The sequence below is a fragment of the Schistocerca serialis genome, chromosome 2 (assembly GCF_023864345.2).
Source record: "Schistocerca serialis cubense isolate TAMUIC-IGC-003099 chromosome 2, iqSchSeri2.2, whole genome shotgun sequence".
NCBI lineage: Eukaryota > Metazoa > Arthropoda > Insecta > Orthoptera > Acrididae > Schistocerca > Schistocerca serialis.
This window is the reverse complement of record NC_064639.1, coordinates 23,405,555-23,549,733: the sequence shown is the minus strand read 5'-3', so window position 1 is coordinate 23,549,733 and position 144,179 is coordinate 23,405,555.

Here is a 144,179-nt window from a genome sequence, read left to right as displayed (position 1 = left end):
AGCATTCCCTGTGAGACCAGTATTAGTTTCCGCTACACCTCTGCAAGTTCAGTTTATTCCTTGGACCTTCACATTGACGATGAAATACAAAAATAGCATCGGAATTAAATAGAAAAGGCACAATGCCGCCTTAAGTACAAGAATAGAGACTCTTCTTACAGTCGGTGCTTTGAGCATTCCCTGTGAGACCAGTATTAGTTTCCGCTACACCTCTGCAGGAACAATTTATTCCTTGGACCTTCACATTGACGATGAAACACAGAAATGGCATCGGAATTAAATACAAAAGGCACAATGCCGCCTTAAGTACAAGAATAGAGACTCTTCTTACAGTCGGTGCTTTGAGCATTCCCTGTGAGACCAGTAATAGTATCCGATACACCACTGCAGGTTCAATGTATTCCTTGGACATACACATTGACGATGAAACATTGATATTACATCGGAATTAAATACAAAAGACACAATGTCGCCTTAAGTACAAGAATAGAGACTCTTCTTACCGTCGGTGCTCTGAGCATTACCTGTGAGACCAGTATTAGTTTGCGCTACACCTCTGCAAGTTCAGTTTATTCCTTGGACCTTCACATTGACGATGAAACACAGAAATGGCATTGGACTTAAATACAAAAGGCTCAATGCCGCCTTAAGTACAAGAATAGTGACTCTTCTTACAGTCGGTGCTTTGGGCATTCCCTGCGAGACCAGTATTAGTTTCCGCTACACCTCTGCAGGTTCAGTTTATTCCTTGGACCTTCACATTGACGATGCAACACAGAAATCGCATTGGAATTAAAGACAAAAGGCACAATGCCGCCTTAAGTACAGGAATAGAGACTCTTCTTACAGTCGGTGCTTTGAGCATTCCCTGTGAGACCAGTATTAGTTTCCGCTACACCTCTGCAGGTTCAGTTTATTCATTGGACCTTCACATTGACGATGAAGCACAGAAATGGCATCGGAATTAAATACAAAAGGCACAATGGCGCCTTAAGTCAAGAATAGAGACTCTTCTTACAGTCGGTGCTTTGAGCATTCCCTGTGAGACCAGTATTAGTTTCCGCTACACCTGTGCAGGTTCAGTTTATTCCTTGGACCTTCACATTGACGATGCAACACAGAAATCGCATTGGAATTAAAGACAAAAGGCACAATGCCGCCTTAAGTACAGGAATAGAGACTCTTCTTACAGTCGGTGCTTTGAGCATTCCCTGTGAGACCAGTATTAGTTTCCGCTACACCTCTGCAGGTTCAGTTTATTCATTGGACCTTCACATTGACGATGAAACACAGAAATGGCATCGGAATTAAATACAAAAGGCACAATGCCGCCTTAAGTACAAGAATAGAGACTCTTCTTACAGTCGGTGCTTTGAGCATTCCCTGTGAGACCAGTATTAGTTTCCGATACACCACTGCAGGTTCAATGTATTCCTTGGAATTTCACATGGACGATGAAACACAGAAATCGCATCGGAATTAAATACAAAAGGCACAATGCCGCCTTAAGTACAAGAATAGAGACTCTTCTTATGGTCGGTGCTTTGAGCATTCCCTGTCAGACCAGTATTAGTTTCCGCTACACCTCTGCAGGTTCAGTTTATTCCTTAGACCTTCACATTGACGATGAAACACAGAAATGGCATCGGAATTAAATACAAAAGGCACAATGCCGCCTTAAGTACAAGAATAGAGACTCTTCTTACAGTCGGTGCTTTGAGCATTCCCTGTGAGACCAGTATTAGTTTCCGCTACACCTCTGCAGGTTCAGTTTATTCCTTGGACCTTCACATTGACGATGAAACATAGAAATGGCATCGGAATTAAATACAAAAGGTACAATGCCGCCTTAAGTACAAGAATAGAGACTCTTCTTACAGTCGGTGCTTCGAGCATTCCCTGTGAGACCAGTATTAGTTTCCGATACACCACTGCAGGTTCAATGTATTCCTTGGAACTTCACATTGACGATGAAACACAGAAATCGCATCGGAAATAAATACAAAAGGCACAATGCCGCCTTAAGTACAAGAATAGAGACTCTTCTTACAGTCGGTGCTTTGAGCATTCCCTGTGAGACCAGCATTAGTTTCCGCTACACCTCTGTAGGTTCAGTTTATTCCTTGGACCGTCACATTGACGATGAAACACACAAATGGCATCGGAATTAAATACAAATGGCACAATGCCGCCTTAAGTACAAGAATAGAGACTCTTCTTACAGTCGGTGCTTTGAGCATTCCCTGTGAGACCAGTATTAGTTTCCGATACACCACTGCAGGTTCAATGTATTCCTTGGAACTTCACATTGACGATGAAACACAGAAATCGCATCGGAATTAAATACAAAAGGCACAATGCCGCCTTAAGTACAAAAATAGAGACTCTTCTTACAGTCGGTGCTTTGAGCATTCCCTGTGAGACCAGTATTAGTTTCCGCTACACCTCTGCTGGTTCAGTTTATTCCTTGGACCTTCACATTGACGATGAAACACAGAAATGGCATCGGAATTAAATACAAAAGGCACAATGCCGCCTTAAGTACAAGAATAGAGACTCTTCTTACAGTCGGTGCTTTGAGCATTCCCTGTGAGACCAGTATTAGATTCCGATACACCACTGCAGGTTCAATGTATTCCTTGGAACTTCACATTGACGATGAAACACAGAAATCGCATCGGAATTAAATTCAAAAGGCACAATACCGCCTTAAGTACAAGAATAGAGTCTCTTCTTACAGTCGGTGCTTTGAGCATTCCCTGTGAGACCAGTATTAGTTTCCGCTACACCTCTGCAGATTCAGTTTATTCCTTGGACCTTCACATTGACGATGAAACACAGAAATGGCATCGGAATTAAATACAAAAGGCACAATGCCGCCGTAAGTACAAGAATAGAGACTCTTCTTACAGTCGGTGCTTTGAGCATTCCCTGTGAGACCAGTATTAGTTTCCGCTACACCTCTGCAAGTTCAGTTTATTCCTTGGACCTTCACATTGACGATGAAATACAAAAATAGCATCGGAATTAAATAGAAAAGGCACAATGCCGCCTTAAGTACAAGAATAGAGACTCTTCTTACAGTCGGTGCTTTGAGCATTCCCTGTGAGACCAGTATTAGTTTCCGCTACACCTCTGCAGGAACAATTTATTCCTTGGACCTTCACATTGACGATGAAACACAGAAATGGCATCGGAATTAAATACAAAAGGCACAATGCCGCCTTAAGTACAAGAATAGAGACTCTTCTTACAGTCGGTGCTTTGAGCATTCCCTGTGAGACCAATATTAGTTTCCGATACACCAGTGCAGGTTCAATGTATTCCTTGGAACTTCACATGGACGATGAAACACAGAAATCGCATCGGAATTAAATACAAAAGGCACAATCCCGCCTTAAGTACAAGAATAGAGACTCTTCTTACAGTCGGTGCTTTGAGCATTCCCTGTGAGACCAGTATTAGTTTCCGCTACACCTCTGCAGGTTCAGTTTATTCCTTAGACCTTCACATTGACGATGAAACACAGAAATGGCATCGGAATTAAATACAAAAGGCACAATGCCGCCTTAAGTAAAAGAATAGAGACTCTTCTTACAGTCGGTGCTTTGAGCATTCCCCGTGAGACCACCATTAGTTTCCGCTACGCCTCTGCAGGTTCAGTTTATTCCTTGGACCTTCACATTGACGATGAAGCACAGAAATGGCATCGGAATTAAAACCAAAAGGCACAATGCCGCCTTAAGTACAAGAATAGAGACTCTTCTTACAGTCGGTGCTTTGAGCATTCCCTGTGAGACCAGTATTAGTTTCCGATACACCACTGCAGTTTCAATGTATTCCTTGGAACTTCACATTGACGATGAAACACAGAAATGGCATCGGAATTAAATACAAAAGGCACAATGCCGCCTTAAGTACAAGAATAGAGACTCTTCTTACAGTCGGTGTTTTGAGCATCCCCTGTGAGACCAGTATTAGATTCCGATACACCACTGCAGGTTCAATGTATTCCTTGGAACTTCACATTGACGATGAAACACAGAAATCGCATCGGAATTAAATTCAAAAGGCACAATGCCGCCTTAAGTACAAGAATAGAGTCTCTTCTTACAGTCGGTGCTTTGAGCATTCCCTGTGAGACCAGTATTAGTTTCCGCTACACCTCTGCAGGTTCAGTTTATTCCTTGGACCTTCACATTGACGATGAAACATAGAAATGGCATCGGAATTAAATACAAAAGGTACAATGCCGCCTTAAGTACATGAATAGAGACTCTTCTTACAGTCGGTGCTTTGAGCATTCCCTGTGAGACCAGTATTAGTTTCCGATACACCACTGCAGGTTCAATGTATTCCATGGAACTTCACATTGACGATGAAACACAGAAGTCGCATCGGAATTAAATACAAAAGGCACAATGCCGCCTTAAGTACAAGAATAGAGACTCTTCTTACAGTCGGTGCTTCGAGTATTCCCTGTGAGACCAGTATTAGTTTCCGATACACCACTGCCTTTTCAATGTATTCCTTGGAACTTCACATTGACGATGAAACACAGAAATCGCATCGGAAATAAATATAAAAGGCACAATGCCGCCTTAAGTACAAGAATAGAGACTATTCTCACAGTAGGTGCTTTGAGCATTCCCTGTGAGACCAGTAATAGTTTCCGCTACACCTCTGCAAGTTCAGTTTATTCTTTGGACCTTCACATTGACGATGAAACACAGAAATGGCATCGGAATTAAGTACAAAAGGCACAATGCCGCCTTAAGTACAAGAATAGAGACTCTTCTTACAGTCGGTGCTTTGAGCATTCCCTGTGAGACCAGTATTAGTTTCCGATACACCACTGCAGGTTCAATGTATTCCTTGGAACTTCACATTGACGATGAAACACAGAAATCGCATCGGAATTAAATACAAAAGGCACAATGCCGCCTTAAGTACAAGAATAGAGACTCTTCTTACAGTCGGTGCTTTGAGCATTCCCTGTGAGACCAGTATTAGTTTCCGCTACACCTCTGCTGGTTCAGTTTATTCCTTGGACCTTCACACTGACGATGAAACACAGAAATGGCATCGGAATTAAATACAAAAGGCACAATGCCGCCTTAAGTACAAGAATAGAGACTCTTCTTACAGTCGGTGCTTTGAGCATTCCCTGTGAGACCAGTATTAGATTCCGATACACCACTGCAGGTTCAATGTATTCCTTGGAACATCACATTGACGATGAAACACAGAAATCGCATCGGAGTTAAATTCAAAAGGCACAATGCCGCCTTAAGTACAAGAATAGAGTCTTTCCTTACAGTAGGTGTTTTGAGCATTCCCTGTGAGACCAGTATTAGTTTCCGCTACACCTCTGCAGGTTCAGTTTATTCCTTGGACCTTCACATTGACGATGAAACACAGAAATGGCATCGGAATTAAATACAAAAGGCACAATGCCGCCATAAGTACAAGAATAGAGACTCTTCTTACAGTCGGTGCTTTGAGCATTCCCTGTGAGACCAGTATTAGTTTCCGCTACACCTCTGCAAGTTCAGTTTATTCCTTGGACCTTCACATTGACGATGAAATACAAAAATAGCATCGGAATTAAATAGAAAAGGCACAATGCCGCCTTAAGTACAAGAATAGAGACTCTTCTTACAGTCGGTGCTTTGAGCATTCCCTGTGAGACCAGTATTAGTTTCCGCTACACCTCTGCAGTTACAATTTATTCCTTGGACCTTCACATTGACGATGAAACACAGAAATGGCATCGGAATTAAATACAAAAGGCACATGGCGCCTTAAGTACAAGATAAGAGACTCTTCTTACAGTCGGTGCTTTGAGCATTCCCTGTGAGACCAATATTAGTTTCCGATACACCAGTGCAGGTTCAATGTATTCCTTGGAACTTCACATGGACGATGAAACACAGAAATCGCATCGGAATTAAATACAAAAGGCACAATGCCGCCTTAAGTACAAGAATAGAGACTCTTCTTACAGTCGGTGCTTTGAGCATTCCCTGTGAGACCAGTATTAGTTTCCGCTACACCTCTGCAGGTTCAGTTTATTCCTTAGACCTTCACATTGACGATGAAACACAGAAATGGCATCGGAATTAAATACAAAAGGAACAATGCCGCCTTAAGTAAAAGAATAGAGACTCTTCTTACAGTCGGTGCTTTGAGCATTCCCTGTGAGACCAGTATTAGTTTCCGATACACCACAGCAGTTTCAGTGTATTCCTTGGAACTTCACATTGACGATGAAACACAGAAATGGCATCGGAATTAAATACAAAAGGCACAATGCCGCCTTAAGTACAAGAATAGAGACTCTTCTTACAGTCGGTGTTTTGAGCATCCCCTGTGAGACCAGTATTAGATTCCGATACACCACTGCAGGTTCAATGTATTCCTTGGAACTTCACATTGACGATGAAACACAGAAATCGCATCGGAATTAAATTCAAAAGGCACAATGCCGCCTTAAGTACAAGAATAGAGTCTCTTCTTACAGTCGGTGCTTTGAGCATTCCCTGTGAGACCAGTATTAGTTTCCGCTACACCTCTGCAGGTTCAGTTTATTCCTTGGACCTTCACATTGACGATGAAACATAGAAATGGCATCGGAATTAAATACAAAAGGTACAATGCCGCCTTAAGTACATGAATACAGACTCTTCTTACAGTCGGTGCTTTGAGCATTCCCTGTGAGACCAGTATTAGTTTCCGATACACCACTGCAGGTTCAATGTATTCCATGGAACTTCACATTGACGATGAAACACAGAAGTCGCATCGGAATTAAATACAAAAGGCACAATGCCGCATTAAGTACAAGAATAGAGACTCTTCTTACAGTCGGTGCTTCGAGCATTCCCTGTGAGACCAGTATTAGTTTCCGATACACCACTGCAGGTTCAATGTATTCCTTGGAACTTCACATTGACGATGAAACACAGAAATCGCATCGGAAATAAATACAAAAGGCACAATGCCGCCTTAAGTACAAGAATAGAGACTATTCTTACAGTAGGTGCTTTGAGCATTCCCTGTGAGACCAGTAATAGTTTCCGTTACACCTCTGCAAGTTCAGTTTATTCCTTGGACCTTCACATTGACGATGAAACACAGAAATGGCATCGGAATTAAATACAAAAGGCACAATGCCGCCTTAAGTACAAGAATAGAGACTCTTCTTTCAGTCGGTGCTTTGAGCATTCCCTGTGAGACCAGTATTAGTTTCCGATACACCACTGCAGGTTCAATGTATTCCTTGGAACTTCACATTGACGATGAAACACAGAAATCGCATCGGAATTAAATACAAAAGGCACAATGCCGCCTTAAGTACAAGAATAGAGACTCATCTTACAGTCGGTGCTTTGAGCATTCCCTGTGAGACCAGCATTAGTTTCCGCTACACCTCTGTAAGTTCAGTTTATTCCTTGGACCTTCACATTGACGATGAAACACAGAAATGGCATCGGAATTAAATACAAAAGGCACAATGCCGCCTTAAGTACAAGAATAGAGACTCTTCTTACAGTCGGTGCTTTGAGCATTCCCTGTGAGACCAGTATTAGTTTCCGATACACCACTGCAGGTTCAATGTATTCCTTGGAACTTCACATTGACGATGAAACACAGAAATCGCATCGGAATTAAATACAAAAGGCACAATGCCGCCTTAAGTACAAGAATAGAGACTCTTCTTACAGTCGGTGCTTTGAGCATTCCCTGTGAGACCAGTATTAGTTTCCGCTACACCTCTGCTGGTTCAGTTTATTCCTTGGACCTTCACATTGACGATGAAACACAGAAATGGCATCGGAATTAAATACAAAAGGCACAATGCCGCCTTAAGTACAAGAATAGAGACTCTTCTTACAGTCGGTGCTTTGAGCATTCCCTGTGAGACCAGTATTAGATTCCGATACACCACTGCAGGTTCAATGTATTCCTTGGAACTTCACATTGTCGATGAAACACAGAAATCGCATCGGAATTAAATTCAAAAGGCACAATGCCGCCTTAAGTACAAGAATAGAGTCTCTTCTTACAGTCGGTGCTTTGAGCATTCCCTGTGAGACCAGTATTAGTTTCCGCTACACCTCTGCAGGTTCAGTTTATTCCTTGGACCTTCACATTGACGATGAAACACAGAAATGGCATCGGAATTAATTACAAAAGGCACAATGCCGCCATAAGTACAAGAATAGAGACTCTTCTTACAGTCGGTGTTTTGAGCATTCCCTGTGAGACCAGTATTAGTTTCCGCTACACCTCTGCAAGTTCAGTTTATTCCTTGGACCTTCACATTGACGATGAAATACAAAAATAGCATCGGAATTAAATAGAAAAGGCACAATGCCGCCTTAAGTACAAGAATAGAGACTCTTCTTATAGTCGGTGCTTTGAGCATTCCCTGTGAGACCAGTATTAGTTTCCGCTACACCTCTGCAGGTACAATTTATTCCTTGGACCTTCACATTGACGATGAAACACAGAAATGGCATCGGAATTAAATACAAAAGGCACAATGCCGCCTTAAGTACAAGAATAGAGACTCTTCTTACAGTCGGTGCTTTGAGCATTCCCTGTGAGACCAGTATTAGTTTCCGCTACACCTCTGCAGGTTCAGTTTATTCCTTAGACCTTCACATTTACGATGAAACACAGAAATAGCATCGGAATTAAATACAAAAGGCACAATGCCGCCTTAAGTAAAAGAATAGAGGCTCTTCTTACAGTCGGTGCTTTGAGCATTCCCCGTGAGACCAGCATTAGTTTCCGCTACACCTCTGCAGGTCCAATGTATTCCTTGGAACTTCAGATTGAAGATGAAACACAGAAGTCGCATCGGAATTAAATACAAATGGCACAATGCCGCCTTGAGTACAAGATTAGAGACTCTTCTAACAGTCGGTGCTTTGAGCATTCCCTGTGAGACCAGTATTAGTATCCGATACACCACTGCAGGTTCAATGTATTCCTTGGAACTTCACATTGCCGATGAAACACAGAAATCGCATCGGAAATAAATACAAAAGGCACAATGCCGCCTTAAGTACTAGAATAAAGACTCTTCTAACAGTCGGTGCTTTGAGCATTCCCTGTGAGACCAGTATTAGTTTCCGCTACACCTCTGCAGGTTCAGTTTATTCCTTGGACCTTCACATTGACGATGGCACACAGAAATGGCATCGGAATTAAATCCAATAGGCACAATGCCGCCTTAAGTACAAGAATAGAGACTCTTCCTGCAGTCGGTGCTTTAAGCATTCTCTGTGAGACCAGTATTAGTTTCCGCTACACCTCTGCAGGTTCAGTTTATTCCTTGGACCTTCACATTGACGATGAAACACAGAAATCGCATCGGAATAAAATACAAAAGGCACAATGCCGCCTTAAGTACAAGAATAGAGACTCTTCTTACAGTCGGTGCTTTGAGCATTCCCTGTGAGACCAGTATTACTTTCCGCTACACCTCTGCAAGTTCAGTTTATTCCTTGGACCTTCACAATGACGATGAAACACAGAAATGGCATCAGACTTAAATTCAAAGGGCATAATGCCGCCTTAAGTACAAGAATAGAGACTCTTCTTACAGTCGGTGATTTGAGCATTCCCTGTGAGACCAGTATTAGTTTCCGCTACACCTCTGCAGGTTCAGTTTATTCCTTGGACCTTCACATTGACGATGAAACTCAGAAATAACATCGGAATTAAATACAAAACGCACAATGCCACCTTAAGTACAAGAATAGAGACTCTTCTTACAGTCGGTGCTTTGAGCATTCCCTGTGAGACTAGTATTAGTTTCCGATACACCACTGCAGGTTCAATGTATTCCTTGGAACTTCACATTGACGATGAAGCACAGAAATCTCAACGGAACTAAATACAAATGGCACAATGTCGCCTTAAGTACAAGAATAGAGACTCTTCTTACAGTCGGTGCTTTGAGCATTCCCTGTGAGACCAGTATTAGTTTCCGCTACACCTCTGCAGGTTCAGTTTATTCCTTGGACTTTCACATTGACGATGAAACACAGAAATGGCATCGGAAATAAATACAAAAGGCACAATGCCGCCTTAAGTACAAGAATAGAGACTCATCTTACAGTCGGTGCTTTGAGCATTCCCTGTGAGACCAGTATTAGTTTCCGATACACCACTGCCGGTTCAATGTATTCCTTGGAACTTCACATTGACGATGAAACACAGAAATCGCATCGGAATTAAATACAAAAGGCACAATGCCGCCTTAAGTACATGAATAGAGACTCTTCTTACAGTCGGTGCTTTGAGCATTCCCTGTGAGACCAGTATTAGTTTCCGCTACACCTCTGCAGGTTCAGTTTATTCCTTGGACCTTCACATTGACGATGAAACACAGAAATGGCATCGGAATTAAATAGAAAAGGAACAATGCCGCCTTAAGTACAAGAATAGAGACTCTTCTTACAGTCGGTGCTTTGAGCATTCCCTGTGAGACCAGTATTAGTTTCCGCTACACCTCTGCAGGTTCAATTTATTCCTTGGACCTTCACATTGACGATGAAACACAGAAATGGCATCGGAATTAAATACAAAAGGCACAATGCCGCCTTAAGTACAAGAATAGAGACTCTTCTTACAGTCGGTGCTTTGAGCATTCCCTGTGAGACCAGTATTAGTTTCCGATACACCACTGCAGGTTCAATGTATTCCTTGGAACTTCACATGGACGATGAAACATAGAAATCGCATCGGAATAAAATACAAAAGGCACAATGGCGCCTTAAGTACAAGAATAGAGTCTCTTCTTACAGTCGGTGCTTTGAGCATTCCCTGTGAGAGCAGTATTAGTTTCCGCTACAACTCTGCAGGTTCAGTTTATTCCTTGGACCTTCACATTGACGATGAAACACAGAAATGGCATCGGACTTAAATACATAAGGCACAATGCCGCCTTAAGTACAAGAATAGAGACTCTTCTTACAGTCGGTGCTTTGAGCATTCCCTGTGAGACCAGTATTAGTTTCCGATACACCACAGCAGGTTCAATGTATTCCTTGGAACTTCACCTTCACGATGAAACACAGAAATCGCATCGGAATTAAATACAAAAGGCACAATGCCGCCTTAAGTACAAGATTAGAGACTCTTCTTACAGTCGGTGCTTTGAGCATTCGCTGTGAGACCTGTATTAGTTTCCGCTACACCTCTGCAGGTTCAGTTTATTCCTTGGACCTTCACATTCACGATGACACACAGAAATGGCATCGGAATTAAATACAAAAGGCACAATGCCGCCTTAAGTACAAGAATAGAGACTCTTCTTACTGTCGGTGCTTTGAGCATTCCCTGTGAGACCAGTATTAGTATCCGCTACATCTCTGCAGGTTCAGTTTATTCCTTGGACCTTCACATTGATCATGAAACACAGAAATGGCATCGGAATTAACTACAAAAGGCACAATGCCGCCTTAAGTACAAGAATAGAGACTCTTCTTACAGTCGGTGCTTTGAGCATTCCCTGTGAGACCAGTATTAGTTTCCGCTACACCTCTGCAGGTTCAGTTTATTCCTTGGACCTTCACATTGACGATGAATCACAGAAATGGCATCGGAATTAAATACAAAACGCACAATGCCGTCTTAAGTACAAGAATAGAGACTCTTCTTACAGTCGGTGCTTTGAGCATTCCCTGTGAGACCAGTATTAGTTTCCGATACACCACTGCAGGTTCAGTTTATTCCTTGGTCCTTCACATTGACGATGAAACACAGAAATCGCATCGGATTTAAATACAAAAGGCACAATGCCGCCTTAAGTACAAGAATAGAGACTCTTCTTACAGTCGGTGCTTTGAGCATTCCCTGTAAGACCAGTATTAGTTTCCGCTACACCTCTGCAGGTTCAGTTTATTCCTTGGACCTTCACATTGACGATGAAAAACAGAAATGGCATCGGAATTAAATACAAAAGGCACAATCCCGCCTTAAGTACAAGAATAGAGACTCTTCTTACAGTCGGTGCTTTGAGCATTCCCTGTGAGACCAGTTTTAGTTTCCGCTACACCTCTGCAGGTTCAGATTATTCCTTGGACCTTCACATTGACGATGAAACACAGAAATGGCATCGGAATTAAATACAAAATGCACAATGCCGCCTTAAGTACAAGAATAGAGAGTCTTCTTACAGTCAGTGATTTGAGCATTCCCTGTGAGCCCAGTATTAGTTTCCGCTACAACACTGCAGGTTCAGTTTATTCCTTGGACCTTCACATTGACGATGAAACACAGAAATGGCTTCGGAATTAAATACAAAAGGCACAAAGCCGCCTTATGTAGAAGAATAGAGGCTCTCCTTACAGTCGGTGCTTTGAGCATTCCCTGTGAGATCAGTATTAGTTTACCTTACACCTCTGCAGGTTCAGTTTATTCCTTGGGCCTTCACATTGACGATGAAACACAGAAATGGCATCGGAATTAAATACAAAAGGCACAATGCCGCCTTAAGTACAAGAATAGAGACTCTTCTTACAGTCGGTGCTTTGAGCATTCCCTGTGAGACTAGTATTAGTTTCCGATACACCACTGCAGGTTCAATGTATTCCTTGGAACTTCACATTGACGATGAAGCACAGAAATCTCAACGGAACTAAATACAAATGGCACAATGTCGCCTTAAGTACAAGAATAGAGACTCTTCTTACAGTCGGTGCTTTGAGCATTCCCTGTGAGACCAGTATTAGTTTCCGCTACACCTCTGCAGGTTCAGTTTATTCCTTGGACTTTCACATTGACGATGTAACACAGAAATGGCATCGGAAATAAATACAAAAGGCACAATGCCGCCTTAAGTACAAGAATAGAGACTCTTCTTACAGTCGGTGCTTTGAGCATTCCCTGTGAGACCAGTATTAGTTTCCGATACACCACTGCCGGTTTAATGTATTCCTTGGAACTTCACATTGACGATGAAACACAGAAATCGCATCGGAATTAAATACAAAAGGCACAATGCCGCCTTAAGTACATGAATAGAGACTCTTCTTACAGTCGGTGCTTTGAGCATTCCCTGTGAGACCAGTATTAGTTTCCGCTACACCTCTGCAGGTTCAGTTTATTCCTTGGACCTTCACATTGACGATGAAACACAGAAATGGCATCGGAATTAAATAGAAAAGGAACAATGCCGCCTTAAGTACAAGAATAGAGACTCTTCTTACAGTCGGTGCTTTGAGCATTCCCTGTGAGACCAGTATTAGTTTCCGCTACACCTCTGCAGGTTCAATTTATTCCTTGGACCTTCACATTGACGATGAAACACAGAAATGGCATCGGAATTAAATACAAAAGGCACAATGCCGCCTTAAGTACAAGAATAGAGACTCTTCTTACAGTCGGTGCTTTGAGCATTCCCTGTGAGACCAGTATTAGTTTCCGATACACCACTGCAGGTTCAATGTATTCCTTGGAACTTCACATGGACGATGAAACATAGAAATCGCATCGGAATAAAATACAAAAGGCACAATGGCGCCTTAAGTACAAGAATAGAGTCTCTTCTTACAGTCGCTGCTTTGAGCATTCCCTGTGAGACCAGTATTAGTTTCCGCTACAACTCTGCAGGTTCAGTTTATTCCTTGGACCTTCACATTGACGATGAAACACAGAAATGGCATCGGACTTAAATACATAAGGCACAATGCCGCCTTAAGTACAAGAATAGAGACTCTTCTTACAGTCGGTGCTTTGAGCATTCCCTGTGAGACCAGTATTAGTTTCCGATACACCACAGCAGGTTCAATGTATTCCTTGGAACTTCACCTTCACGATGAAACACAGAAATCGCATCGGAATTAAATACAAAAGGCACAATGCCGCCTTAAGTACAAGATTAGAGACTCTTCTTACAGTCGGTGCTTTGAGCATTCGCTGTGAGACCTGTATTAGTTTCCGCTACACCTCTGCAGGTTCAGTTTATTCCTTGGACCTTCACATTCACGATGACACACAGAAATGGCATCGGAATTAAATACAAAAGGCACAATGCCGCCTTAAGTACAAGAATAGAGACTCTTCTTACTGTCGGTGCTTTGAGCATTCCCTGTGAGACCAGTATTAGTATCCGCTACATCTCTGCAGGTTCAGTTTATTCCTTGGACCTTCACATTGATCATGAAACACAGATATGGCATCGGAATTAACTACAAAAGGCACAATGCCGCCTTAAGTACAAGAATAGAGACTCTTCTTACAGTCGGTGCTTTGAGCATTCCCTGTGAGACCAGTATTAGTTTCCGCTACACCTCTGCAGGTTCAGTTTATTCCTTGGACCTTCACATTGACGATGAATCACAGAAATGGCATCGGAATTAAATACAAAACGCACAATGCCGTCTTAAGTACAAGAATAGAGACTCTTCTTACAGTCGGTGCTTTGAGCATTCCCTGTGAGACCAGTATTAGTTTCCGATACACCACTGCAGGTTCAGTTTATTCCTTGGTCCTTCACATTGACGATGAAACACAGAAATCGCATCGGATTTAAATACAAAAGGCACAATGCCGCCTTAAGTACAAGAATAGAGACTCTTCTTACAGTCGGTGCTTTGAGCATTCCCTGTAAGACCAGTATTAGTTTCCGCTACACCTCTGCAGGTTCAGTTTATTCCTTGGACCTTCACATTGACGATGAAAAACAGAAATGGCATCGGAATTAAATACAAAAGGCACAATCCCGCCTTAAGTACAAGAATAGAGACTCTTCTTACAGTCGGTGCTTTGAGCATTCCCTGTGAGACCAGTTTTAGTTTCCGCTACACCTCTGCAGGTTCAGATTATTCCTTGGACCTTCACATTGACGATGAAACACAGAAATGGCATCGGAATTAAATACAAAATGCACAATGCCGCCTTAAGTACAAGAATAGAGAGTCTTCTTACAGTCAGTGATTTGAGCATTCCCTGTGAGCCCAGTATTAGTTTCCGCTACAACACTGCAGGTTCAGTTTATTCCTTGGACCTTCACATTGACGATGAAACACAGAAATGGCTTCGGAATTAAATACAAAAGGCACAAAGCCGCCTTATGTAGAAGAATAGAGGCTCTCCTTACAGTCGGTGCTTTGAGCATTCCCTGTGAGATCAGTATTAGTTTACCTTACACCTCTGCAGGTTCAGTTTATTCCTTGGGCCTTCACATTGACGATGAAACACAGAAATGGCATCGGAATTAAATACAAAAGGCACAATGCCGCCTTAAGTACAAGAATAGAGACTCTTCTTACAGTCGGTGCTTTGGGCATTCCCTGGGAGACCAGTATCAGTTTGCGATACACCTCTGCAGATTCAGTTTATTCCTTGGACCTTTACATTGACGATGAAACACAGAAATGGCATCGGAATTAAATACAAAAGGCACAAAGCTGCCTTAAGTACAAGAATAGAGACTCTTCTTACAGTCGGTGCTTTGAGCATTCCCTGTGAGACCAGTATTAGTTTCCGCTACAGCTCTGCTAGTTCAGTTTATTCCTTGGACCTTCACATTGACGATGAAACACAGAAATCGCATCGGAATTAAATACAAAAGGCACATTGCCGCCTTAAGTAAAAGAATAGAGACTCTTCTTACAGTCGGTGCTTTGAGCATTCCCTGTGAGACCAGTATTAGTTTCCGCTACACCTCTGCAGGTTGAGTTTATTCCTTGGACCTTCACATTGACGATGAAACACAGAAATGGCATCGGAATTAAATACAAAAGGCACAATCCGCCTTAAGTAAAAGAATAGAGACTCTTCTCACAGTCGGTGCTTTGAGCATTCCCTGTGAGACCAGTATTAGTTTCCGCTACACCTCTGCAGGTTCAGTTTATTCTTTGGACCTTCACATTGACGATGAAACACAGAATTGGCATCGGAATTAAAACCAAAAGGCACAATGCCGCCTCAAGTACAAGAATAGAGACTCTTCTTACAGTCGGTGCTTTGAGCATTCCCTGTGAGACCAGTATTAGTTTCCGATACACCACTGCAGGTTCAATGTATTCCTTGGAATTTCACATTGACGATGAAACATAGAAATCGCATCGGAATTAAATTCAAAAGGCACAATGGCGCCTTAAGTACAAGAATAGAGTCTCTTCTTTCAGTCGGTGCTTTGAGCATTCCCTGTGAGACCAGTATTAGTTTCCGATACACCACTGCAGGTACAATGTGTTCCTTGGACTTTCACATTGACGATGAAACACAGAAATGGCATCGGAATTAAATACAAAAAGGCACAATGCCGCCTTAAGTACAAGAATAGAGACTCTTCTTACAGTCGGTGCTTTGAGCATTCCCTGTGAGACCAGTATTAGTTTCCGACACACCACTGCAGTTTCAATGTATTCCTTGGAACTTCACATTGACGATGAAACACAGAAAGCGCATCGGAATTAAATACAAAAGGCACAATGCCGCCTTAAGTACAAGTATAGAGACTCTTCTTACAGTCCGTGCTTTGAGCATTCCCTGTGAGACCAGTATTAGTTTCCGCTACACCTCTGCAGGTTCAGTTTATTCCGTGGACCTTCACATTGACGATGGCACACAGAAATGGCATCGGAATTAAATACAAAAGGCACAATGCCGCCTTAAGTACAAGAATAGAGACTCTTCTTGCAGTCGGTGCTTTGAGCATTCCCTGTCAGACCTGTATTAGTTTCCGCTACACCTCTGCAGGTTCAGTTTATTCCTTGGACCTTCACATTGACGATGGCACACAGATATGGCATCGGAATTAAATACAAAAGGCACAATGCCGCCTTAAGTACAAGAATAGAGACTCTTCTTGCAGTCGGTGCTCTGAGCATTCCTTGTCAGGCCAGTATTACTTTCCGCTACACCTCTGCAGGTTCAGCTTATTCCTTGGACCTTCACATTGACGATGAAACACAAAATGGCATCGGAATTAAATACAAAAGGCACAATGCCGCCTTAAGTACAAGAATAGAGACTCTTATTACAGTCGGTGCTTTGAGCATTCCCTGTGAGACTAGTATTAGTTTCCGATACACCACTGCAGGTTCAATGTATTCCTTGGAACTTCACATTGACGATGAAACACAGAAATCGCATCGGAATTAATTACAAAAGGCACAATGCCGCCTTAAGTACAAGAATAGAGTCTCTTCTTACAGTCGGTGCTTTGAGCATTCCCTGTGAGACCAGTATTAGTTTCCGATACACCACTGCAGGTTCAATGTATTCCTTGGAACTTCACATTGACGATGAAACCCAAAAATCGCATCGGAATTAAATATAAAAGGCACAATGCCGCCTTATGTACAAGAATAGAGACTCTTCTTACAGTCTTTGCTTTGAGCATTCCCTGTGAGACCAGTATTAGTTTCCGCTACACCTCTGCAGGTTCAGTTTATTCTTTGGACCTTCACATTGACGATGAAACACAGAAATGGCATCGGAATTAAATACAAAAGGCACAATGCCGCCTTAAGTACAAGAATAGAGACTCTTCTTGCAGTCGGTGCTTTGAGCATTCCCTGTCAGACCAGTATTAGTTTCCGCTACACCTCTGCAGGTTCAGTTTATTCCTTGGACCTTCACATTGACGATGAAACACAGAAATCGCATCGGAATTAAATACAAAATGCACAATGCTGCCTTAAGTACAAAAATAGAGACTCTTCTTACAGTCGGTGCTTTGAGCATTCCCTGTGAGACCAGTATTAGTTTCCGCTACACCTCTGCAGGTTCAGTTTATTCCTTGGACGTTCACGTTGACGATGAAGCACAGTAATGGCATCGGACTTAAATACAAAGGGCACAATGCCGCCTTAAGTACATGAATAGAGACTCTTCTTACAGTCGGTGCTTTGAGCATTCCCTGTGAGACCAGTATTACTTTCCGCTACACATCTGCAGGCTCAGTTTATTCCTTGGACCTTCACATTGACGATGAAACACAGAAATGGCACCGGAATTAAATACAAAAGGCACAATGCCGCCTTAAGTACAAGAATAGAAACTCTTCTTACAGTCGGTGCTTTGAGCATTCCCTGTGAGACTAGTATTAGTTTCCGATACACCACTGCAGGTTCAATGTATTCCTTGGAACTTCATATTGACGATGAAACACAGAAATCGCATCGGAATGAAATACAAAAGGCACAATGCCGCCTTAAGTACAAGAATAGAGACTCTTCTTACAGTCGGTGCTTTGAGCATTCCCTGTGAGACCAGTATTAGTTTCCGATACACCACTGCAGGTTCAATGTATTCCTTGGAACTTCACATTGACGATGAAACACAAAAATCGCATCGGAATTAAATACAAAAGGCACAATGCCGCCTTAAGTACAAGAATAGAGACTCTTCTTACAGTCGGTGCTTTGAGCATTCCCTGTGAGACCAGTATTAGTTTCCGATACACCACTGCAGGTTCAATGTATTCCTTGGAACTTCACATTGACGATGAAACACAGAAATGGCATCGGAATTAAATACAAAAGGCACATTGCCGCCTTAAGTACAAGTATAGAGACTCTTCTTACAGTCGGTGCTTTGAGCATTCCCTGTGAGACCAGTATTAGTTTCCGCTACACCTCTGCAGGTTCAGTTTATTCCTTGGTCCTTCACATTGACGATGAAACACAGAAATCGCATCGGATTTAAATACAAAAGGCACAATGCCGCCTTAAGTACAAGAATAGAGACTCTTCTTACAGTCGGTGCTTTGAGCATTCCCTGTAAGTCCAGTATTAGTTTCCGCTACACCTCTGCAGGTTCAGTTTATTCCTTGGACCTTCACATTGACGATGAAAAACAGAAATGGCATCGGAATTAAATACAAAAGGCACAATCCCGCCTTAAGTACAAGAATAGAGACTCTTCTTACAGTCGGTGCTTTGAGCATTCCCTGTGAGACCAGTTTTAGTTTCCGCTACACCTCTGCAGGTTCAGATTATTCCTTGGACCTTCACATTGACGATGAAACACAGAAATGGCATCGGAATTAAATACAAAATGCACAATGCCGCCTTAAGTACAAGAGTAGAGAGTCTTCTTACAGTCAGTGATTTGAGCATTCCCTGTGAGCCCAGTATTAGTTTCCGCTACAACACTGCAGGTTCAGTTTATTCCTTGGACCTTCACATTGACGATGAAACACAGAAATGGCTTCGGAATTAAATACAAAAGGCACAAAGCCGCCTTATGTAGAAGAATAGAGGCTCTTCTTACAGTCGGTGCTTTGAGCATTCCCTGTGAGATCAGTATTAGTTTACCTTACACCTCTGCAGGTTCAGTTTATTCCTTGGGCCTTCACATTGACGATGAAACACAGAAATGGCATCGGAATTAAATACAAAAGGCACAATGCCGCCTTAAGTACAAGAATAGAGACTCTTCTTACAGTCGGTGCTTTGGGCATTCCCTGGGAGACCAGTATCAGTTTGCGATACACCTCTGCAGATTCAGTTTATTCCTTGGACCTTTACATTGACGATGAAACACAGAAATGGCATCGGAATTAAATACAAAAGGCACAAAGCTGCCTTAAGTACAAGAATAGAGACTCTTCTTACAGTCGGTGCTTTGAGCATTCCCTGTGAGACCAGTATTAGTTTCCGCTACAGCTCTGCTAGTTCAGTTTATTCCTTGGACCTTCACATTGACGATGAAACACAGAAATCGCATCGGAATTAAATACAAAAGGCACATTGCCGCCTTAAGTAAAAGAATAGAGACTCTTCTTACAGTCGGTGCTTTGAGCATTCCCTGTGAGACCAGTATTAGTTTCCGCTACACCTCTGCAGGTTCAGTTTATTCCTTGGACCTTCACATTGACGATGAAACACAGAAATGGCATCGGAATTAAATACAAAAGGCACAATCCGCCTTAAGTAAAAGAATAGAGACTCTTCTTACAGTCGGTGCTTTGAGCATTCCCTGTGAGACCAGTATTAGTTTCCGCTACACCTCTGCAGGTTCAGTTTATTCTTTGGACCTTCACATTGACGATGAAACACAGAATTGGCATCGGAATTAAAACCAAAAGGCACAATGCCGCCTCAAGTACAAGAATAGAGACTCTTCTTACAGTCGGTGCTTTGAGCATTCCCTGTGAGACCAGTATTAGTTTCCGATACACCACTGCAGGTTCAATGTATTCCTTGGAATTTCACATTGACGATGAAACATAGAAATCGCATCGGAATTAAATTCAAAAGGCACAATGGCGCCTTAAGTACAAGAATAGAGTCTCTTCTTTCAGTCGGTGCTTTGAGCATTCCCTGTGAGACCAGTATTAGTTTCCGATACACCACTGCAGGTACAATGTGTTCCTTGGACTTTCACATTGACGATGAAACACAGAAATGGCATCGGAGTTAAATACAAAAGGCACAATGCCGCCTTAAGTACAAGAATAGAGACTCTTCTTACAGTCGGTGCTTTGAGCATTCCCTGTGAGACCAGTATTAGTTTCCGATACACCACTGCAGTTTCAATGTATTCCTTGGAACTTCACATTGACGATGAAACACAGAAAGCGCATCGGAATTAAATACAAAAGGCACAATGCCGCCTTAAGTACAAGTATAGAGACGCTTCTTACAGTCCGTGCTTTGATCATTCCCTGTGCGACCACTATTAGTTTCCGCTACACCTCTGCAGGTTCAGTTTATTCCGTGGCCCTTCATATTGACGATGGCACACAGAAATGGCATCGGAATTAAATACAAAAGGCACAATGCCGCCTTAAGTACAAGAATAGAGACTCTTCTTGCAGTCGGTGCTTTGAGCATTCCCTGTCAGACCTGTATTAGTTTCCGCTACACCTCTGCAGGTTCAGTTTATTCCTTGGACCTTCACATTGACGATGGCACACAGATATGGCATCGGAATTAAATACAAAAGGCACAATGCCGCCTTAAGTACAAGAATAGAGACTCTTCTTGCAGTCGGTGCTCTGAGCATTCCTTGTCAGACCAGTATTACTTTCCGCTACACCTCTGCAGGTTCAGCTTATTCCTTGGACCTTCACATTGACGATGAAACACAGAAATGGCATCGGAATTAAATACAAAAGGCACAATGCCGCCTTAAGTACAAGAATAGAGACTCTTATTACAGTCGGTGCTTTGAGCATTCCCTGTGAGACTAGTATTAGTTTCCGATACACCACTGCAGGTTCAATGTATTCCTTGGAACTTCACATTGACGATGAAACACAGAAATCGCATCGGAATTAAATACAAAAGGCACAATGCCGCCTTAAGTACAAGAATAGAGTCTCTTCTTACAGTCGGTGTTTTGAGCATTCCCTGTGAGACCAGTATTAGTTTCCGATACACCACTGCAGGTTCAATGTATTCCTTGGAACTTCACATTGACGATGAAACCCAAAAATCGCATCGGAATTAAATATAAAAGGCACAATGCCGCCTTATGTACAAGAATAGAGACTCTTCTTACAGTCTTTGCTTTGAGCATTCCCTGTGAGACCAGTATTAGTTTCCGCTACACCTCTGCAGGTTCAGTTTATTCTTTGGACCTTCACATTGCCGATGAAACACAGAAATGGCATCGGAATTAAATACAAAAGGCACAATGCCGCCTTAAGTACAAGAATAGAGACTCTTCTTGCAGTCGGTGCTTTGAGCATTCCCTGTCAGACCAGTATTAGTTTCCGCTACACCTCTGCAGGTTCAGTTTATTCCTTGGACCTTCACATTGACGATGAAACACAGAAATCGCATCGGAATTAAATACAAAATGCACAATGCTGCCTCAAGTACAAAAATAGAGACTCTTCTTACAGTCGGTGCTTTGAGCATTCCCTGTGAGACCAGTATTAGTTTCCGCTACACCTCTGCAGGTTCAGTTTATTCCTTGGACCTTCACGTTGACGATGAAGCACAGTAATGGCATCGGACTTAAATACAAAGGGCACAATGCCGCCTTAAGTACATGAATAGAGACTCTTCTTACAGTCAGTGCTTTGAGCATTCCCTGTGAGACCAGTATTACTTTCCGCTACACATCTGCAGGCTCAGTTTATTCCTTGGAACTTCACATTGACGATGAAACACAGAAAAGGCACCGGAATTAAATACAAAAGGCACAATGCCGCCTTAAGTACAAGAATAGAAACTCTTCTTACAGTCGGTGCTTTGAGCATTCCCTGTGAGACTAGTATTAGTTTCCGATACACCACTGCAGGTTCAATGTATTCCTTGGAACTTCATATTGACGATGAAACACAGAAATCGCATCGGAATGAAATACAAAAGGCACAATGCCGCCTTAAGTACAAGAATAGAGACTCTTCTTACAGTCGGTGCTTTGAGCATTCCCTGTGAGACCAGTATTAGTTTCCGATACACCACTGCAGGTTCAATGTATTCCTTGGAACTTCACATTGACGATGAAACACAAAAATCGCATCGGAATTAAATACAAAAGGCACAATGCCGCCTTAAGTACAAGAATAGAGACTCTTCTTACAGTCGGTGCTTTGAGCATTCCCTGTGAGACCAGTATTAGTTTCCGATACACCACTGCAGGTTCAATGTATTCCTTGGAACTTCACATTGACGATGAAACACAGAAATGGCATCGGAATTAAATACAAAAGGCACAATGCCGCCTTAAGTACAAGTATAGAGACTCTTCTTACAGTCGGTGCTTTGAGCATTCCCTGTGAGACCAGTATTAGTTTCCGCTACACCTCTGCAAGTTCAGTTTATTCCTTGGACCTTCACATTGACGATGGCACACAGAAATGGCATCGGAATTAAATACAAAAGGCACAATGCCGCCTTAAGTACAAGAATAGAGACTCTTCTTGCAGTTGGTGCTTTGAGCATTCCCTGTCAGACCAGTATTAGTTTCCGCTACACCTCTGCAGGTTCAATTTATTCCTTGGACGTTCACATTGACGATGAAACACAGAAATGGCATCGGAATTAAATACAAAAGGCACAATGAGGCCTTAAGTACAATTATAGAGACTCTTCTTACAGTCGGTGCTTTGAGCATTCCCTGTGAGACCAGTATTAGTTTCCGCTACACCTCTGCAGGTCCAGTTTATTCCTTGGACCTTCACGTTGACGATGAAGCTCAGAAATGGCATCGGACTTAAATACAAAGGGCACAATGCCGCCTTTAGTACAAGAATAGAGACTCTTCTTGCAGTCGGTGCTTTGAGCATTCCCTGTGAGACCAGTATTACTTTCCGCTACACCTCTGCAGGTTCAGTTTATTCCTTGGACCTTCACATTGACGATGAAACACAGAAATAGCATCGGAATTAAATACAAAAGGCACAATGCCGCCTTAAGTACAAGAATAGAGACTCTTCTTTCAGTCGGTGCTTCGAGCATTCCCTGTGAGACCAGTATTAGTTTCCGATACACCACTGCAGGTTCAATGTATTCCGTGGAACTTCACATTGACGATGAAACACAGAAATCGCATCGGAAATAAATACAAAAGGCACAATGCCGCCTTAAGTACAAGAATAGAGACTATTCTTACAGTAGGTGCTTTGAGCATTCCCTGTGAGATTAGTAATAGTTTCCGCTACACCTCTGCAAGTTCAGTTTATTCCTTGGACCTTCACATTGACGATGAAACACAGAAATGGCATCGGAATTAAATACAAAAGGCACAATGCCGCCTTAAGTACAAGAATAGAGACTCTTCTTTCAGTCGGTGCTTTGAGCATTCCCTGTGAGACCAGTATTAGTTTCCGATACACCACTGCAGGTTCAATGTATTCCTTGGAACTTCACATTGACGATGAAACACAGAAATCGCATCGGAATTAAATACAAAAGGCACAATGCCGCCTTAAGTACAAGAATAGAGACTCATCTTACAGTCGGTGCTTTGAGCATTCCCTGTGAGACCAGCATTAGTTTCCGCTACACCTCTGTAGGTTCAGTTTATTCCTTGGACCTTCACATTGACGATGAAACACAGAAATGGCATCGGAATTAAATACAAAAGGCACAATGCCGCCTTAAGTACAAGAATAGAGACTCTTCTTACAGTCGGTGCTTTGAGCATTCCCTGTGAGACCAGTATTAGTTTCCGATACACCACTGCAGGTTCAATGTATTCCTTGGAACTTCACATTGACGATGAAACACAGAAATCGCATCGGAATTAAATACAAAAGGCACAATGCCGCCTTAAGTACAAGAATAGAGACTCTTCTTACAGTCGGTGCTTTGAGCATTCCCTGTGAGACCAGTATTAGTGTCCGCTACACCTCTGCTGGTTCAGTTTATTCCTTGGACCTTCACATTGACGATGAAACACAGAAATGGCATCGGAATTAAATACAAAAGGCACAATGCCGCCTTAAGTACAAGAATAGAGACTCTTCTTACAGTCGGTGCTTTGAGCATTCCCTGTGAGACCAGTATTAGATTCCGATACACCACTGCAGGTTCAATGTATTCCTTGGAACTTCACATTGTCGATGAAACACAGAAATCGCATCGGAATTAAATTCAAAAGGCACAATGCCGCCTTAAGTACAAGAATAGAGTCTCTTCTTACAGTCGGTGCTTTGAGCATTCCCTGTGAGACCAGTATTAGTTTCCGCTACACCTCTGCAGGTTCAGTTTATTCCTTGGACCTTCACATTGACGATGAAACACAGAAATGGCATCGGAATTAATTACAAAAGGCACAATGCCGCCATAAGTACAAGAATAGAGACTCTTCTTACAGTCGGTGTTTTGAGCATTCCCTGTGAGACCAGTATTAGTTTCCGCTACACCTCTGCAAGTTCAGTTTATTCCTTGGACCTTCACATTGACGATGAAATACAAAAATAGCATCGGAATTAAATAGAAAAGGCACAATGCCGCCTTAAGTACAAGAATAGAGACTCTTCTTATAGTCGGTGCTTTGAGCATTCCCTGTGAGACCAGTATTAGTTTCCGCTACACCTCTGCAGGTACAATTTATTCCTTGGACCTTCACATTGACGATGAAACACAGAAATGGCATCGGAATTAAATACAAAAGGCACAATGCCGCCTTAAGTACAAGAATAGAGACTCTTCTTACAGTCGGTGCTTTGAGCATTCCCTGTGAGACCAGTATTAGTTTCCGCTACACCTCTGCAGGTTCAGTTTATTCCTTAGACCTTCACATTTACGATGAAACACAGAAATAGCATCGGAATTAAATACAAAAGGCACAATGCCGCCTTAAGTAAAAGAATAGAGACTCTTCTTACAGTCGGTGCTTTGAGCATTCCTGGTGAGACCAGCATTAGTTTCCGCTACACCTCTGCAGGTTCAATGTATTCCTTGGAACTTCAGATTGAAGATGAAACACAGAAGTCGCATCGGAATTAAATACAAATGGCACAATGCCGCCTTGAGTACAAGAATAGAGACTCTTCTAACAGTCGGTGCTTTGAGCATTCCCTGTGAGACCAGTATTAGTATCCGATACACCACTGCAGGTTCAATGTATTCCTTGGAACTTCACATTGACGATGAAACACAGAAATCGCATCGGAAATAAATACAAAAGGCACAATGCCGCCTTAAATACAAGAATAGAGACTCTTCTAACAGTCGGTGCTTTGAGCATTCCCTGTGAGACCAGTATTAGTTTCCGCTACACCTCTGCAGGTTCAGTTTATACCTTGGACCTTCACATTGACGATGGCACACAGAAATGGCATCGGAATTAAATCCAATAGGCACAATGCCGCCTTAAGTACAAGAATAGAGACTCTTCCTGCAGTCGGTGCTTTAAGCATTCTCTGTGAGACCAGTATTAGTTTCCGCTACACCTCTGCAGGTTCAGTTTATTCCTTGGACCTTCACATTGACGATGAAACACAGAAATCGCATCGGAATAAAATACAAGAGGCACAATGCCGCCTTAAGTACAAGAATAGAGACTCTTCTTACAGTCGGTACTTTGAGCATTCCCTGTGAGACCAGTATTATTTTCCGCTACACCTCTGCAAGTTCAGTTTATTCCTTGGACCTTCACAATGACGATGAAACACAGAAATGGCATCAGACTTAAATTCAAAGGGCATAATGCTGCCTTAAGTACAAGAATAGAGACTCTTCTTACAGTCGGTGATTTGAGCATTCCCTGTGAGACCAGTATTAGTTTCCGCTACACCTCTGCAGGTTCAGTTTATTCCTTGGACCTTCACATTGACGATGAAACTCAGAAATAACATCGGAATTAAATACAAAACGCACAATGCCACCTTAAGTACAAGAATAGAGACTCTTCTTACAGTCGGTGCTTTGAGCATTCCCTGTGAGACTAGTATTAGTTTCCGATACACCACTGCAGGTTCAATGTATTCCTTGGAACTTCACATTGACGATGAAGCACAGAAATCTCAACGGAACTAAATACAAATGGCACAATGTCGCCTTAAGTACAAGAATAGAGACTCTTCTTACAGTCGGTGCTTTGAGCATTCCCTGTGAGACCAGTATTAGTTTCCGCTACACCTCTGCAGGTTCAGTTTATTCCTTGGACTTTCACATTGACGATGAAACACAGAAATGGCATCGGAAATAAATACAAAAGGCACAATGCCGCCTTAAGTACAAGAATAGAGACTCTTCTTACAGTCGGTGCTTTGAGCATTCCCTGTGAGACCAGTATTAGTTTCCGATACACCACTGCAGGTTCAATGTATTCCTTGGAACTTCACATTGACGATGAAACACAGAAATCGCATCGGAATTAAATACAAAAGGCACAATGCCGCCTTAAGTACAAGAATAGAGACTCTTCTTACAGTCGGTGCTTTGAGCATTCCCTGTGAGACCAGTATTAGTTTCCGCTACACCTCTGCAGGTTCAGTTTATTCCTTGGACCTTCACATTGACGATGAAACACAGAAATGGCATCGGAATTAAATAGAAAAGGAACAATGCCGCCTTAAGTACAAGAATAGAGACTCTTCTTACAGTCGGTGCTTTGAGCATTCCCTGTGAGACCAGTATTAGTTTCCGCTACACCTCTGCAGGTTCAATTTATTCCTTGGACCTTCACATTGACGATGAAACACAGAAATGGCATCGGAATTAAATACAAAAGGCACAATGCCGCCTTAAGTTCAAGAATAGAGACTCTTCTTACAGTCGGTGCTTTGAGCATTCCCTGTGAGACCAGTATTAGTTTCCGATACACCACTGCAGGTTCAATGTATTCCTTGGAACTTCACATGGACGATGAAACATAGAAATCGCATCGGAATAAAATACAAAAGGCACAATGGCGCCTTAAGTACAAGAATAGAGTCTCTTCTTACAGTCGGTGCTTTGAGCATTCCCTGTGAGACCAGTATTAGTTTCCGCTACAACTCTGCAGGTTCAGTTTATTCCTTGGACCTTCACATTGACGATGAAACACAGAAATGGCATCGGACTTAAATACATAAGGCACAATGCCGCCTTAAGTACAAGAATAGAGACTCTTCTTACAGTCGGTGCTTTGAGCATTCCCTGTGAGACCAGTATTAGTTTCCGATACACCACAGCAGGTTCAATGTATTCCTTGGAACTTCACCTTCACGATGAAACACAGAAATCGCATCGGAATTAAATACAAAAGGCACAATGCCGCCTTAAGTACAAGATTAGAGACTCTTCTTACAGTCGGTGCTTTGAGCATTCGCTGTGAGACCTGTATTAGTTTCCGCTACACCTTTGCAGGTTCAGATTATTCCTTGGACCTTCACATTCACGATGACACACAGAAATGGCATCGGAATTAAATACAAAAGGCACAATGCCGCCTTAAGTACAAGAATAGAGACTCTTCTTACTGTCGGTGCTTTGAGCATTCCCTGTGAGACCAGTATTAGTATCCGCTACATCTCTGCAGGTTCAGTTTATTCCTTCGACCTTCACATTGATCATGAAACACAGAAATGGCATCGGAATTAACTACAAAAGGCACAATGCCGCCTTAAGTACAAGAATAGAGACTCTTCTTACAGTCGGTGCTTTGAGCATTCCCTGTGAGACCAGTATTAGTTTCCGCTACACCTCTGCAGGTTCAGTTTATTCCTTGGACCTTCACATTGACGATGAATCACAGAAATGGCATCGGAATTAAATACAAAACGCACAATGCCGTCTTAAGTACAAGAATAGAGACTCTTCTTACTGTCGGTGCTTTGAGCATTCCCTGTGAGACCAGTATTAGTTTCCGATACACCACTGCAGGTTCAGTTTATTCCTTGGTCCTTCACATTGACGATGAAACACAGAAATCGCATCGGATTTAAATACAAAAGGCACAATGCCGCCTTAAGTACAAGAATAGAGACTCTTCTTACAGTCGGTGCTTTGAGCATTCCCTGTAAGACCAGTATTAGTTTCTGCTACACCTCTGCAGGTTCAGTTTATTCCTTGGACCTTCACATTGACGATGAAAAACAGAAATGGCATCGGAATTAAATACAAAAGGCACAATCCCGCCTTAAGTACAAGAATAGAGACTCTTCTTACAGTCGGTGCTTTGAGCATTCCCTGTGAGACCAGTTTTAGTTTCCGATACACCTCTGCAGGTTCAGATTATTCCTTGGACCTTCACATTGACGATGAAACACAGAAATGTCATCGGAATTAAATACAAAATGCACAATGCCGCCTTAAGTACAAGAATAGAGAGTCTTCTTACAGTCAGTGCTTTGAGCATTCCCTGTGAGCCCAGTATTAGTTTCCGCTACAACACTGCAGGTTCAGTTTATTCCTTGGACCTTCACATTGACGATGAAACACAGAAATGGCTTCGGAATTAAATACAAAGGGCACAAAGCCGCCTTATGTAGAAGAATAGAGGCTCTTCTTACAGTCGGTGCTTTGAGCATTCCCTGTGAGATCAGTATTAGTTTACCTTACACCTCTGCAGGTTCAGTTTATTCCTTGGGCCTTCACATTGACGATGAAACACAGAAATGGCATCGGAATTAAATACAAAAGGCACAATGCCGCCTTAAGTACAAGAATAGAGACTCTTCTTACAGTCGGTGCTTTGGGCATTCCCTGGGAGACCAGTATCAGTTTGCGATACACCTCTGCAGATTCAGTTTATTCCTTGGACCTTTACATTGACGATGAAACACAGAAATGGCATCGGAATTAAATACAAAAGGCACAAAGCTGCCTTAAGTACAAGAATAGAGACTCTTCTTACAGTCGGTGCTTTGAGCATTCCCTGTGAGACCAGTATTAGTTTCCGCTACAGCTCTGCTAGTTCAGTTTATTCCTTGGACCTTCACATTGACGATGAAACACAGAAATCGCATCGGAATTAAATACAAAAGGTACATTGCCGCCTTAAGTAAAAGAATAGAGACTCTTCTTACAGTCGGTGCTTTGAGCATTCCCTGTGAGACCAGTATTAGTTTCCGCTACACCTCTGCAGGTTCAGTTTATTCCTTGGACCTTCACATTGACGATGAAACACAGAAATGGCATCGGAATTAAATACAAAAGGCACATTGCCGCCTTAAGTAAAAGAATAGAGACTCTTCTTACAGTCGGTGCTTTGAGCATTCCCTGTGAGACCAGTATTAGTTTCCGCTACACCTCTGCAGGTTCAGTTTATTCTTTGGACCTTCACATTGACGATGAAACACAGAATTGGCATCGGAATTAAAACCAAAAGGCACAATGCCGCCTCAAGTACAAGAATAGAGACTCTTCTTACAGTCGGTGCTTTGAGCATTCCCTGTGAGACCAGTATTAGTTTCCGATACACCACTGCAGGTTCAATGTATTCCTTGGAATTTCACATTGACGACGAAACATAGAAATCGCATCGGAATTAAATTCAAAAGGCACAATGGCGCCTTAAGTACAAGAATAGAGTCTCTTCTTTCAGTCCGTGCTTTGAGCATTCCCTGTGAGACCAGTATTAGTTTCCGATACACCACTGCAGGTACAATGTGTTCCTTGGACTTTCACATTGACGATGAAACACAGAAATGGCATCGGAATTAAATACAAAAGGCACAATGCCGCCTTAAGTACAAGAATAGAGACTCTTCTTACAGTCGGTGCTTTGAGCATTCCCTGTGAGACCAGTATTAGTTTCCGATACACCACTGCAGTTTCAATGTATTCCTTGGAACTTCACATTGACGATGAAACACAGAAAGCGCATCGGAATTAAATACAAAAGGCACAATGCCGCCTTAAGTACAAGTATAGAGACTCTTCTTACAGTCCGTGCTTTGAGCATTCCCTGTGAGACCAGTATTAGTTTCCGCTACACCTCTGCAGGTTCAGTTTATTCCGTGGACCTTTACATTGACGATGGCACACAGAAATGGCATCGGAATTAAATACAAAAGGCACAATGCCGCCTTAAGTACAAGAATAGAGACTCTTCTTGCAGTCGGTGCTTTGAGCATTCCCTGTCAGACCTGTATTAGTTTCCGCTACACCGCTGCAGGTTCAGTTTATTCCTTGGACCTTCACATTGACGATGGCACACAGAAATGGCATCGGAATTAAATACAAAAGGCACAATGCCGCCTTAAGTACAAGAATAGAGACTCTTCTTGCAGTCGGTGCTCTGAGCATTCCTTGTCAGACCAGTATTACTTTCCGCTACACCTCTGCAGGTTCAGCTTATTCCTTGGACCTTCACATTGACGATGAAACACAGAAATGGCATCGGAATTAAATACAAAAGGCACAATGCCGCCTTAAGTACAAGAATAGAGACTCTTATTACAGTCGGTGCTTTGAGCATTCCCTGTGAGACTAGTATTAGTTTCCGATACACCACTGCAGGTTCAATGTATTCCTTGGAACTTCACATTGACGATGAAACACAGAAATCGCATCGGAATTAAATACAAAAGGCACAATGCCGCCTTAAGTACAAGAATAGAGTCTCTTCTTACAGTCGGTGCTTTGAGCATTCCCTGTGAGACCAGTATTAGTTTCCGATACACCACTGCAGGTTCAATGTATTCCTTGGAACTTCACATTGACGATGAAACCCAAAAATCGCATCGGAATTAAATATAAAAGGCACAATGCCGCCTTATGTACAAGAATAGAGACTCTTCTTACAGTCTTTGCTTTGAGCATTCCCTGTGGGACCAGTATTAGTTTCCGCTACACCTCTGCAGGTTCAGTTTATTCTTTGGACCTTCACATTGACGATGAAACACAGAAATGGCATCGGAATTAAATACAAAAGGCACAATGCCGCCTTAAGTACAAGAATAGAGACTCTTCTTGCAGTCGGTGCTTTGAGCATTCCCTGTCAGACCAGTATTAGTTTCCGCTACACCTCTGCAGGTTCAGTTTATTCCTTGGACCTTCACATTGACGATGAAACACAGAAATCGCATCGGAATTAAATACAAAATGCACAATGCTGCCTTAAGTACAAAAATAGAGACTCTTCTTACAGTCGGTGCTTTGAGCATTCCCTGTGAGACCAGTATTAGTTTCCGCTACACCTCTGCAGGTTCAGTTTATTCCTTGGACCTTCACGTTGACGATGAAGCACAGTAATGGCATCGGAGTTAAATACAAAGGGCACAATGCCGCCTTAAGTACATGAATAGAGACTCTTCTTACAGTCGGTGCTTTGAGCATTCCCTGTGAGACCAGTATTACTTTCCGCTACACATCTGCAGGCTCAGTTTATTCCTTGGACCTTCACATTGACGATGAAACACAGAAATGGCACCGGAATTAAATACAAAAGGCACAATGCCGCCTTAAGTACAAGAATAGAAACTCTTCTTACAGTCGGTGCTTTGAGCATTACCTGTGAGACTAGTATTAGTTTCCGATACACCACTGCAGGTTCAATGTATTCCTTGGAACTTCATATTGACGATGAAACACAGAAATCGCATCGGAATGAAATACAAAAGGCACAATGCCGCCTTAAGTACAAGAATAGAGACTCTTCTTACAGTCGGTGCTTTGAGCATTCCCTGTGAGACCAGTATTAGTTTCCGATACACCACTGCAGGTTCAATGTATTCTTTGGAACTTCACATTGACGATGAAACACAAAAATCGCATCGGAATTAAATACAAAAGGCACAATGCCGCCTTAAGTACAAGAATAGAGACTCTTCTTACAGTCGGTGCTTTGAGCATTCCCTGTGAGACCAGTATTAGTTTCCGATACACCACTGCAGGTTCAATGTATTCCTTGGAACTTCACATTGACGATGAAACACAGAAATGGCATCGGAATTAAATACAAAAGGCACAATGCCGCCTTAAGTACAAGTATAGAGACTCTTCTTACAGTCGGTGCTTTGAGCATTCCCTGTGAGACCGGTATTAGTTTCCGCTACACCTCTGCAGGTTCAGTTTATTCCTTGGACCTTCACATTGACGATGGCACACAGAAATGGCATCGGAATTAAATACAAAAGGCACAATGCCGCCTTAAGTACAAGAATAGAGACTCTTCTTGCAGTTTATGCTTTGAGCATTCCCTGTCAGACCAGTATTAGTTTCCGCTACACCTCTGCAGGTTCAGTTTATTCCTTGGACCTTCACATTGACGATGAAACACAGAAATGGCATCGGAATTAAATACAAAAGGCACAATGAGGCCTTAAGTACAATTATAGAGACTCTTCTTACAGTCGGTGCTTTGAGCATTCCCTGTGAGACCAGTATTAGTTTCCGCTACACCTCTGCAGGTCCAGTTTATTCCTTGGACCTTCACGTTGACGATGAAGCTCAGAAATGGCATCGGACTTAAATACAAAGGGCACAACGCCGCCTTTAGTACAAGAATAGAGACTCTTCTTGCAGTCGGTGCTTTGAGCATTCCCTGTGAGACCAGTATTACTTTCCGCTACACCTCTGCAGGTTCAGTTTATTCGTTGGACCTTCACATTGACGATGAAACACAGAAATAGCATCGGAATTAAATACAAAAGGCACAATGCCGCCTTAAGTACAAGAATAGAGACTCTTCTTACAGTCGGTGCTTTGAGCATTCCCTGTGAGACTAGTATTAGTTTCCTATACACCACTGCAGGTTCAATGTATTCCTTGGAACTTCACATTGACGATGAAACACAGAAATCGCATCGGAATTAAATACAAAAGGCACAATGCCGCCTTAAGTACAAGAATAGAGACTCTTCTTACAGTCGGTGCTTTAAGCATTCCCTGTGAGACCAGTATTAGTTTCCGCTACACCTCTGCAGGTTCAGTTAATTCCTTGGACCTTCACATTGACGATGAAACACAGAAATGGCATCGGAATTAAATACAAAAGGCACAATGCCGCCTTAAGTACAAGAATAGAGACTCTTCTTGCAGTCGGTGCTTTGAGCATTACCTGTCAGACCAGTATTTGTTTCCGATACACCACTGCAGGTTCAATGTATTCCTTGGAACTTCACATTTACGATGAAACACAGAAATCGCATCGGAATTAAATACAAAAGGCACAATGCCGCCTTAAGTGCAAGAATAGAGACTCTTCTTACAGTCGGTGCTTTGAGCATTCCCTGTGAGACCAGTATTAGTTTCCGCTACACCTCTCCAGGTTCAGTTTATTCCTTGGACCTTCACATTGACGATGAAACACAGAAATGGCATCGGAATTAAATACAAAAGGCACAATGCCGCCATAAGTACAAGAATAGAGACTCTTCTTACAGTCGGTGCTTTGAGCATTCCCTGTGAGACCAGTATTAGTTTCCGATACACCACTGCAGTTTCAATGTATTCCTTGGAACTTCACATTGCCGATGAAACACAGAAATCGCATCGGAATTAAATTCAAAAAGCACAATGCCGCCTTAAGTACAAGAATAGAGTCTCTTCTTACAGTCGGTGCTTTGAGCATTCCCTGTGAGACCAGTATTAGCTTCCGCTACACCTCTGCAGGTTCAGTTTATTCCTTGGACGTTCACATTACGATGAAACACAGAAATGGCATCGGAATTAAATACTAAAGGCACAATGCCGCCTTAAGTACAAGAATAGAGACTCTTCTTACAGTCGATGCTTTGAGCATTCGCTGTGAGACCAGTATTAGTTTCCGCTACACCTCTGCAGGTTCAGTATATTCCTTGGACCTTCACATTGACGATAAAATACTGAAATGGCATCGGAATTAAATAGAAATGGCACAATGCCGCCTTAAGTACAAGAATTGAGACTCTTCTTACAGTCGGTGCTTTGAGCATTCCCTGTGAGACCAGTATTAGTTTCCGCTACACCTCTGCAGGTCCAGTTTATTCCTTGCACCTTCACGTTGACGATGAAGCTCAGAAATGGCATCGGACTTAAATACAAAGGGCACAATGCCGCCTTAAGTACAAGAATAGAGACTCTTCTTGCAGTCGGTGCTTTGAGCATTCCCTGTGAGACCAGTATTACTTTCCGCTACACCTCTGCAGGTTCAGTTAATTCCTTGGACCTTCACATTGACGATGAAACACAGAAATGGCATCGGAATTAAATACAAAAGGCACAATGCCGCCTTAAGTACAAGAATAGAGACTCTTCTTGCAGTCGGTGCTTTGAGCATTACCTGTCAGACCAGTATTAGTTTCCGATACACCACTGCAGGTTCAATGTATTCCTTGGAACTTCACATTTACGATGAAACACAGAAATCGCATCGGAATTAAATACAAAAGGCACAATGCCGCCTTAAGTACAAGAATAGAGACTCTTCTTACAGTCGGTGCTTTGAGCATTCCCTGTGAGACCAGTATTAGTTTCCGCTACACCTCTGCAGGTTCAGTTTATTCCTTGGACCTTGACATTGACGATGAAACACAGAAATGGAAATGGAATTAAATACAAAAGGCACAATGCCGCCTTAAGTACAAGAATAGAGACTCTTCTTACAGTCGGTGCTTTGAGCATTCCCTGTGAGACCAGTATTAGTTTCCGATACACCACTGCAGTTTCAATGTATTCCTTGGAACTTCACATTGCCGATGAAACACAGAAATCGCATCGGAATTAAAATCATAAAGCACAATGCCGCCTTAAGTACAAGAATAGAGTCTCTTCTTACAGTCGGTGCTTTGAGCATTCCCTGTGAGACCAGTATTAGCTTCCGCTACACCTCTGCAGGCTCAGTTTATTCCTTGGACGTTCACATTACGATGAAACACAGAAATGGCATCGGAATTAAATACAAAAGGCACAATGCCGCCTTAAGTACAAGAATAGAGACTCTTCTTACAGTCGATGCTTTGAGCATTCGCTGTGAGACCAGTATTAGTTTCTGCTACACCTCTGCAGGTTCAGTATATTCCTTGGACCTTCACATTGACGATAAAATACAGAAATGGCGTCGGAATTAAATAGAAATGGCACAATGCCGCCTTAAGTACAAGAATTGAGACTCTTCTTACAGTCGGTGCTTTGAGAATTCCCTGTGAGACCAGTATTAGTTTCTGCTACTCCTCTGCAGGTTCAGTTCATTCCTTGGACCTTCACATTGACGCTGAAACACAGAAATGGCATCGGAATTAAATACAAAAGGCACAATGCCGCCTTAAGTACAAGAATAGAGACTCTTCTTACAGTCGGTGCTTTGAGCATTCCCTGTGAGACCAGTATTAGTTTCCGATACACCACTGCAGTTTCAATGTATTCCTTGGAACTTCACATTGACGATGAAACACAGAAATCGCATCGGAATTAAATACAAAAGGCACAATGCCGCCGTAAGTACAAGTATAGAGACTCTTCTTACAGTCGGTGCTTTGAGCATTCCCTGTGAGACCAGTATTAGTTTCCGCTACACCTCTGCAGGTTCAGTTTATTCCTTGGACCTTCACATTGACGATGGCACACAGAAATGGCATCGGAATTAAATACAAAAGGCACAATGCCGCCTTAAGTACAAGAATATAGACTCTTCTTGCAGTCGGTGCTTTGAGCATTCCCTGTCAGACCTGTATTAGTTTCCGCTACACCTCTGCAGGTTCAGTTTATTCCTTGGACCTTCACATTGACGATGGCACACAGAAATGGCATCGGAATTAAATACAAAAGGCACAATGCCGCCTTAAGTACAAGAATAGAGACTCTTCTTGCAGTCGGTGCTTTGAGCATTCCTTGTCAGACCAGTATTACTTTCCGCTACACCTCTGCAGGTTCAGTTTATTCCTTGGACCTTCACATTGACGATGAAACACAGAAATGGCACCGGAATTAAATACAAAAGGCACAATGCCGCCTTAAGTACAAGAATAGAGACTCTTCTTACAGTCGGTGCTTTGAGCATTCCCTGTGAGACTAGGATTAGTTTCCGATACACCACTGCAGGTTCAATGTATTCCTTGGAACTTCACATTGACGATGAAACACAGAAATCGCATCGGAATGAAATACAAAAGGCACAATGCCGCCTTAAGTACAAGAATAGAGACTCTTCTTACAGTCGGTGCTTTGAGCATTCCCTGTGAGACCAGTATTAGTTTCCGATACACCACTGCAGGTTCAATGTATTCCTTGGAACTTCACATTGACGTTGAAACACAAAAATCGCATCGGAATTAAATACAAAAGGCACAATGCCGCCTTAAGTACAAGGATAGAGACTCTTCTTACAGTCGGTGCTTTAAGCATTCCCTGTGAGACCAGTATTAGTTTCCGCTACACCTCTGCAGGTTCAGTTAATTCCTTGGACCTTCACATTGACGATGAAACACAGAAATGGCATCGGAATTAAATACAAAAGGCACAATGCCGCCTTAAGTACAAGTATAGAGACTCTTCTTACAGTCGGTGCTTTGAGCATTCCCTGTGAGACCAGTATTAGTTTCCGCTACACCTCTGCAGGTTCAGTTTATTCCTTGGACCTTCACATTGACGATGAAACACAGAAATGGCACCGGAATTAAATACAAAAGGCACAATGCCGCCTTAAGTACAAGAATAGAGACTCTTCTTACAGTCGGTGCTTTGAGCATTCCCTGTGAGACTAGGATTAGTTTCCGATACACCACTGCAGGTTCAATGTATTCCTTGGAACTTCACATTGACGATGAAACACAGAAATCGCATCGGAATGAAATACAAAAGGCACAATGCCGCCTTAAGTACAAGAATAGAGACTCTTCTTGCAGTCGGTGCTTTGAGCATTCCCTGTCAGACCAGTATTAGTTTCCGCTACACCTCTGCAGGTTCAGTTTATTCCTTGGACGTTCACATTGACGATGAATCACAGAAATGGCATCGGAATTAAATACAAAAGGCACAATGCCGCCTTAAGTACAAGAATAGAGACTCTTCTTACAGTCGGTGCTTTGAGCATTCCCTGTGAGACCAGTATTAGTTTCCGCTACACCTCTGCAGGTCCAGTTTATTCCTTGGACCTTCTCGTTGACGATGAAGCACAGAAATGGCATCGGACTTAAATACAAAGGGCACAATGCCGCCTTAAGTACAAGAATAGAGACTCTTCTTGCAGTCGGTGCTTTGAGCATTCCCTGTGAGACCAGTATTACTTTCCGCTACACCTCTGCAGGTTCAGTTTATTCCTTGGACCTTCACATTGACGATGAAACACAGAAATAGCATCGGAATTAAATACAAAAGGCACAATGCCGCCTTAAGTACAAGAATAGAGACTCTTCTTACAGTCGGTGCTTTGAGCATTCCCTGTGAGACTAGTATTAGTTTCCGATACACCACTGCATGTTCAATGTATTCCTTGGAACTTCACATTGACGATGAAACACAGAAATCGCATCGGAATTAAATACAAAAGGCACAATGCCGCCTTAAGTACAAGAATAGAGACTCTTCTTACAGTCGGTGCTTTGAGCATTCCCTGTGAGACCAGTATTAGTTTCCGCTACACCTCTGCAGGTTCAGTTTATTCCTTGGACCTTCACATTGACGATGAAACACAGAAATGGCATCAGAATTAAATACAAAAGGCACAATGCCGCCTTAAGTACAAGAATAGAGACTCTTCTTGCAGTCGGTGCTTTGAGCATTCCCTGTCAGACCAGTATTAGTTTCCGCTACACCTCTGCAGGTTCAGTTTATTCCTTGGACCTTCACATTGACGATGAAACACAGAAATCGCATCGGAATTAAATACAAAGGGCACAATGCCGCGTTAAGCACAAGAATAGAGACTCTTCTTACAGTCGGTGCTTTGAGCATTCCCTATGAGACCAGTATTAGTTTCCGCTACACCTCTGCAGGTTCAGTTTATTCCTTGGACCTTCACGTTGACGATGATTCACAGAAATGGCATCAGACTTAAATACAAAGGGCACAATGCCGCCTTAAGTACAAGTATAGAGACTCTTCTTACAGTCGGTGCTTTGAGCATTCCCTGTGAGACCAGTATTAGTTTCCGATACACCACTGCAGGTTCAATGTATTCCTTGGAACTTCACATTGACGATGAAACACAGAAATGGCAGCGGAATTAAATACAAAAGGCACAATGCCGCCTTAAGTACAAGTATAGAGACTCTTCTTACAGTCGGTGCTTTGAGCATTCCCTGTGAGACCAGTATTAGTTTCCGCTACACCTCTGCAGGTTCAGTTTATTCCTTGGACCTTCACATTGACGATGGCACACAGAAATGGCATCGGAATTAAATACAAAAGGCACAATGCCGCCTTAAGTACAAGAATAGAGACTCTTCTTGCAGTCGGTGCTTTGAGCATTCCCTGTCAGACCAGTATTAGTTTCCGCTACACCTCTGCAGGTTCAGTTTATTCCTTGGACGTTCACATTGACGATGAATCACAGAAATGGCCACGGAATTAAATACAAAAGGCACAATGCCGCCTTAAGTACAAGAATAGAGACTCTTCTTACAGTCGGTGCTTTGAGCATTCCCTGTGAGACCAGTATTAGTTTCCGCTACACCTCTGCAGGTCCAGTTTATTCCTTGGACCTTCACGTTGACGATGAAGCACAGAAATGGCATCGGACTTAAATACAAAGGGCTCAATGCCGCCTTAAGTACAAGAATAGAGACTCTTCTTGCAGTCGGTGCTTTGAGCATTCCCTGTGATACCAGTATTACTTTCCGCTACACCTCTGCAGGTTCAGTTTATTCCTTGGACCTTCACATTGACGATGAAACACAGAAATAGCATCGGAATTAAATACAAAATGCACAATGCCGCCTTAAGTACAAGAATAGAGACTCTTCTTACAGTCGGTGCTTTGAGCATTCCCTGTGAGACTAGTATTAGTTTCCGATACACCACTGCAGGTTCAATGTATTCCTTGGAACTTCACATTGACGATGAAACCCAGAAATCGCATCGGAATTAAATACAAAAGGCACAATGCCGCCTTAAGTACAAGAATAGAGACTCTTCTTACAGTCGGTGCTTTGAGCATTCCCTGTGAGACCAGTATTAGTTTCTGCTACACCTCTGCAGGTTCAGTTTATTCCTTGGACCTTCACATTGACGATGAAACACAGAAATGGCATCGGAATTAAATACAAAAGGCACAATGCCGCCTTAAGTACAAGAAGAGAGACTCTTCTTGCAGTCGGTGCTTTGAGCATTCCCTGTCAGACCAGTATTAGTTTCCGCTACACCTCTGCAGGTTCAGTTTATTCCTTGGACCTTCACATTGACGATGAAACACAGAAATCGCATCGGAATTAAATACAAAAGGCACAATGCCGCGTTAAGCACAAGAATAGAGACTCTTCTTACAGTCGGTGCTTTGAGCATTCCCTATGAGACCAGTATTAGTTTCCGCTACACCTCTGCAGGTTCAGTTTATTCCCTGGACCTTCACGTTGACGATGAATCACAGAAATGGCATCGGACTTAAATACAAAGGGCACAATGCCGCCTTAAGTACAAGAATAGAGACTCTTCTTACAGTCGGTGCTTTGAGCAATCCCCGTGAGACCAGTATTAGTTTCCGCTACACCTCTGCAGGTTCAGTTTATTCCTTGGACCTTCACATTGACGATGAAACACAGAAATGGCATGGGAATTAAATACAAAAGGCACAATGCCGCCTTAAGTACAAGAATAGAGACTCTTCTTACAGTCGGTGCTTTGAGCATTCCCTGTGAGACTAGTATTAGTTTCCGATACACCACTGCAGGTTCAATGTATTCCTTGGAACTTCACATTTACGATGAAACACAGAAATCGCATTGGAATTAAATACAAAAGGCACAATGCCGCCTTAAGTACAAGAATAGAGACTCTTCTTACAGTCGGTGCTTTGAGCATTCCCTGTGAGACCAGTATTAGTTTCCGCTACACCTCTGCAGGTTCAGTTTATTCCTTGGACCTTCACATTGACGATGAAACACAGAAATGGCATCGGAATTAAATACAAAAGGCACAATGCCGCCTTAAGTACAAGAATAGAGACTCTTCTTACAGTCGGTGCTTTGAGCATTCCCTGTGAGACCAGTATTAGTTTCCGATACACCACTGCAGTTTCAATGTATTCCTAGGAACTTCACATTGCCGATGAAACACAGAAATCACATCGGAATGAAATTCAAAAAGCACAATGCCGCCTTAAGTACAAGAATAGAGTCTCTTCTTACAGTCGGTGCTTTGGGCATTCCCTGTGAGACCAGTATTAGTTTCCGCTACACCTCTGCAGGTTCAGTTTATTCCTTGGACGTTCACATTGACGATGAAACACAGAAATGGCATCGGAATTGAATACAAAAGGCACAATGCCGCCTTAAGTACAAGAATAGAGACTCTTCTTACAGTCGATGCTTTGAGCATTCGCTGTGAGACCAGTATTAGTTTCCGCTACACCTCTGCAGGTTCAGTATATTCCTTGGAACTTCACATTGACGATGAAATACAGAAATGGCATCGGAATTAAATAGAAATGGCACAATGCCGCCTTAAGTACAAGAATTGAGACTCTTCTTACTGCCGGTGCTTTGAGAATTCCCTGTGAGACCAGTATTAGTTTCCGCTACACCTCTGCAGGTTCAGTTCATTCCTTGGACCTTCACATTGACGATGAAACACAGAAATCGCATCGGAATTAAATACAAAAGGCACAATGCCGCCTTAAGTACAAGAATAGAGACTCTTCTTACAGTCGGTGCTTTGAGCATTCCCTGTGAGACCAGTATTAGTTTCCGATACACCACTGCAGGTTCAATGTATTCCTTGGAACTTCACATTGACGATGAAACACAGAAATCGCATCGGAATTAAATACAATAGGCACAATGCCGCCTTAAGTACAAGAATAGAGACTCTTCTTGCAGTCGGTCCTTTGAGCATTCTCTGTCAGACCAGTATTAGTTTCCGCTACACCTCTGCAGGTTCAGTTTATTCCTTGGACCTTCAAATTGACGATGAAACACAGAAATCGCATCGGAATTAAATACAAAAGCACAATGCCGCTTTAAGTACAAGAATAGAGACTCTTCTTACAGTCGGTGCTTTGAGCATTCCCTGTGAGACCAGTATTAGTTTGCGCTACACCTCTGCAGGTTCAGTTTATTGCTTGGACCTTCACGTTGACGATGAAGCACAGAAATGGCATCGGAATTAAATACAAAAGGCACAATGCCGCCTTAAGTACAAGAATAGAGACTCTTCTTACAGTCGGTGCTTTGAGCATTCCCTGTGAGACTAGTATTAGTTTCCGATACACCACTGCAGGTTCAATGTATTCCTTGGAACTTCACATTTACGATGAAACACAGAAATCGCATCGGAATTAAATAGAAAAGGCACAATGCCGCCTTAAGTACAAGAATAGAGACTCTTCTTACAGTCGGTGCTTTGAGCATTCCCTGTGAGACCAGTATTAGTTTCCGCTACACCTCTGCAGGTTCAGTTTATTCCTTGGACGTTCACATTGCCGATGAAACACAGAAATGGCATCGGAATTAAATACAAAAGGCACAATGCCGCCTTAAGTACAAGAATAGAGACTCTTCTTACAGTCGGTGCTTTGAGCATTCCCTGTGAGACCAGTATTAGTTTCCGCTACACCTCTGCAGGTCCAGTTTATTCCTTGGACCTTCACGTTGACGATGAAGCACAGAAATGGCATCGGACTTAAATACAAAGGGCACAATGCCGCCTTAAGTACAAGAATAGAGACTCTTCTTACAGTCGGTGCTTTGAGCATTCCCTGTGAGACCAGTATTACTTTCCGCTACACCTCTGCAGGTTCAGTTTATTCCTTGGACCTTCACGTTGACGATGAAACACAGAAATAGCATCGGAATTAAATACAAAAGGCACAATGCCGCCTTAAGTACAAGAATAGAGACTCTTTTTACAGTCGGTGCTTTGAGCTTTCCCTGTGAGACTAGTATTAGTTTCCGATACACCACTGCAGGTTCAATGTATTCCTTGGAACTTCACATTGACGATGAAACACAGAAATCGCATCGGAATTAAATACAAAAGGCACAATGCCGCCTTAAGTACAAGAATAGAGACTCTTCTTACAGTCGGTGCTTTGAGCATTCCCTGTGAGACCAGTATTAGTTTCCGCTACACCTCTGCAGGTTCAGTTTATTCCTTGGACCTTCACATTGACGATGAAACACAGAAATGGCATCGGAATTAAATACAAAAGGCACAATGCCGCCTTAAGTACAAGAATAGAGACTCTTCTTACAGTCGGTGCTTTGAGCATTCCCTGTGAGACCAGTATTAGTTTCAGATACACCACTGCAGTTTCAATGTATTCCTTGGAACTTCACATTGCCGATGAATCACAGAAATCACATCGGAATGAAATTCAAAAAGCACAATGCCGCCTTAAGTACAAGAATAGAGTCTCTTCTTACAGTCGATGCTTTGGGCATTCCCTGTGAGACCAGTATTAGTTTCCGCTACACCTCTGCAGGTTCAGTTTATTCCTTGGACGTTCACATTGACGATGAAACACAGAAATGGCATCGGAATTGAATACAAAAGGCACAATGCCGCCTTAAGTACAAGAATAGAGACTCTTCTTACAGTCGATGCTTTGAGCATTCGCTGTGAGACCAGTATTAGTTTCCGCTACTCCTCTGCAGGTTCAGTATATTCCTTGGACCTTCACATTGACGATGAAATACAGAAATGGCATCGGAATTAAATAGAAATGGCACAATGCCGCCTTAAGTACAAGAATTGAGACTCTTCTTACTGCCGGTGCTTTGAGAATTCCCTGTGAGACCAGTATTAGTTTCCGCTACACCTCTGCAGGTTCAGTTCATTCCTTGGACCTTCACATTGACGATGAAACACAGAAATCGCATCGGAATTAAATACAAAAGGCACAATGCCGCCTTAAGTACAAGAATAGAGACTCTTCTTACAGTCGGTGCTTTGAGCATTCCCTGTGAGACCAGTATTAGTTTCCGATACACCACTGCAGGTTCAATGTATTCCTTGGAACTTCACATTGACGATGAAACACAGAAATCGCATCGGAATTAAATACAATAGGCACAATGCCGCCTTAAGTACAAGAATAGAGACTCTTCTTGCAGTCGGTCCTTTGAGCATTCTCTGTCAGACCAGTATTAGTTTCCGCTATACCTCTGCAGGTTCAGTTTATTCCTTGGACCTTCAAATTGACGATGAAACACAGAAATCGCATCGGAATTAAATACAAAAGCACAATGCCGCTTTAAGTACAAGAATAGAGACTCATCTTACAGTCGGTGCTTTGAGCATTCCCTGTGAGACCAGTATTAGTTTGCGCTACACCTCTGCAGGTTCAGTTTATTGCTTGGACCTTCACGTTGACGATGAAGCACAGAAATGGCATCGGAATTAAATACAAAAGGCACAATGCCGCCTTAAGTACAAGAATAGAGACTCTTCTTACAGTCGGTGCTTTGAGCATTCCCTGTGAGACTAGTATTAGTTTCCGATACACCACTGCAGGTTCAATGTATTCCTTGGAACTTCACATTTACGATGAAACACAGAAATCGCATCGGAATTAAATAGAAAAGGCACAATGCCGCCTTAAGTACAAGAATAGAGACTCTTCTTACAGTCGGTGCTTTGAGCATTCCCTGTGAGACCAGTATTAGTTTCCGCTACACCTCTGCAGGTTCAGTTTATTCCTTGGACCTTCACATTGACGATGGCACACAGATATGGCTTCGGAATTAAATACAAAAGGCACAATGCCGCCTTAAGTACAAGAATAGAGACTCTTCTTGCAGTCGGTGCTTTGAGCATTCCCTGTCAGACCAGTATTAGTTTCCGCTACACCTCTGCAGGTTCAGTTTATTCCTTGGACGTTCACATTGCCGATGAAACACAGAAATGGCATCGGAATTAAATACAAAAGGCACAATGCCGCCTTAAGTACAAGAATAGAGACTCTTCTTACAGTCGGTGCTTTGAGCATTCCCTGTGAGACCAGTATTAGTTTCCGCTACACCTCTGCAGGTCCAGTTTATTCCTTGGACCTTCACGTTGACGATGAAGCACAGAAATGGCATCGGACTTAAATACAAAGGGCACAATGCCGCCTTAAGTACAAGAATAGAGACTCTTCTTACAGTCGGTGCTTTGAGCATTCCCTGTGAGACCAGTATTACTTTCCGCTACACCTCTGCAGGTTCAGTTTATTCCTTGGACCTTCACGTTGACGATGAAACACAGAAATAGCATCGGAATTAAATACAAAAGGCACAATGCCGCCTTAAGTACAAGAATAGAGACTCTTCTTACAGTCGGTGCTTTGAGCATTCCCTGTGAGACTTGTATTAGTTTCCGATACACCACTGCAGGTTCAATGTATTCCTTGGAACTTCACATTGACGATGAAACACAGAAATCGCATCGGAATTAAATACAAAAGGCACAATGCCGCCTTAAGTACAAGAATAGAGACTCTTCTTACAGTCGGTGCTTTGAGCATTCCCTGTGAGACCCGTATTAGTTTCCGATACACCACTGCAGGTTCAATGTATTCCTTGGAACTTCACATTGACGATGAAACACAAAAATCGCATCGGAATTCAATATAAAAGGCACGATGCCGCCTCATGTACAAGAATAGAGACTCTTCTTACAGTCGGTGCTTTAAGCATTCCCTGTGAGACCAGAATTAGTTTCCGCTACACCTCTGCAGGTTCAGTTTATTCCTTGGACCTTCACATTGACGATGAAACACAGAAATGGCATCGGAATTAAATACAAAAGGCACTATGCCACCTTAAGTACAAGAATAGAGACTCTTCTTGCTGTCGGTGCTTTGAGCATTCCCTGTCAGACCAGTATTAGTTTCCGCTACACCTCTGCAGGTTCAGTTTATTCCTTGGACCTTCACATTGACGATGAAACACAGAAATGGCATCGGAATTAAATACAAAAGGCACAATGCCGCCTTAAGTACAAGAATAGAGACTCTTCTTGCAGTCGGTGCTTTGAGCATTCCCTGTCAGACCAGTATTAGTTTCCAATACACCTCTGCAGGTTCAGTTTATTCCTTGGACCTTCACATTGACGATGAAACACAGAAATCGCATCGGACTTAAATACAAAGGGCACAATGCTGCCTTAAGTACATGAATAGAGGCTCTTCTTACAGTCGGTGGTTTGAGCATTCCCTGTGAGACCAGTATTAGTTTCCGATACACCACTGCAGTTTCAGTGTATTCCTCGGAACTTCACATTGCCGATGAAACACAGAAATCGCATCGGAATTAAATTCAAAAAGCACAATGCCGCCTTAAGTACAAGAATAGAGTCTCTTCTTACAGTCGGTGCTGTGAGCATTCCCTGTGAGACCAGTATTACTTTCCGCTACACCTCTGCAGGTTCAGTTTATTCCTTGGACCTTCACGTTGACGATGAAACACAGAAATAGCATCGGAATTAAATACAAAAGGCACAATGCCGCCTTAAGTACAAGAATAGAGACTCTTCTTACAGTCGGTGCTTTGAGCATTCCCTGTGAGACTAGTATTAGTTTCCGATACACCACTGCAGGTTCAATGTATTCCTTGGAACTTCACATTGACGATGAAACACAGAAATCGCATCGGAATTAAATACAAAAGGCACAATGCCGCCTTAAGTACAAGAATAGAGACTCTTCTTACAGTCGGTGCTTTGAGCATTCCCTGTGAGACCAGTATTAGTTTCCGATACACCACTGCTGGTTCAATGTATTCCTTGGAACTTCACATTGACGATGAAACACAAAAATCGCATCGGAATTCAATATAAAAGGCACAATGCCGCCTTATGTACAAGAATAGAGACTCTTCTTACAGTCGGTGCTTTAAGCATTCCCTGTGAGACCAGTATTAGTTTCCGCTACACCTCTGCAGGTTCAGTTTATTCCTTGGACCTTCACATTGACGATGAAACACAGAAATGGCATCGGAATTAAATACAAAAGGCACAATGCCGCCTTAAGTACAAGAATAGAGACTCTTCTTGCAGTCGGTGCTTTGAGCATTCCCTGTCAGACCAGTATTAGTTTCCGCTACACCTCTGCAGGTTCAGTTTATTCCTTGGACCTTCACATTGACGATGAAACACAGAAATCGCATCGGAATTAAATACAAAAGGCTCAATGCCGCGTTAAGTACAAGAATAGAGACTTTTCTTGCAGTCGGTGCTTTGAGCATTCCCTATGAGACCAGTATTAGTTTCCGCTACACCTCTGCAGGTTCAGTATATTCCTTGGACCTTCACGTTGATGATGAATCACAGAAATGGCATCGGACTTAAATACACAAGGGCACAATGCCGCCTTAAGTACAAGAATAGAGACTCTTCTTACAGTCGGTGCTTTGAGCATTCCCTGTGAGACCAGTTTTAGTTTCCGCTACAGGTTCAGTTTATTCCTTGGAACTTCACATTTACGATGAAACACAGAAATCGCATCGGAATTAAATACAAAAGGCACAATGCCGCCTTAAGTACAAGATTAGAGACTCTTCTTACAGTCGGTGCTTTGAGCATTCCCTGTGAGACCAGTATTAGTTTCCGCTACACCTCTGCAGGTTCAGTTTATTCCTTGGACCTTCACGTTGACGATGAAGCACATAAATGGCATCGGACTTAAATACAAAGGGCACAATGCCGCCTTAAGTACAAGAATAGAGACTCTTCTTACAGTCGGTGCTTTGAGCATTCCCTGTGAGACCAGTATTACTTTCCGCTACACCTCTGCGGTTTCAGTTTATTCCTTGGACCTTCACATTGACGATGAAACACAGAAATGGCATCGGAATTAAATACAAAAGGCACAATGCCGCCTTAAGTACAAGAATAGAGACTCTTCTTACAGTCGATGCTTTGAGCATTCCCTGTGAGACCAGTATTAGTTTCCGCTACACCTCTGCAGGTTCAGTATATTCTTTGGACCTTCACATTGACGATGAAATACAGAAATGGCATCGGAATTAAATAGAAAAGGCACAATGCCGCCTTAAGTACAAGAATTGAGACTCTTCTTACAGTCGGTGCTTTGAGCATTCCCTGTGAGATCAGTATTAGTTTCCGCTACACCTCTGCAGGTTCAGTTCATTCCTTGGTCCTTCACATTGACGATGAAACACAGAAATGGCATCGGAATTAAATACAAAAGGGACAATGCCGCCTTACGTACAAGAATAGAGACTCTTCTTACAGTCGGTGCTTTGAGCATTCCCTGTGAGACCAGTATTAGTTTCCGATACACCTCTGCAGGTTCAATGTATTCCTTGGAACTTCACATTGACGATGAAACACAGAAATTTCATCGGAATTAAATACAAAAGGCACAATGCCGCCTTAAGTACAAGAATAGAGACTCTTCTTGCTGTGGGTGCTTTGAGCATTCCCTGTCAGACCAGTATTAGTTTCCGCTACACCTCTGCAGGTTCGGTTTATTCCTTGGACCTTCACATTGACGATGAAACACAGAAATGGCATCGGAATTAAATACAAAACGCACAATGCCGCCTTAAGTACAAGAATAGAGACTCTTCTTACAGTCGGTGCTTTGAGCATTCCCTGTGAGACCAGTATTACTTTTCGCTACACCTCTGCAGGTTCAGTTTATTCCTTGGACCTTCACGTTGACGATGAAGCACAGAAATGGCATCGGACTTAAATACAAAGGGCACAATGCCGCCTTAAGTACAAGAATAGAGACTCTTCTTACAGTCGGTGCTTTGATCATTCCCTGTGAGACCAGTATTACTTTCCGCTACTCCTCTGCAGGTTCAGTTTATTCCTTGGACCTTCACATTGACGATGAAACACAGAAATGGCATCGGAATTAAATACAAAAGGCACAATGCCGCCTTAAGTACAAGAATAGAGACTCTTCTTACAGTCGGTGCTTTGAGCATTCCCTGTGAGACTAGTATTAGTTTCCGATACACCACTGCAGGTTCAATGTATTCCTTGGAACTTCACATTGACGAAGAAACACAGAAATTGCATCGGAATTAAATACGAAAGGCACAATGCTGCCTTAAGTACAAGAATAGAGACTCTTCTTACAGTCGGTGCTTTGAGCATTCCCTGTGAGACCAGTATTAGTTTCCGATACACCACTGCAGGTTCAATGTATTCCTTGGAACTTCACATTTACGATGAAACACAGAAATCGCATCGGAATTAAATACAAAAGGCACAATGCCGCCTTAAGTACAAGAATAGAGACTCTTCTTACAGTCGGTGCTTTGAGCATTCCCTGTGAGACCAGTATTAGTTTCCGCTACACCTCTGCAGGTTCAGTTTATTCCTTGGACCTTCACATTGACGATGAAACACAGAAATGGCATCGGAATTAAATACAAAAGGCACAATGCCGCCTTAAGTACAAGAATAGAGACTCTTCTTATAGTCGGTGCTTTGAGCATTCCCTGTGAGACCAGTATTAGTTTCCGATACACCACTGCAGTTTCAATGTATTCCTTGGAACTTCACATTGCCGATGAAACACAGAAATCGCATCGGAATTAAATTCAAAAAGCACAATGCCGCCTTAAGTACAAGAATAGAGTCTCTTCTTACAGTCGGTGCTTTGAGCATTCCCTGTGAGACCAGTATTAGTTTCCGCTACACCTTTGCAGGTTCAGTTTATTCCATGGACGTTCACATTGACGATGAAACACAGAAATGGCATCGGAATTAAATACAAAAGGCACAATGCCGCCTTAAGTACATGAATAGAGACTCTTCTTACAGTCGATGCTTTGAGCATTCGCTGTGAGACCAGTATTAGTTTCCGCTACACCTCTGCAGGTTCAGTATATTCCTTGGACCTTCACATTGACGATGAAATACAGAAATGGCATCGGAATTAAATAGAAATGGCACAATGCCGCCTTAAGTACAAGAATTGAGACTCTTCTTACAGTCGGTGCTTTGAGAATTCCCTGTGAGACCAGTATTAGTTTCCGCTACACCTCTGCAGGTTCAGTTCATTCCTTGGCCCTTCACATTGACGATGAAACACAGAAATGGCATCGGAATTAAATACAAAAGGCACAATGCCGCCTTAAGTACAAGAATAGAGACTCTTCTTTCAGTCGGTGCTTTGAGCATTCCCTGTGAGACCAGTATTAGTTTCCGATACACCACTGCAGGTTCAATGTATTCCTTGGAACTTCACGTTGACGATGAAGCACAGAAATGGCATCGGACTTAAATACAAAGGGCACAATGCCGCCTTAAGTACAAGAATAGAGACTCTTCTTACAGTCGGTGCTTTGAGCATTCCCTGTGAGACCAGTATTACTTTCCGCTACACCTCTGCGTTTTCAGTTTATTCCTTGGACCTTCACATTGACGATGAAACACAGAAATCGCATCGGAATTAAATACAAAAGGCACAATGCCGCCTTAAGTACAAGAATAGAGACTCTTCTTGCAGTCGGTGCTTTGAGCATTCCCTGTCAGACCAGTATTAGTTTCCGCTACACCTCTGCAGGTTCAGTTTATTCCTTGGACCTTCACATTGACGATGAAACACAGAAATCGCATCGGAATTAAATACAAAAGGCACAATGCCGCGTTAAGTACAAGAACAGAGACTCTTCTTACAGTCGGTGCTTTTTGCATTCCCTGTGAGACCAGTATTAGTTTCCGCTACACCTCTGCAGGGTCAGTTTATTCCTTGGACCTTCACGTTGACGATGAAGCACAGAAATGGCATCGGACTTAAATACAAAGGGCACAATGCCGCCTTAAGTACAAGAATAGAGACTCTTCTTACAGTCGGTGCTTTGAGCATTCCCTGTGAGACCAGTATTACTTTCCGCTACACCTCTGCGGTTTCAGTTTATTCCTTGGACCTTCACATTGACGATGAAACACAGAAATGGCATCGGAATTAAATACAAAAGGCACAATGCCGCCTTAAGTACAAGAATAGAGACTCTTCTTACAGTCGGTGCTTTGAGCATTCCCTGTGAGACTAGTATTAGTTTCCGATACACCACTGCAGGTTCAATGTATTCCTTGGAACTTCACATTTACGATGAAACACAGAAATCGCATCGGAATTAAATACAAAAGGCACAATGCCGCCTTAAGTACAAGAATAGAGACTCTTCTTACAGTCGGTGCTTTGAGCATTCCCTGTGAGACCAGTATTAGTTTCCGCTACACCTCTGCAGGTTCAGTTTATTCCTTGGACCTTCACATTGACGATGAAACACAGAAATGGCATCGGAATTAAATACATAAGGCACAATGCCGCCTTAAGTACAAGAATAGATACTCTTCTTACAGTCGGTGCTTTGAGCATTCCCTGTGAGACCAGTATTAGTTTCCGATACACCACTGCAGTTTCAATGTATTCCTTGGAACTTCACATTGCCGATGAAACACAGAAATGGCATCGGAATTCAATTCAAAAGGCACAATGCCGCCTTAAACACAAGAATAGAGTCTCTTCTTACAGTCGGTGCTTTGAGCATTCCCTGTGAGACCAGTATTAGTTTCCGCTACACCTCTGCAGGTTCAGTTTATTCCTTGGACCTTCACGTTGATGATGAATCACAGAAATGGCATCGGACTTAAATACAAAGGGCACAATGCCGCCTTAAGTACAAGAATAGAGACTCTTCTTACAGTCGGTGCTTTGAGCATTCCCTGTGAGACCAGTATTAGTTTCCGCTACACCTCTGCAGGTTCAGTTTATTCCTTGGAACTTCACATTTACGATGAAACACAGAAATCGCATCGGAATTAAATACAAAAAGCACAATGCCGCCTTAAGTACAAGAATAGAGACTCTTCTTACAGTCGGTGCTTTGAGCATTCCCTGTGAGACCAGTATTAGTTTCCGCTACACCTCTGCAGGTTCAGTTTATTCCTTGGACCTTCACATTGACGATGAAACACAGAAATGGCATCGGAATAAAATACAAAAGGCACAATGCCGCCTTAAGTACAAGAATAGAGACTCTTCTTACAGTCGGTGCTTTGAGCATTCCCTGTGAGACCAGTATTAGTTTCCGATGCACCACTGCAGTTTCAATGTATTCCTTGGAACTTCACATTGCCGATGAAACACAGAAATCGCATCGGAATTAAATTCAAAAAGCACAATGCCGCCTTAAGTACAAGAATAGAGTCTCTTCTTACAGTCGGTGCTTTGAGCATTCCCTGTGAGACCAGTATTAGTTTCCGCTACACCTCTGCAGGTTCAGTTTATTCCTTGGACGTTCACATTGACGATGAAACACAGAAATGGCATCGGAATTAAATACAAAAGGCACAATGCCGCCTTAAGTACAAGAATAGAGACTCTTCTTACAGTCGATGCTTTGAGCATTCGCTGTGAGACCAGTATTAGTTTCCGCTAGACCTCTGCAGGTTCAGTATATTCCTTGGACCTTCACATTGACGATGAAATACAGAAATGGCATCGGAATTAAATAGAAATGGCACAATGCCGCCTTAAGTACAAGAATTGAGACTCTTCTTACAGTCGGTGTTTGAGAATTCCCTGTGAGACCAGTATTACTTTCCGCTACACCTCTGCAGGTTCAGTTTGTTCCTTGGACCTTCGAATTGACGATGAAACACAGAAATGGCATCGGAATTAAATACAAAAGGCACCTTGCCGCCTTAAGTACAAGATTAGAGACTCTTCTTACAGTCGGTGCTTTGAGCATTCCCTGTGAGACCAGTATTGGTTTCCGATACACCACTGCAGGTTCAATGTATTCCTTGGAACTTCACATTGACGATGAAACACAGAAATCGCATGGGAATGAAATACAAAAGGCACAATGCCGCCTTTAGTACAAGAATAGAGACTCTTCTTACAGTCGATGCTTTGAGCATTCGCTGTGAGACCAGTATTAGTTTCCGCTACACCTCTGCAGGTTCAGTATATTCCTTGGACCTTCACATAGACGATGAAATACAGAAATGGCATCGGAATTAAATAGAAATGGCACAATGCCGCCTTAAGTACAAGAATTGAGACTCTTCTTGCAGTCGGTGCTTTGAGCATTCTCTGTCAGACCAGTATTAGTTTCCGCTACACCTCTGCAGGTTCAGTTTATTCCTTGGACTTTCAAATTGACGATGAAACACAGAAATCGCATCGGAATTAAATACAAAAGGCACAATGCCGCCTTAAGTACAAGAATAGAGACTCTTCTTACAGTCGGTGCTTTGAGCATTCCCTGTGAGACCAGTATTAGTTTCCGCTACACCTCTGCAGGTTCAGTTTATTCCTTGGACCTTCACGTTGACGATGAAGCACAGAAATGGCATCGGACTTAAATACAAAGGGCACAATGCCGCCTTAAGTACAAGAATAGAGACTCTTCTTACAGTCGGTGCTTTGAGCATTCCCTGTGAGACCAGTATTAGTTTCCGCTACACCTCTGCAGGTTCAGTTTATTCCTTGGACCTTCACATTGACTATGAAACACAGAAATGGCATCGGAATTAAATACAAAAGGCACAACGCCCCCTTAAGTACAAGAATAGAGACTCTTCTTACAGTCGGTGCTTTAAGCATTCCCTGTGAGACTAGTATTAGTTTCCGATACACCACTGCAGGTTCAATGTATTCCTTGGAACTTCACATTGACGATGAAACACAGAAATCGCATCGGAATGAAATACAAAAGGCACAATGCCGCCTTAAGTACAAGAATAGAGACTCTTCTTACAGTCGGTGCTTTGAGCATTCCCTGTGAGACCAGTATTAGTTTCCGATACACCACTGCAGGTTCAATGTATTCCTCGGAACTTCACATTGACGATGAAACACAAAAATCGCATCGGAATTAAATATAAAAGGCACAATGCCGCCTTATGTACAAGAATAGAGACTCTTCTTACAGTCGGTGCTTTGAGCATTCCCTGTGAGACCAGTATTAGTTTCCGCTACACCTCTGCAGGTTCAGTTTATTCCTTGGACCTTCGAATTGACGATGAAACACAGAAATGGCATCGGAATTAAATACAAAAGGCACAATGCCGCCTTAAGTACAAGAATAGAGACTCTTCTTGCAGTCGGTGCTTTGAGCATTCCCTGTCAGACCAGTATTAGTTTCCGCTACACCTCTGCAGGTTCAGTTTATTCCTTGGACCTTCACATTGACGATGAAACACAGAAATCGCATCGGAATGAAATACAAAAGGCACAATGCCGCCTTTAGTACAAGAATAGAGACTCTTCTTACAGTCGATGCTTTGAGCATTCGCTGTGAGACCAGTATTAGTTTCCGCTACACCTCTGCAGGTTCAGTATATTCCTTGGACCTTCACATTGACGCTGAAATACAGAAATGGCATCGGAATTAAATAGAAATGGCACAATGCCGCCTTAAGTACAAGAATTGAGACTCTTCTTACAGTCGGTGTTTGAGAATTCCCTGTGAGACCAGTATTACTTTCCGCTACACCTCTGCAGGTTCAGTTCATTCCTTGGACCTTCACATTGACGATGAAACACAGAAATGGCATCGGAATTAAATACAAAAGGCACCTTGCCGCCTTAAGTACAAGATTAGAGACTCTTCTTACAGTCGGTGCTTTGAGCATTCCCTGTGAGACCAGTATTAGTTTCCGATACACCACTGCAGGTTCAATGTATTCCTTGGAACTTCACATTGACGATGAAACACAGAAATCGCATAGGAATTAAATACAATAGGCACAATGCCGCCTTAAGTACAAGAATAGAGACTCTTCTTGCAGTCGGTGCTTTGAGCATTCTCTGTCAGACCAGTATTAGTTTCCGCTACACCTCTGCAGGTTCAGTTTATTCCTTGGACCTTCAAATTGACGATGAAACACAGAAATCGCATCGGAATTAAATACAAAAGGCACAATGCCGCCTTAAGTACAAGAATAGAGACTCTTCTTACAGTCGGTGCTCTGAGCATTCCCTGTGAGACCAGTATTAGTTTCCGCTACACCTCTGCAGGTTCAGTTTATTCCTTGGACCTTCACATTGACTATGAAACACAGAAATGGCATCGGAATTAAATACAAAAGGCACAATGCCCCCTTAAGTACAAGAATAGAGACTCTTCTTACAGTCGGTGCTTTGAGCATTCCCTGTGAGACTAGTATTAGTTTCCGATACACCACTGCAGGTTCAATGTATTCCTTGGAACTTCACATTGACGATGAAACACAGAAATCGCATCGGAATTAAATACAAAAGGCACAATGCCGCCTTAAGTACAAGAATAGAGACTCTTCTTACAGTCGGTGCTTTGAGCATTCCCTGTGAGACCAGTATTAGTTTCCGATACACCACTGCAGGTTCAATGTATTCCTCGGAACTTCACATTGACGTTGAAACACAAAAATCGCATCGGAATTAAATATAAAAGGCACAATGCCGCCTTATGTACAAGAATAGAGACTCTTCTTACAGTCGGTGCTTTGAGCATTCCCTGTGAGACCAGTATTAGTTTCCGCTACACCTCTGCAGGTTCAGTTTATTCCTTGGACCTTCACATTGACGATGAAACACAGAAATGCGATCGGAATTAAATACAAAAGGCACAATGCCGCCTTAAGTACAAGAATAGAGACTCTTCTTGCAGTCGGTGCTTTGAGCATTCCCTGTCAGACCAGTATTAGTTTCCGCTACACCTCTGCAGGTTCAGTTTATTCCTTGGACCTTCACATTGACGATGAAACACAGAAATGGCATCGGAATTAAATACAAAAGGCACAATGCCGCCTTAAGTACAAGAATAGAGACTCTTCTTGCAGTCGGTGCTTTGAGCATTCCCTGTCAGACCAGTATTAGTTTCCGCTACACCTCTGCAGGTTCAGTTTATTCCTTGGACCTTCACATTGACGATGAAACACAGAAATCGCATCGCAATTAAATACAAAAGGCACAATGCCGCATTAAGTACAAGAATAGAGACTCTTCTTACAGTCGGTGCTTTGAGAATTCCCTGTGAGACCAGTATTAGTTTCCGCTACACCTCTGCAGGTTCAGTTTATTCCTTGGACCTTCACATTGACGATGAAACACAGAAATGGTCCCGGAATTAAATACAAAAGGCACAATGCCGCCTGAAGTACAAGAATAGAGACTCTCATTACAGTCGGTGCTTTGAGCATTCCCTGTGAGACTAGTATTAGTTTCCGATACACCACTGCAGGTTCAATGTATTCCTTGGAACTTCACATTTACGATGAAACACAGATATCGCATCGGAATTAAATACAAAAGGCACAATGCCGCCTTAAGTACAAGAATAGAGACTCTTCTTACAGTCGGTGCTTTGAGCATTCCCTGTGGGACCAGTATTAGTTTCCGCTACACCTCTGCAGGTTCAGTTTATTCCTTGGACCTTCACATTGACGATGAAACACAGAAATGGCATCGGTATTAAATACAAAAGGCACAATGCCGCCTTAAGTACAAGAATAGAGACTCTTCTTGCAGTTGGTGCTTTGAGCATTCCCTGTGAGTCCAGTATTAGTTTCCGATACACCACTGCAGTTTCAATGTATTCCTTGGAACTTCACATTGCCGATGAAACACAGAAATGGCATCGGAATTAAATTCAAAAGGCACAATGCCGCCTTAAGTACAAGAATAGAGTCTCTTCTAACAGGCGGTGCTTTGAGCATTCCCTGTGAGACCAGTATTAGTTTCCGCTACACCTCTGCAGGTTCAGTTTATTCCTTGGACGTTCACATTGACGATGAAACACAGAAATGGCATCGGAATTAAATACAAAAGGCACAATGCCGCCTTAAGTACAAGAATAGAGACTTTTCTTACAGTCGATGCTTTGGGCATTCCCTGTGAGACCAGTATTAGTTTCCGCTACACCTCTGCAGGTTCAGTATATTCCTTGGACCTTCACATTGACGATGAAATACAGAAATGGCATCGGAATTAAATAGAAAAGGCACAATGCCGCCTTAAGTACAAGAATTGAGACTCTTCTTAGAGTCGGTGCTTTGAGCATTCCCTGTGAGACCAGTATTAGTTTCCGCTACACCTCTGCAGGTTCAGTTCATTCCTTGGACCTTCACATTGACGATGAAACACAGAAATGGCATCGGAATTAAATACAAAAGGCACAATGCCGCCTTAAGTACAAGTATAGAGACTCTTCTTACAGTCGGTGCTTTGAGCATTCCCTGTGAGACCAGTATTAGTTTCCGATACACCACTGCAGGTTCAATGTATTACTTGGAACTTCACATTGACGATGAAACACAGAAATTTCATCGGAATTAAATACAAAAGGCACAATGCCGCCTTAAGTACAAGAATAGAGACTCTTCTTGCAGTCGGTGCTTTGACCATTCCCTGTCAGACCAGTATTAGTTTCCGCTACACCTCTGCAGGTTCAGTTTATTCCTTGGACCTTCACATTGACGATGAAACACAGAAATGGCATCGGAATTAAATACAAAAGGCACAATGCCGCCTTAAGTACAAGAATAGAGATTCTTCTTACAGTCGGTGCTTTGAGCATTACCTGTGAGACTAGTATTAGTTTCCGATACACCACTGCAGGTTCAATGTATTCCTTGGAACTTCACATTGACGAAGAAACACAGAAATCGCATCGGAATTAAATACGAAAGGCATAATGCTGCCTTAAGTACAAGAATAGAGACTCTTCTTACAGTCGGTGCTTTGAGCATTCCCTGTGAGACCAGTATTAGTTTCCGATACACCACTGCAGGTTCAATGTATTCCTTGGAACTTCACATTTACGATGAAACACAGAAATCGCATCGGAATTAAATACAAAAGGCACAATGCCGCCTTAAGTACAAGAATAGAGACTCTTCTTACAGTCGGTGCTTTGAGCATTCCCTGTGAGACCAGTATTAGTTTCCGCTACACCTCTGCAGGTTCAGTTTATTCCTTGGACCTTCACATTGACGATGAAACACAGAAATGGCATCGGAATTAAATACAAAAGGCACAATGCCGCCTTAAGTACAAGAATAGAGACTCTTCTTACAGTCGGTGCTTTGAGCATTCCCTGTGAGACCAGTATTAGTTTCCGATACACCACTGCAGTTTCAGTGTATTCCTTGGAACTTCACATTGCCGATGAAACACAGAAATCGCATCGGAATTAAATTCAAAAAGCACAATGCCGCCTTAAGTACAAGAATAGAGTCACTTCTTACAGTCGGTGCTTTGAGTATTCCCTGTGAGACCAGTATTAGTTTCCGCTACACCTCTGCAGGTTCAGTTTATTCCTTGGACGTTCACATTGACGATGAAACACAGAAATGGCATCGGAATTAAATACAAAAGGCACAATGCCGCCTTAAGTACAAGAATAGAGACTCTTCTTACAGTCGATGCTTTGAGCATTCGCTGTGAGACCAGTATTAGTTTCCCATACACCTCTGCAGGTTCAGTATATTCCTTGGACCTTCACATTGACGATGAAATACAGAAATGGCATCGGAATTAAATAGAAATGGCACAATGCCGCCTTAAGTACAAGAATTGAGACTCTTCTTACAGTCGGTGCTTTGAGAATTCCCTGTGAGACCAGTATTAGTTTCCGCTACACCTCTGCAGGTTCAGTTCATTCCTTGGACCTTCACATTGACGATGAAACACAGAAATGGCATCGGAATTAAATACAAAAGGCACAATGCCGCCTTAAGTACAAGAATAGAGACTCTTCTTACAGTCGGTGCTTTGAGCATTCCCTGTGAGACCAGTATTAGTTTCCGATACACCACTGCCGGTTCAATGTATTCCTTGGAACTTCACGTTGACGATGATGCACAGAAATGGCATCGGACTTAAATACAAAGGGCACAATGCCGCCTTAAGTACAAGAATAGAGACTCTTCTTACAGTCGGTGCTTTGAGCATTCCCTGTGAGACCAGTATTACTTTCCGCTACACCTCTGCGGTTTCAGTTTATTCCTTGGACCTTCACATTGACGATGAAACACAGAAATGGCAACGGAATTAAATACAAAAGGCACAATGCCGCCTTAAGTACAAGAATAGAGACTCTTCTTGCAGTCGGTGCTTTGAGCATTCCCTGTCAGACCAGTTTTAGTTTCCGCTGCACCTCTGCAGGTTCAGTTTATTCCTTGGACCTACACATTCACGATGAAACACAGAAATCGCATCGGAATTAAATACAAACGGCACAATGCCGCGTTAAGTACAAGAACAGAGACTCTTCTTACAGTCGGTGCTTTTTGCATTCCCTGTGAGACCAGTATTAGTTTCCGCTACACCTCTGCAGGTTCAGTTTATTCCTTGGACCTTCACGTTGACGATGAAGCACAGAAATGGCATCGGACTTAAATACAAAGGGCACAATGCCGCCTTAAGTACAAGAATAGAGACTCTTCTTACAGTCGGTGCTTTGAGCATTCCCTGTGAGACCAGTATTACTTTCCGCTACACCTCTGCGGTTTCAGTTTATTCCTTGGACCTTCACATTGACGATGAAACACAGAAATGGCATCGGAATTAAATACAAAAGGCACAATGCCGCCTTAAGTACAAGAATAGAGACTCTTCTTACAGTCGGTGCTTTGAGCATTCCCTGTGAGACTAGTATTAGTTTCCGATACACCACTGCAGGTTCAATGTATTCTTTGGAACTTCACATTTACGATGAAACACAGAAATCGCATCGGAATTAAATACAAAAGGCACAATGCCGCCTTAAGTACAAGAATAGAGACTCTTCTTACAGTCGGTGCTTTGAGCATTCCCTGTGAGACCAGTATTAGTTTCCGCTACACCTCTGCAGGTTCAGTTTATTCCTTGGACCTTCACATTGACGATGAAACACAGAAATGGCATCGGAATTAAATGCAAAAGGCACAATGCCGCCTATAGTACAAGAATAGATACTCTTCTTACAGTCGGTGCTTTGAGCATTCCCTGTGAGACCAGTATTGCTTCCGATACACCACTGCAGTTTCAATGTATTCCTTGGAACTTCACATTGCCGATGAAACACAAAAATGGCATCGGAATTAATTTCAAAAGGCACAATGCCGCCTTAAGTACAAGAATAGAGTCTCTTCTTACAGTCGGTGCTTTGAGCATTCCCTGTGAGACCAGTATTAGTTTCCGCTACACCTCTGCAGGTTCAGTTTATTCCTTGGACTTTCACATTGACGATGAAACACAGAAATGGCATCGGAATTAAATACAAGAGGCACAATGCCGCCTTAAGTACAAGAATAGAGACTCTTCTTACAGTCGATGCTTTGAGCATTCCCTGTGAGACCAGTATTAGTTTCCGCTACACCTCTGCAGGTTCAGTATATTCCTTGGACCTTCACATTGACGATGAAATACAGAAATTTCATCGGAATTAAATACAAAAGGCACAATGCCGCCTTAAGTACAAGAATAGAGACTCTTCTTGCAGTCGGTGCTTTGAGCATTCCCTGTCAGACCAGTATTAGTTTCCGCTACACCTCTGCAGGTTCAGTTTATTCCTTGGACCTTCACATTGACGATGAAACACAGAAATGGCATCGGAATTAAATACAAAAGGCACAATGCCGCCTTAAGTACAAGAATAGAGACTCTTATACAGTCGGTGCTTTGAGCATTCCCTGTGAGACCAGTATTACTTTTCGCTACACCTCTGCAGGTTCAGTTTATTCCTTGGACCTTCACGTTGACGAAGAAGCACAGAAATGGCATCGGACTTAAATACAAAGGGCACAATGCCGCCTTAAGTACAAGAATAGAGACTCTTCTTACAGTCGGTGCTTTGAGCATTCCCTGTGAGACCAGTATTACTTTCCGCTACACCTCTGCAGGTTCAGTTTATTCCTTGGACCTTCACATTGACGATGAAACACAGAAATGGCATTGGAATTAAATACAAAAGGCACAATGCCGGCTTAAGTTTAAGAATAGAGACTCTTCTTACAGTCGGTGCTTTGAGCATTCCCTGTGAGACTAGTATTAGTTTCCGATACACCACTGCAGGTTCAATGTATTCCTTGGAACTTCACATTGACGAAGAAACACAGAAATCGCATCGTAATTAAATACGAAAGGCACAATGCCGCCTTAAGTACAAGAATAGAGCCTCTTCTTATAGTCCGTGCTTTGAGCATTCCCTGTGAGACCAGTATTAGATTCCGATACACCACTGCAGGTTCAATGTATTCCTTGGAACTTCACATTCACGAAGAAACACAAAAATCGCATCGGAATTAAATATAAAAGGCACAATGCCGCCTTATGTACAAGAATAGAGACTCTTCTTACAGTCGATGCTTTGAGCATTCCCTGTGAGACTAGTATTAGTTTCCGCTACACCTCTGCAGGTTCAGTTTATTCCTTGGACCTTCACATTGACCATGAAACACAGAAATGGCATCGGAATTAAATACAAATGGCACAATGCCGCCTTAAGTACAAGAATAGAGACTCTTCTTGCAGTCAGTGCTTTGAGCATTTCCTGTCAGACCAGTATTAGTTTCCGCTACACCTCTGCAGGTTCAGTTTATTCCTTGGACCTTCACATTGACGATGAAACACAGAAATCGCATCGGAATTAAATACAAAAGGCACAATGCCGCCTTAAGTACAAGAATAGAGACTCTTCTTACTGTCGGTGCTTTGAGCATTCCCAGTGAGACCAGTATTAGTTTCCGCTACACCTCTGCAGGTTCAGTTTATTCCTTGGACCTTCACATTGACGATGAAACACAGAAATCGCATCGGAATTAAATACAAAAGGCACAATGCCGCCTTAAGTACAAGAATAGAGACTCTTCTTACAGTCGGTGCTTTGAGCATTCCCTGTGAGACCAGTATTAGTTTCCGCTACACATCTGCAGGTTCAGTTTATTCCTTGGACCTTCACATTGACGATGAAACACAGAAATGGCATCGGAATTAAATACAAAAGGCACAATGCCGCCTTAAGTACAAGAATAGATACGCTCCTTACAGTCGGTGCTTTGAGCATTCCCTGTGAGACCAGTATTAGTTTCCGATACACCACTGCAGTTTCAATGTATTCCTTGGAACTTCACATTGCCGATGAAACACAGAAATGGCATCGGAATTAAATTCAAAAGGCACAATGCCGCCTTAAGTACAAGAATAGAGTCTCTTCTTACAGTCGGTGCTTTGAGCATTCCCTGTGAGACCAGTATTAGTTTCCGCTACACCTCTGCAGGTTCAGTTTATTCCTTGGACTTTCACATTGACGATGAAACACAGAAATGGCATCGGAATTAAATACAAAAGGCACAATGCCGCCTTAAGTACAAGAATAGAGACTCTTCTTACAGTCGATGCTTTGAGCATTCCCTGTGAGACCAGTATTAGTTTCCGCTACACCACTGCAGGTGCAGTATATTCCTTGGACCTTCACATTGACGATGAAATACAGAAATGGCATCGGAATTAAATAGAAAAGGCACAATGCCGCCTTAAGTACAAGAATTGAGACTCTACTTACAGTCGGTGCTTTGAGCATTCCCTGTGAGACCAGTATTAGTTTCCGCTACACCTCTGCAGGTTCAGTTCATTCCTTGGACCTTCACATTGACGATGAAACACAGAAATGGCATCGGAATTAAATACAAAAGGCACAATTCCGCCTTAAGTACAAGAATAGAAACTCTTCTTACAGTCGGTGCTTTGAGCATTCCCTGTGAGACCAGTATTAGTTTCCGATACACCACTGCAGGTTCAATGTATTCCTTGGAACTTCACATTGACGATGAAACACAGAAATTTCATCGGAATTAAATACAAAAAGCACAATGCCGCCTTAAGTACAAGAATAGAGACTCTTCTTGCAGTCGGTGCTTTGAGCATTCCCTGTCAGACCAGTATTAGTTTCCGCTACACCTCTGCAGGTTCAGTTTATTCCTTGGACCTTCACATTGACGATGAAACACAGAAATGGCATCGGAATTAAATACAAAAGGCACAATGCCGCCTTAAGTACAAGAATAGAGACTCTTCTTACAGTCGGTGCTTTGAGCATTCCCTGTGAGACCAGTATTACTTTTCGCTACACCTCTGCATGTTCAGTTTATTCCTTGGACCTTCACGTTGACGATGAAGCACAGAAATGGCATCGGAATTAAATACAAAGGGCACAATGCCGCCTTAAGTACAAGAATATAGACTCTTCTTACAGTCGGTGCTTTGAGCATTCCCTGTGAGACCAGTATTACTTTCCGCTACACCTCTGCAGGTTCAGTTTATTCCTTGGACCTTCACATTGACGATGAAACACAGAAATGGCATCGAAATTAAATACAAAAGGCACAATGCCGCCTTAAGTACAAGAATAGAGACTGTTCTTACAGTCGGTGCTTTGAGCATTCCCTGTGAGACTAGTATTAGTTTCCGATACACCACTGCAGGTTCAATGTATTCCTTGGAACTTCACATTGACGAAGAAACACAGAAATCGCATCGGAATTAAATACGAAAGGCACAATGCCGCCTTAAGTACAAGAATAGAGCCTCTTCTTACAGTCGGTGCTTTGAGCATTCCCTGTGAGACCAGTTTTAGTTTCCGATACACCACTGCAGGTTCAATGTATTCCTTGGAACTTCACATTCACGATGAAACACAAAAATCGCATCGGAATTAAATATAAAAGGCACAATGCCGCCTTATGTACAAGAATAGAGACTCTTCTTACAGTCGATGCTTTGAGCATTCCCTGTGAGACCAGTATTAGTTTCCGCTACACCTCTGCAGGTTCAGTTTATTCCTTGGACCTTCACATTGACCATGAAACACAGAAATGGCATCGGAATTAAATACAAAAGGCACAATGCCGCCTTAAGTACAAGAATAGAGACTCTTCTTGCAGTCGGTGCTTTGAGCATTCCCTGTCAGACCAGTATTAGTTTCCGCTACACCTCTGCAGGTTCAGTTTATTCCTTGGACCTTCACGTTGACGATGAAGCACAGAAATGGCATCGGACTTAAATACAAAGGGCACAATGCCGCCTTAAGTACAAGAATAGAGGCTCTTCTTACAGTCGGTGCTTTGAGCATTCACTGTGAGACCAGTATTACTTTCCGCTACACCTCTGCAGTTTCAGGTTATTCCTTGGACCTTCACATTGACGATGAAACACAGAAATGGCATCGGAATTAAATTCAAAAGGCACTATGCCGCCTTAAGTACAAGAATAGAGTCTCTTCTTACAGTCTGTGCTTTGAGCATTCCCTGTGAGTCCAGTATTAGTTTCCGCTACACCTCTGCAGGTTCAGTTTATTCCTTGGACGTTCACATTGACGATGAAACACAGAAATGGCATCGGAATTAAATACAAAAGGCACAATGCCGCCTTAAGTACAAGAATAGAGACTCTTCTTACAGTCGATGCTTTGAGCATACCCTGTGAGACCAGTATTAGTTTCCGCTACACATCTGCAGGTTCAGTATATTCCTTGGACCTTCACATTGACGATGAAATACAGAAATCGCATCGGAATTAAATAGAAAAGGCACAATGCCGCCTTAAGTACAAGAATTGAGACTCTTCTTACAGTCGGTGCTTTGAGCATTCCCTGTGAGACCAGTATTAGTTTCCGCTACACCTCTGCAGGTTCAGTTCATTCCTTGTACCTTCACATTGACGATGAAACACAGAAATGGCATCGGAATTAAATACAAAAGGTACAATGCCGCCTTAAGTACAAGAATAGAGACTCTTCTTACAGTCGGTGCTTTGAGCATTCCCTGTGAGACCAGTATTAGTTTCCGATACACCTCTGCAGGTTCACTGTATTCCTTGGAACTTCACATTGACGATGAAACACAGAAATCGCATCGGAATTAAATACAAAAGGCACAATGGCGCCTTAAGTACAAGAATAGAGTCTCTTCTTACAGTCGGTGCTTTGAGCATTCCCTGTGAGACCAGTATTAGTTTCCGCTACACCTCTGCAGGTTCAGTTTATTCCTTGGACCTTCACATTGACGATGAAACACAGAAATGGCATCGGAATTAAATACAAAAAGCACAATGCCGCCTTAAGTACAAGAATAGAGACTCTTCTTACAGTCGGGGATTTGTGCAATCCCTGTGAGACCAGTATTAGTTTCCGCTACACATCTGCAGGTTCAGTTTATTCCTTGGACCTTCACATTGACGATGAAACACAGAAATGGCTTCGGAATTAAATACAACAGGCACAATGCCGCCTTAAGTACAAGAATAGAGACTCTTCTTACAGTCGGTGCTTTGAGCATTCCTGTGAGACCAGTATTAGATTCCGCTACACCTCTGCAGGTTAAGTTTATTCCTTGGACCTTCACATTGACGATGAAACACAGAAATGGCATCGGAATTAAATACAAAAGGCACAATGCCGCCTTAAGTATATGAATAGAGACTCTTCTTACAGTCGGTGCTTTGAGCATTCCCTGTGAGACCAGTATTAGTTTCCGATACACCACTGCAAGTTCAATGTATTCCTTGGAACTTCACCTTGACGATGAAACACAGAAATCGCATCGGAATTAAATACAAAAGGCACAATGCCGCCTTAAGTACAAGAATAGAGACTCTTCTTACAGTCAGTGCTTTGAGCATTCCCTGTGAGACCAGTATTAGTTTCCGCTACACCTCTGCAGGTTCAGTTTATTCCTTCGACCTTCACATTGACGATGACACACAGAAATGGCATCGGAATTAAATACAATAGGCACAATGCCGCCTTAAGTACAAGAATAGGGACTCTTCTTACTGTCAGTGGTTTGAGCATTCCCTGTGAGACCAGTATTAGTTTCCGCTACACCTCTGCAGGTTCAGTTTATTCCTTGGACCTTCACATTGATGATGAAACACAGAGATCGCATCGGAGTTAAATACAAAAGGCACAATGCCGCCTTAAGTACAAGAATAGAGAGTCTTCTTACAGTCGGTGCTTTGAGCATTCCCTATGAGACCAGTATTAGTTTCCGCTACACTTCTGCAGGTTCAATTTATTCCTTGGACCTTCACATTGACGATGAAACACAGAAATGGCTTCGGAATTAAATACAAAAGGCACAATGCCGACTTATGTACAAGAATAGAGACTCTTCTTACAGTCGGTGCTTTGAGCATTCCCTGTGAGATCAGTATTAGTTTCCGCTAACCTCTGCAGGTTCAGTTTATTCCTTGGACCTTCACATTGACGATGAAACACAGAAATAGCATCGGAATCAAATACAAAAGGCACAATGCCGCCTTAAGTACAAGAATAGAGACTCTTCTTACAGTCGGTGCTTTGAGCATTCCCTGTGAGACTAGTATTAGTTTCCGATACACCACTGCAGGTTCAATGTATTCCTTGGAACTTCACATTGACGATGAAACACAGAAATCGCATCGGAATTAAATACAAAAGGCACAATGCCGCCTTAAGTACAAGAATAGAGACTCTTCTTACAGTCGGTGCTTTGAGCATTCCCTGTGAGACCAGTATTAGTTTCCGATACACCACTGCAGGTTCAATGTATTCCTTGGAACTTCACATTGACGATGAAACACAAAAATCGCATCGGAATTAAATATAAAAGGCACAATGCCGCCTTAAGTACAAGAATAGAGACTCTTCTTACAGTCGGTGCTTTAAGCATTCCCTGTGAGACCAGTATTAGTTTGCGCTACACCTCTGCAGGTTCAGTTTATTCCTTGGACCTTCACATTGACGATGAAACACAGAAATGGCATCGGAATTAAATACAAAAGGCACAATGCCGCCTTAAGTACAAGAATAGAGACTCTTCTTGCAGTCGGTGCTTTGAGCATTCCCTGTGAGACCAGTATTAGTTTCCGCTACACCTCTGCAGGTTCAGTTTATTCCTTGGACCTTCACATTGACGATGAAACACAGAAATCGCATCGGAATTAATTACAAAAGGCACAATGCCGCGTTAAGTACAAGAATAGAGGCTCTTCTTACAGTCGGTGCTTTGGGCATTCCCTGTGAGACCAGTAATACTTTCCGCTACACCTCTGCAGTTTCAGTTTATTCCTTGGACCTTCACATTGACGATGAAACACAGAAATGGCATCGGAATTAAATACAAAAAGCACAATGAAGCCTTAAGTACAAGAATAGAGACTCTTCTTACAGTCGTCGCTTTGAGCATTCCCTGTGAGACTAGTATTAGTTTCCGATACACCACTGCAGGTTCAATGTATTCCTTGGAACTTCACATTTACGATGAAACACAGAAATCGCATCGGAATTAAATACAAAAGGCACAATGCCGCCTTAAGTACAAGAATAGAGACTCTTCTTACAGTCGGTGCTTTCAGCATTCCCTGTGAGACCAGTATTAGTTTCCGCTACACATCTGCAGGTTCAGTTTATTCCTTGGACCTTCACATTGACGATGAAACACAGAAATGGCATCGGAATTAAATACAAAAGCCACAATGCCGCCTTAAGTACAAGAATAGAGACTCTTCTTACAGTCGGTGCTTTGAGCATTCCCTGTGAGACCAGTATTAGTTACCGATACACCACTGCAGTTTCAATGTATTCCTTGGAACTTCACATTGCCGATGAAACACAAAAATCGCATCGGAATTAAATTCAAAAGGCACAATGCCGCCTTAAGTACAAGAATAGAGTCTCTTCTTACAGTCGGTGCTTTGAGCATTCCCTGTGGGACCAGTATTAGTTTCCGCTACACCTCTGCAGGTTCAGTTTATTCCTTGGACGTTCACATTGACGATGAAACACAGAAATGGCATCGGAATTAAATACAAAAGGCACAAAGCCGCCTTAAGTACAAGAATAGAGACTCTTCTTACAGTCGATGCTTTGAGCATTCCCTGTGAGAGCAGTATTAGTTTCCGCTACACCTCTGCAGGTTCAGTATATTCCTTGGACCTTCACATTGACGATGAAATACAGAAATGGCATCGGAATTAAATAGAAATGGCACAATGCCGCCTTAAGTACAAGAATTGAGACTCTTCTTACAGTCGGTGCTTTGAGCATTCCCTGTGAGACAGTATTAGTTTCCGCTACACCTCTGCAGGTTCAGTTCATTCCTTGGACATTCACATTGACGATGAAACACAGAAATGGCATCGGAATTAAATACAAAAGGCTCAATGCCGCCTTAAGTACAACAATGGAGACTCTTCTTACAGTCGGTGCTTTGAGCATTCCCTGTGAGATCAGTATTAGTTTCCGATACACCACTGCAGGTTCAATGTATTCCTTGGAACTTCACATTGACGATGAAACACAGAAATCGCATTGGAATTAAATACAATAGGCACAATGCCGCCTTAAGTACAAGAATAGAGACTCTTCTTCCAGTCGGTGCTTTGAGCATTCCCTGTCAGACCAGTATTAGTTTCCGCTACACCTCTGCAGGTTCAGTTTCTTCCTTGGACCTTCACATTGACGATGAAACACAGAAATCGCATCGGAATTAAATACATAAGGCACAATGCCGCCTTATGTACAAGAATAGCGACTCTTCTTACAGTCGGTGCTTTGAGCATTCCCTGTGAGACCAGTATTAGTTTCCGCTACACCTCTGCAGGTTCAGTTTATTCCTTGGACCTTCACGTTGACGATGAAGCACAGAAATGGCATCGGACTTAAATACAAAGGGCACAATGCCGCCTTAAGTACAAGAATAGAGACTCTTCTTACAGTCGGTGCTTTGAGCATTCCCTGTGAGACCAGTATTACTTTCCGCTACACCTCTGCAGGTTCAGTTTATTCCTTGGACCTTCACATTGACGATGAAACACAGAAATGGCATCGGAATTAAATACAAAAGGCACAATGCCGCCTTAAGTACAAGAATAGAGACTCTTCTTACAGTCGGTGCTTTGAGCATTCCCTGTGAGACTAGTATTAGTTTCCGATACACCACTGCAGGTTCAATGTATTCCTTGGAACTTCACATTGACGATGAAACACAGAAATCGCATCGGAATTAAATACAAAAGGCACAATGCCGCCTTAAGTACAAGAATAGAGACTCTTCTTACAGTCGGTGCTTTGAGCATTCCCTGTGAGACCAGTATTAGTTTCCGATACACCACTCCAGATTCAATGTATTCCTTGGAACTTCACATTGACGATGAAACACTAAAATCGCATCGGAATTAAATATAAAAGGCACAATGCCGCCTTATGTACAAGAATAGAGACTCATCTTACAGTCGGTGCTTTGAGCATTCCCTGTGAGACCAGTATTAGTTTCCGCTACACCTCTGCAGGTTCAGTTTATTCCTTGGACCTTGACGTTGACGATGAAGGACAGATATGGCATCGGAATTAAATAGAAATGGCACAATGCCGCCTTAAGTACAAGAATTTAGACTCTTCTTACAGTCGGTGATTTGAACATTCCCTGTGAGACCAGTATTAGTTTCCGCTACACCTCTGCAGGTTCAGTTCATTCCTTGGACCTTCACATTGACGATGAAACACAGAAATGGCATCGGAATTAAATACAAAAGGCACAATGCCGCCTTAAGTACAAGAATGGAGACTCTTCTTACAGTCGGTGCTTTGAGCATTCCCTGTGAGACCAGTATTAGTTTCCGATACACCACTGAAGGTTCAATGTATTCCTTGGAACTTCTCATTGACGATGAAACACAGAAATCGCAACGGAATTAAATACAATAGGCACAATGCCGCCTTAAGTACAAGAATAGAGACTCTTCTTGCAGTCGGTGCTTTGAGCATTCCCTGTCAGACCAGTATTAGTTTCCGCTACACCTCTGCAGGTTCAGTTTATTCCTTGGACCTTCACATTGACGATGAAACACAGAAATCGCATCGGAATTAAATACATAAGGCACAATGCCGCCTTATGTACAAGAATAGAGACCCTTCTTACAGTCGGTGCTTTGAGCATTCCCTGTGAGACCAGTATTAGTTTCCGCTACACCTCTGCAGGTTCAGTTTATTCCTTTGACCTTCACGTTGACGATGAAGCACAGAAATGGCATCGGACTTAAATACAAAGGGCACAATGCCGCCTTAAGTACAAGAATAGAGACTCTTCTTACAGTCGGTGCTTTGAGCATTCCCTGTGAGACCAGTATTACTTTCTGCTACACCTCTGCAGGTTCAGTTTATTCCTTGGACCTTCACATTGACGATGAAACACAGAAATGGCATCGGAATTAAATACAAAAGGCACAATGCCGCCTTAAGTACAAGAATAGAGATTCTTCTTACAGTCTGTGCTTTGAGCATTCCCTGTGAGACTAGTATTAGTTTCCGATACACCACTGCAGGTTCAATGTATTCCTTGGAACTTCACATTGACGATGAAACACAGAAATCGCATCGGAATTAAATACAAAAGGCACAATGCCGGCTTAAGTCCAAGAATAGAGACTCTTCTTACAGTCGGTGCTTTGAGCATTCCCTGTGAGACCAGTATTAGTTTCCGATACACCACTGCAGGTTCAATGTATTCCTTGGAACTTCACATTGACGATGAAACAAAAAAATCGCATCGGAATTAAATATAAAAGGCACAATGCCGCCTTATGTACAAGAATAGAGACTCTTCTTACAGTCGGTGCTTTGAGCATTCCCTGTGAGACCAGTATTAGTTTCCGCTACACCTCTGCAGGTTCAGTTTATTCCTTGGACCTTCACATTGACGATGAAACACAGAAATGGCATCGGAATTAAATACAAAAGGCACAATGCTGCCTCAAGTACTAGAATAGAGACTCTTCTTGCAGTCGGTGCTTTGAGCATTCCCTGTCAGACCAGTATTAGTTTCCGCTACACCTCTGCAGGTTCAGTTTATTCCTTGGACCTTCACATTGACGATGAAACACAGAAATCGCATCGGAATTAAATACAAAAGGCACAATGCCGCGTTAAGTACAAGAATAGAGACTCTTCTTACAGTCGGTGCTTTGAGCATTCCCTGTGAGACCAGTATTAGTTTCCGCTACACCTCTGCAGGTTCAGTTTATTCCTTGGACCTTCACGTTGACGATGAAGCACAGAAATGGCATCGGAATTAAATACAAAAGGCACAATGCCGCCTTAAGTACAAGAATAGAGACTCTTCTTACAGTCGGTGCTTTGAACATTCCCTGTGAGACTAGTATTAGTTTCCGATACACCACTGCAGGTTCAATGTATTGCTTGGAACTTCACATTTACGATGAAACACAGAAATCGTATCGGAATTAAATACAAAAGGCACAATGCCGCCTTAAGTACAAGAATAGAGACTCTTCTTACAGTCGGTGCTTTGAGCATTCCCTGTGAGACCAGTATTAGTTTCCGCTACACCTCTGTAGGTTCAGTTTATTCCTTGGACCTTCACATTGACGATGAAACACAGAAATGGCATCGGAAATAAATACAAAAGGCACAATGCCGCCTTAAGTACAAGAATAGAGACTCTTCTTACAGTCGGTGCTTTGAGCATTCCCTGTGAGACCAGTATTAGTTTCCGATACACCACTGCAGTTTCAATGTATTCCTTGGAACTTCACATTGCCGATGAAACACAGAAATCGCATCGGAATTAAATTCAAAAGGCACAATGCCGCCTTAAGTACAAGAATAGAGTCTCTTCTTACAGTCGGTGCTTTGAGCATTCCCTGTGAGACCAGTATTAGTTTCCGCTACACCTCTGCAGGTTCAGTTTATTCCTTGGACGTTCACATTGACGATGAAACACAGAAATGGCATCGGAATTCAATACAAAAGGCACAATGCCGCCTTAAGTACAAGAATAGAGACTCTTCTTACAGTCGATGCTTTGAGCATTCCCTGTGAGACCAGTATTAGTTTCCGCTACACCTCTGCAGGTTCAGTATATTCCTTGGACCTTCACATTGACGATGAAATACAGAAATGGCATCGGAATTAAATAGAAAAGGCACAATGCCGCCTTAAGTACAAGAATTGAGACTCTTCTTACAGTCGGTGCTTTGAGCATTCCCTGTGAGACCAGTATTAGTTTCCGCTACACCTCTGCAGGTTCAGTTCATTCCTTGGACCTTCACATTGACGATGAAACACAGAAATGGCATCGGAATTAAATACAAAAGGCACAATGCCGCCTTAAGTACAAGAATAGAGACTCTTCTTACAGTCGGTGCTTTGAGCATTCCCTGTGAGACCAGTATTAGTTTCCGATACACCACTGCAGGTTCAAAGTATTCCTTGGAACTTCACATTGACGATGAAACACAGAAATCGCATCGGAATTAAATACAATAGGCACAATGCCGCCTTAAGTACAAGAATAGAGACTCTTCATGCAGTCGGTGCTTTGAGCATTCCCTGTCAGACCAGTATTAGTTTCCGCTACACCTCTGCAGGTTGAGTTTATTCCTTGGACCTTCACATTGACGATGAAACACAGAAATCGCTTCGGAATTAAATACAAAAGGCACAATGCCGCCTTAAGTACAAGAATAGAGACTCTTCTTACAGTCGGTGCTTTGAGCATTCCCTGTGAGACCAGTTTTAGTTTCCGCTACACCTCTGCAGGTTCAGTTTATTCCTTGGACCTTCACATTGACGAAGAAACACAGAAATCGCATCGGAATTAAATACAAAAGGCACAATGCCGCCTTAAGTACAAGAATAGAGACACTTCTTACAGTCGGTGCTTTGAGCATTCCCTGTGAGACTAGTTTTAGTTTCCGATACACCACTGCAGGTTCAATGTATTCCTTGGAACTTCACATTGACGAAGAAACACAGAAATCGCATCGGAATTAAATACGAAAGGCACAATGCCGCCTTAAGTACAAGAATAGAGACTCTTCTTACAGTCGGTGCTTTGAGCATTCCCTGTGAGACCAGTATTAGTTTCCGATACGCCACTGCAGTTTCAATGTATTCCTTGGAACTTCACATTGCCGATGAAACACAGAAATCGCATCGGAAATAAATTCAAAAGGCACAATGCCGCCTTAAGTAAAAGAATAGAGTCTCTTCTTACAGTCTGTGCTTTGAGCATTCCCTGTGAGATCAGTATTAGTTTCCGCTACACCTCTGCAGGTTCAGTTAATTCCTTGGACGTTCACATTGACGATGAAACACAGAAATGGCATCGGAATTAAATACAAAAGGCACAATGCCGCCTTAAGTACAAGAATAGAGACTCTTCTTACAGTCGATGCTTTGAGCATACCCTGTGAGACCAGTATTAGTTTCCGCTACACCTCTGCAGGTTCAGTATATTCCTTGGACCTTCACATTGACGATGAAATACAGAAATGGCATCGGAATTAAATAGAAAAGGCACAATGCCGCCTTAAGTACAAGAATTGAGACTCTTCTTACAGTCGGTGCTTTGAGCATTCCCTGTGAGACCAGTATTAGTTTCCGCTACACCTCTGCAGGTTCAGTTCATTCCTTGTACCTTCACATTGACGATGAAACACAGAAATTGCATCGGAATTAAATACAAAAGGCACAATGCCGCCTTAAGTACAAGAATAGAGACTCTTCTTACAGTCGGTGCTTTGAGCATTCCCTGTGAGACCAGTATTAGTTTCCGATACACCACTGCAGGTTCACTGTATTCCTTTTAACTTCACATTGACGATGAAACACAGAAATCGCATCGGAATTAAATACAAAAGGCACAATGGCGCCTTAAGTACAAGAATAGAGTCTCTCCTTACAGTCGGTGCTTTGAGCATTCCCTGTGAGACCAGTATTAGTTTCCGCTACACCTCTGCAGGTTCAGTTTATTCCTTGGACCTTCACATTGACGATGAAACACAGGAATGGCATCGTAATTAAATACAAAAGGCACAATGCCGCCTTAAGTACAAGAATAGAGACTCTTGTTACAGTCGGTGATTTGTGCATTCCCTGTGAGACCAGTATTAGTTTCCGCTACACATCTGCAGGTTCAGTTTATTCCTTGGACCTTCACATTGACGATGAAACACAGAACTGGCATCGGAATTAAATACAATAGGCACAATGCCGCCTTAAGTACAAGAACAGAGACTCTTCTTACAGTCGGTGCTTTGAGCATTCCTGTGAGACCAGTATTAGTTTCCGCTACACCTCTGCAGGTTAAGTTTATTCCTTGGACCTTCACATTGACGATGAAACACAGAAATGGCATCGGAATTAAATACAAAAGGCACAATGCCGCCTTAAGTATAAGAATAGAGACTCTTCTTACAGTCGGTGCTTTGAGCATTCCCTGTGAGACCAGTATTAGTTTCCGATACACCACTGCAGGTTCAATGTATTCCTTGGAACTTCACCTTGACGATGAAACACAGAAATCGCATCGGAATTAAATACAAAAGGCACAATGCCGCCTTAAGTACAAGAATAGAGACTCTTCTTACAGTCGGTGCTTTGAGCATTCCCTGGAGACCAGTATTAGTTTCCGCTACACCTCTGAAGGTTCAGTTTATTCCTTGGACCTTCACATTGACGATGACACACAGAAATGGCATCGGAATTAAATACAATAGGCACAATACCGCCTTAAGTACAAGAATAGAGACTCTTCTTACTGTCGGTATTTTGAGCATTCCCTGTGAGACCAGTATTAGTTTCCGCTACCCCTCTGGAGGTTCAGTTTATTCCTTGGACCTTCACATTGATGATGAAACACAGAAATCGCATCGGAATTAAATACAAAAGGCACAATTCCGCCTTAAGTAGAAGAATAGATACTCTTCCCACAGTCGGTGCTTTGAGCATTCACTGTGAGACCAGTATTAGTTTCTGCTACACCTCTGCAGGTTCAGTTTATTCCTTGGACCTTCACATTGACGATAAAACACAGAAATGGCATCTGAATTAAATACAAAACGCACAATGCCGCCTTAAGTACAAGAATAGAGACTCTTCTTACAGTCGGTGCTTTGAGCATTCCCTGTGAGACCAGTATTAGTTTCCGATACACCACTGCAGGTTCAATGTATTCCTTGGACCTTCACATTGACGATGAAACACAGAAATCGCATCGGAATTAAATACAAAAGGCACAATGCCGCCTTAAGTACAAGAATAGAGACTCTTCTTACAGTCGGTGCTTTGAGCATTCCCTGTGAGACCAGTATTAGTTTCCGCTACACCTCTGCAGGTTCAGTTTATTCCTTGGACCTTCACATTGACGATGAAACACAGAAATGGCATCGGAATTAAATACAAAAGGCACAATGTCGCCTTAAGTACAAGAATAGAGAGTCTTCTTACAGTCGGTGCTTTGAGCATTCCCTATGAGACCAGTATTAGTTTCCGCTACACTTCTGCAGGTTCAGATTATTCCTTGGACCTTCACATTGACGATGAAACACAGAAATGGCATCGGAATGAAATACAAAAGGCACAATGCCGCCTTAAGTACAGGAATAGAGAGTCTTCTTACAGTCGGTGCTTTGAGCATTCCCTGTGAGACCAGTATAAGTTTCCGCTACACCACTGCAGGTTCAATTTATTCCTTGGACCTTCACATTGACGATGAAACACAGAAATGGCTTCGGAATTAAATACAAAATGCACAATGCCGCCTTATGTACAAGAATAGAGACTCTTCTTACAGTCGGTGCTTTGAGCATTCCCTGTGAGATCAGTATTAGTTTCCGCTACACCTCTGCAGGTTCAGTTTATTCCTTGGACCTTCACATTGACGATGAAACACAGAAATGGCATCGGAATTAAATACAAAAAGCACAATGCCGCCTTAAGTACAAGAAGAGAGACTCTTCTTACAGTCGGTGCTTTGGGCATTCCCTGTGAGACCAGCATCAGTTTCCGATACACCACTGCAGGTTCAATGTATTTATTGGAACTTCACATTGACGATGAAACACAGAAATCGCATCGGAATTAAATACAAAAGGCACAATGCCGCCTTAAGTACAAGAATAGCGACTCTTCTTACAGTCGGTGCTTTGAGCATTCCCTGTGAGACCAGTATTAGTTTCCGATACACCTCTGCAGGTTCAGTTTATTCCTTGGACCTTCACATTGACGATGAAACACAGAAATGGTATCGGAATTAAATACAAAATGCACAAAGCCGCCTTAAGTACAAGAATAGAGAGTCTTCTTACAGTCGGTGATTTGAGCATTCCCTGTGAGACCAGTATTAGTTTCCGCTACACCACTGCCGGTTCAATTTATTCCTTGGACCTTCACATTGACGATGAAACACAGAAATGGCTTCGGAATTTAATAGAAAAGGCACAATGCCGCCTTATGTACAAGAATAGAGACTCTTCTTACAGTCGGTGCTTTGAGCATTCCCTGTGAGATCAGTATTAGTTTCCGCTACACCTCTGCAGGTTCAGTTTATTCCTTGGACCTTCACATTGACGATGAAACACAGAAATGGCATCGGAATTAAATACAAAAAGCACAATGCCGCCTTAAGTACAAGAAGAGAGACTCTTCTTACAGTCGGTGCTTTGGGCATTCCCTGTGAGGCCAGTATCAGTTTCCGATACACCACTGCAGGTTCAATGTATTTATTGGAACTTCACATTGACGATGAAACACAGAAATGGCATCGGAATTAAATACAAAAGGCACAATGCCGCCTTAAGTACAAGAATAGCGACTCTTCTTACAGTCGGTGCTTTGAGCATTCCCTGTGAGACCAGTATAAGTTTCCGATACACCTCTGCAGGTTCAGTTTATTCCTTGGACCTTCACATTGACGATGAAACACAGAAATGGTATCGGAATTATATACAAAATGCACAATGCCGCCTTAAGTACAAGAATAGAGAGTCTTCTTACAGTCGGTGCTTTGAGCATTCCCTGTGAGACCAGTATTAGTTTCCGCAACACCTTTTCACCTTCAATGTATTCGTTGGACCTTCACATTGACGATGATACACAAAAATCGCATCGGAATTAAATACAAAAGGCACAATGCCGCCTTAAGTACAAGAATAGAGACTCTTCTTACAGTCGGTGCTTTGAGCATTCCCTGTGAGACCAGTATTAGTTTCCGATACACCACTGCAGGTTCAACGAATTCCTTGGACATTCACATTGACGATGAAACACTGAAATTACATCGGAATTAAATACAAAAGGTACAATGCTGCCTTAAGTACAAGAATAGAGACTTTTCTTACCGTTGGTGCTTTGAGCATTCCCTGTGAGACCAGTATTAGTTTCCGATACACCACTGGAGGTTCAACGAATTCCTTGGACATTCACATTGACGATGAAACACTGAAATTACATCGGAATTAAATACAAAAGGTACAATGCTGCCTTAAGTACAAGAATAGAGACTCTTCTTACCGTCGTTGCTTTGAGCATTCCCTGTGAGACCGGTATTAGTGTCCGCTACACCTCTGCAGGTTCAGTTTATTCCTTGGACCTTCACATTGACGATGCAAGACAGAAATGGCATCGGAATTAGATACAAAAGGCACAATGCCGCCTTAAGTACAAGAATAGAGACTCTTCCTACAGTCGGTGCTTTGAGCATTCCCTGTGAGACCAGTATTAGTTTCCGATACACCACTGCAGGTTCAATGTATTCCTTGGACCTTCAAATTCACGATGAAACACAGAAATCGCATCGGAATTAAATACAAAAGGCACAATGCCGCCTGAAGTACAAGAATACAGACTCTACTTACAGTCGGTGCTTTGAGCATTCCCTGTGAGACCAGTATTAGTTTCCGATACACCACTGCAGGTTCAATGTATTCCTTGGACCTTTAAATTGACGATGATACACACAAATCGCATCGGCATTAAATACAAAAGGCACAATGCCGCCTAAAGTACAAGAATAGAGACTCTTCTTACAGTCGGTGATTTGAGCATTCCCTGTGAGACCAGTATTAGTTTCCGCTACACCTCTGCAGGTTAAGTTTATTCCTTGGATCTTCACATTGACGATGAAACACAGAAATGGCATCGGAATTAAATACATAAGGCACAATGCCGCCTTAAGTATAAGAATAGAGACTCTTCTTACAGTCGGTGCTTTGAGCATTCCCTGTGAGACCAGTATTAGTTTCCCATACACCACTGCAGGTTCAATGTATTCCTTGCAACTTCACCTTGACGATGAAACACAGAAATCGCATCTGAATTAAATACAAAAGGCACAATGCCGCCTTAAGTACAAGAATAGAGACTCTTCTTACTGTCGGTGCTTTGAGCATTCCCTGTGAGACCAGTATTAGTTTCCGCTTCACCTCTGCAGGTTCAGTTTATTCCTTGGACCTTCACATTGATGATGAAACACAGAAATCGCATCGGAATTAAATACAAATGGCACAATGCCGCCTTAAGTACAAGAATAGAGACTCTTCTTACAGTCGGTGCTTCGAGCATTTCCTGTGAAACCAGTATTAGTTTCCGCTCCACCTCTGCAGGTTCAGTTTATTCCTTGGACCTTCACATTGACAATGAAACACAGAAATGGCATCGGAATTAAATACAAAACGCACAATGCCGCCTTAAGTTCAAGAATAGAGACTCTTCTTACAGTCGGTGCTTTGAGCATTCCCTGTGAGACCAGTAATAGTATCCGATACACCACTGCAGGTTCAATCTAATCCTTGGACATACACATTGACGATGAAACACTGAAATACCATCGGAATTAAAAACAAAAGGAACAATGCCGCCTTAAGTCCAAGAATAGAGACTTTTCTTACTGTTGGTGCATTGAGCATTCCCTGTGAGACCAGTATTAGTTTCCGATACACCACTGGAGGTTTAACGAATTCCTTGGACATTCACATTGACGATGAAACACTGAAATTACATCGGAATTAAATACAAAATGTACAATGCTGCCTTAAGTACAAGAATAGAGACTCTTCTTACCGTCGTTGCTTTCGGCATTCCCTGTGAGACCAGTATTAGTTTCCGCTACACTTCTGCAGGTTCAGTTTATTCCTTGGACCTTAACATTGACGATGCAACACAGAAATGGCATCGGAATTAAATACAAAAGGCACAATGCCGCCTTAAGTCCAAGAATAGAGACTCTTCCTACAGTCGGTGCTTTGAGCATTCCCTGTGAGACCAGTATTAGTTTCCGATACACCACTGCAGGTTCAATGTATTCCTTGGTCCTTCACATTGACGATGAAACACAGAAATGGCATCGGAATTGAATACAAAAGGCACAATGCCGCCTTAAGTACAAGAATAGAGAGTCTTCTTACAGTCGGTGCTTTGAGCATTCCCTGTGAGACCAGTATTAGTTTCCGCAACACCTTTTCACCTTCAATGTATTCGTTGGACCTTCACATTGACGATGATACACAAAAATCGCATCGGAATTAAATACAAAAGGCACAATGCCGCCTTAAGTATTAGAATAGAGACTCTTCTTACAGTCGGTGCTTTGAGCATTCCCTGTGAGACCAGTATTTGTTTCCGATACACCACTGCAGGTTCAACGAATTCCTTGGACATTCACATTGACGATGAAACACTGAAATTACATCGAAATTAAATACAAAAGGTACAATGCTGCCTTAAGTACAAGAATAGAGACTTTTCTTACCGTTGGTGCTTTGAGCATTCCCTGTGAGACCAGTATTAGTTTCCGATACACCACTGGAGGTTCAACGAATTCCTTGGACATTCACATTGACGATGAAACACTGAAATTACATCGGAATTAAATACAAAAGGTACAATGCTGCCTTAAGTACAAGAATAGAGACTCTTCTTACCGTCGTTGCTTTGAGCATTCCCTGTGAGACCAGTATTAGTTTCCGCTACACCTCTGCAGGTTCAGTTTATTCCTTGGACCTTCACATTGACGATGCAAGACAGAAATGGCATCGGAATTAAATACAAAAGGCACAATGCCGCCTTTAGTACAAGAATAGAGACTCTTCCTACAGTCGGTGCTTTGAGCATTCCCTGTGAGACCAGTATTAGTTTCCGATACACCACTGCAGGTTCAATGTATTCCTTGGACCTTCAAATTCACGATGAAACACAGAAATCGCATCGGAATTAAATACAAAAGGCACAATGCCGCCTGAAGTACAAGAATACAGACTCTACTTACAGTCGGTGCTTTGAGCATTCCCTGTGAGACCAGTATTAGTTTCCGATACACCACTGCAGGTTCAATGTATTCCTTGGACCTTTAAATTGACGATGATACACACAAATCGCATCGGTATTAAATACAAAAGGCACAATGCCGCCTAAAGTACAAGAATAGAGACTCTTCTTACAGTCGGTGATTTGAGCATTCCCTGTGAGACCAGTATTAGTTTCCGCTACACCTCTGCAGGTTAAGTTTATTCCTTGGATCTTCACATTGACGATGAAACACAGAAATGGCATCGTAATTAAATACATAAGGCACAATGCCGCCTTAAGTATAAGAATAGAGACTCTTCTTACAGTCGGTGCTTTGAGCATTCCCTGTGAGACCAGTATTAGTTTCCGATACACCACTGCAGGTTCAATGTATTCCTTGCAACTTCACCTTGACGATGAAACACAGAAATCGCATCTGAATTAAATACAAAAGGCACAATGCCGCCTTAAGTACAAGAATAGAGACTCTTCTTACTGTCGGTGCTTTGAGCATTCCCTGTGAGACCAGTATTAGTTTCCGCTTCACCTCTGCAGGTTCAGTTTATTCCTTGGACCTTCACATTGATGATGAAACACAGAAATCGCATCGGAATTAAATACAAATGGCACAATGCCGCCTTAAGTACAAGAATAGAGACTCTTCTTACAGTCGGTGCTTCGAGCATTCCCTGTGAAACCAGTATTAGTATCCGCTCCACCTCTGCAGGTTCAGTTTATTCCTTGGACCTTCACATTGACAATGAAACACAGAAATGGCATCGGAATTAAATACAAAACGCACAATGCCGCCTTAAGTTCAAGAATAGAGACTCTTCTTACAGTCGGTGCTTTGAGCATTCGCTGTGAGACCAGTAATAGTATCCGATACACCACTGCAGGTTCAATCTAATCCTTGGACATACACATTGACGATGAAACACTGAAATACCATCGGAATTAAAAACAAAAGGAACAATGCCGCCTTAAGTACAAGAATAGAGACTTTTCTTACTGTTGGTGCATTGAGCATTCCCTGTGAGACCAGTATTAGTTTCCGATACACCACTGGAGGTTCAACGAATTCCTTGGACATTCACATTGACGATGAAACACTGAAATTACATCGGAATTAAATACAAAATGTACAATGCTGCCTTAAGTACAAGAATAGAGACTCTTCTTACCGTCGTTGCTTTGGGCATTCCCTGTGAGACCAGTATTAGTTTCCGCTACACTTCTGCAGGTTCAGTTTATTCCTTGGACCTTAACATTGACGATGCAACACAGAAATGGCATCGGAATTAAATACAAAAGGCACAATGCCGCCTTAAGTCCAAGAATAGAGACTCTTCCTACAGTCGGTGCTTTGAGCATTCCCTGTGAGACCAGTATTAGTTTCCGATACACCACTGCAGGTTCAATGTATTCCTTGGACCTTCACATTGACGATGAAACACAGAAATGGCATCGGAATTGAATACAAAAGGCACAATGCCGCCTTAAGTACAAGAATAGAGACTCTTCTTCCAGTCGGTGCATTGAGCATTCCCTGTGAGACCAGTATTAGTTTCCGATACACCACTGCAGGTTCAATGTATTCCTTAGACCTTCAAATTCACGATGAAACACAGAAATCGCATCGGAATTAAATACAAATGGCACAATGCCGCCTTAAGTACAAGAATACAGACTCTACTTACAGTCAGTGCTTTGAGCATTCCGTGTGAGACCAGTATTAGTTTCCGATACACCACTGAAGGTTCAATGTATTCCTTGGACCTTTAAATTGACGATGATACACAGAAATCGCATCGGTATTAAATACAAAAGGCACAATGCCGCCTTAAGTACAAGAATAGAGACTCTTCTTACAGTCCGTGATTTGAGCATTCCCTGTGAGACCAGTATTAGTTTCCGCTACACCTCTGCAGGTTAAGTTTATTCCATGGACCTTCACATTGACGATGAAACACAGAAATGGCATCGGAATTAAATACATAAGGCACAATGCCGCCTTATGTATAAGAATAGAGACTCTTCCTACAGTCGGTGCTTTGAGCATTCCCTGTGAGACCAGTATTTGTTTCCGATACTCCAATGCAGGTTCAATGTATTCCTTGGAACTTCACCTTGACGATGAAACACAGAAATCGCATCGCAATTAAATACAAAAGGCACAATGCCGCCTTAAGTACAAGAATAGAGACTCTTCTTACTGTCGGTGCTTTGAGCATTCCCTGTGAGACCAGTATTAGTTTCCGCTTCACCTCTGCAGGTTCAGTTTATTCCTTGGACCTTCACTTTGATGATGAAACACAGAAATCGCATCGGAATTAAATACAAAAGGCACAATGCCGCCTTAAGTACAAGAATAGAGACTCTTCTTACAGTCGGTGTTTTGAGCATTCCCTGTGAGACCAGTATTAGTTTCCGCTACACCTCTGCAGGTTCAGTTTATTCCTTGGACCTTCACATTGACGATGAAACACAGAAATGGAATCGGAATTAAATACAAAACGCACAATGCCGCCTTAAGTACAAGAATAGAGACTCTTCTTACAGTCGGTGCTTTGAGCATTCCCTGTGAGACCAGTATTAGTTTCCGATACACCACTGCAGGTTCAATGTATTCCTTGGACCTTCACATTGACGATGAAACACAGAAATGGCATCGGAATTAAATACAAAAGGCACAATGCCGCCTTAAGTACATGAATAGAGACTCTTCTTACAGTCGGTGCTTTGAGCATTCCCTGTGAGACCAGTATTAATTTCCGCTACACCTCTGCAGGTTCAGTTTATTACTTGGACCTTCACATTGACGATGAAACACAGAAATGGCATCGGACTTAAATACAAAAGGCACAATGCCGTCTTAAGTACAAGAATATAGAGTCTTCTTACAGTCGGTGCTTTGAGCATTCCCTGTGAGACTAGTATTAGTTTCCGCTACACCTCTGCAGGTTCAGATTATTCCTTGGACCTTCACAATGACGATGAAACACAGAAATGGCGTCGGAATTAAATACAAAAGGCACAATGCCGCCTTAAGTACAAGAATAGAGAGTCTTCTTACAGTCGGTGCTTTGAGCATTCCCTGTGAGACCAGTATTAGTTTCCGATACACCACTGCAGGTTCAATTTATTCCTTGGACCTTCACATTGACGATGAAACACATAAATGGCTTTGGAATTAAATACAAAAGGCACAATGCCGCCTTATGTACAAGAATAGAGACTCTTCTTACAGTCGGTGCTTTGAGCATTCCCTGTGAGATCAGTATTAGTTTCCGCTACACCTCTGAAAGTTCAGATTATTCCTTGGACCTTCACATTGACGATGAAACACAGAAATGGCATCGGAATTAAATACAAATAGCACAATGCCGCCTTAAGTACAAGAATAGAGACTCGTCTTACAGTCGGTGCTTTAAGCATTCCCTGTGAGACCAGTATCAGTTTCCGATACACCACTGCAGGTTCAATGTATTTATTGGAACTTCACATTGACGATGAAACACAGAAATCGCATCGGAATTAAATACAAAAGGCACAATGCCGCCTTAAGTACAAGAATAGAGACTCTTCTTACAGTCGGTGCTTTGAGCATTCCCTGTGAGACCAGTATTAGTTTCCGATACACCTCTGCACGTTCAGTTTATTCCTTGGACCTTCACATTGACGATGAAACACAGAAAAGTATCGGAATTAAATACAAAATGCACAATGCCGCCTTAAGTACAAGAATAGAGACTCTTCGTACAGTCGGTGCTTTGAGCATTCCCTGTGAGACCAGTATTAGTTTCCGATACACCACTGCAGGTTCAATGTATTCCTTGGACCATCACATTGACGATGAAACACAGAAATCGCATCGGAATTAAATACAAACAGGCACAATGCCGCCTTAAGTACAAGAATAGAGTCTCTTCTTACAGTCGGTGCTTTGAGCTTTCCCTGTGAGACCAGTATTAGTTTCCGATACACCACTGCAGGTTCAATGTATTCCTCGGAACTTCACATTGACGATGATATACAGATATCGCATCGGAATCAAATACAAAAGGCACAATGCCGCCTTAAGTACAAGAATAGAGACTCTTCTTACAGTCGGTGCTTTGAGCATTCCTTGTGAGACCAGTAATAGTATCCGATACACCACTGCAGGTTCAATCTAATCCTTGGACATACACATTGACGATGAAACACTGAAATTACATCGGAATTAAATACAAAAGGAACAATGCCGCCTTAAGTACAAGAATAGAGACTTTTCTTACCGTTGGTGCTTTGAGCAGTCCCTGTGAGACCAGTATTAGTTTCCGATACACCACTGGAGGTTCAATGAAATCCTTGGACATTCACATTGACGATGAAACACTGAAATTACATCGGAATTAAATACAAAAGGTACAATGCTGCCTTAAGTACAAGAATAGAGACTCTTCTTACCGTCGTTGCTTTGAGCATTCCCTGTGAGACCAGTATTAGTTTCCGCTACACCTCTGCAGGTTCAGTTTGTTCCTTGGACCTTCACATTGACGATGCAACACAGAAATGGCATCGGAATTAAATACAAAAGGCACAATGCCGCCTTAAGTACAAGAATAGAGACTCTTCTTACCGTCGGTGCTTTGAGCATTCCCTGTGAGACCAGTATTAGATTCCGATTCACCACTGCAGGTTCAATGTATTCCTTGGACCTTCACATTGACGATGAAACACAGAAATCGCATCGGAATTAAATAGAAAAGGCACATTGCCGCCGTAAGTACAAGAATAGAGACTCTTCTTACAACCGGTGTTTTGAGCATTCCCTGTGAGACCAGTATTAGTTTCCGATAAACCACAGCAGGTTCAATGTATTCATTGGACCTTCAAATTGACGATGATACACAGAAATCGCATCGGAGTTAAATACAAATGGCACAATGGCGCCTTAAGTACAAGAATAGTGACTCTTCTTACAGTCGGTGCTTTGAGCATTCCCTGTGAGACCAGTATTAGTTTCCGATACACTACTGCAAGTTCAATGTATTCCTTGGACCTTCACATTGACGATGAAACACAGAAATCGCATCGGAATTAAATCCAAAAAGCACAATGCGGCCTTAAGTACAAGAATACAGACTCTACTTACAGTCGCTGCTTTGAGCATTCCCCGTGAGACCAGTATTAGTCTCCGATACACCACTGCAGGTTCAATGTATTCCTTGGACCTTCACATTGACGATGAAACACAGAAATCGCATCGGAATCAAACACAAAAGGCACAATGCCGCCTTAAGTACAAGAATAGAGACTCTTCTTACAGTCGGTGCTTTGAGCATTCCCTGTGTGACCAGTAATAGTATCCGATACACCACTGCAGGTTCAATCTATTCCTTGGACATACACATTGACGATGAAACACTAAAATTACATCGGAATTAAATACAAAAGGAGCAATGCCGCCTTAAGTACAAGAATAGAGACTCTTCTTACCGTCGGTGATTTGAGCATTCCCTGTGAGACCAGTATTAGTTTCCGCTACACCTCTGCAAGTTCAGTTTATTCCTTTGACCTTCACATTGACGATGAAACACAGAAATGGCATCGGAATTAAATACAAAAGGCACAATGCCGCCTTAATTACAAGAATAGGGACTCTTCTTACCGTCGGTGATTTGAGCATTCCCTGTGAGACCAGTATTAGTTTCCGCTACACCTCTGCAAGTTCAGTTTATTCCTTTGACCTTCACATTGACGATGAAACACAGAAATGGCATCGGAATTAAATACAAATGGCATAATGCCGCCTTAAGTACATGAATAGAGACTCTTCTTACGGTCGGTGCTTTGAGCATTCCCTGTGAGACCAGTAATAGTATCCGATACACCACTGCAGGTTCAATGTATTCCTTGGACATGCACATTGACGATGAAACACTGAAATTACATCGGAATTAAATACAAAAGGCACAATGCCGCCTTAAGTTCAAGAATAGAGACTCTTCTTACCGTCGGTGCTTTGAGCATTCCCTGTCAGACCAGTATTAGTTTCCGCTACACCTCTGCAGGTTCAGTTTATTCCTTGGACCTTCACATTGACTATGAAACACAGAAATGGCATCGGAATTAAATACAAAAGGCACAATGCCACCTTAAGTACAAGAATAGAGACTCTTCTTACAGTCGGTGCTTTGAGCATTCCCTGTGAGACCAGTATTAGTTTCCGCTACACCTCTGCAGGTTCAGTTTATTCCTTGGACCATCACATTGACGATGAAACACAGAAATGGCATCGGAATTAAATACAAAAGGCACAATGCCGCCTTAAGTACAAGAATAGAGACTCTTCTTACAGTCGGTGCTTTGAGCTTTCCTTGTGAGACCATCCGATACACCACTGCAGGTTCAAAGTATTCCTTGGACATACACATTGACGATGAAACACAGAAATCGCATCGGAATTAAATACAAAAGGCACAATGCTACCTTAAGTACAAGAATAGAGACTCTTCTTACAGTCGGTGCTTTGAGCATTCCATGTGAGACCAGTAATAGTATCTGATACACCACTGCAGGTTCAATGTTTTCCTTGGACCTTCACATTGACGATGAAATACAGAAATGGCATCGGAATTAAATAAAAAAGGCACAATGGTGCCTTAAGTACAAGAATAGAGACTCTTCTTACAATCGGTGCTTTGAGCATTCCCTGTGAGACCAGTATTAGTTTCCGCAACACCTCTGCAGGTTCACTTTATTCCTTGGACCTTCACATTGACGATGAAACGCAGAAATCGCATTGGAATTAAAGACAAAAGGCACAATGCCGCCTTAAGTATAAGAATAGAGACTCTTCTTACAGTCGGTGCTTTGAGCATTCCCTGTGAGACCAGTAATAGTATCCGATACACCATTGCAGGTTCAATGTATTCCTTGGACCTTCACATTGACGATGAAACACAGAAATCGCATCGGAATTAAATACAAAAGGCACAATGCCACCTTAAGTACAAGAATAGAGACTCTTCTTACAGTCGGTGCTTTGAGCATTCCCTGTGAGACCAGTAATAGTATCCGATACACCACTGCAGGTTCAATGTATTCCTTGGACCTTCACATTGACGATGAAACACAGAAATGGCATCTGAATTAAATACAAAAGGCGCAAAGCCGCCTTAAATACAAGAATAGAGACTCTTCTTACAGTCGGTGCTTTGAGCATTCCCTGTGAGACCAGTATTAGTTTCCGCTACACATCTGCAGGTTCAGTTTATTCCTTGTACCTTCACATTACGATGAAGCACAGAAATGGCATCGGAATTAAATACAAAAGGCACAATAACGCCTTAAGTACAAGAATAGAGACTCTTCTTTCAGTCGGTGCTTTGAGCATTCCCTGTGAGACCAGTAATAGTATCCGACACACCACTGTAGGTTCAATGTATTCCTTGGACATACACATTGACGATGAAACACAGAAATCGCATCGGAATTAAATACAAAAGGCACAATGCCGCCTTAAATTCAAGAATAGAGACTCTTCTTACAGTCGGTGCTTTGAGCATTCCCTGTGAGACCAGTAATAGTATCCGAAACACCACTGCAGGTTCAATGTATTCCTTGAACCTTCACATAAACGATGAAACACAGAAATGGCATCGGAATTAAATACAAAACGCACAATGCCGCCTTAAGTACATGAATAGAGACTCTTCTTACAGTCGGTGCTTTGAGCATTCCCTGTGAGACCAGTATTAGTTTCCGCTACACCTCTGCAGGTTCAGTTTATTCCTTGGACCTTCACATTGACGACGAAACACAGATATGGCATCGGAATTAAATACAAAAGGCACAATGCCGCCATAAGTACAAGAATAGAGACTCTTCTTACAATCGGTGCTTTGAGCATTACCTGTGAGACCTGTATTGGTTTCCGCAACACCTCTGCAGGTTCAGTTTATTCCGTGGACCTTCACATTGACGATGAAACACCGAAATCGCATTGGAATTAAGGACAAAAGGCACAATACCGCCTTAAGTACAAGAATAGAGACTCTTCTTACAGTCGGTGCTTTGAGCATTCCCTGTGAGACCAGTAATACTATCCGATACACCACTGCAGGTTCAATGTATTCCTTGGACCTTCACATTGACGATGAAACACAGAAATCGCATCGGAATTAAATACAAAAGGCACAATGCCGCCTTAAGTACAAGAATAGAGACTCTTCTTACAGTCGGTGCTTTGAGCATTCCCTGTGAGACCAGTATTAGTTTCCGCTACAGCTCTGCATATTCAGTTTATTCCTTGTACCTTCACATTGACGATGAAACACAGAAATAGCATCGGAATTAAATACAAAAGGCACAATGCCGCCTTAAGTACAAGAATAGAGACTCTTCTTACAGTCGGTGCTTTGAGCATTCCCTGTGAGACCAGTAATAGTATCCGATACACCACTGCAGGTTCAATGTATTCCTTGGACATACACATTGACGATGAAACACAGAAATCGCATCGGAATTAAATACAAAAGGCACAATGCCGCCTTAAGTTCAAGAATAGAGACTCTTCTTACAGTCGGTGCTTTCAGCATTCCCTGTGAGACCAGTAATAGTATCCGAAAAACCACTGCAGGTTCAATGTATTCCTTGAACCTTCACATGGACGATGATACACAGAAATGGCATCGGAATTAAATACAAAAGGCATAATGCCGCCTTAAGTACAAGAATAGAGACTCTTCTTAAAGTCGGTGCTTTAAGCATTCCCTGTGAGAGCAGTATTATTTTCCGCTACACCTCTGCAGGTTCAGTTTATTCCTTGGACCTTCACATTGACGATGAAACACAGAAACGGCATCGGAATTAAATTCAGAAGCACAATGCCGCCTTAAGTACAAGAATAGAGACTCTTCTTACAGTCGGTGCTTAGAGCATTCCCTGTGTGACCAGTAATAGTATCCGATACACCACTGCAGGTTCAATCTATTCCTTGGACATACACATTGACGATGAAACACTAAAATTACATCGGAATTAAATACAAAAGGAGCAATGCCGCCTTAAGTACAAGAATAGAGACTCTTCTTACCGTCGGTGCTTTGAGCATTCCGTCTGAGACCAGTATTAGTTTCCGATACACCACTGGAGGTGCAATGAATTCCTTGGACATTCACATTGACGATGAAACACTGAAATTACATCGGAATTAAATACAAAAGGCACAATGCCGCCTTAATTACAAGAATAGGGCCTCTTCTTACCGTCGGTGATTTGAGCATTCCCTGTGCGACCAGTATTAGTTTCCGCTACACCTCTGCAAGTTCAGTTTATTCCTTTGACCTTCACATTGACGATGAAACACAGAAATGGCATCGGAATTAAATACAAATGGCACAATGCCGTCTTAAGTACATGAATAGAGACTCTTCTTACGGTCGGTGCTTTGAGCATTCCCTGTGAGACCAGTATTAGTTTCCGATACACCACTGCAGGTTCAATGTATTCCGTGGACCTTCACATTGACGATGAAACACAGAAATGGCATCGGAATTAAATCCAAAACGCACAATGCCGCCCTAAGTACAAGAATAGAAACTCCTCTTACAGTCGGTGCTTTGAGCATTCCCTGTGAAACCAGTATTAGTTTCCGCTACAGCTCTGCAGGTTCAGTTTATTCCTTGGAACTTCACATTGACGGTGAAACACAGAAATGGCATCGGAATCAAATACAAAAGGCACAATGCCGCCATAAGTACAAGAATAGAGACTCTTCGTACCGTCGGTGCTTTGAGCATTCCCTGTGAGACCAGTAATAGTATCTGATACACCACTGCAGGTTCAATGTATTCCTTGGACATGCACATTGACGATGAAACACTGAAATTACATCGGAATTAAATACAAAAGGCACAATGCCGCCTTAAGTTCAAGAATAGAGACTCTTCTTACCGTCGGTGCTTTGAGCATTCCCTGTCAGACCAGTATTAGTTTCCGCTACACCTCTGCAGTTTCAGTTTATTCCTTGGACCTTCACATTGACTATGAAACACAGAAATGGCATCGGAATTAAATACAAAAGGCACAATGCCGCCTTAAGTACAAGAATAGAGACTCTTCTTACAGTCGGTGCTTTGAGCATTCCCTGTGAGACCAGTATTAGTTTCCGCTACACCTCTGCAGGTTCAGTTTATTCCTTGGACCATCACATTGACGATGAAACACAGAAATGGCATCGGAATTAAATACAAAAGGCACAATGCCGCCTTAAGTACAAGAATAGAGACTCTTCTTACTGTCGGTGCTTTGAGCTTTCCTTGTGAGACCATCCGATACACCACTGCAGGTTCAAAGTATTCCTTGGACATACACATTGACGATGAAACACAGAAATCGCATCGGAATTAAATACAAAAGGCACAATGCCACCTTAAGTACAAGAATAGAGACTCTTCTTACAGTCGGTGCTTTGAGCATTCCTTGTGAGACCAGTAATAGTATCTGATACACCACTGCAGGTTCAATGTTTTCCTTGGACCTGCACATTGACGATGAAATACAGAAATGGCATCGGAATTAAATACAAAAGGCACAATGGTGCCTTAAGTACAAGAATAGAGACTCTTCTTACAATCGGTGCTTTGAGCATTCCCTGTGAGACCAGTATTAGTTTCCGCAACACCTCTGCAGGTTCAGTTTATTCCTTGGACCTTCACATTGACGATGAAACGCAGAAATCGCATTGGTATTAAAGACAAAAGGCACAATGCCGCCTTAAGTATAAGAATAGAGACTCTTCTTACAGTCGGTGCTTTGGGCATTCCCTGTGAGACCAGTAATAGTATCCGATACACCATTGCAGGTTCAATGTATTCCTTGGACCTTCACATTGACGATGAAACACAGAAATCGCATCGGAATCAAATACAAAAGGCACAATGCCGCCTTAAGTACAAGAATAGAGACTCTTCTTACAGTCGGTGCTTTGAGCATTCCCTGTGAGACCAGTAATAGTATCCGATACACCACTGCAGGTTCAATGTATTCCTTGGACCTTCACATTGACGATGAAACACAGAAATGGCATCTGAATTAAATACAAAAGGCGCAAAGCCGCCTTAAATACAAGAATAGAGACTCTTCTTACAGTCGGTGCTTTGAGCATTCCCTGTGAGACCAGTATTAGTTTCCGCTACACCTCTGCAGGTTCAGTTTATTCCTTGTACCTTCACATTAAGATGAAACACAGAAATGGCATCGGAATTAAATACAAAAGGCACAAAAAACGCCTTAAGTACAAGAATAGAGACTCTTCTTTCAGTCGGTGCTTTGAGCATTCCCTGTGAGACCAGTAATAGTATCCGATACACCACTGCAGGTTCAATGTATTCCTTGGACATACACATTGACGATGAAACACAGAAATCGCATCGGAATTAAATTCAAAAGGCACAATGCCGCCTTAAATTCAAGAATAGAGACTCTTCTTACAGTCGGTGCTTTGAGCATTCCCTGTGAGACCAGTAATAGTATCCGAAACACCACTGCAGGTTCAATGTATTCCTTGAACCTTCACATAAACGATGAAACACAGAAATGGCATCGGAATTAAATACAAAAGGCACAATGCCGCCTTAAATACAAGAATAGAGACTCTTCTTACAGTCGGTGCTTTGAGCATTCCCTGTGAGACCAGTATTAGTTTCCGCTACACCTCTGCAGGTTCAGTTTATTCCTTGTACCTTCACATTAAGATGAAACACAGAAATGGCATCGGAATTAAATACAAAAGGCACAATAACGCCTTAAGTACAAGAATAGAGACTCTTCTTACAGTCGGTGCTTTGAGCATTCCCTGTGAGACCAGTATTAGTTTCCGCTACACCTCTGCAGGTTCAGTTTATTCCTTGGACCTTCACATTGACGATGAAACACAGATATGGCATCGGAATTAAATACAAAAGGTACAATGCCGCCTTAAGTACAAGAATAGAGACTCTTCTTACAATCGGTGCTTTGAGCATTACCTGTGAGACCAGTATTGGTTTCCGCAACACCTCTGCAGGTTCAGTTTATTCCGTGGACCTTCACATTGACGATGAAACACCGAAATCGCATTGGAATTAAGGACAAAAGGCACAATACCGCCTTAAGTACAAGAATAGAGACTCTTCTTACAGTCGGTGCTTTGAGCATTCCCTGTGAGACCAGTAATACTATCCGATACACCACTGCAGGTTCAATGTATTCCTTGGACCTTCACATTGACGATGAAACACAGAAATCGCATCGGAATTAAATACAAAAGGCACATTGCCGCCTTAAGTACAAGAATAGAGACTCTTCTTACAGTCGGTGCTTTGAGCATTCCCTGTGAGACCAGTAATAGTACCCGATACACCACTGCAGCTTCAATGTATTCCTTGGACCTTCACATTGACGATGAAACACAGAAATGGCATCGGAATGAAATACAAAAGGCACAAAGCCGCCTTAAATACAAGAATAGAGACTCTTCTTACAGTTGGTGCTTTCAGCATTCCCTGTGAGACCAGTAATAGTATCCGAAAAACCACTGCAGGTTCAATGTATTCCTTGAACCTTCATATGGACGATGAAACACAGAAATGGCATCGGAATTAAATACAAAAGGCATAATGCCGCCTTAAGTACAAGAATAGAGACTCTTCTTAAAGTCGGTGCTTTGAGCATTCCCTGTGAGAGCAGTATTATTTTCCGCTACACCTCTGCAGGTTCAGTTTATTCCTTGGACCTTCACATTGACGATGAAACACAGAAACGGCATCGGAATTAAATTCAGAAGCACAATGCCGCCTTAAGTACAAGAATAGAGACTCTTCTTACAGTCGGTGTTTTGAGCATTCCCTGTGAGACCAGTATTAGTTTCCGCTACACCTCTGCAGGTACAGTTTATTCCTTGGACCTTCACATTGACGATGAAACACAGAAATGGCATCGGAATTAAATCCAAAACGCACAATTCCGCCTTAAGTACAAGAATAGAGACTCTTCTTACAGTCGGTGCTTTGAGCATTCCCTGTGAGACCAGTAATAGTATCCGATACACCACTGCATGTTCAATGTATTCCTTGGACATACACATTGACGATGAAACACAGAAATGGCATCGGAATTAAATACAAAAGGCACAATGCCGCCTTAAGTACAAGAATAGAGACTCTTCTTACAGTCGGTGTTTTGAGCATTCCCTGTGAGACCAGTAATAGTTTCCGCTACACCTCTGCAGGTTCAGTTTATTCCTTGGACCTTCACATTGACGATGAAACACAGAAATGGCATCGGAATTAAAAAAAAAAAGGAGAATGCCGCCTTAAGTACAAGAATAGAGACTCTTCTTACAGTCGGTGCTTTGAGCATTCCCTGTGAGACCAGTAATAGTATCCGATACACCACTGCAGGTTCAATGTATTCCTTGGACATACACATTGACGATGAAAGACAGAAATGGCATCGGAATTAAATACAAAAGGCACAATGCCGCCATATGTACAAGAATAGGGACTCTCCTTACAGTCGGCGCTTTGAGCATTCCATGTGAGACCAGTAATAGTGTCTGATACACCACTGCAGGTTCAATGTTTTCTTTGGACCTTCACAGTGACGATGAAGCACAGAAATGGCATCGGAATTAAATACAAAAGGCACAATGGCGCCTTAAGTAGAAGAATAGAGACTCTTCCTACAGTCGGTGCTTTGAGCATTCCCTGTGAGACCAGTATTAGTTTCCGCTACACCTCTGCCGGTTCAGTTTATTCCTTGGACCTTCACATTGACGATGAAACACAGAAATCGCATTGGAATTAAAGACAAAAGGCACAATGCCGCCTTAAGTACAGGAGTAGAGACTCTTCTTACAGTCGGTGCTTTGAGCATTCCCTGTGAGACCAGTATTAGTATCCGCTACACCTCTGCAGGTTCAGTTTATTCATTGGACCTTCACATTGACGATGAAACACAGAAATGGCATCGGAATTAAATACAAAAGGCACAATGCCGCCTTAAGTACAAGAATAGAGACTCTTCTTACAGTCGGTGTTTTGAACATTCCCTGTGAGACCAGAAATAGTATTCGATTCTCCACTGCAGGTTCAATGTATTCCTTGTACATACTCATTGACGATGAAACAAAGAAATCGCATCGGAATTAAATACAAAAGGCACAATGCCGCCTTAAGTAGAAGAATAGAGACTCTTCTTACGGTCGGTGCTTTGAGCATTCCCTGTGAGACCAGTATTAGTTTCCGCTACACCTCAGCAGGTTCAGTTTATTCCTTCGACCTTCACATTGACGATGAAACACAGAAATGGCATCGGAATTAAATACAAACGGCACAATGCCGCCTTAAGTACAAGAATAGAGACTCTTCTTACGGTCGGTGCTTTGAGCATTCCCTGTGAGACCAGTATTAGTTTCCGATACACCACTGCAGGTTCAATGTATTCCTTGGACCTTCACATTGACGATGAAACACAGAAATGGCATCGGAATTAAATCCAAAACGCACAATGCTGCCTTAAGTACAAGAATAGAGACTCTTCTTACCGTCGGTGCTTTGAGCATTCCCTGTGAGACCAGTATTAGTTTCCGCTACACCTCTGCAGGTTCAGTTTATTCCTTGGACCTTCACATTGACGATGAAACACAGAAATGGCATCGGAATTAAATACAAAAGGCACAATGCCGCCTTAAGTACAAGAATAGAGACTCTTCTTACAGTCGGTGCTTTGAGCTTTCCCTGTGAGACCAGTAATAGTATCCGATACACCACTGCAGGTTCAATGTATTCCTTGGACATACACATTGACGATGAAAGACAGAAATCGCATAGGAATTAAATACAAAAGGCACAATGCCGCCTTAACTACAAGAATAGAGACTCTTCTTACAGTCGGTGCTTTGAGCATTCCCTGTGAGACCAGTAATAGTATCCGTTACACCACTGCAGGTTCAATGTATTCCTTGGACATACACTTTGACGATGAAACACTGAAATTACATCGGAATTAAACACAAAAGGCACAATGCCGCCTTAAGTACAAGAATAGATACTATTCTTACCGTCGGTGCTTTGAGCATTCCATGTGAGACCAGTAATAGTATCTGATACACCACTGCAGGTTCAATGTATTCTTTGGAGCTTCGAATTGACGATGAAGCACAGAAATGGCATCGGACTTAAATACAAAAGGCACAATGCCGCCTTAAGTACAAGAATAGAGACTCTTCTTACAGTCGGTGCTTTGAGCATTCCCTGTGAGACCAGTATTAGTTTCCGCTACACCTCTGCAGGTACTGTTTATTCCTTGGACCTTCACATTGACGATGAAACACAGAAATTGCATCGGACTTAAATACAAAAGGCACAATGCCGCCTTAAGTACAAGAGCAGAGACTCTTCTTACAGTCGGTGCTTTGAGCATTCCCTGTGAGACCAGTATTAGTTTCCGCTACACCTCTGCAGGCTCAGTTTATTCCTTGGACCTTCACATTGACGATGAAACACAGAAATGGCATCGGAATTAAATACAAAAGGCACAATGCCGCCTTAAGTACAAGAATAGAGACTCTTCGTGCAGTCGGTGCTTTGAGCATTCCCTGTGAGACCAGTAATAGTATCCGATACACCACTTCACGTTCAATGTATTCCTTGGACCTTGGACATACACATTGACGATGAAAGACAGAAATCGCATCGGAATTAAATACAAAATGCACAATGCCGCCTTAAGTACAAGAATAGAGACTCTTCTTACAGTCGGTGCTTTGAGCATTCCATGTGAGACCAGTAATAGTATCTGATACACCACTGCAGGTTCAATGTATTCTTTGGACCTTCACATTGACGATGAAGCACAGTAATGGCATCGGAATTAAATACAAAAGGCACAATGGCGCCTTAAGTAGAAGAATAGAGACTCTTCTTACTGTCGGTGCTTTGAGCATTCCCTGTGAGACCAGTATTAGTTTCCGCTACACCTCGGCAGGTTCAGTTTATTCCTTGGACCTTCACATTGTGGATGAAACACAGAAATCGCATTGGAATTAAATACAAAAGGCACAATGCCGCCTTAAGTACAAGAATAGAAACTCTTCTTACAGTCGGTGTTTTGAGCATTCCCTGTGAGACCAGTAATAGTATCCGATACACCACTGCAGGTTCAATGTATTCCTTGGACATACACATTGATGATGAAACACAGAAATCGCATCGGAATGAAATACAAAAGGCACAATGCCGCCTTAAGTAGAAGAATAGAGACTCTTCTTACAGTCGGTGCTTTGAGCATTCCCTGTGAGACCAGTAATAGTATCCGAGACACCACTGCAGGTTCAATGTATTCCTTGGACCTTCACATTGACGATGAAACACAGAAATGGCGTCGGAATTAAATACAAAAGGCACAATTGCGCCTTAAGTACAAGAATAGAGACTCTTCTTACACTCGGTGCTTTGAGCATTCCCTGTGAGATCAGTATTAGTTTCCGCTACACCTCTGCAGGTTCAGTTTATTCCTTGGCCCTTCACATTGACGATGAAACACAGGAATGGCGTCGGAACTAAATACAAAAGGCACAATGGCGCCTTAAGTAGAAGAATAGAGACTCTTCTTACAGTCGGTGCTTTGAGCATTCCCTGTGAGACCAGTGTTGGTTTCCGCTACACCTCGGCAGGTTCAGTTTATTCCTTGGAACTTCACATTGACGATGAAACACAGAAATCGCATCGGAATTAAATCCAAAACGCACAATGCCGCCTTAAGTACAAGAATACAGACTCTACTTACAGTCGGTGCTTTGAGCATTCCCTGTGAGACCAGTATTAGATTCCGATACACCACTGCAGGTTCAATGTATTCTTTGGACCTTCACATTGACGATGAAGCACAGTAATGGCATCGGAATTAAATACAAAAGGCACAATGGCGCCTTAAGTAGAAGAATAGAGACTCTTCTTACAGTCGGTGCTTTGAGCATTCCCTGTGAGACCAGTATTAGTTTCCGCTACACCTCGGCAGGTTCAGTTTATTCCTTGGACCTTCACATTGTGGATGAAACACAGAAATCGCATTGGAATTAAAGACAAAAGGCACAATGCCGCCTTAAGTACAGGAATAGAGACTCTTCTTACAGTCGGTGCTTTGAGCATTCCCTGTGAGACCAGTATTAGTTTCCGCTACACCTCTGCAGGTTCAGTTTATTCATTGGACCTTCACATTGTCGATGAAACACAGAAATGGCATCGGAATTAAATACAAAAGGCACAATGCCGCCTTAAGTACAAGAATAGAAACTCTTCTTACAGTCGGTATTTTGAGCATTCCCTGTGAGACCAGTAATAGTATCCGATACACCACTGCAGGTTCAATGTATTCCTTGGACCTTCACATTGACGATGAAACACAGAAATGGCATCGGAATTAAATACAAAAGGCACAATTGCGCCTTAAGTACAAGAATAGAGACTCTTCTTACACTCGGTGCTTTGAGCATTCCCTGTGAGATCAGTATTAGTTTTCGCTACACCTCTGCAGGTTCAGTTTATTCCTTGGACCTTCACATTGACGATGAAACACAGGAATGGCGTCGGAACTAAATACAAAAGGCACAATGGTGCCTTAAGTAGAAGAATAGAGACTCTTCTTACAGTCGGTGCTTTGAGCATTCCCTGTGAGACCAGTATTAGTTTCCGCTACACCTCGGCAGGTTCAGTTTATTCCTGGAACTTCACATTGACGATGAAACACAGAAATCGCATCGGAATTAAATCCAAAACGCACAATGCCGCCTTAAGTACAAGAATACAGACTCTACTTACAGTCGGTGCTATGAGCATTCCCTGTGAGACCAGTATTAGATTCCGATACACCACTGCAGGTTCAATGTATTCCTTGGACCTTCACATTGACGATGAAACACAGAAATCGCATCGGAATCAAACACAAAAGGCACAATGCCGCCTTAAGTACAAGAATAGAGACTCTTCTTACAGTCGGTGTTTTGAGCATTCCCTGTGAGACTAGAAATAGTATTCGATTCTCCACTGCAGGTTCAATGTATTCCTTGTACATACACATCGACGATGAAACAAAGAAATCGCATCGGAATTAAATACAAAAGTCACAATGCCGCCTTAAGTAGAAGAATAGGGACTCTTCTTACAGTCGGTGCTTTGAGCATTCCCTGTGAGACCAGTAATAGTATCCGAGACACCACTGCAGGTTCAATGTATTCCTTGGACCTTCACATTGACGATGAAACACAGAAATGGCATCGGAATTAAATACAAAATGCACAATGCCGCCTTAAGTACAAGAATAGAGGCTCTTCTGACAGTCGGTGCTTTGAGCATTCCCTGTGAGACCAGTATTAGTTTCCGCTACACCTCTGCAGGTTCAGTTTATTCCTTGGACCTTCACATTGACGATGAAACACAGAAATGGCATCGGAATTAAATACAAACGGCACAATGCCGCCTTAAGTACAAGAATAGAGACTCTTCTTACGGTCGGTGCTTTGAGCATTCCCTGTGAGACCTGTATTAGTTTCCGATACACCACTGCAGGTTCAATGTATTCCTTGGACCTTCACATTGACGATGAAACACAGAAATGGCATCGGAATTAAATCCAAAACGCACAATGCTGCCTTAAGTACAAGAATAGAGACTCTTCTTACCGTCGGTGCTTTGAGCATTCCCTGTGAGACCAGTATTAGTTTCCGCTACACCTCTGCAGGTTCAGTTTATTCCTTGGACCTTCACATTGACGATGAAACACAGAAATGGCATCGGAATTAAATACAAAAGGCACAATGCCGCCTTAAGTACAAGAATAGAGACTCTTCTTACAGTCGGTGCTTTGAGCTTTCCCTGTGAGACCAGTAATAGTATCCGATACACCACTGCAGGTTCAATGTATTCCTTGGACATACACATTGACGATGAAAGACAGAAATCGCATAGGAATTAAATACAAAAGGCACAATGCCGCCTTAACTACAAGAATAGAGACTCTTCTTACAGTCGGTGCTTTGAGCATTCCCTGTGAGACCAGTAATAGTATCCGTTACACCACTGCAGATTCAATGTATTCCTTGGACATACACTTTGAAGATGAAACACTGAAATTACATCGGAATTAAATACAAAAGGCACAATGCCGCCTTAAGTTCAAGAATAGATACTCTTCTTACCGTCGGTGCTTTGAGCTTTACCTGTGAGACCGGTATTAGTTTCCGCTACACCTCTGCAGGTTCAGTTTATTCCTTGGACCTTCACATTGACGATGAAAAACAGAAATGGCATCGGACTTAAATACAAAAGGCACAATGCCGCCTTAAGTACAAGAATAGAGACTCTTCTTACAGTCGGTGCATTGAGCATTCCCTGTGAGACCAGTATTAGTTTCCGCTGCACCTTTGCAGGTTCAGTTTATTCCTTGGATCTTCACATTGACGATGAAACACAGAAATGGCATCGGAATTAAATACAAAAGGCACAATGCCGCCTTAAGTACATAAATAGAGACTCTTCTTACAGTCGGTGGTTTGAGCATTCCCTGTGAGACCAGTAATAGTATCCGATACACCACTGCAGGTTCAATGTATTCCTTGGACATACACATTGACGATGAAACACAGAAATCGCATCGGAATAAAGTACAAAAGGCACAATGCCGCCTTAAGTACAAGAATGGAGACTCTTCTTACAGTCGGTACTTTGAGCATTCCCTGTGAGACCAGTAATAGTATCCGATATACCACTTCAGGTTCAATGTATTCCTTGGACCTTGGACATACACATTGACGATGAAAGACAGAAATCGCATCGGAATTAAATACAAAAGGCACAATGCCGCCTTAAGTACAAGAATAGAGACTCTTCTTACAGTCGGTGCTTTGAGCATTCCATGTGAGACCAGTAATAGTATCTGATACACCACTGCAGGTTCAATGTATTCTTTGGACCTTCACATTGACGATGAAGCACAGAAATGGCATCGGAATTAAATACAATAGGCACAATGGCGCCTTAAGTAGAAGAATAGAGACTCTTCTTACAGTCGGTGCTTTGAGCATTCCCTGTGAGACCAGTATTAGTTTCCGCTACACCTCTGCAGGTACTGTTTATTCCTTGGACCTTCACATTGACGATGAAACACGGAAATTGCATCGGACTTAAATACAAAAGGCACAATGCCGCCTTAAGTACAAGAGCAGAGACTCTTCTTACAGTCGGTGCTTTGAGCATTCCCTGTGAGACCAGTATAAGTTTCCGCTACACCTCTGCAGGTTCAGTTTATTCCTTGGACCTTCACATTGACGATGAAACACAGAAATGGCATCGGAATTAAATACAAAAGGCACAATGCCGCCTTAAGTACAAGAATAGAGACTCTTCTTACAGTCGGTGCTTTGAGCATTCCCTGTGAGACCAGTAATAGTATCCGATACACCACTTCAGGTTCAATGTATTCCTTGGACCTTCACATTGACGATGAAGCACAGTAATGGCATCGGAATTAAATACAAAAGGCACAATGGCGCCTTAAGTAGAAGAATAGAGACTCTTCTTACAGTCGGTGCTTTGAGCATTCCCTGTGAGACCAGTGTTGGTTTCCGCTACACCTCGGCAGGTTCAGTTTATTCCTTGGAACTTCACATTGACGATGAAACACAGAAATCGCATCGGAATTAAATCCAAAACGCACAATGCCGCCTTAAGTACAAGAATACAGACTCTACTTACAGTCGGTGCTTTGAGCATTCCCTGTGAGACCAGTATTAGATTCCGATACACCACTGCAGGTTCAATGTATTCTTTGGACCTTCACATTGACGATGAAGCACAGTAATGGCATCGGAATTAAATACAAAAGGCACAATGGCGCCTTAAGTAGAAGAATAGAGACTCTTCTTACAGTCGGTGCTTTGAGCATTCCCTGTGAGACCAGTATTAGTTTCCGCTACACCTCGGCAGGTTCAGTTTATTCCTTGGACCTTCACATTGTGGATGAAACACAGAAATCGCATTGGAATTAAAGACAAAAGGCACAATGCCGCCTTAAGTACAGGAATAGAGACTCTTCTTACAGTCGGTGCTTTGAGCATTCCCTGTGAGACCAGTATTAGTTTCCGCTACACCTCTGCAGGTTCAGTTTATTCATTGGACCTTCACATTGTCGATGAAACACAGAAATGGCATCGGAATTAAATACAAAAGGCACAATGCCGCCTTAAGTACAAGAATAGAAACTCTTCTTACAGTCGGTATTTTGAGCATTCCCTGTGAGACCAGTAATAGTATCCGATACACCACTGCAGGTTCAATGTATTCCTTGGACCTTCACATTGACGATGAAACACAGAAATGGCATCGGAATTAAATACAAAAGGCACAATTGCGCCTTAAGTACAAGAATAGAGACTCTTCTTACACTCGGTGCTTTGAGCATTCCCTGTGAGATCAGTATTAGTTTTCGCTACACCTCTGCAGGTTCAGTTTATTCCTTGGACCTTCACATTGACGATGAAACACAGGAATGGCGTCGGAACTAAATACAAAAGGCACAATGGTGCCTTAAGTAGAAGAATAGAGACTCTTCTTACAGTCGGTGCTTTGAGCATTCCCTGTGAGACCAGTATTAGTTTCCGCTACACCTCGGCAGGTTCAGTTTATTCCTGGAACTTCACATTGACGATGAAACACAGAAATCGCATCGGAATTAAATCCAAAACGCACAATGCCGCCTTAAGTACAAGAATACAGACTCTACTTACAGTCGGTGCTATGAGCATTCCCTGTGAGACCAGTATTAGATTCCGATACACCACTGCAGGTTCAATGTATTCCTTGGACCTTCACATTGACGATGAAACACAGAAATCGCATCGGAATCAAACACAAAAGGCACAATGCCGCCTTAAGTACAAGAATAGAGACTCTTCTTACAGTCGGTGTTTTGAGCATTCCCTGTGAGACCAGAAATAGTATTCGATTCTCCACTGCAGGTTCAATGTATTCCTTGTACATACACATCGACGATGAAACAAAGAAATCGCATCGGAATTAAATACAAAAGTCACAATGCCGCCTTAAGTAGAAGAATAGGGACTCTTCTTACAGTCGGTGCTTTGAGCATTCCCTGTGAGACCAGTAATAGTATCCGAGACACCACTGCAGGTTCAATGTATTCCTTGGACCTTCACATTGACGATGAAACACAGAAATGGCATCGGAATTAAATACAAAATGCACAATGCCGCCTTAAGTACAAGAATAGAGGCTCTTCTGACAGTCGGTGCTTTGAGCATTCCCTGTGAGACCAGTATTAGTTTCCGCTACACCTCTGCAGGTTCAGTTTATTCCTTGGACCTTCACATTGACGATGAAACACAGAAATGGCATCGGAATTAAATACAAACGGCACAATGCCGCCTTAAGTACAAGAATAGAGACTCTTCTTACGGTCGGTGCTTTGAGCATTCCCTGTGAGACCTGTATTAGTTTCCGATACACCACTGCAGGTTCAATGTATTCCTTGGACCTTCACATTGACGATGAAACACAGAAATGGCATCGGAATTAAATCCAAAACGCACAATGCTGCCTTAAGTACAAGAATAGAGACTCTTCTTACCGTCGGTGCTTTGAGCATTCCCTGTGAGACCAGTATTAGTTTCCGCTACACCTCTGCAGGTTCAGTTTATTCCTTGGACCTTCACATTGACGATGAAACACAGAAATGGCATCGGAATTAAATACAAAAGGCACAATGCCGCCTTAAGTACAAGAATAGAGACTCTTCTTACAGTCGGTGCTTTGAGCTTTCCCTGTGAGACCAGTAATAGTATCCGATACACCACTGCAGGTTCAATGTATTCCTTGGACATACACATTGACGATGAAAGACAGAAATCGCATAGGAATTAAATACAAAAGGCACAATGCCGCCTTAACTACAAGAATAGAGACTCTTCTTACAGTCGGTGCTTTGAGCATTCCCTGTGAGACCAGTAATAGTATCCGTTACACCACTGCAGATTCAATGTATTCCTTGGACATACACTTTGAAGATGAAACACTGAAATTACATCGGAATTAAATACAAAAGGCACAATGCCGCCTTAAGTTCAAGAATAGATACTCTTCTTACCGTCGGTGCTTTGAGCTTTACCTGTGAGACCGGTATTAGTTTCCGCTACACCTCTGCAGGTTCAGTTTATTCCTTGGACCTTCACATTGACGATGAAAAACAGAAATGGCATCGGACTTAAATACAAAAGGCACAATGCCGCCTTAAGTACAAGAATAGAGACTCTTCTTACAGTCGGTGCACTGAGCATTCCCTGTGAGACCAGTATTAGTTTCCGCTGCACCTTTGCAGGTTCAGTTTATTCCTTGGATCTTCACATTGACGATGAAACACAGAAATGGCATCGGAATTAAATACAAAAGGCACAATGCCGCCTTAAGTACATAAATAGAGACTCTTCTTACAGTCGGTGGTTTGAGCATTCCCTGTGAGACCAGTAATAGTATCCGATACACCACTGCAGGTTCAATGTATTCCTTGGACATACACATTGACGATGAAACACAGAAATCGCATCGGAATAAAGTACAAAAGGCACAATGCCGCCTTAAGTACAAGAATGGAGACTCTTCTTACAGTCGGTACTTTGAGCATTCCCTGTGAGACCAGTAATAGTATCCGATATACCACTTCAGGTTCAATGTATTCCTTGGACCTTGGACATACACATTGACGATGAAAGACAGAAATCGCATCGGAATTAAATACAAAAGGCACAATGCCGCCTTAAGTACAAGAATAGAGACTCTTCTTACAGTCGGTGCTTTGAGCATTCCATGTGAGACCAGTAATAGTATCTGATACACCACTGCAGGTTCAATGTATTCTTTGGACCTTCACATTGACGATGAAGCACAGAAATGGCATCGGAATTAAATACAATAGGCACAATGGCGCCTTAAGTAGAAGAATAGAGACTCTTCTTACAGTCGGTGCTTTGAGCATTCCCTGTGAGACCAGTATTAGTTTCCGCTACACCTCTGCAGGTACTGTTTATTCCTTGGACCTTCACATTGACGATGAAACACGGAAATTGCATCGGACTTAAATACAAAAGGCACAATGCCGCCTTAAGTACAAGAGCAGAGACTCTTCTTACAGTCGGTGCTTTGAGCATTCCCTGTGAGACCAGTATAAGTTTCCGCTACACCTCTGCAGGTTCAGTTTATTCCTTGGACCTTCACATTGACGATGAAACACAGAAATGGCATCGGAATTAAATACAAAAGGCACAATGCCGCCTTAAGTACAAGAATAGAGACTCTTCTTACAGTCGGTGCTTTGAGCATTCCCTGTGAGACCAGTAATAGTATCCGATACACCACTTCAGGTTCAATGTATTCCTTGGACCTTGGACATACACATTGACGATGAAAGACAGAAATCGCATCGGAATTAAATACAAAAGGCACAATGCCGCCTTAAGTACAAGAATAGAGACTCTTCTTACAGTCGGTGCTTTGAGCATTCCATGTGAGACCAGTAATAGTATCTGATACACCACTGCAGGTTCAATGTATTCTTTGGACCTTCACATTGACGATGAAGCACAGTAATGGCATCGGAATTAAATACAAAAGGCACAATGGCGCCTTAAGTAGAAGAATAGAGACTCTTCTTACAGTCGGTGCTTTGAGCATGCCCTGTGAGACCAGTATTAGTTTCCGCTACACCTCGGCAGGTTTAGTTTATTCCTTGGACCTTCACATAGTGGATGAAACACAGAAATCGCATTGGAATTAAAGACAAAAGGCACAATGCCGCCTTAAGTACAGGAATAGAGACTCTTCTTACAGTCGGTGCTTTGAGCATTCCCTGTGAGACCAGTATTAGTTTCCGCTACACCTCTGCAGGTTCAGTTTATTCATTGGACCTTCACATTGTCGATGAAACACAGAAATGGCATCGGAATTAAATACAAAAGGCACAATGCCGCCTTAAGTACAAGATTAGAAACTCTTCTTACAGTCGGTGTTTTGAGCATTCCCTGTGAGACCAGTAATAGTATCCGATACACCACTGCAGGTTCAATGTATTCCTTGGACATACACATTGACGATGAAACACAGAAATCGCATCGGAATGAAATACAAAAGGCACAATGCCGCCTTAAGTAGAAGAATAGAGACTCTTCTTACAGTCGGTGCTTTGAGCATTCCCTGTGAGACCAGTAATAGTATCCGAGACACCACTGCAGGTTCAATGTATTCCTTGGACATACACATTGACGATGAAAGACAGAAATGGCATCGGAATTAATTACAAAAGGCACAATGCCGCCATATGTACAAGAATAGAGACTCTTCTTACAGTCGGTGCTTTGAGCATTCCCTGTGAGACCAGAATTAGTTTCCATTACACCTCTGCAGGTTCAGTTTATTCCTTGGACCTTCACATTAACGACGAAGCACAGAAATGGCATCGGACCTAAATACAAAAGGCACAATGCCGCCTTAAGTACAAGAATAGAGACTCTTCTTACAGTCGGTGCTTTGAGCATTCCCTGTGAGACTAGTATTAGTTTCCGCTACACCTCTGCAGGATCAGTTTATTCCTTGGACCTTCACATTGACGATTAAAACACAGAAATGGCATCGGAATTAATTCCAAAACGCACAATTCCGTCTTAAGTACAAGAATAGAGACTCTTCTTACAGTCGGTGCTTTGAGCATTCCCTGTGAGACCAGTAATAGTATCCGATACACCACTGCATGTTCAATGTATTCCTTGGACATACACATTGACGATGAAACACAGAAATGGCATCGGAATTAAATACAAAAGGCACAATGCCGCCTTAAGTACAAGAAAGAGACTCTTCTTACAGTCGGTGTTTTGAGCATTCCCTGTGAGACCAGTAATAGTTTCCGCTACACCTCTGCAGGTTCAGTTTATTCCTTGGACCTTCACATTGACGATGAAACACAGAAATGGCATCGGAATTAAATACAAAAGGGAGAATGGCGCCTTAAGTACAACAATAGAGACTCTTCTTACAGTCGGTGCTTTGAGCATTCCCTGTGAGACCAGTAATAGTATCCGATACACCACTGCAGGTTCAATGTATTCCTTGGACATACACATTGACGATGAAAGACAGAAATGGCATCGGAATTAATTACAAAAGGCACAATGCCGCCATATGTACAAGAATAGAGACTCTTCTTACAGTCGGTGCTTTGAGCATTCCATGTGAGACCAGTAATAGTATCTGATACACCACTGCAGGTTCAATGTTTTCTTTGGACCTTCACATTGACGATGAAGCAGAGAAATGGCATCGGAATTAAATACAAAAGGCACAATGGCGCCTTAAGTAGAAGAATAGAGACTCTTCTTACAGTCGGTGCTTTGAGCATTCCCTGTGAGACCAGTATTAGTTTCCGCTACACCTCTGCCGGTTCAGTTTATTCCTTGGACCTTCACATTGACGATGAAACACAGAAATCGCATTGGAATTAAAGACAAAAGGCACAATGCCGCCTTAAGTACAGGAATAGAGACTCTTCTTACAGTCGGTGCTTTGAGCATTCCCTGTGAGACCAGTATTAGTATCCGCTACACCTCTGCAGGTTCAGTTTATTCATTGGACCTTCACATTGACGATGAAACACAGAAATGGCATCGGAATTAAATACAAAAGGCACAATGCCGCCTTAGGTACAAGAATAGAGACTCTTCTTACAGTCGGTGTTTTGAGCATTCCCTGTGAGACCAAAAATAGTATTCGATACTCCACTGCAGGTTCAATGTATTCCTTGGACATACACATTGACAATGAAACAAAGAAATCGCATCGGAATTAAATACAAAAGGCACAATGCCGCCTTAAGTAGAAGAATAGAGACTCATCTTACAGTCGGTGCTTTGAGCATTCCCTGTGAGACCAGTAATAGTATCCGAGACACCACTGCAGGTTCAATGTATTCCTTGGACCTTCACATTGACGATGAAACACAGAAATGGCATCGGAATTAAATACAAAAGTCACAATGCCGCCTTAAGTACAAGAATAGAGACTCTTCTGACAGTCGGTGCTTTGAGCATTCCCTGTGAGACCAGTATTGGTTTCCGCTACACCTCTGCAGGTTCAGTTTATTCCTTGGACCTTCACATTGACGATGAAACACAGAAATGGCATCGGAATTAAATACAAACGGCACAATGCCGCCTTAAGTACAAGAATAGAGACTCTTCTTACGGTCGCTGCTTTGAGCATTCCCTGTGAGACCAGTGTTAGTTTCCGATACACCACTGCAGGTTCAATGTACTCCTTGGACCTTCACATTGACGATGAAACACAGAAATGGCATCGGAATTAAATCCAAAACGCACAATGCTGCCTTAAGTACAAGAATAGAGACTCTTCTTACCGTCGGTGCTTTGAGCATTCCCTGTGAGACCAGTATTAGTTTCCGCTACACCTCTGCAGGTTCAGTTTATTCCTTGGACCTTCACATTGACGATGAAACACAGAAATGGCATCGGAATTAAATACAAAAGGCACAATGCCGCCTTAAGTACAAGAATAGAGACTCTTCTTACAGTCGTTGCTTTGAACATTCCCTGTGAGACCAGTATTAGTTTCCGCTACACCTCTGCAGGTACAGTTTATTCCTTGGACCTTCACATTGACGATGAAACACAGAAATGGCATCGGAATTAAATCCAAAACGCACAATTCCGCCTTAAGTACTAGAATAGAGATTCTTCTTACAGTCGGTGCTTTGAGCATTCCCTGTGAGACCAGTAATAGTATCCGATACACCACTGCATGTTCAATGTATTCCTTGGACATACACATTGACGATGAAACACAGAAATGGCATCGGAATTAAATACAAAAGGCACAATGCCGCCTTAAGTACAAGAATAGAGACTCTTCTTACAGTCGGTGTTTTGAGGATTCCCTGTGAGACCAGTAATATTTTCCGCTACACCTCTGCAGGTTCAGTTTATTCCTTGGACCTTCATATTGACGATGAAACACAGAAATGGCATCGGAATTAAATACAAAAGGGAGAATGCCGCCTTAAGTACAAGAATAGAGACTCTTCTTACAGTCGGTGCTTTGAGTATTCCCTGTGAGACCAGTAATAGTATCCGATACACCACTGCAGGTTTAATGTATTCCTTGGACATACACATTGACGATGAAAGACAGAAATGGCATCGGAATTAAATACAAAAGGCACAATGCCGCCATATGTACAAGAATAGAGACTCTTCTTACAGTCGGTGCTTTGAGCATTCCATGTGAGACCAGTAATAGTATCTGATACACCACTGCAGGTTCAATGTTTTCTTTGGACCTTCACATTGACGATGAAGCACAGAAATGGCATCGGCATTAAATACAAAAGGCTTAATGGCGCGTTAAGTAGAAGAATAGAGACTCTTCTTACAGTCGGTGATTTGAGCATTCCCTGTGAGACCAGTATTAGTTTCCGCTACACCTCTGCCGGTTCAGTTTATTCCTTGGACCTTCACATTGACGATGAAACACAGAAATCGCATTGGAATTATAGACAAAAGGCACAATGCCGCCTTAAGTACAAGAATAGAGACTCTTCTTACAGTCGGTGCTTTGAGCATTCCCTGTGAGACCAGTATTAGTGTCCGCTACACCTCTGCAGGTTCAGTTTATTCATTGGACCTTCACATTGACGATGAAACACAGAAATGGCATCGGAATTAAATACAAAAGGCACAATGCCGCCTTAAGTACAAGAATAGAGACTCTTCTTAGAGTCGGTGTTTTGAGCATTCCCTGTGAGACCAGAAATAGTATTCGATTCTCCACTGCAGGTTCAATGTATTCCTTGGTCATACACATTGACGATGAAACAAAGAAATCGCATCGGAATTAAATACAAAAGGCACAATGCCGCCTTAAGTAGAAGAATAGAGACTCTTCTTACAGTCGGTGCTTTGAGCATTCCCTGTGAGACCAGTAATAGTATCCGAGACACCACTGCAGGTTCAATGTATTCCTTGGACCTTCACATTGACGATGAAACACAGAAATGGCATCGGTATTAAATACAAAAGGGACAATGCCGCCTTAAGTACAAGAATAGAGACTCTTCTGACAGTCGGTGCTTTGAGCATTCCCTGTGAGACCAGTATTAGTTTCCGCTACACCTCTGCAGGTTCAGTTTATTCCTTGGACCTTCACATTGACGATGAAACACAGAAATGGCATCGGAATTAAATACAAACGGCACAATGCCGCCTTAAGTACAAGAACAGAGACTCTTCTTACGGTCGGTGTTTTGAGCAATCCCTGTGAGTCCAGTATTAGTTTCCGATACACCACTGCAGGTCCAATGTATTCCTTGGACCTTCACATTGACGATGAAACACAGAAATTGCATCGGAATTAAATCCAAAACGCACTATGCTGCCTTAAGTACAAGAATAGAGACTCTTCTTACCGTCGGTGCTTTGAGCATTCCCTGTGAGACCAGTATTAGTTTCCGCTACACCTCTGCAGGTTCAGTTTATTCCTTGGACCTTCACATTGACGATGAAACACAGAAATGGCATCGGAATTATATACAAAAGGCACAATGCCGCCTTAAGTACAAGAATAGAGACTCTTCTTACAGTCGGTGCTTTGAGCTTTCCCTGTGAGACCAGTAATAGTATCCGATACACCACTGCAGGTTCAATGTATTCCTTGGACATACACATTGACGATGAAAGACAGAAATCGCATCGGAATTAAATACAAAAGGCACAATGCCGCCTTAACTACAAGAATAGAGACTCTTCTTACAGTCGGTGCTTTGAGCATTCCCTGTGAGACCAGTAATAGTATCCGATACACCACTGCAGGTTCAATGTATTCCTTGGACATACACATTGACGATGAAACACTGAAATTACATCGGAATTATATACAAAAGGCACAATGCCGCCTTAAGTACAAGAATTGATACTCTTCTTGCCGTCGGTGCTTTGAGCATTACCTGTGAGACCAGTATTAGTTTCCGCTACACCTGTGCAGGTACAGTTTATTCCTTGGACCTTCACATTGACGATGAAACACAGAAATGGCATCGGACTTAAATACAAAAGGCACAATGCCGCCTTAAGTAGAAGAATAGAGACTCTTCTTACAGTCGGTGCTTTGAGCATTCCCTGTGAGACCAGTAATAGTATCCGAGACACCACTGCAGGTTCAATGTATTCCTTGGACCTTCACATTGACGATGAAACACAGAAATGGCATCGGAATTAAATACAAAAGGCACAATTGCGCCTTAAGTACAAGAATAGAGACTCTTCTTACACTCGGTGCTTTGAGCATTCCCTGTGAGATCAGTATTAGTTTCCGCTACACCTCTGCAGGTTCAGTTTATTCCTTGGACCTTCACATTGACGATGAAACACAGGAATGGCGTCGGAACTAAATACAAAAGGCACAATGGCGCCTTAAGTAGAAGAATAGAGACTCTTCTTACAGTCGGTGCTTTGAGCATTCCCTGTGAGACAAGTATTAGTTTCCGCTACACCTCGGCAGGTTCAGTTTATTCCTTGGACCTTCACATTGACGATGAAACACAGAAATCGCATCGGAATTAAATACAAAAGGCACAATTGCGCCTTAAGTACAAGAATACAGACTCTACTTACAGTCGGTGCTTTGAGCATTCCCTGTGAGACCAGTATTAGATTCTGATACACCACTGCAGGTTCAATGTATTCCTTGGACCTTCACATTGACGATGAAACACAGAAATCGCATCGGAATCAAACACAAAAGGCACAATGCCGCCTTAAGTACAAGAATAGAGACTCTTCTTACAGTCGGTGCTTTGAGCATTCCCTGTGTGACCAGTAATAGTATCCGATACACCACTGCAGGTTCAATCTATTACTTGGACATATACATTGACGATGAAACACTGAAATTACATCGGAATTAAATACAAAAGGCACAATGCCGCCTTAAGTACAAGAATAGAGACTCTTCTTACCGTCGGTGCTTTGAGCATTCCCTGTGAGACCAGTATTAGTTTTTGCTACACCTCTGCAGGTTCAGTTTATTCCTTGGACCTTCACATTGACGATGAAACACAGAAATGGCATCGGAATTATATACAAAAGGCACAATGCCGCCTTAAGTACAAGAATAGAGACTCTTCTTACAGTCGGTGCTTTGAGCTTTCCCTGTGAGACCAGTAATAGTATCCGATACACCACTGCAGGTTCAATGTATTCCTTGGACATACACATTGACGATGAAAGACAGAAATCGCATCGGAATTAAATACAAAAGGCACAATGCCGCCTTAACTACAAGAATAGAGACTCTTCTTACAGTCGGTGCTTTGAGCATTCCCTGTGAGACCAGTAATAGTATCCGATACACCACTGCAGGTTCAATGTATTCCTTGGACATACACATTGACGATGAAACACTGAAATTACATCGGAATTATATACAAAAGGCACAATGCCGCCTTAAGTACAAGAATTGATACTCTTCTTGCCGTCGGTGCTTTGAGCATTACCTGTGAGACCAGTATTAGTTTCCGCTACACCTCTGCAGGTACAGTTTATTCCTTGGACCTTCACATTGACGATGAAACACAGAAATGGCATCGGACTTAAATACAAAAGGCACAATGCCGCCTTAAGTAGAAGAATAGAGACTCTTCTTACAGTCGGTGCTTTGAGCATTCCCTGTGAGACCAGTAATAGTATCCGATACACCACTGCAGGTTCAATGTATTCCTTGGACCTTCACATTGACGATGAAACACAGAAATGGCATCGGAATTAAATACAAAAGGCACAATTGCGCCTTAAGTACAAGAATAGAGACTCTTCTTACACTCGGTGCTTTGAGCATTCCCTGTGAGATCAGTATTAGTTTCCGCTACACCTCTGCAGGTTCAGTTTATTCCTTGGACCTTCACATTGACGATGAAACACAGGAATGGCGTCGGAACTAAATACAAAAGGCACAATGGCGCCTTAAGTAGAAGAATAGAGACTCCTCTTACAGTCGGTGCTTTGAGCATTCCCTGTGAGACAAGTATTAGTTTCCGCTACACCTCGGCAGGTTCAGTTTATTCCTTGGACCTTCACATTGACGATGAAACACAGAAATCGCATCGGAATTAAATACAAAAGGCACAATTGCGCCTTAAGTACAAGAATACAGACTCTACTTACAGTCGGTGCTTTGAGCATTCCCTGTGAGACCAGTATTAGATTCTGATACACCACTGCAGGTTCAATGTATTCCTTGGACCTTCACATTGACGATGAAACACAGAAATCGCATCGGAATCAAACACAAAAGGCACAATGCCGCCTTAAGTACAAGAATAGAGACTCTTCTTACAGTCGGTGCTTTGAGCATTCCCTGTGTGACCAGTAATAGTATCCGATACACCACTGCAGGTTCAATCTATTACTTGGACATATACATTGACGATGAAACACTGAAATTACATCGGAATTAAATACAAAAGGCACAATGCCGCCTTAAGTACAAGAATAGAGACTCTTCTTACCGTCGGTGCTTTGAGCATTCCCTGTGAGACCAGTATTAGTTTTTGCTACACCTCTGCAGGTTCAGTTTATTCCTTGGACCTTCACATTAACGATGAAACACAGAAATGGCATCGGACTTAAATACGAAAAGGCACAATGCCGCCTTAACTACAGGAATAGAGACTCTTCTTACAGTCGGTGCTTTGAGCATTCCCTGTGAGACCAGTATTTGTTTCCGCTACACCTCTGCAGGAACAGTTTATTCCTTGGACCTTCACATTGACGATTAAAACACAGAAATGGCATCGGAATTAAATACAAAAGGCACAATGCCGCCTTAAGTACAAGAATCGAGGCTCTTCTTACAGTCGGTGCTTTGAGCATTCCCTGTGAGACCTGTAATAGTATCCGATACACCACTGCAGGTTCAATGTATTCCTTGGACATACACATTGACGGTGAAAGACAAAAATCGCATCGGAATTAAATACAAAAGGCACAATGCCGCCTTAAGTACAAGAATAGAGACTCTTCTTACAGTCGGTGCTTTGAGCATTCCATGTGAGACCAGTAATAGCATCTGATACACCACTGCAGGTTCAATGTATTCCTTGGACATACACATTGACGATGAAACACTGAAATTACATCGGAATTAAATACAAAAGGCACAATGCCGCCTTAAGCACAAGAATAGAGACTCTTCTTTCAGTCGGTGCTTTGAGCATTCCCTGTGAGACCAGTAATAGCATCCGAGACACCACTGCAGGTTCAATGTATTCCTTGGACCTTCACATTGACGATGAAACACAGAAATGGCATCGGAATTAAATACAAAAGGCACAATTGCGCCTTAAGTACAAGAATAGAGACTCTTCTTACAGTCGGTGCTTTGAGCATTCCCTGTGAGATCAGTATTAGTTTCCGCTACACCTCTGCAGGTTCAGTTTATTCCTTGGACCTTCACATTGACGATGAAACACAGGAATGGCGTCGGAACTAAATACAAAAGGCACAATGGCGCCTTAAGTAGAAGAATAGAGACTCTTCTTACAGTCGGTGCTTTGAGCATTCCCTGTGAGACAAGTATTAGTTTCCGCTACACCTCGGCAGGTTCAGTTTATTCCTTGGACCTTCACATTGACGATGAAACACAGAAATCGCATCGGAATTAAATCCAAAACGCACAATGTCGCCTTAAGTACAAGAATACAGACTCTACTTACAGTCGGTGCTTTGGGCATTCCCTGTGAGACCAGTATTAGATTCCGATACACCACTGCAGGTTCAATGTATTCCTTGGACCTTCACATTGACGATGAAACACAGAAATCGCATCGGAATCAAACACAAAAGGCACAATGCCGCCTTAAGTACAAGAATAGAGACTCTTCTTACAGTCGGTGCTTTGAGCATTCCCTGTGTGACCAGTAATAGTATCCGATACACCACTGCAGGTTCAATCTATTACTTGGACATACACATTGACGATGAAACACTGAAATTACATCGGAATTAAATACAAAAGGCACAATGCCGCCTTAAGTACAAGAATAGAGACTCTTCTTACCGTCGGTGCTTTGAGCATTCCCTGTGAGACCAGTATTAGTTTCCGCTACACCTCTGCAGGTTCAGTTTATTCCTTGGACCTTCACATTAACGATGAAACACAGAAATGGCATCGGACTTAAATACAAAAGGCACAATGCCGCCTTAAGTACAAGAATAGAGACTCTTCTTACAGTCGGTGCTTTGAGCATTCCCTGTGTGACCTGTAATAGTATCCGATACACCACTGCAGGTTCAATGTATTCCTTGGACATACACATTGACGGTGAAAGACAAAAATCGCATCGGAATTAAATACAAAAGGCACAATGCCGCCTTAAGTACAAGAATAGAGACTCTTCTTACAGTCGGTGCTTTGAGCATTCCATGTGAGACCAGTAATACCATCTGATACACCACTGCAGGTTCAATGTATTCTTTTGACCTTCACATTGACGATGAAACACAGAAATGACATCGGAATTAAATACAAAATGCACAATGCCGCCTTAAGCACAAGAATAGGGACTCTTCATACAGTCGGTGCTTTGAGCATTCCCTGTGAGACCAGTATTAGTTTCCGCTACACCTCTGCAGGTTCAGTTTATTCCTTGGACCTTCACATTGACGATGAAACACAGAAATCGCATTGGAATTAAAGACAAAAGGCACAATGCCGCCTTAAGTACAGGAATAGAGACTCTTCTTACAGATGGTGCTTTGGGCATTCCCTGTGAGACCAGTATTAGTTTCCGCTACACCTCTGCAGGTCCAGTTTATTCATTGGACCTTCACATTGACGATGAAACACAGAAATGGCATCGGAATTAAATACAAAAGGCACAATGCCGCCTTAAGTACAAGAATAGAGACTCTTCTTACAGTCGGTGTTTTGAGCATTCCCTGTGAGACCCGTAATAGTATCCGATACACCACTGCAGGTTCAATGTATACCTTGGACATACACATTGACGATGAAACACAGAAATCGCATCGGATTTAAATACAAAAGGCAAAATGCCGCCTAAAGTAGAAGAATAGAGACTCTTCTTACAGTCGGTGCTTTGAGCATTCCCTGTGAGACCAGTAATAGTATCCGAGACACCACTGCAGGTTCAATGTATTCCTTGGACCTTCACATTGACGATGAAACACAGAAATGGCATCGGAATTAAATACAAAAGGCACAATGCCGCCTTAAGTACAAGAATAGAGACTCTTCTTACAGTCGGTGCTTTGAGCATTCCCTGTGAGACCAGTATTTGTTTCCGCTACACCTCTGCAGGATCAGTTTATTCCTTGGACCTTCACATTGACGATTAAAACACAGAAATGGCATCGGAATTAAATACAAAAGGCACAATGCCGCCTTAAGTACAAGAATAGAGGCTCTTCTTACAGTCGGTGCTTTGAGCATTCCCTGTGAGACCTGTAATAGTATCCGATACACCACTGCAGGTTCAATGTATTCCTTGGACATACACATTGACGGTGAAAGACAAAAATCGCATCGGAATTAAATACAAAAGGCACAATGCCGTCTTAAGTACAAGAATAGAGACTCTCCTTACAGTCGGTGTTTTGAGCATTCCATGTGAGACCAGTTATAGCATCTGATACACCACTTCAGGTTCAATGTATTCTTTTGACCTTCACATTGACGATGAAACACAGAAATGGCATCGGAATTAAATACAAAATGCACAATGCCGCCTTAAGCACAAGAATAGAGACTCTTCTTACAGTCGGTGCTTTGAGCATTCCCTGTGAGACCAGTAATAGCATCCGAGACACCACTGCAGGTTCAATGTATTCCTTGGACCTTCACATTGACGATGAAACACAGAAATGGCATCGGAATTAAATACAAAAGGCACAATTGCGCCTTAAGTACAAGAATAGAGACTCTTCTTACAGTCGGTGCTTTGAGCATTCCCTGTGAGATCAGTATTAGTTTCCGCTACACCTCTGCAGGTTCAGTTTATTCCTTGGACCTTCACATTGACGATGAAACACAGGAATGGCGTCGGAACTAAATACAAAAGGCACAATGGCGCCTTAAGTAGAAGAATAGAGACTCTTCTTACAGTCGGTGCTTTGAGCATTCATTGTGAGACAAGTATTAGTTTGCGCTACACCTCGGCAGGTTCAGTTTATTCCTTGGACCTTCACATTGACGATGAAACTCAGAAATCGCATCGGAATTAAATCCAAAACGCACAATGTCGCCTTAAGTACAAGAATACAGACTCTACTTACAGTCGGTGCTTTGAGCATTCCCTGTGAGACCAGTATTAGATTCCGATACACCACTGCAGGTTCAATGTATTCCTTGGACCTTCACATTGACGATGAAACACAGAAATCGCATCGGAATCAAACACAAAAGGCACAATGCCGCCTTAAGTACAAGAATAGAGACTCTTCTTACAGTCGGTGCTTTGAGCATTCCCTGTGTGACCAGTAATAGTATCCGATACACCACTGCAGGTTCAATCTATTACTTGGACATACACATTGACGATGAAACACTGCAATTACATCGGAATTAAATACAAAAGGCACAATGCCGCCTTAAGTACAAGAATAGAGACTCTTCTTACCGTCGGTGCTTTGAGCATTCCCTGTGAGACCAGTATTAGTTTCCGCTACACCTCTGCAGGTTCAATGTATTCCTTGGACATACACATTGACGGTGAAAGACAAAAATCGCATCGGAATTAAATACAAAAGGCACAATGCCGCCTTAAGTACAAGAATAGAGACTCTTCTTACAGTCGGTGCTTTGAGCATTCCATGTGAGACCAGTAATAGCATCTGATACACCACTGCAGGTTCAATGTATTCCTTGGACATACACATTGACGGTGAAAGACAAAAATCGCATCGGAATTAAATACAAAAGGCACAATGCCGCCTTAAGTACAAGAATAGAGACTCTTCTTACAGTCGGTGCTTTGAGCATTCCATGTGAGACCAGTAATAGCATCTGATACACCACTGCAGGTTCAATGTATTCTTTTGACCTTCACATTGACGATGAAACACAGAAATGGCATCGGAATTAAATACAAAATGCACAATGCCGCCTTAAGCACAAGAATAGAGACTCTTCTTACAGTCGGTGCTTTGAGCATTCCCTGTGAGACCAGTATTAGTTTCCGCTACACCTCTGCAGGTTCAGTTTATTCCTTGGACCTTCACATTGACGATGAAACACAGAAATGGCATCGGACTTAAATACGAAAAGGCACAATGCCGCCTTAACAACAAGAATAGAGACTCTTCTTACAGTCGGTGCTTTGAGCATTCCCTGTGAGACCAGTATTTGTTTCCGCTACACCTCTGCAGGATCAGTTTATTCCTTGGACCTTCACATTGACGATTAAAACACAGAAATGGCATCGGAATTAAATACAAAAGGCACAATGCCGCCTTAAGTACAAGAATCGAGGCTCTTCTTACAGTCGGTGCTTTGAGCATTCCCTGTGAGACCAGTAATAGCATCCGAGACACCACTGCAGGTTCAATGTATTCCTTGGACATACACATTGACGATGAAACACTGAAATTACATCGGAATTAAATACAAAAGGCACAATGCCGCCTTAAGCACAAGAATAGAGACTCTTCTTTCAGTCGGTGCTTTGAGCATTCCCTGTGAGACCAGTAATAGCATCCGAGACACCACTGCAGGTTCAATGTATTCCTTGGACCTTCACATTGACGATGAAACACAGAAATGGCATCGGAATTAAATACAAAAGGCACAATTGCGCCTTAAGTACAAGAATAGAGACTCTTCTTACAGTCGGTGCTTTGAGCATTCCCTGTGAGATCAGTATTAGTTTCCGCTACACCTCTGCAGGTTCAGTTTATTCCTTGGACCTTCACATTGACGATGAAACACAGGAATGGCGTCGGAACTAAATACAAAAGGCACAATGGCGCCTTAAGTAGAAGAATAGAGACTCTTCTTACAGTCGGTGCTTTGAGCATTCCCTGTGAGACAAGTATTAGTTTCCGCTACACCTCGGCAGGTTCAGTTTATTCCTTGGACCTTCACATTGACGATGAAACACAGAAATCGCATCGGAATTAAATCCAAAACGCACAATGTCGCCTTAAGTACAAGAATACAGACTCTACTTACAGTCGGTGCTTTGGGCATTCCCTGTGAGACCAGTATTAGATTCCGATACACCACTGCAGGTTCAATGTATTCCTTGGACCTTCACATTGACGATGAAACACAGAAATCGCATCGGAATCAAACACAAAAGGCACAATGCCGCCTTAAGTACAAGAATAGAGACTCTTCTTACAGTCGGTGCTTTGAGCATTCCCTGTGTGACCAGTAATAGTATCCGATACACCACTGCAGGTTCAATCTATTACTTGGACATACACATTGACGATGAAACACTGAAATTACATCGGAATTAAATACAAAAGGCACAATGCCGCCTTAAGTACAAGAATAGAGACTCTTCTTACCGTCGGTGCTTTGAGCATTCCCTGTGAGACCAGTATTAGTTTCCGCTACACCTCTGCAGGTTCAGTTTATTCCTTGGACCTTCACATTAACGATGAAACACAGAAATGGCATCGGACTTAAATACAAAAGGCACAATGCCGCCTTAAGTACAAGAATAGAGACTCTTCTTACAGTCGGTGCTTTGAGCATTCCCTGTGTGACCTGTAATAGTATCCGATACACCACTGCAGGTTCAATGTATTCCTTGGACATACACATTGACGGTGAAAGACAAAAATCGCATCGGAATTAAATACAAAAGGCACAATGCCGCCTTAAGTACAAGAATAGAGACTCTTCTTACAGTCGGTGCTTTGAGCATTCCATGTGAGACCAGTAATACCATCTGATACACCACTGCAGGTTCAATGTATTCTTTTGACCTTCACATTGACGATGAAACACAGAAATGACATCGGAATTAAATACAAAATGCACAATGCCGCCTTAAGCACAAGAATAGGGACTCTTCATACAGTCGGTGCTTTGAGCATTCCCTGTGAGACCAGTATTAGTTTCCGCTACACCTCTGCAGGTTCAGTTTATTCCTTGGACCTTCACATTGACGATGAAACACAGAAATCGCATTGGAATTAAAGACAAAAGGCACAATGCCGCCTTAAGTACAGGAATAGAGACTCTTCTTACAGATGGTGCTTTGGGCATTCCCTGTGAGACCAGTATTAGTTTCCGCTACACCTCTGCAGGTCCAGTTTATTCATTGGACCTTCACATTGACGATGAAACACAGAAATGGCATCGGAATTAAATACAAAAGGCACAATGCCGCCTTAAGTACAAGAATAGAGACTCTTCTTACAGTCGGTGTTTTGAGCATTCCCTGTGAGACCCGTAATAGTATCCGATACACCACTGCAGGTTCAATGTATACCTTGGACATACACATTGACGATGAAACACAGAAATCGCATCGGATTTAAATACAAAAGGCAAAATGCCGCCTAAAGTAGAAGAATAGAGACTCTTCTTACAGTCGGTGCTTTGAGCATTCCCTGTGAGACCAGTAATAGTATCCGAGACACCACTGCAGGTTCAATGTATTCCTTGGACCTTCACATTGACGATGAAACACAGAAATGGCATCGGAATTAAATACAAAAGGCACAATGCCGCCTTAAGTACAAGAATAGAGACTCTTCTTACAGTCGGTGCTTTGAGCATTCCCTGTGAGACCAGTATTTGTTTCCGCTACACCTCTGCAGGATCAGTTTATTCCTTGGACCTTCACATTGACGATTAAAACACAGAAATGGCATCGGAATTAAATACAAAAGGCACAATGCCGCCTTAAGTACAAGAATAGAGGCTCTTCTTACAGTCGGTGCTTTGAGCATTCCCTGTGAGACCTGTAATAGTATCCGATACACCACTGCAGGTTCAATGTATTCCTTGGACATACACATTGACGGTGAAAGACAAAAATCGCATCGGAATTAAATACAAAAGGCACAATGCCGTCTTAAGTACAAGAATAGAGACTCTCCTTACAGTCGGTGTTTTGAGCATTCCATGTGAGACCAGTTATAGCATCTGATACACCACTTCAGGTTCAATGTATTCTTTTGACCTTCACATTGACGATGAAACACAGAAATGGCATCGGAATTAAATACAAAATGCACAATGCCGCCTTAAGCACAAGAATAGAGACTCTTCTTACAGTCGGTGCTTTGAGCATTCCCTGTGAGACCAGTAATAGCATCCGAGACACCACTGCAGGTTCAATGTATTCCTTGGACCTTCACATTGACGATGAAACACAGAAATGGCATCGGAATTAAATACAAAAGGCACAATTGCGCCTTAAGTACAAGAATAGAGACTCTTCTTACAGTCGGTGCTTTGAGCATTCCCTGTGAGATCAGTATTAGTTTCCGCTACACCTCTGCAGGTTCAGTTTATTCCTTGGACCTTCACATTGACGATGAAACACAGGAATGGCGTCGGAACTAAATACAAAAGGCACAATGGCGCCTTAAGTAGAAGAATAGAGACTCTTCTTACAGTCGGTGCTTTGAGCATTCATTGTGAGACAAGTATTAGTTTGCGCTACACCTCGGCAGGTTCAGTTTATTCCTTGGACCTTCACATTGACGATGAAACTCAGAAATCGCATCGGAATTAAATCCAAAACGCACAATGTCGCCTTAAGTACAAGAATACAGACTCTACTTACAGTCGGTGCTTTGAGCATTCCCTGTGAGACCAGTATTAGATTCCGATACACCACTGCAGGTTCAATGTATTCCTTGGACCTTCACATTGACGATGAAACACAGAAATCGCATCGGAATCAAACACAAAAGGCACAATGCCGCCTTAAGTACAAGAATAGAGACTCTTCTTACAGTCGGTGCTTTGAGCATTCCCTGTGTGACCAGTAATAGTATCCGATACACCACTGCAGGTTCAATCTATTACTTGGACATACACATTGACGATGAAACACTGCAATTACATCGGAATTAAATACAAAAGGCACAATGCCGCCTTAAGTACAAGAATAGAGACTCTTCTTACCGTCGGTGCTTTGAGCATTCCCTGTGAGACCAGTATTAGTTTCCGCTACACCTCTGCAGGTTCAATGTATTCCTTGGACATACACATTGACGGTGAAAGACAAAAATCGCATCGGAATTAAATACAAAAGGCACAATGCCGCCTTAAGTACAAGAATAGAGACTCTTCTTACAGTCGGTGCTTTGAGCATTCCATGTGAGACCAGTAATAGCATCTGATACACCACTGCAGGTTCAATGTATTCCTTGGACATACACATTGACGGTGAAAGACAAAAATCGCATCGGAATTAAATACAAAAGGCACAATGCCGCCTTAAGTACAAGAATAGAGACTCTTCTTACAGTCGGTGCTTTGAGCATTCCATGTGAGACCAGTAATAGCATCTGATACACCACTGCAGGTTCAATGTATTCTTTTGACCTTCACATTGACGATGAAACACAGAAATGGCATCGGAATTAAATACAAAATGCACAATGCCGCCTTAAGCACAAGAATAGAGACTCTTCTTACAGTCGGTGCTTTGAGCATTCCCTGTGAGACCAGTATTAGTTTCCGCTACACCTCTGCAGGTTCAGTTTATTCCTTGGACCTTCACATTGACGATGAAACACAGAAATGGCATCGGACTTAAATACGAAAAGGCACAATGCCGCCTTAACAACAAGAATAGAGACTCTTCTTACAGTCGGTGCTTTGAGCATTCCCTGTGAGACCAGTATTTGTTTCCGCTACACCTCTGCAGGATCAGTTTATTCCTTGGACCTTCACATTGACGATTAAAACACAGAAATGGCATCGGAATTAAATACAAAAGGCACAATGCCGCCTTAAGTACAAGAATCGAGGCTCTTCTTACAGTCGGTGCTTTGAGCATTCCCTGTGAGACCAGTAATAGCATCCGAGACACCACTGCAGGTTCAATGTATTCCTTGGACCTTCACATTGACGATGAAACACAGAAATGGCATCGGAATTAAATACAAAAGGCACAATTGCGCCTTAAGTACAAGAATAGAGACTCTTCTTACAGTCGGTGCTTTGAGCATTCCCTGTGAGATCAGTATTAGTTTCCGCTACACCTCTGCAGGTTCAGTTTATTCCTTGGACCTTCACATTGACGATGAAACACAGGAATGGCGTCGGAACTAAATACAAAAGGCACAATGGCGCCTTAAGTAGAAGAATAGAGACTCTTCTTACAGTCGGTGCTTTGAGCATTCCCTGTGAGACAAGTATTAGTTTCCGCTACACCTCGGCAGGTTCAGTTTCTTCCTTGGACCTTCACATTGACGATGAAACACAGAAATCGCATCGGAATTAAATCCAAAACGCACAATGTCGCCTTAAGTACAAGAATACAGACTCTACTTACAGTCGGTGCTTTGGGCATTCCCTGTGAGACCAGTATTAGATTCCGATACACCACTGCAGGTTCAATGTATTCCTTGGACCTTCACATTGACGATGAAACACAGAAATCGCATCGGAATCAAACACAAAAGGCACAATGCCGCCTTAAGTACAAGAATAGAGACTCTTCTTACAGTCGGTGCTTTGAGCATTCCCTGTGTGACCAGTAATAGTATCCGATACACCACTGCAGGTTCAATCTATTACTTGGACATACACATTGACGATGAAACACTGAAATTACATCGGAATTAAATACAAAAGGCACAATGCCGCCTTAAGTACAAGAATAGAGACTCTTCTTACCGTCGGTGCTTTGAGCATTCCCTGTGAGACCAGTATTAGTTTCCGCTACACCTCTGCAGGTTCAGTTTATTCCTTGGACCTTCACATTAACGATGAAACACAGAAATGGCATCGGACTTAAATACAAAAGGCACAATGCCGCCTTAAGTACAAGAATAGAGACTCTTCTTACAGTCGGTGCTTTGAGCATTCCCTGTGTGACCTGTAATAGTATCCGATACACCACTGCAGGTTCAATGTATTCCTTGGACATACACATTGACGGTGAAAGACAAAAATCGCATCGGAATTAAATACAAAAGGCACAATGCCGCCTTAAGTACAAGAATAGAGACTCTTCTTACAGTCGGTGCTTTGAGCATTCCATGTGAGACCAGTAATACCATCTGATACACCACTGCAGGTTCAATGTATTCTTTTGACCTTCACATTGACGATGAAACACAGAAATGACATCGGAATTAAATACAAAATGCACAATGCCACCTTAAGCACAAGAATAGAGACTCTTCATACAGTCGGTGCTTTGAGCATTCCCTGTGAGACCAGTATTAGTTTCCGCTACACCTCTGCAGGTTCAGTTTATTCCTTGGACCTTCACATTGACGATGAAACACAGAAATCGCATTGGAATTAAAGACAAAAGGCACAATGCCGCCTTAAGTACAGGAATAGAGACTCTTCTTACAGATGGTGCTTTGGGCATTCCCTGTGAGACCAGTATTAGTTTCCGCTACACCTCTGCAGGTCCAGTTTATTCATTGGACCTTCACATTGACGATGAAACACAGAAATGGCATCGGAATTAAATACAAAAGGCACAATGCCGCCTTAAGTACAAGAATAGAGACTCTTCTTACAGTCGGTGTTTTGAGCATTCCCTGTGAGACCCGTAATAGTATCCGATACACCACTGCAGGTTCAATGTATACCTTGGACATACACATTGACGATGAAACACAGAAATCGCATCGGATTTAAATACAAAAGGCAAAATGCCGCCTAAAGTAGAAGAATAGAGACTCTTCTTACAGTCGGTGCTTTGAGCATTCCCTGTGAGACCAGTAATAGTATCCGAGACACCACTGCAGGTTCAATGTATTCCTTGGACCTTCACATTGACGATGAAACACAGAAATGGCATCGGAATTAAATACAAAAGGCACAATGCCGCCTTAAGTACAAGAATAGAGACTCTTCTTACAGTCGGTGGTTTGAGCATTCCCTGTGAGACCAGTATTTGTTTCCGCTACACCTCTGCAGGATCAGTTTATTCCTTGGACCTTCACATTGACGATTAAAACACAGAAATGGCATCGGAATTAAATACAAAAGGCACAATGCCGCCTTATAGAGGCTCTTCTTACAGTCGGTGCTTAGAGCATTCCCTGTGAGACCTGTAATAGTATCCGATACACCACTGCAGGTTCAATGTATTCCTTGGAACTTCACATTGACGATGAAACACAGAAATCGCATCGGAATTAAATACAAAAGGCACAATGCCGTCTTAAGTACAAGAATAGAGACTCTCCTTACAGTCGGTGCTTTGAGCATTCCATGTGAGACCAGTAATAGCATCTGATACACCACTGCAGGTTCAATGTATTCTTTTGACCTTCACATTGACGATGAAACACAGAAATGGCATCGGAATTAAATACAAAATGCACAATGCCGCCTTAAGCACAAGAATAGAGACTCTTCTTACAGTCGGTGTTTTGAGCATTCCCTGTGAGACCAGTAATAGCATCCGAGACACCACTGCAGGTTCAATGTATTCCTTGGACCTTCACATTGACGATGAAACACAGAAATGGCATCGGAATTAAATACAAAAGGCACAATGTTGCCTTAAGTACAAGAATAAAGGCTCTTCTTACAGTCGGTGCTTTGAGCATTCCCTGTGAGACCAGTATTATTTTCCGCTACACCTCTGCAGGTTCAGTTTGTTTCTTGGACCTTCACATTGACGCTGAAACACAGAAATGACATTGGAATTGAATACAAAAGGCACAATGCCGCCTTAAGTACAAGAATAGAGACTCTTCTTACAGTCGGTGCTTTGAGCATTCCCTGTGAGATCAGTATTAGTTTCCGCTACACCTCTGCAGGTTCAGTTTATTCCTTGGACCTTCACATTGACGATGAAACAACGGAATGGCGTCGGAACTAAATACAAAAGGCACAATGGCGCCTTAAGTAGAAGAATAGAGACTCTTCTTACAGTCGGTGCTTTGAGCATTCCCTGTGAGACAAGTATTAGTTTCCGCTACACCTCGGCAGGTTCAGTTTATTCCTTGGACCTTCACATAGACGATGAAACACAGAAATCGCATCGGAATTAAATCGAAAACGCACAATGTCGCCTTAAGTACAAGAATACAGACTCTACTTACAGTCGGTGCTTTGAGCATTCCCTGTGAGACCAGTATTAGATTCCGATACACCACTGCAGGTTCAATGTATTCCTTGGACCTTCACATTGACGATGAAACACAGAAATCGCATCGGAATCAAACACAAAAGGCACAATGCCGCCTTAAGTACAAGAATAGAGACTCTTCTTCCAGTCGGTGCTTTGAGCATTCCCTGTGTGACCAGTAATAGTATCCGATACACCACTGCAGGTTCAATCTATTACTTGGACATACACATTGACGATGAAACACTGAAATTACATCGGAATTAAATACAAAAGGCACAATGCCGCCTTAAGTACAAGAATAGAGACTCTTCTTACCGTCGGTGCTTTGAGCATTCCCTGTGAGACCAGTATTAGTTTCCGCTACACCTCTGCAGGTTCAGTTTATTCCTTGGACCTTCACATTAACGATGAAACACAGAAATGGCATCGGACTTAAATACAAATGGCACAATGCCGCCTTAAGTACAGGAATAGAGACTCTTCTTACAGTCGGTGCTTTGAGCATTCCCTGTGTGACCTGTAATAGTATCCGATACACCACTGCAGGTTCAATGTATTCCTTGGACATACACATTGACGGTGAAAGACAAAAATCGCATCGGAATTAAATACAAAAGGCACAATGCCGCCTTAAGTACAAAAATAGAGACTCTTCTTACAGTCCGTGCTTTGAGCATTCCATGTGAGACCAGTAATAGCATCTGATACACCACTGCAGGTTCAATGTATTCTTTTGACTTTCACATTGACGATGAAACACAGAAATGGCATCGGAATTAAATACAAAATGAACAATGCCGCCTTAAGCACAAGAAAAGAGACTCTTCTTACAGTCGGTGCTTTGAGCATTCCCTGTGAGACCAGTATTAGTTTCCGCTACACCTCTGCAGGTTCAGTTTATTCCTTGGACCTTCACATTGACGATGAAACACAGAAATCGCATTGGAATTAAAGACAAAAGGCACAATGCCGTCTTAAGTACAGGAATAGAGACTCTTCTTACAGATGGTGCTTTGGGCATTCCCTGTGAGACCAGTATTAGTTTCCGCTACACCTCTGCAGGTCCAGTTTATTCATTGGACCTTCACATTGACGATGAAACACAAAAATCGCATCGGAATTAAATACAAAAGGCACAATGCCGCCTTAAGTACAAGAATAGAGACTCTTCTTACAGTCGGTGCTTTGAGCATTCCCTGTGAGACCCGTAATAGTATCCGATACACCACTGCAGGTTCAATGTATTCCTTGGACATACACATTGACGATGAAACACAGAAATCGCATCGGAATTAAATACAAAAGGCAAAATGCCGCCTAAAGTAGAAGAATAGAGACTCTTCTTACAGTCGGTGCTTTGAGCATTCCCTGTGAGACCAGTAATAGTATCCGAGACACCACTGCAGGTTCAATGTATTCCTTGGACCTTCACATTGACGATGAAACACAGAAATGGCATCGGAATTAAATACAAAATGCACAATGCCGCCTTAAGCACAAGAATAGAGACTCTTCTTACGGTCGGTGCTTTGAGCATTCCCTGTGAGACCAGTATTAGTTTCCGCTACACCTCTGCAGGTTCAGTTTATTCCTTGGACCTTCACATTGACGATGAAACACAGGAATGGCGTCGGAACTAAATACAAAAGGCACAATGCCGCCTTCAGTACAAGAATAGAGACTCTTCTTACAGTCGGTGCTTTGACCATTCCCTGTGAGACCACTATTAGATTCCGCTAGACCTCTGCAAGTTCAATGTATTCCTTTAACCTTCACATTGACGATGAAACACAGAAATGGCATCGGAATTAAATACAAAAGGCACAATGTTGCCTTAAGTACAAGAATAAAGGCTCTTCTTACAGTCGGTGCTTTGAGCATTCCCTGTGAGACCAGTATTATTTTCCGCTACACCTCTGCAGGTTCAGTTTGTTTCTTGGACCTTCACATTGACGATGAAACACAGAAATGACATCGGAATTGAATACAAAAGGCACAATGCCGCCTTAAGTACAAGAATAGAGACTCTTCTTACAGTCGGTGCTTTGAGCAATCCCTGTGAGACCAGTATTAGTTTCCGCTACACCTCTGCAGGTACAGTTTATTCCTTGGACCTTCACATTGACGATGAAACACAGAAATAGCATCGGAATTAAATCCAAAACGCACAATTCTGCCTCAAGTACAAGAATAGGGACTCTTCTTACAGTCGGTGATTTGAGCATTCCCTGTGAGACCAGTAATAGTATCCGATACACCACTGCATGTTCAATGTATTCCTTGGACATACACATTGACGATGAAACACAGAAATGGCATCGGAATTAAATACAAAAGGCACAATGCCGCCTTAAGTACAAGAATAGAGACTCTTCTGACAGTCGGTGTTTTGAGCATTCCCTGTGAGACCAGAAATAGTATTCGATCCTCCACTGCAGGTTCAATGTATTCCTTGGACATACACATTGACGATGAAACAAAGAAATCGCATCGGAATTAAATACAAAAGGCACAATGCCGCCTTAAGTAGAAGAATAGAGACTCTTCTTACAGTCGGTGCTTTGAGCATTCCCTGTGAGACCAGTAACAGTATCCGAGACACCACTGCAGGTTCAATGTATTGCTTGGACCTTCACATTGACGATGAAACACAGAAATGGCATGGGAATTAAATACAAAAGTCACAATACCGCCTTAAGTACAAGAATAGAGACTCTTCTGACAGTCGGTGCTTTGAGCATTCCCTGTGAGACCAGTATTAGTTTCCGCTACTCCTCTGCAGGTTCAGTTTATTCCTTGGACCTTCACATTGACGATGAAACACAGAAATGGCATCGGAATTAAATACAAAAGGCACAATGCCGCCTTAAGTACAAGAATAGAGACTCTTCTTACAGTCGGTGCTTTGAGCTTTCCCTGTGAGACCAGTAATAGTATCCGATACACAACTGCAGGTTCAATGTATTCCTTGGACATACCCATTCACGATGAAACACAGAAATCGCATTGGAATTAAATACAAAAGGCACAATGCCGCCTTAACTACAAGAATAGAGACTCTTCTTACAGTCGGTGCTTTGAGCATTCCCTGTGAGACCAGTAATAGTATCCGATACACCACTGCAGGTTCAATGTATTCCTTGGACATACACATTGACGATGAAGCACAGAAATGGCATCGGAATTAAATACAAAAGGCACAATGGCGCCTTAAGTAGAAGAATAGAGACTCTCCTTACAGTCGGTGCTTTGAGCATTCCCTGTGAGACCAGTATTAGTTTCCGCTACACCTCTGCAGGTACAGTTTATTCCTTGGACCTTCACATTGACGATGAAACACAGAAATGGCATCGGAATGAAATCCAAAACGCACAATCCCGCCTTAAGTACAAGAGTAGAGACTCTTCTTACAGTCGGTGCTTTGAGCATTCCCTGTGAGACCAGTATTAGTTTCCGCTACACCTCCGCAGGTTCAGTTTATTCCTTGGACCTTCACATTGACGACGAAACACAGAAATTGCATCGGACTTAAATACAAAAGGCACAATGCCGCCTTAAGTACAAGAATAGAGACTCTTCTTACAGTCGGTGCTTTGAGCATTCCCTGTGAGACCAGTATTAGTTTCCGCTACACCTCTGCAGATTCAGTTTATTCCTTGGACCTTCACATTGACGATGAAACACAGAAATTGCATCGGACTTAAATACAAAAGGCACAATGCCGCCTTAAGTACAAGAATAGTGACTCTTCTTACAGTCGGTGCTTTGAGCATTCCCTGTGAGACCAGTATTAGTTTCCGCTACACCTCTGCAGGTTCAGTTTATTCCTTGGACATTCACATTGACGATGAAACACAGAAATGGCATCGGAATTAAATACAAAAGGCACAATGCCGCCTTAAGTACAAGAATAGAGACTCTTCTTACAGTCGGTGCTTTGAGCATTCCCTGTGAGACCAGTAATAGTATCCGATACACCACTGCAGGTTCAATGTATTCCTTGGACCTTGGACATACACAATGACGATGAAAGACAGAAATCGCATCGGAATTAAATACAAAAGGCACAATGCCGCCTTAAGTACAAGAATAGAGTCTCTTCTTACAGTCAGTGCTTTGAGCATTCCATGTGAGACCAGTAATAGTATCTGATACACCACTGCAGGTTCAATGTATTCCTTGGACCTTCACATTGACGATGAAACACAGAAATGGCATCGGAATTAAATACAAAAGGCACAATGCCGCCTTAAATACAAGAATAGAGACTCTTCTTACACTCGGTGCTTTGAGCATTCCCTGTGAGATCAGTATTAGTTTCCGCTACACCTCTGCAGGTTCAGTTTATTCCTTGGACCTTCACATTGACGATGAAACACAGTAATGGCGTCGGAACTAAATACAAAAGGCACAATGGCGCCTTAAGTAGAAGAATAGAGACTCTTCTTACAGTCGGTGCTATGAGCATTCCCTGTGAGACCAGTATTAGTTCCCGCTACACGTCGGCAGGTTCAGTTTATTCCTTGGACCTTCACATTGACGATGAAACACAGAAATCGCATCGGAATTAAATCCAAAACGCACAATGCCGCCTTAAGCACAAGAATACAGACTCTACTTACAGTCGGTGCTTTGAGCATTCCCTGTGAGACCAGTATTAGATTCCGATACACCACTGCAGGTTCAAAGTATTCCTTGGACCTTCACATTGACGATGAAACACAGAAATCGCATCGGAATCAAACACAAAAGGTACAATGCCGCCTTAAGTACAAGAATAGAGACTCTTCTTACAGTCGGTGTTTTGAGCATTCCCTGTGTGACCAGTAATAGTATCCGATACACCACTGCAGGTTCAATCTATTACTTGGACATACACATTGACGATGAAACTCTGAAATTACATCGGATTTAAATACAAAAGGCACAATGCCGCCTTAAGTACAAGAATAGAGACTCTTCTTACCGTCGGTGCTTTGAGCATTCCCTGTGAGACCAGTATTAGTTTCCCCTACACCTCTGCAGGTTCAGTTTATTCCTTGGACCTTCACATTGACGATGAAACACAGAAATGGCATCGGACTTAAATACAAAAGGCACAATGCCGCCTTAAGTACAAGAATAGAGACTCTTCTTACAGTCGGTGCTTTGAGCATTCCCTGTGAGACCAGTATTAGTTTCCGCTACACCTCTGCAGGATCAGTTTATTCCTTGGACCTTCGCATTGACGATTAAAACACAGAAATGGCATCGGAATTAAATACTAAAGGCACAATGCCGCCTTAAGTACAAGAATAGAGACTCTTCTTACAGTCGGTGCTTTGAGCATTCCCTGTGTGACCTGTAATAGTATCCGATACACCACTGCAGGTTCAATGTATTCCTTGGACATACACATTGACGGTGAAAGACAGAAATCGCATCGGAATTAAATACAAAAGGCACAATGCCGCCTTAAGTACAAGAATAGAGACTCTTCTTACAGTCAGTGATTTGAGCATTCCATGTGAGACCAGTAATAGCATCTGATACACCACTGCAGGTTCAATGTATTCTTTTGACCTTCACATTGACGATGAAGCACAGAAATGGCATCGGAATTAAATACAAAAGGCACAATGGCGCCTTAAGTAGAAGAATAGAGACTCTTCTTACAGTCGGTGCTTTGAGCATTCCCTGTGAGACCAGTATTAGTTTCCGCTACACCTCTGCAGGTTCAGATTATTCCTTGGACCTTCACATTGACGATGAAACACAGAAATCGCATTGGAATTAAAGACAAAAGGCACAATGCCGTCTTAAGTACAGGAATAGAGACTCTTCTTACAGATGGTGCTTTGAGCATTCCCTGTGAGACCAGAATTAGTTTCCGCTACACCTCTGCAGGTCCAGTTTATTCATTGGACCTTCACATTGACGTAGAAACACAGAAATGGCATCGGAATTAAATACAAAAGGCACAATGCCGCCTTAAGTACAAGAATAGAGACTCTTCTTACAGTCGGTGTTTTGAGCATTCCCTGTGAGACCCGTAATTGTATCCGATACACCACTGCAGGTTCAATGTATTCCTTGGACATACACATTGACGATGAAAAACAGAAATCGCATCGGAATTAAATCCAAAACGCACAATGTCGCCTTAAGTACAAGAATACAGACTCTACTTACAGTCGGTGCTTTGAGCATTCCCTGTGAGACCAGTATTAGATTCCGATACACCACTGCAGGTTCAATGTATTCCTTGGACCTTCACATTGACGATGAAACACAGAAATCGCATCAGAATCAAACACAAAAGGCACAATGCCGCCTTAAGTACAAGAATAGAGACTCTTCTTCCAGTCGGTGCTTTGAGCATTCCCTGTGTGACCAGTAATAGTATCCGATACACCACTGCAGGTTAAATCTATTACTTGGACATACACATTGACGATGAAACACTGAAATTACATCGGAATTAAATACAAAAGGCACAATGCCGCCTTAAGTACAAGAATAGAGACTCTTCTTACCGTCGGTGCTTTGAGCATTCCCTGTGAGACCAGTATTAATTTCCGCTACACCTCTGCAGGTTCAGTTTATTCCTTGGACCTTCACATTAACGATGAAACACAGAAATGGCATCGGACTTAAATACAAAAGGCACAATGCCGCCTTAAGTACAAGAATAGAGACTCTTCTTACAGTCGGTGCTTTGAGCATTCCCTGTGTGACCTGTAATAGTATCCGATACACCACTGCAGGTTCAATGTATTCCTTGGACATACACATTGACGGTGAAAGACAAAAATCGCATCGGAATTAAATACAAAAGGCACAATGCCGCCTTAAGAACAAAAATAGAGACTCTTCTTACAGTCGGTGCTTTGAGCATTCCATGTGAGACCAGTAATAGCATCTGATACACCACTGCAGGTTCAATGTATTCTTTTGACCTTCACATTGACGATGAAACACAGAAATGGCATCGGAATTAAATACAAAATGCACAATGCCGCCTTAAGCACAAGAAAAGAGACTCTTCTTACAGTCGGTGCTTTGAGCATTCCCTGTGAGACCAGTATTAGTTTCCGCTACACCTCTGCAGGTTCAGTTTATTCCTTGGACCTTCACATTGACGATGAAACACAGAAATCGCATTGGAATTAAAGACAAAAGGCACAATGCCCCCTTAAGTACAGGAATAGAGACTCTTCTTACAGATGGTGCTTTGGGCATTCCCTGTGAGACCAGTATTAGTTTCCGCTACACCTCTGCAGGTCCAGTTTATTCATTGGACCTTCACATTGACGATGAAACACAAAAATCGCATCGGAATTAAATACAAAAAGCACAATGCCGCCTTAAGTACAAGAATAGAGACTCTTCTTACAGTCGGTGCTTTGAGCATTCCCTGTGAGACCCGTAATAGTATCCGATACACCACTGCAGGTTCAATGTATTCCTTGGACATACACATTGACGATGAAACACAGAAATCGCATCGGAATTAAATACAAAAGGCAAAATGCCGCCTAAAGTAGAAGAATAGAGACTCTTCTTACAGTCGGTGCTTTGAGCATTCCCTGTGAGACCAGTAATAGTATCCGAGACACCACTGCAGGTTCAATGTATTCCTTGGACCTTCACATTGACGATGAAACACAGAAATGGCATCGGAATTAAATACAAAATGCACAATGCCGCCTTAAGCACAAGAATAGAGACTCTTCTTACAGTCGGTGCTTTGAGCATTCCCTGTGAGACCAGTATTAGTTTCCGCTACACCTCTGCAGGTTCAGTTTATTCCTTGGACCTTCACATTGACGATGAAACACAGGAATGGCGTCGGAACTAAATACAAAAGGCACAATGCCGCCTTAAGTACAAGAATAGAGACTCTTCTTACGGTCGGTGCTTTGACCATTCCCTGTGAGACCACTATTAGATTCCGCTAGACCTCTGCAAGTTCAATGTATTCCTTTAACCTTCACATTGACGATGAAACACAGAAATGGAATCGGAATTAAATACAAAAGGCACAATGTTGCCTTAAGTACAAGAATAAAGGCTCTTCTTACAGTCGGTGCTTTGAGCATTCCCTGTGAGACCAGTATTAGTTTCCGCTACACCTCTGCCGGTTCAGTTTATTCCTTGGACCTTCACATTGACGATGAAACACAGAAATCGCATTGGAATTAAAGACAAAAGGCACAATGCCGCCTTAAGTACAGGAATAGAGACTCTTCTTACAGTCGGTGGTTTGAGCATTCCCTGTGAGACCAGTATTAGTATCCGCTACACCTCTGCAGGTTCAGTTTATTCCTTGGACCTTCACATTGACGATGAAACACAGGAATGGCGTCGGAACTAAATACAAAAGGCACAATGCCGCCTTAAGTACAAGAATAGAGACTCTTCTTACAGTCGGTGTTTTGAGCATTCCCTGTGAGACCAGAAATAGTATTCGATACTCCACTGCAGGTTTAATGTATTCCTTGGACATACACATTGACGATGAAACAAAGAAATCGCATCGGAATTAAATACAAAAGGCACAATGCCGCCTTAAGTACAAGAATAGAGACTCTTCTTACAGTCGGTGCTTTGAGCATTCCATGTGAGACCAGTAATAGTATCTGATACACCACTGCAGGTTCAATGTTTTCTTTGGACCTTCACATTGACGATGAAGCACAGAAATGGCATCGGAATTAAATACAAAAGGCACAATGGCGCCTTAAGTAGAAGAATAGAGACTCTTCTTACAGTCGGTGCTTTGAGCATTCCCTGTGAGACCAGTATTAGTTTCCGCTACACCTCTGCCGGTTCAGTTTATTCCTTGGACCTTCACATTGACGATGAAACACAGAAATCGCATTGGAATTAAAGACAAAAGGCACAATGCCGCCTTAAGTACAGGAATAGAGACTCTTCTTACAGTCGGTGCTTTGAGCATTCCCTGTGAGACCAGTATTAGTATCCGCTACACCTCTGCAGGTTCAGTTTATTCATTGGACCTTCACATTGACGATGAAACACAGAAATGGCATCGGAATTAAATACAAAAGGCACAATGCCGCCTTAAGTACAAGAATAGAGACTCTTCTTACAGTCGGTGTTTTGAGCATTCCCTGTGAGACCAGAAATAGTATTCGATACTCCACTGCAGGTTTAATGTATTCCTTGGACATACACATTGACGATGAAACAAAGAAATCGCATCGGAATTAAATACAAAAGGCACAATGCCGCCTTAAGTACAAGAATAGAGACTCTTCTTACAGTCGGTGCTTTGAGCTTTCCCTGTGAGACCAGTAATAGTATCCGATACACAACTGCAGGTTCAATGTATTCCTTGGACATACACATTGACGATGAAACACAGAAAACGCATCGGAATTAAATACAAAAGGCACAATGCCGCCATAACTACAAGAATAGAGACTCTTCATACAGTCGGTGCTTTGAGCATTCCCTGTGAGACCAGTAATAGTATCCGATACACCACTGCAGGTTCAATGTATTCCTTGGACATACACATTGACGATGAAACACTGAAATTACATCGGAATTAAATACAAAAGGCACAATGCCGCCTTAAGTTCAAGAATAGATACTCTTCTTACCGTCGGTGCTTTGAGCATTACCTGTGAGACCAGTATTAGTTTCCGATACACCACTGCAGGTTCAGTTTATTCCTTGGACCTTCACATTGACGACGAAACACAGAAATGGCATCGGACTTAAATACAAAAGGCACAATGCCGCCTTAAGTACAAGAATAGAGACTCTTCTTACAATCGGTGCTTTGAGCATACCCTGTGAGACCAGTATTAGTTTCCGCTACACCTCTGCAGGTTCAGTTTATTCCTTGGATCTTCACATTGACGATGAAACACAGAAATGGCATCGGAATTAAATACAAAAGGCACAATGCCGCCTTAAGTACATAAATAGAGACTCTTCTTACAGTCGGTGCTTTGAGCATTCCCTGTGAGACCAGTAATAGTATCCGATACACCACTGCAGGTTCAATGTATTCCTTCGACATACACATTGACGATGAAACACAGAAATCGCATCGGAATAAAGTACAAAAGGCACAATGCCGCCTTAAGTACAAGAATGGAGACTCTTCTTACAGTCGGTGCTTTGAGCATTCCATGTGAGACCAGTAATAGTATCTGATACACCACTGCAGGTTCAATGTATTCTTTGGACCATCACATTGACGATGAAGCACAGAAATGGCATCGGAATTAAATACAAAATGCACAATGGCGCCTTAAGTAGAAGAATAGAGACTCTCCTTACAGTCGGTGCTTTGAGCATACCCTGAGAGACCAGTATTAGTTTCCGCTACACCTCTGCAGGTACAGTTTATTCCTTGGACCTTCACATTGACGATGAAACACAGAAATGGCATCGGAATGAAATCCAAAAGGCGCAATGCCGCCTTAAGTACATGAATCAAGACTCTTCTTACAGTCGGTGCTTTGAGCATTCCCTGTGAGACCAGTATTAGTTTCCGCTACACCTCTGCAGGTTCAGTTTATTCCTTGGACCTTCACATTGACGATGAAACACAGAAATGGCATCGGAATTAAATACAAATGGCACAATGCCGCCTTAAGTACAAGAATAGAGACTCTTCTTACGGTCGGTGCTTTGAGCATTCCCTGTGAGACCAGTAATAGTATCCGATACACCACTGCAGGTTCAATGTATTCCTTGGACTTTGGACATACACAATGACGATGAAAGACAGAAATCGCATCGGAATTAAATACAAAAGGCACAATGCCGCCTTAAGTACAAGAATAGAGTCTCTTCTTACAGTCAGTGCTTTGAGCATTCCATGTGAGACCAGTAATAGTATCTGATACACCACTGCAGGTTCAATGTATTCTTTGGACCTTCACATTGACGATGAAGCATAGCATTGGCATCGGAATGAAATACAAAAGGCACAATGGCGCCTTAAGTAGAAGAATAGAGACTCTTCTTACAGTCGGTGCTTTTGAGCATTCCCTGTGAGACCAGTATTAGTTTCCGCTACACCTCGGCAGGTTCAGTTTATTCCTTGGACCTTCACATTGACGATGAAACACAGAAATCGCATGGGAATTAAATACAAAAGGCGCAATGCCGCCTTAAGTACATGAATCAAGACTCTTCTTACAGTCGGTGCTTTGAGAATTCCCTGTGAGACCAGTATTAGTTTCCGATACACCACTGCAGGTTCAATGTATTCCTTGGACATACACATTGACGATGAAACACAGAAATCACATCGGAATTAAATACAAAAGGCACAATGCCGCCTTAAGTACAAGAATAGGGACTCTTCTTATAGTCGGTGCTTTGACCATTCCCTGTGAGACCAGTATTCGTTTCCGATACACCACTGCAGGTTCAATGTATTCCTTGGAACTTCACATTGACGATGAAACACAGATATCGCATCGTAATTAAATAGAAAAGGCACAATGCCGCCTTATGTACAAGAATAGTGACTCTTCTTACAGTCGGTGCTTTGATCCATTCCTCTGAGACTAGTATTAGTTTCCGATAAACCACTGCAGGTTCAATGTATTCCTTGGACATTCACATTGACGTTGAAACACTGAAATTACATCGGAATTACATACCAAAGGCACAATACCGCCTTAAGTGCAAGAAGAGTGAGACTTCTTAGAGTCTGTGCTTTGATCCTTTCCTATGAGACCAGTATTAGTTTCCGATACACCACTGCCGGTTCAATGTATTCCTTGGACCTTCACATTGACGATGAAACACAGAAATCACATCGGAATAAAATACAAAAGGCACAATTCAGCCTTAAGTGCAAGAAGAGTGAGAATTCTTAGAGTCTGTGCTTTGATCCTTTCCTATGAGACCAGTATTAGTTTCCGATACACCACTGCCGGTTCAATGTATTCCTTGGACCTTCACATTGACGATGAAACACAGAAATCACATCGGAATAAAATACAAAAGGCACAATGCCGCCTTAAGTGCAAGAAGAGTGAGACTTCTAAGAGTCTGTGCTTTGATCGTTTCCTATGAGACCAGTATTAGTTTCCGATACACCACTGTTGGTTCATTGTATTCCTTTTACATATACATTGACAATGAAACACTGATATTACGTCGGAATTAAATACAAAAGGCCCAATGCCGACTTAAGTGCAAGATGAGTGAGACTTCTTAGAGTATATGCTTTGATCCTTTCCTGTGAGACCAGTTTTAGTTTCCGATACACCACTGCAGACTCAATGTATTCCTTGGACCTTCACATGGACGATGAAACATTGAAATTACGTCGGAGTTAAATAGAAAAGGCACAATGCCGCCTTAAGTACAAGAATAGAGACTCTTCTTACAGTCGGTTCTTTGATCCTTTCCTGTGAGACCAGTATTAGTTTCTGATACACCGCTGCAGGTTCAATGTAGTCCTTGGACATTCACATTGACGATGAAACACTGAAATTACATCGGAATTAAATGCAAAAGGCACAATGTAGCCTTAAATGCAAGAAGAGTGAGACTTCTTTCAGTCTGTGCTTTGATCCTTTCCTATGAGACCAGTATTAGTTTCCGATACACCTCTGCAGATTCAATGTATTCCTTTTACTTACACATTGACGATGAAACACTGAAATTACATCGGAATTAAATACAAAAGGCACAATGCCGCCTTAAGTTCAAGAAGAGTGAGACTTCTTAGAGTCTGTGCTTTGATGCTTTCCTTTGAGACCAGTATTAGTTTCCAAAACACCACTGCAGGTTCTATGTAATCCTTTTACATACACATTGACGATGAAACACTGAAATTTCATCGGAGTTAAATACAATAGGCACAATGCCGCCTTAAGTTCAAGAAGAGTAAGACTTCTTAGAGTCTGTGCTTTGATCCTTTCCTATGAGAACAGTATTAGTTTCCGATACACCACTGCAGTTTCAATGTATTCCTTTTACATACTCATTGACGATGAAACACTGAAATTACATCGGAATTAAATACAAGAGGCACAATGCCGCCTTAAGTACAAGAACAGAGACTCCTCTTACAGTCGGTGCTTTGAGAATTCCCTGTGAGACCATTATTAGTTTCCGCTACATCACTGCAGGTTCTATTTATTCCTTGGACATACACATTGACGATGAAACACAGAAATCGCATCGGAATTAAATACAAAACGCACAATGCCGCCTTAAGCACAAGAATAGAGACTCTTCCTACAGTCAGTAATTTGAGCATTCAGTGTGAGACCAGTATAAGTTTCCGATACACAACTGCAGGTTCAATGTATTCCTTGGACCTTCACAATGACGATGAAACACAGAAATCGCATCGGAATTAAATACAAAAGGCACAATGCCGCCTTAAGTACAAGAATAGAGACTCTTCTTACAGTCGGTGATTTGAGCATTCCCTGTGAGAGCAATATTCGTTTCCGATACACCACTGCAGGGTCAAAGTATTCCTTGGACCTTCACTTTGACGATGAAACACAGATATCGCATCGGAATTAAATACAAAAGGCACAATGCCGCCATAAGTACAAGAATAGAGACTCTTCCTACAGTCGGTGTTTTGAGCATTCCCTGTGAGAGCGGTATTCGTTTCCGATACACCACTGCAGGTTCAATGTATTCCTTGGACTTTCACATTGACGAAGAATCACTGAAATTACATCGGAATTACATACAAAAGGCACAATGCCGCCTTAAGTGCAAGAGGAGTGGGACTTCTTAGAGTCTGTGCTTTGATCCTTTCCTATGCGACCAGTATTAGTTTCCGATACACCACTGCAGGGTTAATGTATTCCTTAGACCTTCACATTGACGATGAAACACAGAAATCGCATGGGAATTAAATACAAAAGGCGCAATGCCGCCTTAAGTACATGAATCAAGACTCTTCTTACAGTCGGTGGTTTGAGAATTCCCTGTGAGACCAGTATTAGTTTCCGATACACCACTGCAGGTTCAATGTATTCCTTGGACATACACATTGACGATGAAACACAGCATTCGCATCGGAATTAAATACAAAAGGCACAATGCCGCCTTATGTACAAGAATAGAGACTCTTCTTACAGTCGGTGCTTTGATCCATTCCTCTGAGACTAGTATTAGTTTCCGATAAACCACTGCAGGTTCAATGTATTCCTTGGACATTCACATTGACGTTGAAACACTGAAATTACATCGGAATTACATACCAAAGGCACAATGCCGCCTTAAGTGCAAGAAGAGTGAGACTTCTTAGAGTCTGTGCTTTGATCCTTTCCTATGAGACCAGTATTAGTTTCCGATACACCACTGCCGGTTCAATGTATTCCTTGGACCTTCACATTGACGATGAAACACAGAAATCACATCGGAATTAAATACAAAAGGCACAATTCAGCCTTAAGTGCAAGAAGAGTGAGTCTTCTTAGAGTCTGTGCTTTGATCCTTTCCTGTGAGACCAGTATTAGTTTCCGATACACCACTGCAGGATCAATGTATTCCTTGGACAATCACATTAACGATGAAACACTGAAATTACATCGGAATTACATACAAAAGGCACAATGCCGCCTTAAGTGCAAGAAGAGTGAGACTTCTAAGAGTCTGTGCTTTGATCGATTCCTATGAGACCAGTATTAGTTTCCGATACACCACTGTTGGTTCATTGTATTCCTTTTACATACACATTGACAATGAAACACTGATATTACGTCGGAATTAAATACAAAAGGCCCAATGCCGCCTTAAGTGCAAGATGAGTGTGACTTCTTAGAGTATGTGCTTTGATCCTTTCCTGTGAGACCAGTTTTAGTTTCCGATACAGCACTGCAGACTCAATGTATTCCTTGGACCTTCACATGGACGATGAAACTTTGAAATTACGTCGGAGTTAAATAGAAAAGGCACAATGCCGCCTTAAGTACAAGAATAGAGACTCTTCTTACAGTCGGTTCTTTGATCCTTTCCTGTGAGACCAGTATTAGTTTCCGATACACTACTGCAGGGACAATGTAATTCTTGGACCTTCACATTGACGATGAAACACAGAAATCGCATCGGAATTAAATACAAAAGGCACAATGGCGCCTTAAGTACAAGAATAGAGACTCTTCTTACAGTCTGTGCCTTCAACACTCCCTGTGAGACCAGTATTAGTTTTCGATACACCACTGCAGGCTCAATGTATTCCTTGGGCCTTCACATTGACGATGATACACAGAAATTACATCGGAATTAAAAACAAAAGGCACAATGCCGCCTTAAGTGCAAGAAGAGTGAGACTTCTTAGAGTCTGTGCTTTGATCCTTTCCTGTGAGACCAGTTTTAGTTTCCGATACACCACTGCAGACTCAAGGTATTCCTTGGACCTTCACATGGACGATGAAATATTGAAATTACGTCGGAATTAAATACAAAAGGCACAATGCCGCATTAAGTACAAGAATAGAGACTCTTCTTACAGTCTTTTCTTTGATCCTTTCCTGTGAGACCAGTATTAGTTTCTGATACACCGCTGCAGGTTCAATGAATTCCTTGGACATTCACATTGACGATGAAACACTGAAATTACATCGGAATTAAATACAAAAGGCACAATGCCGCCTTAAATGCAAGAAAAGTGAGACTTCTTTCAGTCTGTGCTTTGATCCCTTCCTATGAGACCAGTATTAGTTTCCGATACACCACTGCAGGTTCAATGTATTCCTTTTACATACACATTGACGATTAAACACTGAAATTACATCGGAATTAAATACAGAAGGCACAATGCCGCCTTAAGTGCAAGAAGAGCGAGACTTCTTAGAGTCTGTGCTTTGATCTTTTCCTATGAGACCAGTATTAGTTTCCGATACACCTCTGCAGGTTCAATGTATTCCTTTTACTTACACATTGACGATGAAACACTGAAATTACATCGGAATTAAATACAAACGGCACAATGCCGCCTTTAGTTCAAGAAGAGTGAGACTTCTTAGAGTCTGTGATTTGATCCTTTCCTATGAGACCAGTATTAGTTTCCGATACACCACTGCAGGTTCAATGTATTCCTTTTACTTACACGTGGACGATGAAACACAGAGATCGCTTTGGAATTAAATACAAAACGCACAATGCCGCCTTAAGCACAAGAATAGAGACTCTTCCTACAGTCAGTAATTTGAGCATTCAGTGTGAGACCAGTATAAGTTTCCGATACACAACTGCAGGTTCAATGTATTCCTTGGACCTTCACAATGACGATGAAACACAGAAATCGCATCGGAATTAAATACAAAAGGCACAATGCCGCCTTAAGTACAAGAATAGAGACTCTTCTTACAGTCGGTGATTTGAGCATTCCCTGTGAGAGCAATATTCGTTTCCGATACACCACTGCAGGGTCAAAGTATTCCTTGGACCTTCACTTTGACGATGAAACACAGATATCGCATCGGAATTAAATACAAAAGGCACAATGCCGCCTTAAGTACAAGAATAGAGACTCTTCCTACAGTCGGTGATTTGAGCATTCCCTGTGAGAGCGGTATTCGTTTCCGATACAGCACTGCAGGTTCAATGTATTCCTTGGACTTTCACATTGACGAAGAATCACTGAAATTACATCGGAATTACATACAAAAGGCACAATGCCGCCTTAAGTGCAAGAAGAATGGGACTTCTTAGAGTGTGTGCTTTGATCCTTTCCTATGCGACCAGTATTAGTTTCCGATACATCACTGCAGGGTTAATGTATTCCTTAGAGCTTCACATTGACGATGAAACACAGAAATCGCATGGGAATTAAATACAAAAGGCGCAATGCCGCCTTAAGTACATGAATCGAGACTCTTCTTACAGTCGGTGCTTTGAAAATTCCCTGTGAGACCAGTATTAGTTTCCGATACACCACTGCAGGTTCAATGTATTTCTTGGACATACACATTGACGATGAAACACAGAAATCGCATCGGAATTAAATACAAAAGGCACAATGCCGCCTTAAGTACAAGAATAGAGACTGTTCTTACAGTCGGTGCTTTGATCATTCCCTGTGAGACCAGTATTCGTTTCCGATACACCACCGCAGGTTCAATGTATTCCTTGGACCTTCACATTGACGATGAAACACAGATATCGCATCGTAATTAAATAGAAAAGGCACAATGCTGCCTTATGTACAAGAATAGAGACTCTTCTTACAGTCGGTGCTTTGATCCATTCCTCTGAGCCTAGTATTAGTTTCCAATAAACCACTGCAAGTTCAATGTATTCCTTGGACATTCACATTGACGATGAAACACTGAAATTACATCGGAATTACATACCAAAGGCACAATGCCGCCTTAAGTGCAAGAAGAGTGAGACTTCTTAGAGTCTGTGCTTTGATCCTTTCCTATGAGACCAGTATTAGTTTCCGATACACCACTGCAGGTTCAATGTATTCCTTGGACCTTCACATTGACGATGAAACACAGAAATCACATCGGAATTAAATACAAAAGGCACAATTCAGTCTTAAGTGCAAGAAGATTGAGCCTTCTTAGAGTCTGTGCTTTGATCCTTTCCTGTGAGACCAGTATTAGTTTCCGATACACCACTGCAGGATCAATGTATTCCTTGGACATTCACATTAACGATGAAACACTGAAATTACATAGGAATTACATACAAAAGGCACAATGCGGCCTTAAGTGCAAGAAGAGTGAGACTTCTATGAGTCTGTGCTTTGATCCTTTCCTATGAGACCAGTATTAGTTTCCGATACACCACTGTTGGTTCATTGTATTCCTTTTACATACACATTGACAATGAAACAGTGTTATTACGTCGGAATTAAATACAAAAGGCCCAATGCCGCCTTAAGTGCAAGATGAGTGAGACTTCTTAGAGTATGTGCTTCGATCCGTTCCTGTGAGACCAGTTTTAGTTTCCGATACACCACTGCAGACTCAAGGTATTCCTTGGACCTTCACATGGACGATGAAACATTGAAATTACGTCGGAGTTAAATACAAAAGGCACAATGCCGCCTTAAGTACAAGAATAGAGACTCTTCTTACAGTCGGTTCTTTGATCCTTTCCTGTGAGACCAGTATTAGTTTCTGATACACCGCTGCTGGTTCAATGTAGTCCTTGGACATTCACATTGACGATGAAACACTGAAATTACATCGGAATTAAATACAAAAGGCACAATGTCGCCTTAAATGCATGAAGAGTGAGACTTCTTTCAGTCTGTGCTTTGATCCTTTCCTATGAGACCAGTATTAGTTTCCGATACACCTCTGCAGGTTCAATGTATTCCTTTTACTTACACATTGACGATGGAACACTGAAATTAAATCGGAATTAAATACAAAAGGCACAATGCCGCCTTAAGTGCAAGAAGAGTGAGACTTCTTAGAGTCTGTGATTTGATCCTTTCCTATGAGACCAGTATTAGTTTCCGATACACCACTGCAGTTTCAATATATTCCTTTTACTTACACGTGGACGATGAAACACAGAGATCGCTTTGGAATTAAATACAAAACGCACAATGCCGCCTTAAGCACAAGAATAGAGACTCTACCTACAGTCAGTGATTTGAGCATTCAGTGTGTGACCAGTATAAGTTTCCGATACACCACTGCAGGTTCAATGTATTCCTTGGACCTTCACAATGACGATGAAACACAGAAATCGCATCGCAATTAAATACAAAAGGCACAATGCCGCCTTAAGTACAAGAATAGAGACTCTTCTTACAGTCGGTGATTTGAGCATTCCCTGTGAGAGCAATATTCGTTTCCGATACACCACTGCAGGATCAATGTATTCCTTGGACCTTCACTTAGACGATGAAACACAGATATCGCATCGGAATTAAATACAAAAGGCACAATGCCGCCTTAAGTACAAGAATAGAGACTCTTCTTACAGTCGGTGTTTTGAGCATTCCCTGTGAGAACGGTATTCGTTTCCGATACACCACTGCAGGTTCAATGTATTCCTTGGCCCTCACATTGTCGACGAATCACAGATATCGTATCGGAATTAAATAGAAAAGACACAATGCCGCCTTAAGTACAAGTATAGAGCCTCTTCTTACAGTCGGTGCTTCGATCCATTCCTGTGAGACTATTATTAGTTTCCGATAAACCACTGCAGGTTCAATGTATTCCTTGGACTTTCACATTGACGATGAATCACTGAAATTACATCGGAATTACATACAAAAGGCACAATGCCGCCTTAAGTGCAAGAAGAGTGGGACTTCTTAGAGTCTGTGCTTTGATCCTTTCCTATGAGACCAGTATTAGTTTCCGATACACCACTGCAGGGT